Source organism: Corvus moneduloides, chromosome 5, assembly GCF_009650955.1.
Source record: "Corvus moneduloides isolate bCorMon1 chromosome 5, bCorMon1.pri, whole genome shotgun sequence".
NCBI lineage: Eukaryota > Metazoa > Chordata > Aves > Passeriformes > Corvidae > Corvus > Corvus moneduloides.
In genome coordinates this window covers 7,910,578-8,028,847 of record NC_045480.1, presented here as the reverse complement: position 1 = coordinate 8,028,847, position 118,270 = coordinate 7,910,578, and the positions used below count along the sequence as shown (strand labels likewise).

Sequence of the window (118,270 nt, the reverse complement as noted above, 5' to 3'; positions counted from 1 at the left end):
CCTGGCAGCTGCCCCTTCCTGCTAAAATATCCCAGCTTAGTGCTTGTGTCCTCCTTGCTGGAGAAACCTGCAGCCCAGTGTGGGTGTTTCCATTGTGGCCACGAATAAAGCCAGAGCCTGCTCCAGATGCTGCAGGAAATGAGATGCTTCTGCTGAGCGGGGACGGGACGTGGTTACAGACTTTGGCATCAGCCGAAAGGCTGCAGTGCTGACCTCGGGATTTTCGCCATATAGTTCATATCACAGTATGGAGGGAAAGAGATAAAGATAAAGCCTTGTGGAGGTTATTTCTGGGAAGCAGCTACATTTGCTTCACTTTCCTTCCAACCACATAGTCGCACCAAAATGTTACATGGGTGTTCTGAGGCATCTTTGCCACCTACTGCTATGAGATAACCTCGACAGCCAAATCCCTCTCTGCTGCTCATTCTCGCTTCCTCCAAACAAAAAAACCGAAGAAATCAAACCAACCAACCAACCAAAAAAAAAAAAAAAAACCACCAAAAAAAAGCAGATTTTCTCTTTATTCTCCCACATCCAAAGTATAGTTTTAAGGTGGAAGAGCCCTTCTCTATGTTACTTTTCAATAAAGTATTTTCTGTTAGGACGCTTCCTTATTAATATACATAATGCATCTTAATGCAGACTTCCTTTTCTCTTCAAAAAGTACAGCAGAAGCTCAAAAATAAATTGTTCCTGTCGGAGTGATTCTGATATATTTGAATAATAAAGGGTGAAATAAATTCCCCATGCCAGTGTCAGAAGAGGAAGATCTGGGATACTTTTGAGCTGTCTCTAGCCCTGGTACTAACTCTCTGTGGGAACCTTTCTTAGACAAGACCCTGTACAAGGACAGGGTGTCTCTCTCCCTCAAAGGTCTTGAAAAACTCAAGCTTACCTCTCTGCCTCATTTTTCCTGTGCTCAAAGCATGGGTTGTACCTCAAACCCAACCCAACTCCAGATGTTCCACTGATGCCAACCAAAAGTAGCTCCTTCACAGCTGGTGTTGGCCAGAACTCATGTGCTTGTACTGCTTATAGCTCTTGTCCTTCCCCACGTCACCTCTCTCCTAGTGATTTATTTGTCCCTTCATGCTGTCATATCTTGATTTATTCCACTGCTGCTGATGGCAGGGCCTTGCCTGGATTCTCTGCTCCTGGCGTGCTCTACTCTGTGGCAAAGGTAATTACCAGTAGCAGAGAGCAAGAGGTTAATTCCAGGCTCCTTTCTTCTGCCTGGACCAGGCATAAATTCTCAATAGAATCAACAGTGCAAGCAGCTTCCACTCAGTACAGAAATAAATAATTCCATTTTTAAGAAAACAAAATTTTTATGCAGTGCATAACTGGAGAGGTAATATTTAAGCCTACTACTGTGGGTTTGGAATTAAACCTTCTATGTAGAGGTTTAAATACTGATTATCTCAGTCCATTTTCATTCAAAACCCAGCATAGTCTGAATGAAGCAAATATTTCTATAAGCATCTAAACATTAAGTCTGATTTTCAGACTGATGGAGAAACATTAAATGTATGTTTTTCTCTTTCATTACATTTGCTTTAATTACTATTATGTTTCTAGTAAGGGGAATGAATATTTCCCGCTTGGGCACTCTGTTTCATTAAGCAAATTTCTTGCTATTAAATCAAACTTAGTTGTCTCTTTGTCTGATTTAAAGATTTTACCCACAGTCCCTGAAACAGGCTGGTGGTGATATCTTCAGAAGGGGGAAAAATCTGTGTGAGGGAGGGAGGTTTCTCCTTATACCCATTATAGTTTCAGTCCATCAGCAGCTGGCTGTGCACACAGGCTCCCAGATAACACACCAAATAGTTTTTGAATGCTTTCAGAGACAGTGATTCCACCACTCCCTGGACAGCCTTTTCCAATCTTTGACAAGTCTTTCAGTGAAGAGATTTTTCCTAATACCTGATCTAAATCTCCCCTGGCACAACCAGAGGCCATTTTCTCTCATCTGGTCACTAATTTTCTGAGGGAAGACACCAACACTCATCTCACTACAACCTCCTTTCAGGTCTGTCTTACCTGGCAGTCACCACTTGCAGTAGCTCATTAATTAGTGAGATTTTTGCATGACTTGGTGCAGCTGATTATTTCTGAGACACCATGAAGGGAACCAGAACACAGACTGCATAGTCCATGGCTTACATCTGATGGCCCAATGCCAGGCTGAGGGTGCAAGAATAATAACCCCAGGGATCTGATTCCTGATGGGAAGCTGAAGAAAATCTCAGAGCAACAGCCACAGGTCTCAGGAGTGTCCACCAGAGCTGCAGCTCTCAGCAGCAGAGAGGCTGGGGGACTACACAGCTGAAGTATCTCATCCATCCAGTAATTGCAACTGGGTTCACCTGGAGAAAGCTCTGCTCCAAACCCCAGAGCCTCAGGGGTGTGGTTAGGACAGTTTTCTTCTGCAGAGCAGCCCTTAAAGGGAATGCTTTAAAGCAGCTGTAAATGTGCATCAAAAGCATACAGGAGATTGCTTGAGCATGAGGTACTTGGCCAGGCACAGTGTGGGCTGGCACTGCTAGATTCTTGTGAGTACAGGAGTTGTGACAGTGATGTGGGAAGTTTAACGTGAAAGTTTTTGGTGGCAGAGCTGGGGAGCAGGTCAGGAGTGGCTGCTGGGGATGCAGAGGTCAACGAGGAACTGTGACTGGCTGAAGAGGTTCTGCAAAAGGGTCTGCATTGAGGAGCACACCTTTTATGGGTGGTTTCTTTAATGGTCTTGGTATGAAAAGCTGCAGTTTGTTGGTGGGAATTCCTCCTGAGCTTTCCCTCCTGCCATGACTGTCTTTTGTTTGGACTGTAGTTAGCAGTGACCTGCCTCAGGTTGGGGTATCACCAGAGCTGTAGAGGGAACAGAAGGAACCTGAACGAAGTGTGGGAGATATATGCCCTCATAAGAGGACAAGAAGCTGTTTCTTGAGCCACAGGAAGCACTGTTCCAGGCAGGTCATCTCAACGATAACATGAAGATCTCTTTTTCCCAATTTTTGGGTTGATGGGTTGTCTCAGCTGAAGAAGCACACCATTAATAAAACCTTAACTTCAAGTTTGTGCTTATTTGTCTTTTGGGCTGCAAGGAAACAACATTGAGATGTGAAGATAAAAATTTTAGCATCTTTGGTTGAAACTTCCAGTTTGGTACTAATGTAGAAGGTAGCAGGAGGGGCTCAGGTCAAGAAAGCAACAAGGAAAGCCTGGTGGAGGAAAGGAACTTCTTCAGAAAGGAGTTGGGGTCTGGGGGGGCACTAGGTGAAGGGCCAACAAGAGAATCCTAGAAGTGATCTCTCTAAACAGTTTTATTCTGTGCATGTCTGCCCAGGCAGCTCACATTGACTTGATTCTGAACAATTTTTCTGATTTTAAAAACTGCAACAACTCACAAGCAATTGCACATGTGCTTCTCTTGAAACACTCATGTAGCTGCATGTCTGATTATAATTACACTCCTGTGAAAACTTCTGGTGGACCCAAGGACTTAATCCTGCAAGCCTCACTGATCACATCATTGTACGTGAGAATTTATGCTTGCAGGATTAAATGCTGCCTTTAGCGATGAAGCAATTAATTGTTATAAGCAGAAGCCACGCAGGGGTGGGGGAAGAAGGGACGGACTACAACACACCATGAGTGAAAAGAGATCTTCTGCTGCTGTGGGTGCATATCCCTGTCACTAGGGCTCATTGCTGGGCAGGTGGCTGGCTCAGGCTCTGTGCTCATCAGGCAAGTGATGATTTACTCTGCTTGACCCAGAGAGGGAAATAAAACCTGATTTTAATTCCAGCTGTGTAAGAATGTTTGGGTGTGCCAGAAGTGCTTTCCCTGGAGTTCCTACAATTCATTGCTCTGGTTTGCAAATCTCCTGATAGCCAGAGAGCTGCTGGGGCTGTGCATGGCTGCAGGCATGGGAGCAAACCTCTGCCTCAGCCAGGGAGTGACCACCCACCCGAGAATGCCCTGGCCTAGACCAGTTGGGCACATGGTGTGAGTTAGTGCGGAGAAAGAAGGGGAAGGGAGGTTTGAGTGAATTGAGGACTGAACAAAGAAAAGTTTGTCAGACACTGAGCTCTGAGCACTGCTGCACGGGAGGTCTTTTTGCTGAGGCTGCATTGGAAGACCACGGTGCTGTGTGAGTGCTTAGGGAAGGGATTGCATAGCCCAGAGAAGTTGCCCAGTTTCCTCCTGTGACCTCCACCAGCTCAGCTGCAGAGTTCAACAGGCTTTCCTCTTACTTGAGGCTGCGTTCAAAGCCTTGCTCCTGTGGAAAGGATCTTTCTTCTTGTGGGAAGGAGAACTTATTTTCTTAGTTATTCTCCTGAAAACCTTCAGGAGGATTCACCCAATCCCCTGGTACACAACCACATAAAGATGAGGTTTTGCAGAGGAGCACACCTTCTCCTGTTACTCTAGTGTAAAAGTGAGGTTCAGAAGTAAACCACCCTGAAGTCACCTGGTTATTGAGGAGGCCACTTGCTGATGGTGAATCTCATCCCTGGTGCAAATCAGGAAAAACCTGAGTTCACCTGTTGGTGGCATTATCCCCTTTTGTAAGTTATCACTGTCCCATTGAAATCAGCTGAAGATCTAGATTGAGCTCTTTATCCCTTCCCTCCTCAACAAGAGAAAAGTGAGGGGGTGAACTGAACACAGTGAAGGAGTAAACTAGGATTTCCAAGAGGCAGGAAAAGCAGTTTGGAGTAGACACTCAGCTCTTTCTGCTGAGCAGAAGGTATCCTATTCCTTCAATAGGTGTCAGAGTAGTGAAAAGGTTGGTTATTGGTATTGTAAATGGATGGAGCAGCATTAAGCAGCTGCAGCCATGATGGTCTGAGGTCACTAACCATGTAAAGTTAGATTTTTCCCCACTCACTTCATCTGAATATTTGGGGTAGGGAGAAAAAAATGAACTTTTGCACACCTGGATTTTCTTCCCATCTGTATATGCCTGTGTCTTCAGAAATGGTCTGTAGCCTCCCTAGAAATGGCAGGAGGGAGCTGGAGCAACCTCAGGTCCTGGAACATGAGGGTGGGAATCTCTGATACCCTTTTTCTCTAAGCTATTTGCTACAGAATTTGTCTCCTCTGTTTTCAGCTTCTCTGCCATAGAAGTGGGAAGCTCACCTGTAAAGGCAGCAGGAGGAGGCAGCTGCTGCCCCGTGGTCTTGTGTGACTGCTGACCTGCAGGGGCTGTCTCCCCTGAGAAGTTTGGTGCCAACATTTGAATAAGTAGATCACAGACATTCAGGATGTTCTGCCAGAAGCCCCAGTGGTTTGGCAGATTTTCCAAGCTCATGCCCCTTCTTGCTTTCATTGATGTCCGTCTTAATTATTTTACATATGCCGTTCCTTGCTGCATGAAAGAGTGTTCTGAATGTGTGAGAAGGAGACTTTGTTGTTTCTTATTACTCATGTAATTAGGCAGTACTGGTAACTTTATGTAAAGGAATATGAAAATATTTAGGTTGCTTTTGGCCAAATGCCTTGCAAACTTCAGAATCCCCTGAATTTAGATGAATTTCATATTCTTCTGGGGTTGCTGTAATCTCTAGAGGAGTTTAGCCAGTTAGGTACAGCAGGTCTCTTCAGGGCTTTCTGTCCCTTTGTTGTTATATATCAACCTCTTAAATCATGAATTAAGCCACTGCCATTGACAATGGCTGGGAAACATTCTCATAGTTAAAACTAGACCAGCCCACAAGCTTTAAATGTCTGCAGTGAAAATGCTTGTCACCAGCTCTGAGAACAGTGGAGCGTGTAAGTCTTAAACAGGAATGGCTCTATAGGACTAAGGAAACAAATGGAAGGCTTGCTGTTTTATTAGCTCAACAAACTACATTTCAGTCCTGTCTCTGTTTCCCTTCCTGCGCAGCAATATATGCCCTGTTCCCAAAACGCTCCTGTAAACAATGGGGAGGGAAGCCTTTTGTGTGGCTTTCGCTAAGATTGCAAGTTGTGTGGGCAATGCAACTCGACAGAATTTCAATGAGATTTGCAAGCCTGTGTGCTTATGCAAAGGGAAGTATTTCATAATGCCTGTTCTCTCTTAATTGACTTATTTTTTTGCACACCGTAATTTATATGAAGGCAAAAAGGAAAAGTGCTTTAGCAAAACAGTCAAGGCTGTCTTTGAAGAACCCAAAGAAATTTTGTCTGGGTAGATTTATTCATTCTGTAATTAAAACACTTAGATGCAAACATGACATACTCCAGAATTTGTAAACTGCTCTGCTTAGTGCTCCAAAGGCCTCCTCTCTTTACATTAGTCAAAGTCCTGCTCTGAATTGTATATTATGCATTGTTTTGTGGACCACTTGAATTATTTTTAGGTGTTTTTTTAAAAAATTTGAATCTAAGTCTGCACCATTTGGCTCCACATGTTACTGAAGAAGTTCGAGTTCCTGTTGTCTGTCTTGTATCCTCATTCATTCTTGATGTCTCCACAGACATCACTTAATTATGACAGTGAAGAGAGTTTTAAGTACCTCTTGCAGCATCCAAATTGGTGTTCATAATGAGAAAATCAAACTGATACCGACGTCACATTATACAGAAAATATGCTGGGCAAAGTGTGTGTGTGGGAAATTGTCTGAACTTAAAGTAGTGGGGCTACAGGAAGTTTATGCTGGCTGCCCCAGCAGACTGTGAATGCTGGTTTCCATCTCACTGGCTGCAGAGAGATACAGCCACATTCTCCCTGCACTGGGTTCTACTGTGGTGTATTTGTTTACGAGTATCAATTTTGTGCTACCACTGTGGCAGCAGAACCAAGTCAGAGAAACCCCTCTGGAAGACCCATGAGTTTGGGGTGGTCCTTGGCAGTGATGGATTTAGATATGTTGGAGTAGGTGCTCATGGTCAGAGGAAGCACGTGGATTTCAGAGGGCTGAGGGTGAACTGAGATTCCCGGCGTGGTGGTGGTGGTGTGTGGAAAATCCCTTGTTGCCAGTACAATGGCTATCCTGGATCTTGAGGGGCTTTGTTCTAACTTCATCTACTTTCCTGATGTTCTAGCAGTGGAGGGGCAGCTTCATGGGACCTGTTCTGGGAGTGAGGGCCGTGTTTATTTGCATCCTTTTGAAACAGGCAACAAGCATTTCTAGTTCAACAGTGAAGAACAGAGCCATGGAGCTTGAAATGTGGGATCTTTGAGGAGTTTCCTACAGAGGAACCCAGACACCAAGCCTGGTGTGGGAACTCATTTTTCTTGGGAAGATACTTAGGAGTGATGGGAAAATGGGCTCTGGGAATCTGGACATAGAGACTGCTCTCTGTTCCCTGGCCTGTTGCAGAACAGCTCATGGTGCTTCATCCTCACTCTGAAATCCCAGGTATGAACCTTCTCAAGGACCATTAGCCAAAATGTTTGTGGCATAGTGTGGGACCTCTTCTCCTGTTGTACACAGAAGGAGGACCCAGAGAAGCTGCAGTGGGTAGAAAGGTGAGTGGCCCAGGAAACCCCCACCAGCAATAACAGAGGCACCACTGGTGCCCTTGGCATCAGCAGGGCCTTTTGTTTTGGTCTTGGCAAATGCCAGTGGTGCCATTCAACTGGGTGCAAGGGTGGAAAGGGGAGCTCTACAAAGTGGAATATGGGGTTGGGGTCCCTTCATCCCAGGACAATTCCTTCAGGGAAGAGCCTCTATGCCCTTGTTCCCACCTACACTACTGCAGACACTGCTCTGGAGCATCGGGCAAAAATACTGCTGCCAGTCTTGTAATGTGCTGCCCAAGCAAATGTAAAATATTTAATCTGGCATTGCCAAAGGGGTGCTTTATGACTTCTGCCAAATTACATTATATAAACATAATTAAAGGGTTAGCTTTGTTTGAATCTGTCATTCTAAGCAATAAAGATGTCAGATAATTTATTGTTGCATTTTGATACTCACCCTATTAAGCTAATAACTGTTTTTGTGTGTGCATGTATGTATATGAGAGCAGTGTTCATGGAGTTTGTCTTTCTGAAGGGTGACCGAGTCTGAAGACATTGCTGATGGAGTCCAGGCATATTTCTCTGCTTTTCAACTGCCTTTCAGTTGCTTTTGAGCCTGGATGCCTGTCATTCTCAAAACTGCTTGGGAAGGCTGAGAGGGACAGGAATCAGTGCATCTGTGGCAGTGAGGATCTGGGCAGTGGTGCCAGGAGAGGCTGGCACCACTGCTAGGGCAGAGCTGGGATTGTACTGGGTGAGCTGTATTAAAGATAGGACTTGACCCCTGCAGACCAGCAATTGCCAAGCTGTGATGGGCAAGGATTCAACAGCCTGAAACATTAAAAACACATGATACTTCACATGAAGAAAAGGATTTTTAATGACTTGTTTCTCCTGCACTGTGGACCCTTAATGCCCAAGAGGTTTCATTTTGCCTAGCAGCAGGTGCGTCACTGAGTATTCAGCATTTTAGCCAAGTCCTGTCCTTGTTTTAGGGTGGAGGAACAGAGGTGTGGCTACCTGGTTTATTGAAGATGGGGGAGGATTTGGCTGGGCACATGCCTGTGCTGTGGGTACCAGACAGGAGCAGCCCTGGTACAGTACAGGATGGAACAAAGCAGTGGCCAAAGCCCAGGGCATGTCCATCCTTATCTGGCAGGGAGCTGGGATGGTTTTGGCTCATGATGGCAGGAGCTCTGTACAATGGGGCTGACATGCTGGGTGCACACTCAGCTTCTGGTGCAAAACAACACTCTCCCTCCCCCTCTATTTTAAGACCTGTGTTACAACCACTAAATTGGTAGAAAAACAAGCCCAAATCCTGTCGAGTATTAGGACAAATATTTTTAAAGCTATTTTAAGATTTATAAAAATATTAAACTAGAGGGTAAAATACACTTTATTAAACTGTCCTAATTTACAGTCACATACATGGACTCTCTGCTGGGATACAGAAAGTAAAGACGCCTCTAAGACTTGCATTATCAGATTCTGAGAGTACTTATAAATTAGTAGGTGCAATTATCCTCTTGAAATCTGCTGTTAAGATAGGCTTTCCTTAAAGTCAGCTTTTCTTATGGCTGCTGCTGAGTGCACACGTGGAGCTGTAACATGCTGTTTGTTCACCTCTCCAGAACAGCAGCTTCACAGGGAGCTGAGTTTGTCAGTCATTCATCACTCCTATAGCATAAAGTGTCCTATTTAATACTGAGACATTGCTGCTGGTTGCCTGAACAGCCCAGGAATACTAGAGGATTAAAAAAAATAGTTCAATTAAAGACGAGGGCAAAAATAGTTTCATGGGTTTTCTGTTTCAAATTAAACTCTTAAAAGCCTCTATCCCAAATTTCTTCCATTCGAGTTTTGGATCCAGTCCTAAATGCTGGGTCTAAAACCCCAAATTACACCGCAGTTTGTGCCCATGTCAGTGACGGGCTGGATCCAAATAGCAGAAGTAACCACACTGAAATCCAGGGAAGCTTGGGGTCTCCTGCCCAGGTTCAGTGGAGTCCCTTTGCCTTGTGGATCCTCTCTGTCATGCCAGACCCCCATCTGTCCCCCCACAGCCAGTCCACCCCCATCTAATCCACACAGGGCCAGTCTGGGTAAACATAACCTATAACATAAATATAAAAGGATCTGTGTTAGCTGTGAGGACTGGCAGGGGTTAAGACTTTTATAAGTTCAATTAGGAAATTAAACTCAGTGGGAGACCTGCAATGCTTTCCAGTTGTTCTCCAAGTATCACAACAAACCTCCTCATTTTAGGCATGGTATCTAGGGGGGTATCTGGCTTTCTAATCTGGGGTTTGGTTTGGGCTCATCTCTACCCAAAATATTATTTTAACCACTCTTTGTATTTCATTTCCATACTTTTTCTTCGGTATGCTTTGAGAAAAGATTCTGCCAAAGACAGAAATGCTTTGAGCCTGAAAAACATTTTTTTGCAGTGTATATGGAAGGCGGTGTTTTGCTTGGCTTAGCTTGTGAAATACATGGCACAACCTGCATGAAATATTTGAGGCCATGAGGAGACATGAGCAATTCTTGAAGAAAAAAAAAAGAAAAAAGTTAATTTTCATTCAAGGGTCTCATTTGCTTAGAGCCACACCCAGACAGGAGGTGCAAGGCAGAGCAAGGAAGAAGAGTTGATTTATGAACTTGTAAAATTAAAAGTATTGTAAAGTTAAAAAGAAACAAAGCAAACCCCCAAAAAGCTCAGACTCATGGGAAGGTTTCTACATATGTGAGAAGGAATTAAACCATTAGCATTTGATAAAAATTCATGAGACTTTAGAACCACCAGGGGTTGAGATGAAAGCTCTGCCCATATACCCAGGCTGTGGGGAAAGGGCTGCCAAGTGCCCCTGTCCTCACCTAGGTGGGCTTTTCCTGCCAAGGGCAGCAGTATGGGGTGGAAGACTAATGGGGAGTTAATAGAATTGTAGGATAATTTAGGGGACCTACCGGAAGGGACCTCTGGAGTTTTTCATTCTGACTTCCAGCTCCAAGCAGGGTCAACAGCAAATCTTTACCTCCATGGGTTCCTCTCTGCCCTCGGAGTGTCCATGTACCTCCCAACAAAGGTGTGGAGGAGAGATGGCAGGAACAACTGAATCTGGCTCAACCTGCTCTTTAGCAGGGAACTCAAACTAGAGAAGCCCCTGCATTCCCCCATTTCATACTGCTGCTCCTTGGATGTCCCAGCATGAGGATGGGCTTGTGGGCAAAGCAGCACTGTGGCCACTCAGCCTGTCCTCATGCCCGTTCCTCCACGGTGTGGTGCCACAGGTTGTTTAACGACGTGTCTGAAACGTGTAAACTTGATTTCCATCCATTGTCTCTGCCTGTCATCTCTCTCTGAGATTTTGGATACAGGAAGAGTCTGTGAATAGTGAGCACTGCTCCAGGTGATGTGTTGTCATGCTGCCTGCCAGCCACACGGTGGGTCAGGACAAGGGGAACTGGTCATTGTTTGTATCTGAATATTCCCAGGGGCCCATGATACCACACCAGAGCAAACCAAGACAATAATCCTACCTCTCAGATTTCCAAATCCCAGCCATGGCCCCATGGATGTGTAAGAGGCGGGCAGAGGAAAGCAGAGGAGGAGCTGGGGTTGCTGCAACACTCAGCAGATGTAGGATATTAGCTGGCTCCTCTACACTGCTCCTGCTGCAGCTGGTGGGCATTTTGCACTCTAGTTTGCTTATTGTTCATTGCTTAATGCCTTGCCTGGCAGTTTTCCTGACATGCCTCCACCTGCAAGCAAACAGCTTCTCCTGCAGCCCCTGGCAGAGCAGACTGTCCCAACTGGGGAAGTTTCTCAGTGAGATGCTGGAGGGCATGGGAGAGAGAACCAGGACTTGGGGGGACCAGCTGGCCCTTGGGCCAACCTGCTCTCTCCATCCAGGCACCTTTCTACATGTCAGAGGAACTTTTATTTATCCAGAGCAGACAAAATGATTAGGAAGGTAATAAAATAGAAAGGCTGAGGTTCTGTGGGCACCTTGTGGGATGCTGCTTGCTTGCTTTTAACAAGAAGTGGCTTTTTTTCTTAAATTGTAAAGTGTACTTTGAAGGTGCCCTGGTGTGCTGCCCAGGGCAGTTTCTTTAGCTCAGGGGAAAGTGTGTGGATCTAATACCCTTGGGACAGATGGTGTCAGCAAACTGATAAGCTGATGGTTTAGGGAAGTTTGCAAAGCCGGTGGTGGCATGGGACATCCCATTCCAATGGCCTCCATGACCACAGCACAGCATGGGCTCCACATCAGCAGCTCAGTCATGTTCTGTGTCTCTTAAATGCCTCTTCATTTTGCTGGTTTCTTGCAAGGCTTTGATAGGCAAAAGTGATGTTTTGGAGGTGGAAGAGAAGATGTATAGACTTCTAAACTAAAAAAAACTGACACTGGTCAAAATTTCTTGACACCACCCTTCCTACCAGTCCCCCCTGCTGTGGCAGTCCACACACAGCATGCTGGTGTGCGGTCCTTAACATGTCCACTCGATATTTCTGAAGACTTCCAAGACTTAATTTTCCTCTTCCAGTCTCCACAACCCCAGTGCAAATCTAGTCAAAAAAACCAAAAAATGTTTGGAAACTGCACTTCTAGCAGAGAGTGCTGGAGTCCAGATGATGTCCACAGTTTTTCCTGTGTTTTCTCTCCTCAAACTCATTTTTCCTGTCACTGGAGCAAATCTTGGTAGAGCCACACATGTTGCACAGGGATGAGTGAGAGTAAAACCACCAAGAGGAGCTTGCAGGACCGCCTGATCAAGTCTGTTTGCGCTGGTTCCTCCCAGGTGAAGCAACTCCTCTATTCTGACTATCAGCCCTTGAAATTCAGCCCAATCTCTGTAGCTCATCTCCAGGTTGAGCTTTCATCATAACTAGCAGGAGAAAAAATTCCTTTTGACTGGAAGAGATATTCTCCTTGTTAGACTCTGAAAGTGAAGCACATGCACATGGCCCTGGTGCTTTGGCTGCAGGAGTCATTAAGTCTGTTTAATTTGGCTGTATCAATGTGCCTGGTGCCTGATGCATGGCAGGCAAGCATCAACGCACCAAAGCTTGGGCACCATCCTGTAAGAAGGCCTAGGCTTCAGAAAGGGGAAGAAGGGAAATAGGAAACTGAAAACCACTCTCAGGGAGGGATAGTTTTCCACTGCTTCATTTGGAGGATTTAAGTAGCCCATTAGGGAGCAGGTGGAAGAAATTTGTTGGTCTTATGAAGTAAGCAGCTGCTTTCTTTAGAGCTGTGCACAGGAGCTGCCAGGCCCAACAGCGGATGGGCCATGGGGATGTTTTTGCTAAGGAGAGGGAAAGTGCTGTGCAGCTGATCTCAATGAGCTGGGTCCTGAGGGGAGGGCACTACACCATGGCAGTACAGTGGTTAAACATCCCCAAGGATGTCCCTGTTGAAAGTGGTTCCATCTGGTGTTTGGGAGAGAAGGAGCAAGCCCTGAGGGCTGGGACACTGGGATGTGGCTGTCAGGGGCACTGATAAAGCCAGCAGAGGTCAAATTTTAGCACAGGAAGAACCTGAAGAAATGAAAGAAGGGGAATGAAATAACTCCTAGTCTTGGATGCAGTGGTCAGTCCCCCTGATTCCAAGTAAATGTTCCATTGCCAAGCAACCGTTAAGTTGCCAAGTAAACACTTGCAGAGGTTGGAGTAGCCAAAGGGGCTATTACAGAGGTTGAAGCAGCCATAGGGCCTTTCTCCAAGGCTGGAATAGCCACGGGGCTGTAGAGGCCACGGGTCAAGGAAGATCTGAGGAAAGCAGAAGCAAGAGGCTCCCAGGGCTCATCCCCTGCCTGCTGCCTCCCACACTGAGCCCTCAGGGTTGAAGGGCAGCCCCTGGGCTGAGCTGGGAAAGAAGCAGTGTTGGCAGGACCTGGGCTCCCTGTTTCCTGCTGGTGGCTGGAGCAATGGAGACTTGGAGCAATGAGAAGTCAGCCCGTTTCCTCAGGATGTACACGGTGGAACTCCCACCCTTGCTCAGGTGAGGGGGTTCCTCCACCGGCTTGCATCCTCTTCTTCAGCCTTCTCCATACCTCCTTCCCTCACCATGGCAAACTCCCATGCCTTACGTCCATCATCTCAGCATCCCCTTCCCCAGCCCTGTTCCACCCTGTAACACTCCTTTGCTCTGTCAGAGGGATGCCTGCTGGGGAGGGGTGGGGATGCCGTGCTGCCAGATGGGATCTGAGATGATGTTGGGATGCTTTTTCCCATCACCCGACCCAGGACACAGTCCAACATCCAGAGCAATCCAACACCCTGCCAAGGAACTCAACTCAGTGTAACCCCAAGGAAAACTCCTGCGGCAGGGAACTCACAGTGACAGAGGATGACTCCCCATATTCACTTATTCGCCTCCTGAAGAAGAAAGAAGCCCAAGAGATGGAAAAGGCCCTGGCAGAGAAATACAAGGTGGGAAAGATGTGTGGGTGCTGGGGCATGGTTGGGAGAGCTCGTGGTTTTTTGGAGGGTTTTTGGGAGGCAGGTGACAAATTTTGGGTGCAGGCAGCCAGGTCACCCTCCCTCTGGTGCTGCCAGGCCTCCAGGGAGAGGATGAAAGTCATCGCTGACCAGTGGAGGGACCTGCATGCCAAGAGGGCCCAGCTGAAAGCCTACGTGGAGAGATGTGGAAGGACTATACAGGTACACCAGATGACCTTGAGCCACACCACCAACTCCTCCCCTCCCTTGGTGAAGAGAGTCTTGGGCTTGCAGTACTGTTCAAGCCTCCTGTTGAGACTGGAGCTGTGAGGAACAGGACTGGCAGGGCACAAGGTTTTGTACCACAGATATGGAAAGCCCTGATAGGTCTTGGGTGGAAAAGAGCCTGTCCTGTACCAGTGTGATCTCCTGGGGGCCCAAAATGTCCCCCAGGGAAGGTGTTAGCCTTGCCCCCACTACTGGCACACAGCTGTCTTCAGGGGACAGATCCAAGGAGGTCTGAAATTCAGACTGCCATCCTGGGTACCTGTCCCCAGGACCTAAGGGTCAATGTAAGAAGGATGGCCCTGTGAAATATGGAAAGGAAATGTTCCTGGGGTGGTCCAGCACTGGTCTCTCCTCTCTGAAGATATGTCCTAGCAGTGCTGTTAAGTGATTCAGCTCCATCTTCCCTTGCCTCCCTTTCCCTCTCTCTGTATGTGCATGTGTGCTGGTGGGGGAAACCACCAGGAACGCGAAGAGCTACGAATCCAGGCTCTGGAGATAAACAGCAAACAGAGAGAGGAGAAGATGAAAAAGGATGGTAAGCTTTTGAGAGCCAAGATGGAACTGGAAGCCCTCAGAAAAAAGCACTGGAAACTCTGCAAAAGAGTGTAGAAGTGCTCCATCTTGAAGGAATACCTGGAGAATGTGGTGAAGTTCTCACAGGTGAGTTTGGATGTAAGCAAGACAGATCATGGCCTTGGGGAGGGCATTAGATAAATGCTATAACTAGAGAAGATAAGGCAAGTCCAGAACACTGGACACTTGGTCGAACCCAGAGACCTCCGATGGGATGGAAAAAGATTCCCTGCAACCAAGGTGAGCCACAGGGAGTGGAGTTAGGGTAGGAGAACCAGAACAGGAAGTGAAAGATTGAGAAAAGCAAAGAAGAACCATGAGAAGGGGGAAAAGCTCAGGGCTGGGGGGAAAGGGGACCCCTTTGTGTCACTGTTTTGGGTCAGATGGATGGTTTGGGAGAAATGAAAACTGCCCTGAAAGTGCCCTCAGGCACTTGTCAAAAAGCTGTGCCTTCTCTCAGGGCATCACTCCATGTATTGCACATACTCCAACCACCCCAGTCATGGCCTCCCAAGTCTGGGGATGTGGCTCTGGAAGCTGCAGTTGTGCTTTGTGTTTTGTCACAGCACTGCTCACCTGGGGAAGAGGCGACACCTCCCCTTGCTTATGGCAGTGACAGCTCTGGCTGTGGCACAGTGGGAGACCACCACATCGGGAATGTAGCAATGCTCAGGAACCAACCGGGGCAATAGTCTCATCGAGAATGGCAGAACCCCAGAACAGTCAGGGCTGGAGAAGGCGGGAAGATCTTTCAGGTAGGGGAGGCATTGGCCCTGGTAAGGGCATGGTGCCAAATGGCATGAGACCTGCAGCTGGTGTGTGGAGGGCAGAGAGGTACTAACACCAGGAACTCTGTGCTGCAGTTTGAGGACATCTCAGAAGTCACTTCATGGTACAAGTTGCTGGTGAGGACACAGAAGGACCTTATGCAGTCACAACAGGGGCACAAGCAACTGACTGAGCAAGACAAGATGTTACTGGAACAGTACAGAGCAGAGAAAGAAGCTGAGATGCTTCAGTACAAAAATGAGCTGGTGCAGTTCAAACTACATTTTGACCAGGCTCAAAGTGACATCCCCCTCTGGGTAAGGAATTGTGGGGTGGGCAGGGGAAGATCTCCAAGCCTGGCTCTGTCAAGACTGGCTGATGTCTCATCCTTCAGCCATGGGGTCATGGCAGAGTCCAGTAACAGTGCCTGGGATTGGAGGAGATTCCTAATTTTTCCCCCTCCACGGGGTTGCAGAAGGAAGAATGGAAGACCAGTCTGGAGTATGGAAGTTTGGGTCTCCCAGCCAGGGGCTCTGGTGCTGAAGCATCACCTTTGCTGGGGCATGTCCCCATGCTGCCTGTGTCCTCTCCTTCCAGGAGGCTCACTGGGCTGACATCCAGAGCAAGACTTCTGAGAAAACTAGGAAGCTGTGGACCATCAAGCTGGCCATCCACAACGTTTTCCAGTCCACCAACATGTGGCTGCAAGCAGAGTGGAATGTCTTGAAGTATGACAGCTGCAGACAGCTGAAAATGGTAAAGCCAAGACAGAAAGAGGAGCAGTAACGAGTCTCAGCAGCCCAAAGGGAGGGGAGAGCCCACAGACCCAACAGACACCTGCCTTTTCATTTGGGCTCTCTCTCAGGCATGGGGAAGGGGCAGGGGACATCACGCAAACCTGTCTCTTCTGAGGAGGTGGAGCAGGGTCCTTGCCTGGCAGAACAAGTGGGAGCCAGGCAGGCTGAGGCAGGGGATGCAGATCAAGCCATGGCCAACACTGGCTTCATTCACCCTTGCCCGGGACTCAGACTCCCTCACAGAAGTCCATTCTGGTGGTGCAGATCCAGCAAGGCAAATGCTTTATCCTCCTGCTCAGTTTGACTGGTGACATTTGCCATCTTAAAGAGCCAACAAACCTCCATCTGACTCCTGTTCCCATCCTTCTCTGCCATCTCTCTTCTCCACCCTAGATATTGCAGTATATCCAACACTTTAAAGACATCCAGTTCTATGCAGGATGTGCAGAAGCACCAGAGTTGCTACACCTCTGAAGACAAAAGGGACATGGCAGCATGACCTGTCCTGCCAGTGAAGGTTCAGTGGGTTGGGAATGGAAAGAGGAAGACAAGAGAACCCTACAGATATCCTAGGCTAAAAGAAAAAATAAAGGTATCTCTTCATTTCCTGGGAGGATTGGACACATTAGAGCAACTCCATCCCACAGCTTCACCCAGACACCATTGGGGGGTGTTCCGGTTTGGCCAAATTTAGAAATATATCCTCTGAGAGAAGGCACAACCACCCCTCCCCCACCAGGTTCGGGAAAAATAAATTTTCCTCGAAGGAAAGTGAAGGAGATAAAACTATTTATTTACACAAACACACGGGAAAAGGAAAATAATGCTAAATAATAAAATCTCTCGCTGTGGAGAAAAAACCTGGGAAAAGTGTTAGAGTCCTCCCTTTGGTCTCCTCGGAGCTGGCTCACCCTCTGCGCTCGGTGGAAAGTCCTCCTGATGTGCTTGGAGGTTGAAACAGTCCAGTAGAAAAGGGAGAAAATCTGAAATTCCAGGGAAGGAAAAAGCAAAGTTCAACTCTCAGTCTCTCTCTGGAGAAAAAAAGAAGCTGAACCACTGGCCAAAAACTGACTGGAAAGCAGCAAGCCGGGTGCTTCCTTGCTCCCCTGCCGCAGCTGGGGAAAAAACTGCTATCTCTGTGTGACCTTGAACAAGCTGCAAACTGCTTTGAAAACGTTTTGCTCAGTTTTTCCTTCCCCCTCTCAGGCTCAGTTTAGAGGCATAGAAAGGCACAAAGTTAATTTCTGGGCATAGGGCAATGACATGGGATACACATCATAAAGCCACCCCAAGACAGGGGCCTTCCTCAGAATTCTGGTTGCATGACAGTGTTCCTGCAAAGCAGGCAAGATCATGAGAGCAGACTGGGACAGGAATATGGTTTTAAACAGGGATCAGTAATACTGTTCACATTCGGACATCCCACTCAGCCTAAGCTCCTAGATATTTGAGAGACATGTCATGACGGGGGGGAGACTGTGCTTCAGGAGAGCTTCAGAGTGTTTCCACCACCACACCCAGCACTTCCATGGATGTGGATTTCTCTGCACGGCCATGTGTTATGGACTAAAGCCCAGCTTCTGCTCGAGCTCCTATGGAAAATGTGGACAATGGACATAGGCGACAGATGAACCAAAAGCTGAACATTCAGCTGCGCATCATGTGTGCCACTGGGATGAACAAGAGGACTAACAGTGGCTCTGGGGACACACTGTGGTAGCCAGGTCAGGCTCCACAGTCTTTTGGGGGGACCTTTTAATGCAACAAGGACCCAATGACGTAAACTTACAGATTTTGTGGCGAGAGGCCATTGATCACATGCTCTTGAGTCAGGTTTTTGCGTGCTAGCTCAAAGAGCACCCAGAGGCCCAGCTGTAACCTGACTGCACTATGGTGGCACACACACACACACACACAAGAGCACAGGCAGACAGGGGTGCACCCCTCACCCGAGGGAGCCGTCCCTGAGCTGATGTGAAGGCACACAGGCAGAGGCAAAGAAGGGAGAGAGAGGGGACTCTGTGTAAGTTCCATGCAGAAGGTTTACTAAGGTGAAACAATGGGGGGAAGAGACGGAGAGCTCAGGATCTGACAGAGTCCAGGGGTTTTATAGTGGGGATAGGGAAGGCGGGGATAACAGATACAGCAAATGGGATAGTGGACAAAAGGCAGGGTTGAGGGGAAGGGAACCAATGGAAATAACACAAAGGAGGGATTTAGCCAAGGAACCAATGGGGTGTCGAGTACAACAGAATTTTCTAGAATTAATACATATTAACTTAGGGGAAATGAATATTAACAAACACATAAAACAGGGAGGGGGAAACATGAACCTATCACATAAAAATATGTAAACAGAGGAACCAGGGGATTATGGGCTCTCGCCCTAACCATGTGAGGCATTAAACTTCGGTGCCTGACCACCACAGGATGGTGTGTGTTGGATCTTCAGGGGCCAGGGTGGCGGCAGCCACTTGCACTGCTACGCTCATCCTCTCCTGTCCTGAGTTGGGGAAGAAGAGGAAATAGAGCTCTCTGAGACTGGGGAAAGGTTGCACAGTGCAATGCAGAAATGCTGTGTGTGATGCTCAGCTGTCCCCAGGCTTTGGGTGGGATTTGTGACGAGCGGGGCTGGAAATGGAGCATCTGGGAATGAGCTTTGAGGGCATGTCCCAAAACACCCACCACTCATTCAGAGGGATGTTTCACCTTCCTCATGCTCTCCATGGTGCAGACCTTGCAATTTCTGGGTTTTTAGGTCATGGCCTAGACATAGTTTGGAAGAATTAAAAATTGGTGGAAAAAAAGCAGTTCAGGTTCTTCAGCATAGTGAGCATGAGTCCTAAACTGGTGCTCTTTTTAGCCAGGCAGGTTCTGCCATCCACTTGGTTTGATCTTCCAAAAAAACAGGGTGTGAACTTTGATATTTCCACGTTATATGGCAAGAAATAACGTGTCTGTAACAGTTTTAATCCTGGGCATTACCTCTCCTCCAAACTTCAGAGATTTACTGATATACACACCCTGCCTTCCCGCATGCGGGTGGGTAATTAGGAAGAAAAAATCCTCTTTGTGTGTTGGTACATGTCCTTCTGAGCAATCCCAATTTCCACAGGGATCACATGTGGCTGAAATGCAGCCGTTGCTGGTATCCTGTGTGCTTTGCAGTCCATTGTGCTCATAAATAAAAAGTGGGACAAATTTTAGTACCTAATCTTTTACTCAAGAGAACTAAATGAGGGCTTCAGAGCCCTTATTGTGTGCCATCACAGAAGTGAATAACATCTGAATATTCTTACAGGAAACTTCAGAATGGTCTAAGTTGAATATATTAGATTGAATGGTCATGTGGATTGTTACCTTTGATTTTTTTTAAAATATCTTTTCATGATGTGTGTTAAAACCAACAAATTAAATCCTTTAATTAAAATCCTCTTAGTTGGGAATGTGACTATTAAGGAAATGTTTCCATTTTATAGCTATGCTTTTAGAATGAGGATACAGAAATATAGAACTTACATCTCAAAAAATACTATTTCTTTCACTATCCTCACATGAGCCTGGTTCAGTTGCCTTCATCTCCCCACATCAAACTGCCATGAGTTAGGAAATAAAGCTACAATCTAAGGCTGTTACAGACAATAATCTTTAGTGGTTTTTTTGGTTTTTTTTTTTGTTTTTGTTTTTGTTTTTTTTTTGGTTTGTTTTTTTTTTTTTTTTGTTGTTGTTGTTGTTATTTGTTTTGGTTTTTTTTTTAATGAATTCATGAATGCCTCTTTTTGAACTAAAAAAAAAATTGAAGGAAAGAAAAGCCTTACACTTTCTTTCAAGTGAATACCAACTATTAACTGAGACAAGGCAGTGCAATGCCTTTGTTTCTTCTTTAAATTCTAGTATAACTGAGTTTTTTTGACATTAGTTGGATTACTAAGAGTGCTGGACACAGGCTGAAACTGAAATCTGAGTGCATAATAGGAATCCGTGCAGTGGTTAAGGAGTATCAGGGAAAATTTATACTTGGAGTTATATTGAAATAATTCCAATGTATCTTCACTGGAATTAATGAGTTTATTTTGGATTCATTCTCTTGTAAGTAGGAGGTTGGCAGCAGCAGGGATAAGAAAGTGGCTTTCTCTGGAATAGGAGAGAGGAAGAAAAGAATGCAATCTAGGAAATGACACAGCATCAGTCTCTTAAGAAAAATCTCTTTCTATAACTTTTTTGCCTTATTGTATATTTTGCAGAAGAAAAAATTGTAAAAATTAAATAGAATGATAGACATGTGTGTGAGGGGGACAGGATGACTCCTGTTTAGAATTTGGTTTAAAATTTGAGATTATTCATGTGATTATTCCTCAGCAAGGCATATCTTTCTCATGGGGTCAGGCAGCCACTTGGGTCCACTCCCCTTCTTTGTATCACGTGGCACTGGGTTGTGTACAAATTAAAGACTGACAGACTGTGCTCTTCCCAGGCTGGCCTTGGGGTCACTCTTTCATTAAGAGCTCAAACTCTGGTGTGCAGCAAATCCTCCACTGTTTTGGGGAATTGCAGCAAGTGCCAGTGCAGCCCAGTCACTTCATGTGAGTACATCGGGACAAATTCCCAGATTACTGTGATTATGTGATGTTTATCTCATGTTACATCCTGGGCTTCAGGGTGGGATGGTCCCTATGCCCTGTTACACATGTACCTGTGCCCTGCTGGAGCCCTGGAGGTCTGGGGTTCCTGCGGGCCATGATGCATTTGGGGTGAAACATCTCTTTTTGTGCCTCCCAACACCAAGAGCCATTGGATTAAATGTGGAAGACTGTGACTGGGCTTGTCCTCTGCCCGGCTGCCACCTTCCATAGTTCTTATAAACTTCTGATTTTAAGTCCACAAATACAATGTATAGCCCAATTTGATTCTTCCCCTCTACTCTGCTCAGCTGAGTTCCCACCTGGATCTCAGGTGGGATCCAGCTCTGGCATCTCTCAACATGAGAAGGACATGTAGCTGTTGGAGCAAGTCCTAGAAGGGGTCACAAAGATGCTCCAAGGGCTGGAGCACCTCTGCTATGGAGACAGGTCAAGAAAGCTGGAGTTGTTCAGCCTGGAGAAGGCTCTGGGGAGATGTTACAGCACCTCCAGTACCTGGAGGGTCTCCAAGAGAGCTGGAGAGGAGTTTTTGACAAGGCCATGGCATGATAGGACAAGGGGGAATGACTTTAAACTGACAGAGTGCAAGTTTAGATTAGATTTTGGAAAGAAATTCTTTACACAGAGGGTGGTGAGGCACTGGAACAGGTTGCTCAGAGAAGCTGTGGATGCCCCATCCTTGTAAGTGTTCAAGGCCAGGTTGGATGGAGCCTTGAGCAATCTGGTCTTGTGGAAGGAGTCTCTGCCTGTGTCAGGGGGCTGGAATTAGATGATCTTTAAGGTCCCTTCCAACCCAAACTATTCTATGATTGTATGAAATTCAGTCCACTGTGGGCACAGAACATGCTCAATGGTAATGGAAATTGCAATATTCTTGGGCTTGGCTGTGAAGTATTTGCAAGACAGGAGAACAGTAGAAAGAACAGTCCTGTAATTTTTGTTCGAGTGGCTTTAAAGAAAAAAAAAGAAAGCACTCAATCAGATATCAGCTCTGAACTGGTCAGAGTTTATGTAACAGCCAATGGTTATTTTAAGGCCAGAGAGGGATGCCACAGAGCAGAGTTGATGATGAGATAGAGTTAAATCTAAATATATATAAAATCCTGGACAGGAAAGGATAATCTTTCAAGGAGTGTGTACAGCTGCTCACACTTGTTCACTAACCCTTCCAAAACGTGTCCTCTGGGAATTCCCACACAACACCAAGTAAATTGCAGATTCAGGAGGAAGCCATGCTGCTGAATAACAGACGTTCAAGTCACCATTCACCCTCTGCCCCCTTGCATGGTGAGGCTACTGTGGTCTTGCTCCACACCTGCCCTTCTCTCCCCCCTCCCAATCCTCTCACTCGCGCCTTGCTTGATTACAGACACTTTGATTCATTTTTCATCAATACAGTTGTGTGCACATAAAGTGCATGGTGAGGAAAGAAGGAGATAGAAACACCTGGTGGGAGCTTCTGGGGGAGAAATGCCTTCAAGAAGGTGAACCCAGAGCATTTTTGCCTCCACCGGGTGTCAGGTGATGGGCAAAGGGGTGAGGGTGGGGCTGGGGGCTGTGCATCCCTGTTACACCCTCCACCTGGGGCAAATTGCCTTCATCTTAGAGGTGTAAAGTGTTTCTGCTGGTGCCAGGGAAGGGAGGAACAGTGAGTGGGACAGGAGCCCTCTGGGGAGCAAGGAAAGAGGAGTCCAGAAGATGTGCATGGGAAAATTCCCTCTGAGAAGGGTGATGTGGGTAGGCCTTTGGGTGCACCAGCTGGGTTGTGATAAACCAGGATTTGCTTTTCTCTGTGAATGTGGCACCTTGGGTAGATTTAACCTGCTCCCTTTCCCCCTCATTGCAGTTTATGTCACAGGATCCACCTGTTAAAATGTCAATATAAAGTATGTAGTTGGTCCATAACATGCTGTACGCTTCTGACTGGCGCAGTTTACGTGTCCATATGCAGCTCCTCACACCATGGCTCAGTGGTGCCTACACAGCTATTCAAGGCTCATAAATTCAGGGAAAGACAACCTTCATGGAATGTCAGTCTGGTGGCTCTTGCTCTTCTAAACCGTGTTACAGAAAGAGGAGTTGAAGACACGGGGTTTCAAAATTGAACCAAAATTCACGGTATCACTTTTGCATGATATCTAAATATGAGGACCACAGGAACGTCTTGTCCTGGGGAAAGACTGATAAGAGACTAGAGTTTGGCATTTGGCTAGGCCTAAGGGAATAGTAGCTGTAAATTAACATAACAAAGATAAAATTGTATAATGGTTTTCATCCTAACTTGGTTAGCAATTTGTTACAATTTTCAGCTTTTGGGATGAAATTTTCTGGGCTTGTTTTCAAACTGGGAAAAAAAAGCACACAAATGTGTGTAAACTTGTTTAAATTAAATATTATTATTTAAATATGATTAAATAATCTCTGTATCTAACGAGAGATAAGAAACTTTTCTCCCATTATTACTTCCTATAATTCCTTCAATGAATGTTGACAGAGCAGACACAGCTGGTGTTACACACTGAAATGTGGGCCAAAGGTGCCTGATTCCATATGAGCTATTGCTGTTCTTTTTGGCCTTGTGGTTTTTTGAAGGTTTTATCTTATTTTGTTTTCAGGTCTGCAAAGCTAGCAGGTTCCATGAGACAAAACTCTGGTTTGAGAATTGTAACAGTTGCTCAGGATTTTTAAAAATATTGCCATTTATATTAGAAAGATTAACCCCAGGAAATTCTCGCCCAATTTCCCTGTGCCTGTACTCCTTCTCCTTTGGATGCACCTCAGACAGGAGCTGATCTGTGGTGCCCCAAAGAGGTCTGGCAGCCCTGTGGCACTGGCAAAGCTCATTTCTGTCAGTACAACCCAAAAGTTTGCTTTGTAACAACCAGTAGCGTGTCAGCAAGGAAGAAGAGACACAGAACTGAATTTGATCGCTGGGGCTGGAGATGATCTTTAAAGGCCCCTTCCAAACCAGACTATTTCTATGACCTATTCTGTGGCTGGTGAATTTGGTTCACATGGTGCAAAAAGTTGTATAACAGCCTGTGTCCCTGAGTACATCAGAACTGGCATTAACTCATCTCCTGCTCTGAGGCTCAGCAAGGCACTGTGGGGTGTGTGTGCATTAAAATAAAATCAATGTCATTCTGCTGCAATAAAACAGATTTATGTCTCCACCAGGTATATTTTCTAGTATATCAAATCCAGTCAGAATTAATTTCATGGGCTTATTGTATTCTTAGTGCCATAGTTTTAAACCCAATAAAAGATGCTCAAATGGCGATAGTAAAAACAGCGAGAGCAGGCTTGAAAATCAGCCCCTTGTTGCTTACACTGCATTTATATACAGATCTTGACATTTGAGCTGGTGGAATTTTCCAGAGATACGTAAAATTAGACCTTCATATTTGTTTTTATTTTCTATCTGCCATTTATTTTGTTTGCCTTGGTTAAGTTTCCAATTTTCCTTTTATACGGTCCCTGCATACTGGTTAAACATACTTGCTGGGAACATTCTTGCTCAGTTTGTAGGAAGATGCTTTGCTAAGGGGGACCTGCTTGGATCCCAGACTGCAAATAGCTACAACTGGAAATTTGGGATGTATTTTCCCTCTTGAAATCAGGTCCACTAGCAAATATCACAGTCTAATTATCATACCAGGGAGAGCCAGGGTAGTAGCCTGACTGCTCTATTTGATGGCTAAAAATGCAGGGTTGCAAACTGTATTCTGTCCTCTGCCAGTGACAGTTTCAGGCATTTCAACACCTCAGGTAACCCCTCTGTGCCCATTGGAGTGATGGTGATTTGCCTCTCTGTGCTGTCACGTACCTCATTTAGCTCAGCCTTACAAATATTAAAATCCTCAGACAACTCAAAGAGTTGCTTCTGCACAGAGCAAGCTCCTAAACCACTATTTTGATCTTCAGAGATTCTATTGCTGTTGCTGAAAGTAGGTTTTTTTCATAAGCAGAAACTTTTTATCAGGTCAAAACTTTTGCTGTTTTCTCAAGAAATGGATTCTTAACCTAATTGCTGTTAGCAAAGCCACTGACACTGCAGGTGCAACCCTGCCCCTGGGCTTAGAAACTGTTGGCAGAAGGAAATGAGTTTGAGGAATAAAATGCTTGCTTTGGTTCTAATTATCTCACACTGAAAGCCCAGAATTGTTTCAGGAGTCCATTTGATTGATCTTTATAGATTATTGATCTTGGTTCCAATTCATATCTACCCTGTCGTGACTGGATATCCAGGATATTCCCAAGTGCTTGCACTATCCAGTGTCTTTCCATATAATTTGAGAGTGTTTTTCTGGTTTGTGATGTGCTCAGAAACTTGTTCTCTTTCCACTCTGAAAGTTGATGTTTGTGCAGTTTAAGTTTTTATATAGGTTGTGCCATCCATACCTAAAAATAACACATAAATGTGTTAAATGGAAAGCTAATATGTAATTTTGGGAGTTTACAACTACCCTAATGCTTTAGAGGACATGAACTGTTTTCATGAACAGTTAAAAGCAAAAAAGCATTTTCCCCATTAAAGCAGGCAACCCTCTGCTCAAGGCAAATTCAGGGGGAAAGGAGGATTTGTCTCTCCAAACCAGCCCTGGAGACAGGTGAGCTGCAATTTCATTCTTAGACCAAGTAATCCACTTCTCTGCTTCAAGGAGTGTCCACTACTAGGGAAGCTGGGCTGTGTGGGGCAGCAGGGCCCCTGCCTGGATTGGACACAGCACCTAATCCTGGCTTCAAGAACAATGTTTTCTGCAGAACACAGGTTTTAATTAATAAATTGACAGACTCTGGTCAGGGAGTGTGCACAGCCTGTAGAAATGAGCTCCTGGCAGTGCTAATAGGTCTGCACCCAGCTCTCAGTGTGCCACAGAGATTTGCTTTTCACAGCGGTCCCACTTTTCCCCTACCAGACATGGGAGTTATTTGGGGTGAATAAATAGCTGGAAGCAAGAATGGGAGGGAGGGGATGTGGTCAACTGATGGAAAGATGCAAGTTTGCATTGTGAAAGACACAGAAGCCACTTCCTTGCAGGCAGAAGTACTGAGAAGTGCCTGACATGAGTATTCCCAAAGGATCTGTCCCAGAGAGATCGAGTTTCCAAGTTCTGTTTCAACCACTAACCCCACCTGGCACTGCCTGCAGCCTGGGCACAGCATGGAGATGTAGCAGCAAAGCAGAAGGGCAGCAGGAAGCAGATGCTTTTCCAGTCGGCTCCGTGCAGTTGTTTGTAGAAGGATGGTGTTGTATTTAGGTGCATTAGAGTGCTAAGGAGGTCACCTTGCCATGACAAGGGAGTGACTGTGACATTCATGTGGTAACAGTCTATTCTTGCCCAGCACAAAGTAGATTTTAGTATTTGCTTGATGTTAGGGTGTTGCCCTTACAAACCTTAAGCCTGTGTTGAACCTGCTGAAGGGACAGGGCAGTGATGGTTATGTGTCCTCAATCCTTAGGCTTTGAATCATGTTTAGTAGGAGCTGTCCATACAATAAAATTAATATGGGGTCATGAGGTTGGTCCAGCACAGGACATTAGGCCTGTGGAAGAGAGAAACAGTTGGGACATCTCTCCATAGGATGGCCTCTCAAGCCACTGAAATAAAATTTATTGTTCAAAAAGGCCCTGTATGGCTCAAAGTTCCCAGGGGAGCTGAGAGTGAGATCCCAACAGCAGCAAGGCTGTGTGGGTCCTTCGCTATGTCACCCCAGAGAGGCAAAGTGTGGCCCAAACTGCACTACAGCATAAATATCCCCACAAAGATGGTTAGGGAATGAATGAACCAGTCAGCCAGGTCTCCATACCTGTACAGAGGTGAAGCAACTATTGAAAAATTGACTAAAGCCACAGGAATGAAAAAGCTGAATATGATGACGTGAGAAGCTCTGGTTAATGCAGGTCATGAAAAGTGTTTTCAGTGACTGCTTTAACCAGGAAAGAGTTGTAGGCGAGGAAAAGCTTTGCTCCGTGTGTCTCATCAGTTGGGAAAACAAATAGAGGTGAGGGAAGGGAATGAGGTGGAGACTAAAGACAGAAAATGTTGTGAGTGGGATGAGCAGCATGGGCTTGTATAGCCCACAGCTCCAGGTGCTGGCCACATGCCTTGGAGAGGGGGCTGAGGGGACTCACCGTGGTAGGAAGATGGAGAAAAGGGAATATCATGATCATGAGAGAGCTTTTGGTTTTCCTTTCAGTGCAGGCAAAGAGAAGTAAGCAAAAACTCAGTAAAACGAAACAGTAGGGAATTCGAAACCAATAGGAAGGTGGATGCGTGAGCAGCATGAGCCTGGTTGGTCACAAATACATCCCCCTGCCCCTCAGCCTGGCCCAGAAAGTGTAAGATAAAGCAAATCAAGAGCTGTACTGAGCACACTGTGTTTGCTCATATTTTGTAATCATTAATCCACCCATTCATTCACGAGCTGCCTTAAGGTGTTGCTAGAGTTAAATCCGGAAAAGGGTACACAAACAAACCCAGCATGCAGAACCCTTCCTCAAAGGGCTGTGCAGCAAGCAAGCCCCAGGGAAAGACAAGAGGAATGCAGCAATCAGAGCATAACTCACTCTGTTAGTAATTTTTTTTACTCTATCTCATGGAGAGTTTATTTTGGCAACTGTGGGTCATGAAAAAACCCCTGAGTATTCCAGTTGTGAGTATTGTATATCTTCCCTGATCTGGAGAGAACTGCCTGGATGGGATAGGGCCGGGTCGTTCCCCATGGATAGAGTCCATGGATGGAAGGACAAGACTTCCCTGACAAATCCATGGAAAAACTTTCTAGCTTGCCGCAGACAGAAAATAGCCAACAGGTATTTTCTAGTGGAATTAATCCTGGAGGAAGATTTGTGTAGAGCTTAACAGTGAGTGTGGAGCTATATTCAGTTCCAGAAAGGATGGAATTTCTGCAGTGTAATAACTTCAGCGTGTCAGAGATATCGCTGCGAGACCCTGGAGGGAGACAAGGCACAGATGTGGTTTTCTGAGAGGCAGCAAGGAAAGGCAGCTGTGGGTTGAGTGCTGGTTGACAACAAATACCTCCTCACCTACCCATATGGTGGGAGAACCTGCAGAACCATACTTAGGTTGTCATGGGGGACAAACATCAAGCTTAAAAAGAAATACAGCACCAAAATAATCCACCTCTTGCCACTCCTTATTGATGTGCAAAGAATGAGCATCTTACAAAGGTCTTTTGAAGAACTAATTCAAACTAACAGTCATTTACAGCACGCTCTTGCAAAAGCTTGTGGGAGTGCTGTGGAAACAAGATTATCTGCTTTTCTCTTTTCACGTCCCTTTATGTGGCAAAGGAGTGCATCTGGATCAGCCCCTATTGCCTGGGTCACAGGAGCAAAGATGATGTAGCAGGAAGCATCTGACAGCTGTGTAGATATCCTCAGTGCATCTGTGTCCCTTGAGCAGGCAGGACAGGCCAGACCATCCTTTAGTGCAGGGTACAAATTATGAGCAAAGCCCAGATTGTTCCTTCACTTGCATATGCACCTCTCTATGGCAGCTACAAGACCTGAATGTCTGCAAACATGTGTCCTCCTGCTCTACAACAGCAGATTATATTTTCTAGTCATCTGAGTGGCGGGTGCTATTGAGGTCCTCGAGGCTGATTAACCTTGACAGAGGAATAAAAGAGGGTAGATTGGATAGCACACTGTGGGCAGGTGGCCTGTACTGTGAGTGGTTGCACACTGGAATCTTTGCTCCCCAAAACTCATCTTGAACCTGATTGTGAGCTGTGCAATTAAGACAATTAGTGATCTTGGGCTTGTGTGGGCTTCAGTGTGCACTGGGTATCCAGCTGAAACATGGATGCAGGACCTGACTGAAGGTACAGTGAAGCTAATGAAAATACAGGTACCACAGATACCACTTAGTGTCCCCAGGAAAGACCCATGGGGCTGGTTCCTCAAAGGAAAAGTTGGTTTAAGCAAGTGTCTCTCCATTCCCTTGCCCTGAACTCCACCATTCTCTGTCCCAGGCCGAAAGCTGAAATTCATCAAACCTACTGGATGTCCCAGTTAGAGGCATTACTTTACCTTAAGCTTTGGTCAGTGTGTAGGGCAGTTTTCATGGTCATCTTGCTGGTCAAATTGTCTCAAGCCCTCTTGCTCATCTTTCCCCACAGCCTTTTGGACCCTCAGTCTTGTAAGGCACATCAACTACAAACAAGAGTCAATACACTCTGCAGGCCAAATCCTTTCAGCCAAACCTGAATAACTGTTTAGTTACAGTCCTCTCTATAACTGGGGTATTTTCCTCTACAGATGATCAGCAAATTTGTCTGCTTAGAGCAGATTTTGGCTGAGTTCATAAGTAATTTTAATTCTCATGACTGTGGAATAAACTTTTGTTTTGGCAGCTGCAGTATCCAGCCTTGTTAATTTATTTCTTTGTGAGCTGTGAAGAGCTTGGATTAAGCTCCAAGAAGTGGACCATAGCAAACGTGAGAGAAGAGCAAATCCCATTTTCCCTGTCTCTCTGAGCCTGGGGGTTGCACCAGGGATTGGTGGTGCAGAAACACCTCCTGCCCCCACACAGGTGTTCAAGCAATTAACCTTTTGTACCTCTTGTCCCTACAGTGTCTGAAGATGAAGGGACATCTCCAATAGGGTCAGCTGTGCAGGCTTCTTACTGCTTTGGAGGTCTTGGTAGGCTGAATAGTACAGGAGCACAGCAGAGAAATATGCTACAAGAGGAATATAAAACAGCAGAGTTTTGGTGGGCTTGTTTTGTTTACCATTGTATGAAACATCTGTTTCATTTCAACAGTAGTAACAGGCTGGCTGTTGCTTTGATCCACTATTGCAATTCCTATCTGTGTTAGTGTAAGGGCTGAAGGTTGATGGTGACGTCTCTCCCGATCGCTGTGCACATTGTTGCTCTCTGGCACTGACACCAGCAGCAAATCATTCCAGTTTGACTGGCAAATCTACCCAATCTCCTGCTCACGAAACAGCTCTGAAAGCTGCTGTCCCCTGGGAATGCCAGTGTGTTTGGATTTATGGGGCTGCCTTGAATAAAGGACTGCAGATGCTGCTGTTGAGAAGAAAGTCGTACTGCTACTAGGCATGGTTTTTTGGTCCTAGACTTTTTGTTTTCCAGAAGCTTCTCCTTATAATTACTCTATTTGGTGACTGTGTTATTTTGGTAGGAACATTCATTTTGCCTTGTCTTGGCAATATTATCAAGATACCAATGTCATAAGCAAAAACTTTGGTTGAGAGTCACAAGGAGCACTGACATTACTCCAGCAGCAGACAGCGAATGGTTAAATATATTTAATTTGCTTGTATGTTTCATATCAGAATAACTGCCAACTTATACTCCACAGTACTTCAATTGTACACACAAGCTATAAGAATGCCTCTGATAAGCTTTATCTTGGACAGTGTTTTTGCAAAGAACTCACTTCAAATGAATTATTGCAAGTTTCCTCCTTCCCTGAGTAAATTACTTCATTCGTTGTAAATTATGTCCCTGCAAATTTTGAATTATTTGCGTTCCTGTGAAAAGTTCCTCTGTACACTTTGTGCATTTCCTATTATTCCATGGCCAGAGGAGTCCTTCCTGGTGGCTGGGTTCATGCTGAACAAATCTGTGGCCTGTGCTGAAAACTAATCATGGTAAATGCTGAGATTGTTTCAGCTGTGTTTCATGTGTGTGTTTATCCAGAATTTGGTTGAACATTAATACAGACGAAATGGGAATGGTTTGTTTTCCTGTGACTGCAACCATTCCATGGATACTTCCATGTCTTGTAGACTTGACTCTGGTTGAGCATTTCATTGAAGTAAGTACCGATGAATGTGCTGTTTTTAGAAGAATCTGACAAAATAATAGATCATTGCATGCACCCCCATACGAAATAAAACCTGTGTTGTAAATAACACCTGCGATTATCAGAAACAAAAACATTTTACAAATGTAATTAGTTTGTTGCTGATTTATGCTGTTATAATAATACATGTTTCTATTCCTGATTTTTGCTGATTATTGTGAACATCACAATAATTTGGCTTTGTTCAGTACAAGGAAACAGTAAAACGGAAAACTGCAATTCCTAAAAGCTGTCGTGAAAATACTTCCAGTAGTGGGTGGCCAAATGAAAAGATGTTTAGTAAACTTGAAAACAGGCATACAAGGACACGTCTGTATGGATGGATGCAAACAGATGGGAACTCTCTTGCTCTCCAAGCTAACTGGGCACAAGCCAGCTTCGTCAAGAAGCCATGAAGCCATGCTCATGCAGTGCTGGGCTTAAATATTCCACCCTGCCTGTTAGGAGCCTGTTTTAGTTCCCCTGAAGCAGCCAGAGAGCTCATGCAAGCTCGGTGTGATGCCGAAGCCATCTCGAGTCAAGCTGGCTTGGAAGGCAGACAGAGGAGCCCTCATGCGTCTGCTCCCATCTGTGTAGACATGCCCTAAACCAGGCTGGGTGAAATTTGGAGCCTTAATTAAAAACTATGTTAATTAATTCAATAGGCCAAAATTTTGCCTGCTGCTGGCATGGATCTGTATTGGACAAGAAGAATGTTTTTCCACTTCCCAAGCAGACAAAATATTGGAGCTTGTATCTTTGAAGTTGGAAATGACAAAACTGACACAGATTATTTCTGCTTGAAAACACCTTTCTTTGTGTTTCCATCTCAGGTTGGGTGTTCATGTGGTTCCCATCCCCACAATGCCTGGACACCTTGTGTTTTTTGATGTACAGCTCTAACAACCCCTGTGAGAAGGGAACATGCTGGTTTTTCCCATTGGGTAGGTGGGGAGCAGAGTCCCAGAGACAAAAGGGAGATTTCCCCAAGGCTCCAATGCTGCCTCATGCAGTGACATCCTGGACCAACTCCTCCAAGGAGTCATGAAGTGTCTCAAGACTCCTTTAGAACTTTCCTTTGGGCCTTTTTCATACAGAAGATGTGGCCTCTTTGCTTTTCTAAACTCTAACGAGTCACGCACTGACCTGGCAGCATGAGGTCAGCATGGGCAGGTCCCACAGCTCCCGGGCCACTGGCAGACATGAGTGGCCAATACATGGTCTTTGCCCTGGCCTGTGACCATTCCCACCACTTTGGTGTGAGCAAATGCTTTGGCACAGATTTGGTCTGCATTAACTCACTCTCTGCAACATGGTGTCCTGGCACCATCTGGGGAACACTGAGCACAGAGCTGTTCCCAAAACTCATCCTCTTGGGGTGGTGAGAACATTCACTCATCCAGCCTCTCCTGTGTGCCCAGGCCTGGGGGACAGCCCCTTGTCCTGTTTTATTTGGATTTTTAGGCATCAAATCAATTCATTTGTAAAATGCTCCCATGAACTTCCCAGGGAAATGAGGACACTGCTTGACCTCACACTCGGGTGGGACAGGATGTGGGAAGGAGCACCGCATGGTGGGAAAACATCTGAATTACGAGCCCCTTTGGGGGAGAGTGACTTCATACTGACGACCTACAAGCAGCAAAGCAGGCCAAATGACTGCAATAAACTATTAATTGAGTGGAGATTGCCATAATGTTACTAAAATATTTCTGTGCTGTTTTTCCACCACTGCTGTCAGGGAAGCTGAACGATCAAGCCATGCATCCTAGACAGGATTACACCTTTATTGAGGTAAAGCCTTTGGACTGGCACAGCTTTTGTGGCAGTACGCAGTGGGAAGAGCTGGGATGGGATGTGGCATAGCAGGGACTCAGACATCTGAGGACTGTGTAGTTGGCAAACAGGGCACGGGCATTCACCTAATCTCAGGCAGCACGAACTCTCAGGGTCTCCACTGCTTTGCAGGTGCAGGGGGCAGGTGTGTTTTTAGGGCACTTCTTAATTCCCAAGGTAGGCAGATGTGCTTTGAAGCAGCTGAGGTTTCTGAGCTGTTCTCATGGCTCCTCCACTTGCCTAAGGACAGGGAATGGGGCTGGGCTTCAAACGATAAGTTGAATCCTGCCCTCTTTGAAGTCCCTGGCAGAAATTCCCAGTACCAGCTATGAGGTCTGTGTGGCTGAAGGGGCTACAGCAGAGCAAAATTCCTTGTCTGGCCAGTTTAACTGGGGAACCTGGGACTTCTTGGTCTGGTGGGACATGATGGGGCACATCAGCTGGGTTGGTCAGGTTGGGGCGCAACAAGCTTCATGGATCCATGCCCAGAGGATTCATTCAAGCACCCTGTTAGAATTTAATACAACTCATCCCTGTCTCTTTTCTCTCCTGAGAGCCCACCCTGCTGTGACCAGCACTTGAGTCCCGAGATGTAAGGAAATAGTTTAACAGGCTTCAGGCAGGGGTTGCAGTGTTGAAAATTAGGAAAATACAGTATCTCGTAGAGACAGAGCCAATTGGATCTGGAAGCCATAGAGGAGAGAGAAAAAACCTTATCTGCCTCTTGGCATGGGGATGTTTGTATGTGTGTTTGCTTGGCTGTGCTTCTGATAGATGCCTTGAGCTTCTGTATGTGGCACCTGGCACAGCTGGGCTGGGGAGATACAACAGGCAGAGGAACACATGTGACTGCTGCTGGATGGTCTTGACATTTTGGACAGGTAAAGTGGCTCTGCATCCTCCACCCACTTCTGTAAGCTTGTCCTGTGCTTAGTTTGCATGGTCTGGCACAAAGCTCTATATAGGTGGTAATAAACCTGTGGGCTGCAGCCAGGCAAGAGAAGGGACTGTGGAGCACCACAGCCCTGGATATATTGCACTGGCCCAAATGTGTGAAAATGATTGTAAAAACTGACTTTGCTGCGTAGTCACTGGTGACACCGAGCAAGCACCCCAGATGTAGTGCTTGCCCCCTGCCCTTTAATATGAAGGACACCAACAAGAATCTGCCCAAGTTTGCCTTCATTTCTCAGGGTTGCACTGGCACAAGCTGCCCTGGGTCCCTGCTGGCCAGCATTTGCTCCAGCAGCAGCTGTGTGCAGTGCTGCTCCCAAGGAGAGTCTCTGATTTGTCAGCTGGATGGATGGTCCCAGCTGGCTTGAAAGGCAGCACCACAGCTCCATGATGTGTCCAATTCTTTTTAATTTGTTTCTCATTATGCAAAATTTCAGGCATATGTCTAATGCCATCTTACATTTAGACCCATATAGTAGATGTTTGCAGGACTGCAAAATCCATGAGTCTGCGGATTTTGCCCCCTGCCTGTTTGACTGCTGTTGCTGTTCCTCCCTGTAGTCTATTCCTCCCCCTGCCAAGACAGATTTGCTGCTATCAAAGTCCTGCAGCTGATATATTTCTAATCATCCCTTCATTGCAGTCTATCTTCTGTAAACAATTAGTGAACCCCTTTTGGGATTTGGAGTCATTGTTCTAACTTCCTAATTATTTATATTTTTTTGGCTCTTTTATTGCTTGGCAAGAAAGATTTAGTGTCCAGGAGACATTAATACGCTTGCTCTCCAAGTTCCTGCACTTAGGTTAATCACTCCAGCTGAAACCTGTTGATACTGGATGATTTCTGTAACTTTATTGTGTGAGTCTTTACAGCACATTCAACAAAGGAGCAATAAATGAGCTCGGTGGCAGGCATATTTCTTTGATGGAAATTGCTTTTCCCTTTGGGACAGCATCCAAAGACCACTGAAGTGAGTGAGACTCTTTCCAGCAACTCAGTGGGTTTGTTCTGGTTGCTGATGGAGAAGCTGTCACCCAGTCACTGACGGCTGGGACTCCTTTGCTTTCCTTGCACCCTTGGTCACATCTTGGTCCCTGGCAAGAACTTCTGGTGAAAAGCCTGCGTTACTGAACCTGGATCTCTTGGGGGTATAAGGGAAGCTGATCAATGTGAGGTGTGCTCAGTAATTTTGCCTAAAAAAGTTCTCCCCTGAGGAACCTCAGTATTTACATTGTTGTTCTAGACTAAGTTGTACAAAGCAAAATTAGTTTTAATGTATTTTTCCTCCCAATGCAGCTATGATTATTAATTACCACTTGCACAAAACGAGAACATAGCCATTAGCTAGGTTTGCTGCATAAGATTACTCAAGGATTCTCCAAATCACCTTCGGTTGATCTCAGGTACATCCACCATAACAAACTGACTCAGACTGGCCTGTTTCGACTGTTCACGTTGGCCTTCTCCTTTCATCTCCTCGGGTTGTACCACCCTTGTACCTATATGCTGAAAGCTTTCTTTGTTAAACTGGTGGAAACGAACCCCTCATCAGACTTGGAAAGGTTCTGCTGTCCTGTCCTGGCAAGCTGCCCCTCTCAGCTAGTCCTGGGCACCATCTTCTGAACTCTGAGGAGAAGGGATTCCTCCCACCATTTTTCAGGCATTTCAGTGTCAGCCTTACATAATTCATGTATTGTTCAAGCCATGTTAACATTGCTCTTTTTCTTGATTACTCCTTATTAAAGTGCTATGTCAGCGTATTAGTTTGTTTTCTTTCCCATTAGCTTCCAAGAGCTTGGCTCAATCCTTTACATATGTTAGTGCTCTCCTCCAACCAGTTATGGGTCAGTGTGTGAATAATCCTTATGCACGAAAGCCAAACATCCACACACTGCACAGGGAATCATACAGGGTGGTAGTAATGAATTTCATGAGGGGAAGGGCAGAGGAAACACTGAGATTTTGCACCCAGATTTCTCACTTCCGAACAAAACCATTTGATGAATCTTTGTTTCAGCACCAGAGAATGTTCCTTGCACTCTGTTCCTTGTGTTCTGGTGGCCAGGGATACCTCTTCCTTCAGTAAGAACAGACACATTCCTCTGGAGGAAAATTTGCATCTTCAGTGGTTGTACTTGCCTTCTGGAAAAGCCCTTCTCTGGCCACTGACCACAGGGGAAGCTTAATGGAGCCCTTATCACACTCACCACCTCAGAGAAGCCTGACATTGCCTTTGGAAGTTACTTCTGCATGGACTAGAGGTGTCTGTTATGGCTGGAGACCCAAAGTTTGGACTTGGTCTGACGGACAAGAAAAGTTAATAATTTCTGTCCATTGAAAAACCGGAGAAAGCAGTAATGCTGTGCTTTCCTCACTCCTCCCCATGCCCAGGCCTATAAAATATCCATGTGGGATATGGGAGACTCCCATGAGTGATTTTTCTGCTGCTTGATGGGACTTGAACTTGCTTTTCCCAAAGAAATGTCCAAACAAATCTCTTGAAGCCTCTCCCAGACTCTGAAACTTTTAAAGATGTTCCCATTTGTATAAAATAATTAAATTGCCCGTGAAACAGTCCAGGTCTCTCCCCTTCCCAGCTGAAAGCCCTAATAACAGGGTGTAGTGATTCAGGAAACCTGCCCACACAATCTGTGGCTTTTGTTTGAAGGACTGAGATCTCAAAGCCTACCTGCATCAAGAACCCATTCCTGGCTGGGTTACCAACCCCCACCAGTCTCTGTCCATCAAACAGGGTCTGTTAAGCACAGTGGTCCTCCCTTCCAACAAAAGCATCATGGACAGCAGCTTGGGACCTCCAGAGAAGTAGTTTACTCAAGGAGGTCACCTTGCCTGTGGGCACACCAGGCAATTCTTCATGGTGGACGACACCCATTTAAAGGGAAAGCTTGAATAAAGGGGCTGGTCTGGAGGGAAAGCTTTTCCCCAGATCAGGCTCAGAGGAAACTGCCTGCCTCTGCAGTTTCACGAGGACAAAAGGATCCCTCTAGGAGGGTAAACTCTGTGTGCTCCAGTTCAGTTTTGATTTTCAAGGTTGCATTCAGCAAGGCCATGAGTTTTCCACACCCTCTGTGCCATAGGTTTGTTGCTGAGGACAGCTTGGTGGGCCATGAAGACTTAGGCCCATTCTGTAGCAAGTATAATATTTCACTCCAAATTATATTTTCCTATTAGAAGTGATATAAATAAACAGTAAAATTTTTTTGTGCAGTCATTAAGAAGCCTGTATTTCATCGGCATTTGAACAGGGATTCATTAATGTTCTAGTTATATTTTAACACATTTTCCTAAGCATTAAAAAAATCCATTCACTTTGCAGTAAAATATTTTATTTTCTGGTTGGGGGTTTCTATTTTAAACACACACATTGTGTGTGAGTTTATATATTTTTATATACATATGTATATGCATATACATAAAATATATGTGTGTGTGTGTATTTTATATAATATAGGCCTGTGTGTGTCTATATTATATTTGGCTTGTATCCATTCTGGCCTGACTGCCCTGAGCTTAGAAACTAAACAGTTGCAGGCTTGGCTGGTGCTGGGATGGGGGACCACCTGGGAACCTGGGTGCTGCAGGGACTGGCCAAGGAGTCGTGGTTAAACACGTGGTGAATTTTAGACCACAAAAATTGCATGAGTGGAAAGACTTCATTTGGCACCATTTTTGCTGTGGAGCTGATAGATGGGAGATTAAAAAAAAAATATATATATATATTAAAAAAAAAAAAAATCCCTCCTCCTCACGGGTGGGTGTGGTGGCTTAGATGTCTGAACAGCAGAGCCTCCCTACCCTCCAGAGCTTACACTCTGAGGCCTTGAACCTGAAAAAATAAAAACAAATATGCTTAGCAGTATGCATGTGAGAACTTGTATAACTGTTCACAGGTCTGGAGCCCGGGGGGAGCTCTGAGAGCTCTGTGTAGGGAGCCAGAGCAACACCGGGCCTGGGCATCCAGGGAGGCTCTGGTGAGGAGAGCGCTGTCTCGCGAGTTTTGCCTTTCTGGCTTGAGTGTGGTGAGGATGCCACTGGTGCTGGCACTGGGGTGGAAACATGAGGACTTGGAGCTCTTCTTTTAAGGACTGGAGTTGTTTTTACTTTTTAAATATTTGTTTATAAATATACATGTGACTGTGCCTAAAGACCAGTGTGTGCATGTTTCCTGCTGTCTCGTCCCTTTGCAGGCACCAGGGGAGGAGCACTCAGAAGAGGTGGGAACATCATCCCAGGGGGTTTGGCAGAAATTCGAGGGGAACATTTTTCTTTGGTTTATCATTCCTGGAACCTCTTTTTCATTCCCTACAGATAAGAGTGTGCCTGCACTCAAAGGAGCCCAGGGGACAACAGCACACGGCTGTGGGATAGCCTTGTCCTGACCAGCCTTTGGGATGCTGCTCATCACCCTTGGGGTCACCTCTGGGGTCAATGGGGTGTGTTTTGGGGATGCTTTCCAGAGCTGGGATGCATCTGCTGTGTCTCGGTGAAACCTTTCGCACAACCTGCTGCCAATGCTCTGACAAGGATGATTTCATAGCAGATAGCTCACAGCCAGTTATTTATAGCTATATACATAGCAGGGGCTGGCCCTGGCGCTGTGTCTGGCGGGTTTCACCCCCAGTGCTGTGCCTACAAAGGCCCCTGGACAAAAGCAGAGATATGAATGAGGGCCAAGGATCATTACCTTGGTCAACAAAAGCCGTCCTGGAGAACAAAAATAGCACAGAAAGAGCCCACAAAAGGCAGAAAATCCTTCCTTCCTGCCAGCTCCTCTCCGGGCCTTGCCTCCAGCGCAGGGGAGTGCAAGGGCAGGCGATACCCTCGGCTGAGGAGCTCCAACAAAGAGCCCTCGGCACAGCCCCGGCCCAGGGCTACCTTCGCAGCCCCGCCGTGCCCTCCCCTGAATGCCGCCCCATTGTGCGGGGACACAATGGCGGAGAACCCCACGGTGACACTGAATGAGTTACAATGCCAACATCTGTGAGACAGTTTCTTTGCCGGGTGATGGAGAAGAGGCAATAAATTCCTGATAGGCTGACTTGGGAGAGCAGTCACCCATGGCAGGGCCGGGGCACGCGGGGATGGAGCCGCCTATTTAGCGCTGCCGCATGTGTCCCCAGCTCCCTGCCCGCGCCTGGAAACGGGGGGTCAAATGCTGCAGCCCCCCTGTGACACGGCGCTGGCGAAAGTCAACAGAGAATTAGGGACAGGCAGCAGCCACCGAGCCATTTAACTCATCTTCTTGTTGCCGTCTGCTCTTTGTTCGGCTTAATGTGAATTGACCCAGTGATTGTTGGACTGTCTAATTCTTCAAGCTGGAGCCTGGATGCCTGTTTTTTGGTTTCTTGTGGGTTTTATTGTGTTTTCTTATTTTAATGAAATGACTTTCTCCAGCTGCCTCGTCTCCTCTAAAGGGGTGAAGCAGCCTGCAGGGGTGTTAGGAAGTATTGACAGCTGGAAGTTTGAGGAATGTGGGTTGAAATAAAATTGAATCAAGTTAGGTCTGGCCAGTGCAGCTATCTGAGCTCCCCTCTGCTTATTCATTAGGGTAGGTAGCAACAGGGAAAGGATATTTTCTATTTAAAAAACAGCTACATGTGACGTTAAAACTGTTTCTCCTCTTAATACAGCCTATTTCTCTGTCTAATGCAGGTTGAGTGGTGTCACCCAGTGACTCCCACAGCCAGGCCATTCCACCTGGCTGAGATATATCAGGTCTTTAACAAGAATGAAGAATTTCAGCCTTGGGCTGAGATAGTATTTTCTTTTCCTGCCAGATGTCCAGCTATTCATTATCAAAGATGAGTTGCCTACTAAAAATAATTCCTGGCATTTACATTTCCCAGTTTTCTGAAGATCTTGTAAAGAACACAGAAGCAATGATTAACTATCCTGCTGCTAATTAATTATCAGACTTCTAAGAGGCCATGGATATCCATACAGCAGCATGATCCCATGTATTTTTAAACATTCTTTCTGCTACATTATACATCATCCTCTTGGGACTGTTCCCTATCTGACTTGGGAAGAGTTACAACTTTCAACTCTAGTTTATTGCAAAGACCAATCTCTCTTTTAATGGTTGAAACTTGTACAAACTTGTGGGAGAGCTAAAGCAAGTTTCCCTTCTGAATTCGAATGTCAGTATTTAGTGATGTGCAAAATTGTTTTTGGCAAAGTTCCTCTCCAGTCAACACGCTATCTCAAGTTAATTATTATAATTTGACCTAAAACTGTTACATGTTCTGGAAACTCTCTGAGATTGAAGGGAAATCCTTTGAGTTCTTAATCCCTTAGCATGCCACCTAAAACCAACTAAAAGCTGATGCATTGATTTGTCTTTTGATCTTTTCTCCCTGAGACTATGCTAGAACTGCTGATCCATGATACCCTCAAATTGTCAGCAAAAAACACTGCATATTTGTTTATTTGTTGTTATATGGATCTTTAATTCAGCTTGGTCTTCCTAAATCTCTTATCTCATAGGAAAAACGCAAAAAGAATTGCAGAGGATCCAAAAATAGAAATCGCTTCTAAAAAGTTGTTCATTGATGGAGTTTCAGCCAGTAGGACCAGGAGGGCCCATTAGATCATCCAGTCTTGTCCCCTATAAAATACAGAGCTCACAGAACTTCATCAGTTTACTTTTGTATTAAGCTCAGTACTTTGTGTTTCACTGAATTGTATCTTTCAGAGAAGCAGGCAGTCATAATGTTAACATGGAAAGAGAGAGATAATCCCCCTGGGTAAAAGGCTGAGCATGCACAGAAAGTAGGGATGAAGAAAGAAACAACCCCTTCACTCCCTTCTATTAATACGAGAATTTATTTAATATATATTTTGTCATCTTTCATCCAGTGTCCATAAAACATTCTGAAATGTGAGTTCTTTAATTTCCTTTGACAAATTATTCCATTATTAAAGGAACTGTGGGAACAGCAGCTGATATTCAGAGTAAACAAGTTATATTTATTCAGTTTCCTTAAAATGGCCATACCAGTTGTTATTACTCTCATTTTATTGCATAAGTTCTTATATTTGCCAGTCAGGAAGAGTGGTCCCCTGTACTGCAGCAGAATTATGGAACTGTAGTCCCTCACAGGAGTTGCAGCCCCCCTGCACTGCAAAGGATAAAGATGATCCTCGGTTTGAACAACTCATGCTGCATAATTTTTCTCATTCAATCCCAGAACATTTCTTTTTCCTTGTCAGCAACGAGCCCCTCAATCTGCCTGCTGTGGCTCCACCATGTAGGAGCTGGAAAGGAATGAGCCGCACAAAGGCAACAGTATTGGAAGGGCTCGTTTCAGTTTTACTCTGGGAGGTACAACTTCCTCAGTTGTGCCCTAAAAGGCTCATCCTGGGATACCTCAGTGTGGTAACAGGGTTTGCCCCTTCTCATGTCCCAAAGTGGTGGACAAGCTGCTTTGCCTTGACACAAAGCCACAGAGATGACACCGTGGCTTTGTCTTGCCCTCTCCACATATTTTAGCTGTCCCTACATGGCTCAGAAGGGCTGCTTGTCTCAGAGGAAGGAGCTCCTGTTATCTGCTTGAGTCACTGGACTTCTGGAGGACCAATGTGACCTCCTGGGTGGGATTGGTGTTCGGACTGACTAACTTAACCTCCCACCATGGACCTGCTGTGCATTGTGGTGTGAAGCTCACCCTTTGTATGGTGCATTTAGCTAAAAACTTGAAAACAGGGGCTTTCTTCTACTGAGAACATATTCAGTGTGTTTCAGGCTGCCTGGATACGCTGAACTAATGCAGGAGGTCAGAGTGTCTCATCATGTTTGGGAGGGAGGGGGTGTGGGTCTTTTGTTGTCATGAATGTATTGGTGGGTTGGTATCTGCTCAGACTCAGATCTTCCTCTTCTGTAGGGTCCTGCTTGTTGGCCTGGATCCATGTCTGAGCTTGCACTACTGTGTTATTTCATCTGGCCTCAAGTTGATGGCATGGTCCTCCATTTTTCCAAAATCCTGAAAAATTTTCCTGTGTGTAGAACAAGCAATTTTGGTTCAGAGGTAACCACAGAATTTTTTCTCCTCTCCTTCACAGTGTCACTAATGGCCTGTCCAGAGCTCCCAGGGGATCCCAGGGCCAGCTGTGGGCTGCAGGCAGAGGAAAGCCAGCATGTCCAGCCTGGTCCTGCTCTGCTGGTCCCCATGGCCACCCTGCTGTGCCCTGCAGTGACACTGCTGCCATTGCAGCTGTTTGAGTCAGCCCTCCATAGTCCCAGGAAGAAGGGTTTTCTTTAGGAATGGCTTCATTTGCCTCTGAAAAATACTTTTTGCTCCTAAAAGCAGTGGAAATCAGACCTGCTGGAAAGGGTTAAGCACCCAGTACGCTCACTGCCTGCTCTTTGGAAACTGTTCCATGCATTACCTTTACAAAGTATTTCAGGGGATTTTGGTGTCTGAGTCATTCCATTAAAACCACTGTAGTAAAGAATTGAGGGTATCTTGTATTTCCTAAAGGGCTGATTCTTTAAACTATTTTGATTTTCTTTTTTTTCAGGGCTGAGTGCTGCAGTCAGGAGGCTGCAGGCAGTTCTTCCTTTCCTGCTCTCATTTATGATGGTCACTTGGAACTTCTTGGCTGCAGAGAGGTCTTGACTCCTGTGCTGGAGGTTTCTCCTTTAGGTTTTTCCAGGATGGTGGTTGAGGCAGGCTCATGGAAGCAATGTCTTTAAGTTCCCTCACCCTGAGGATGCAGCTGAATCCCAGTCTGTTATTTCTTGGCCGGGTGCCGTGGGTACCATGGTGTTGAGAGCTTCCCTTGGGATGTGTTTTTGGTGAAGGTGCCAGTGGCTGCTGTGCATCATGTTGGCACACCGAGTTCAATTGGCCCTGACATTTCATGCTGTTAGAATTCCCTGCTCAGGGAACTTGTGTATCCCAAGTGGATTTGTGCAGGAAATTGTTTTTTCCTGTTTTATCCAAGGAGGAGGTAGCTCTGGGCATGCACAGTAACAGAACTTTGATCACCCTCTTAAATATGATGAAAGTGTAATTGACTTCAGCAACTATTTTTTCATCAAATAGGAAATTAAAAACAGGTTGTACCTTCAGAGCCACCCTGTTGTTAATCCAATATTGTGGCAACACAATTACAGCTGCCCCAGTGTGGGGTCGGCACAGCAGGATCCGGATACTTGTGGCATTGGGGATGGAGAGGATGGTTAGGAAACCTGGCAGTGCTGTGCAGCAAAGCAGGGAAGGCTGCAATGCTTTTGCTTGGGAAACTGTGAGATAATGTGCAGACCTGGAAGGATAAACTGGATTGAAAGCTGCTGTGACAATAATTAGTGCTGTGCTAATAATCAGAGGACCATCAGGACTAATATTCTCATAGTTATGCTCAGTCTGTACTTGAGTTAAATATTTCTTCCTGCATCTGTGGGTTGGGATATAGCTCTAGGAATCCGTCCTGGATACTGGGGCATTGACTTATGCCATTTATTACTTGTAACTCCATTCAGACCTCAAGAATGTGTTTGATAATCTCCTGCTTGATGTGTTGCACTGGATTGTTGTGATGGGATTGGAGCCATGGGAAACAGAACAGAAATCAGAGAAATCCCAATTCACATTGTCTTTGCTACTGTTAGATGCCTCTGTGCCTTGGGTTTATACCCATCTTTTTGTGCCAAAGAGAGAGATAGCTCAAAATATACAAAATCTGGTTGCAAGCAGCAGATTGGGAGCTGGCTTGGGTATTTGGGCATGTCTGCACAGAGGGAGTGTGGATCCAAGGTAGGAGAGCTGTTGTCTTGGAACACTGTCATGAAAAGAAATATATTTGAGTTCCTCAGGGATCAGATTAACTGGTCCCTCGTTCCATATTAAATAGAATTTGTACATTTCCCCTGCCTTTTTATTGTGTCTCTTCGGGGCTGTATCAGCAGCTGCTTGGGTAAGTTCCAAGTGAGTGGGGCTGTGCAGCCACTATGCACGGAGAAAATCCAGCCAAGCAAACCCTGTGCTTGAAGTTCTGCTGTGGATATTGATGGAGGGACATGTAGATCCCTAGGCTGGGTTTTGCTGTGATTGTGTAGGACCCAAAATGCCAGCTTGGATGCCAAAGCAGCTATAGCACCAGGTTCTGGCAGAGACTAGTTTGAGCCCTTGGGGGGTGACCCCTTTCCTCTCTGTCTCTGGGTCTGGCTCCTGTAGTAGTCCTGCTGCTGCTGAACCCAGTGGGATCCACAATAGCATCAGCCTCAGGAATCCTAATGTAGAAGGAACTCCATGTGGCCTGCCTCAAACAGGATCCTCAGACTTTGCTTGAGGAAGGTGTAAAAATGTTGGCAGTTGTGAACTCCTTTCCTAAATCCCTCGGTTTTAAAAATGCTCCCATTAGAGGATAGCCATTTTCCCTCTCCTACCCAAAGTACTGCAGCACTTGGCTGCCTCCAGAGCATGTTCCACCTCCCTCTCCTTGTTAGTTCAGCCATTCTCCTCCTCCAGGGCTCGTCCAGACTTGGCACAAAGGTGCTAACACACTTGTACTGACACATTTCCAAATGAAAGATGACATATTTTCAACTGAGCAACTTTATCTTTTCCTGCTAACACCTGCTAAAAAGCAGCTCCTTCTGTCCACACTGGGATTTGCAAACCTGCTTGTTCAAATATTTTAGCTGACACGTTTCAGAAATGCTCTTTTTGCTGTCATCAGACTAGGCATTGCACAGTGGGCTGTGTTCCCTCCCCACCTGGGAATGGGGCTGACAACAAAGCCTGGCTGATTTGAACAGTGCAGCATCAGGTCAAAAAGGAGTAAAAAGCCCTGTTTGCTTTCACTTAGAATCCAGGCTGGAGCAGGAGAGGAAATCTTCACAAGCCAGGCCGTTAGCTGCAAACACCGACCTTCTGCAATTTAACACCTCTTTCAGCTGAGCTTCCAAATTAAAACAATTTCTCCTGACATACATCTTCCTCTTCTACTCCTTTCTGATGGTGTCTTCAGCTTTGACTCATTTCTCCTTGCCCATCTAAGAGTATCTAAACTTAATCAGAAAGATGATTATTTCTTTATTTTCAAAGAAACTGGCATCAGGTATGTCTGGCAAGGTGCACTGCCTCACAAGCCAGTTGGATTGAGCTCCTGCCTCCTGTTTTGTGAGTCAGGTCAGGTCAGGATTATCTGAGGTCTCTTCCCAAAAATCCTCCAACCTCATCCACATGTGGAACTTCTTGTCTAAGTACAGGAAGAGCTGTGGGAGTGATGACTGCAGGGCTGGGCTCAGGAGTTTCAGGCTTTTTGGGTAAGGAATTGTGGTTCACTGTTTTCTTCACTACTCACACAGGAGCCAACCAGCAGAAAGGCTCTGCTAACAAAAGGGATGAGTTAAGGTGCAGTAATGATGTCCTGTCTGGGCTAAATCCCCCTGAAGTGAGCTCATTGACAGCACCTCAGCCCTTGGGCAATTGTGTTGAGTGTAGCCAGTCCCCTCTTGGCAATAAGGGACAGCACAATGTGGAGGAGATTGGCAGAGTCCTGCCATTGGTTTAGGGAGTGAATAACAAGACCTTCCACTGCTCCTCACTATACATAAGGAATGTAAGATGTAATGCTGGATCCTGGGTCCAAGAGTTTAGGCAGGGCTATGGCAAGATTTATTTCAGGGCAAAATCTGGAAGAACCTTGTGCAGTCTGCCAGATTGAGCAACACCTCCTCTTACCTTCTCCCCATCCATGCCATGTCCCAACCCACACCTGCCCAGGCCTTGCTTTGCCAGCCTGGAGCTCCACAGCTCCCACCTTGATTTGGTGGGAGCTCTGCTGAAGATGGAAGCCTGTGCTGGGAGGGGAACACAGCCAACAGGAAGTCATAGAACCACAGAATCTTAGAATGGCTTGTGCTGGAAGGGACCTTAAAGCTTGTCTTGTTCTATCTGCCTGACACAGGCAGGGACATTTTCAGTAGACCAGGTTGCTCAGAGCCCCATCCAATCTGACCTTGAGCACTTCCAGGGATCGGGGTTTCACAGGTTTCAGGGAAGGTGATAGATAGATAGATGGGTGGTGCGGCCAGGTGGGGTTAGCTGTCACTGCCAAAAGACAAGAAACCTGGTGAACATTCCTTCCTTAAGGACATGCTTTTTATCCATGTGTTCGATGGTAGAAAAAAAACCATTCACTGTGTATAATCTAGAAAGAGGACTTTGCTTCCTAATATATTTCCTTGAAGCTACTGGTGTTCAATAGTATTAATAGGGAAAGGAATGAGGGGAAAAATCCTCTCTAATTACAACTGCAGTGAGAAATGACTGACATTAGGCTGGGTTCATGGGTTTTCTAACATTGTCCCCTACAGCTACTGATGTAAGCAGATAACTCTGTTTTTGCTTTCATAGCTTCAAAGATAGTTTTCATTTTGCATAGGAGCAGGACAGAACAGTTTTAAAGTGGTGTCCTAAAATGGAATTTTTAAACATTACTGGGTTTGGGTCAAGAAGTTCATTAAAAGAAATGTACACCATACCATTACATTCCTCTTAGATGTAGATTACTCCAGCTTCTAGAAAATCTCCCCCAAATACATTGTCAAACCCAAATGTCTTCACAGGATGGCTGTGCTTTGATGTGGTGATACATTTTGAGAAACTGGAGATTTTCAGTGTTTACCTTGCTGCCTTGAAGTCCCTCTGTACACAACATCTGAAATCTCACTTCACAAGCCTCTATTTCTAACAAATTTATCCATGGCTCAGCAATCCCAGTAAAGATCCTTGGGTACATCCCCTCACTAATTCCCTCAGTAAGAAACTGAACTTCTTCTCCTAAGTATATATGTAAGGCTGCAAGTCCACTTTAGCCATGCAAAGCAGATCTATCCACAGAACAGATGCATTTTCCAACCAGATTCATCTTAGGGGAATGATTGTGCTCAAGTCAATGGAGCTAAGCCAGTTTGCCCCCACAGGCCCCTGTTTTAAAATGAAGTGATGAAAATGGGTGACACAAATGAAAATTGCCTGATGATTTTCATTGCCCGGAGCTCGCTGGTTGTTCCGTGTGTTTTATGATCAAAGTGAGGCATGGATGGGAATGGTCTGCTGCTCCTCACGTACATTCCTCTCGCGGGTCCTGTGCTTGGTTGGTTTGTTGCAGATGCATCTTTGACTATTCACATGTCATTTCAGATCTGGATGTAACTACGAGTTTCTATTTGATGTGAGAAAGAGCAGCAATCACAGTGCTTGGAAGCAAAAGGCACTGTTTGTTTTCTGATGCTCACAGGGATTCCTGTTTTGCAGCTACGACGTGCATATTTCATAGCTGTGTAGACAGCTCCTGTCAATTAATGTGAGTTATGGCTCCAGAAGCGTTCGTTCACCATAAACCTGCAGCACATTAACTCCTGAGTTTCAACCCCTGCCAGTGGAAAATTCATTGCAATGCAGATAGAAATAATTTTGAAACTTATGACTGGGAAGACTTTTCCCTTATGGGAGTGCTGTTTCTGATGCTGGGGGCACTTTCTGATGTCTCCTGGGGACACTTTGCATGTCAGATTCAGGCTGCAAGCTCCTCCTGAAGCATGTGGCTTCTTGCCTCTGATTCTGTTCCCAGCTAGAGAGGGAAAATTCCTGCCCCTGGCATGGCAATAGTGGCACAGGCTGGTAAACCTGGCCTATCCATGTGTATAGAGAACAGCTGAAGGGAGAGCACAGCCCAGGATCCACTCACAGGAGAACCCAAGAGCTCATCCAAGGACAACCCAAGAGCTCACTTAGGGCAAACTCCCAGCTTACCCTCTCTCCTTCCTCCCACCTCTGCCTCAGCCTATGTGGTCTCCTGGCCCCTCCTGAGCTCTGGAGCTTGCCAGCCCTCCCTCTGAGCTGTTCACTCCTAGCCAAGTGGGCTCTTTCGGAGGCAGATTAGTCTTCTGCTGGGCAAGTGCATTGAATAGGTTCATGGAATAGTCTGTGTGGCTAGGAGGTGGGAGATGGGATAAGAGGTTGTGTGAAGTCCCACAAAGATCATGAGTTAAATTGGCTTTGTCTTCTGGCATTGCAGCCTGTGAACTCGGCTCTCTTGAGAACTCTGAAGACCTCTTGGTAATGTTCTATACCTGTCAGGGCTGAAAAGAGTTGCAGGTGTAAACGAGAATTAATCTTAGAGAGCAAAGGGTGATGATTGCCTGCAGGGGCTGTATCCATGCAGATAACTCACCAGCTCATGTCTTTTAATAGCGAGGAATGCAGGGTTTGCTTATTTTTGCAAGCAGAAAGAGTGGAGAGAACTTTCTTTTTTTGGGTCCGCAGACTGGATGCTGTGTGTGTGGGTATTTAGGCAGTGTGCTCAGGCACTCCACTGTGGAAAACAGATGGGTTTCAGGTGGGGGTCCTGCAGTGGTGCTCAGCAGAGCTGCCATCTCCACTCTGCTGCAGGCCCCTTTAGAGTCTTTGGTCCTTTGCTGAGTCTCGCCTGTGTTTCAATCACCACCTTTGAAACTAAGGCAAGGGAAAGTACTGATCCAGGCATACCTTTGCAGTGCACAGATCTTCAGCTTAGGGGATCCATGAAAGCACCTGGGCTGGAAGATAAAGCAAAAGTTGAAATGCTGCTTAGAGATTTCTCCTGACTGAGGAAAGGGTAGCTTCTGCTGCATGGACTTTTCAGGCTGTTGGCCCAAATTCTTTGCAACACAATCTCTCCAGCTTTTCTCAAGCCAGGGCAAATCTTTCTGAGCCTGATGTTTTGGCTTCCATGTCTGCTCCCATTGTAGAGTTTTCCTAGGCAGCTGAGTAAGAGTCAGTCAGCCAGAGGAGCCATATCAGCTGCTCTGTTCCACTATGTCAGTGCAAAACAAACCAGAAAAACTGGCTATGCTGCTAAGGGAAAGAGCTTCCATGGGCTGAGGAATCCTCTGGTGGGGCAGAGTCAGTGCAGGACAATCCTCTCTGCTGGCACATGGACTGGATTACAGATGGTTAAAGTGCCAGTACTGCCTTTATCCTGATGTGTGAGAAGTGAGCTTGTGTAGGTGTAGTTCAGATGATGACAAGAACCTTCAGAGACCTTTGATGGTGGCCTGTGGATTGACTGACTTGGCCTTGCCATCGTCCGTACCTTACCAAGTGAAGCCCAAATGGATCTGGTGCTCACAGGTTGATTCTCCAGTGCTGCTCTGATGCTGCTATGCTGACTGACGTCTGCTGACCCCTGCCATGGCTGAAGAATAATTTATTTGCTGCAATAAAGCACTGCTGTAGCTTTTGCATCTCCCAGATGGGTTACAGAGTGGGAGTGTGTAATTTGGACCTAACAGGTGCTTTTCACTGTGTATGTGTAGGGCATAAGGATCAGCTTGAGGACATATCTTACAGGCAAGGTTTGTTATCTCCTTCTGTCTAAGAACTACTCCTCTGTGTGTAGTATATTCAACTGGAGCCTTTGCACCTCCTCTATTACCTGCTTGCACAGGCAGAGTTGCCTGTAACCATTGGAGAGGGAGCGTGTGTTTTTCAAGTGAATAATATGAGCATTTGCAACAGAAACCTTTACAGCATCAGCTTTGGGAAAGCAGTTTGATGGGGACTGGGGTGCACACAGTTGCCTCCAGGTCTGAGGAAGTGCACAGGGAGGAGAGTTGTGCTTGTGAACATGGCTGTGGCACATGCATAGGCACAGCCTGCTCTGGTATCCAATAAGCTCTTTGTAGGGAGTGTGCATTGCTAATTCATCCAGAAAACAGCCTCCAGAAATTCCCAAGAAAAGTCTGGAGCACCAAGCATTGCCCAGTTCTGTGGAATCTTCAGTGTGCAGAGCTCCTGTAGATGCCATTGCACAGAACTGCCCCTGCTGTGAGAGGCTCCTACTGAGGTGGGTGTTGACCCAGCCCACACATTTATAACCTCAGAAAGATTTTCATTTATTCAGTGGCCACCAAAACTGGTTCTTTTGCTATGGCTTGTGTGTTGTGGGAGACCGCCTTGTGTTGGAAAGGATATTATCTGACATGCCTTTACTAGCACCGTGTTAAACGCTGCTTTGCCCAGCTGTCCTTGCTGCTGCCAAAGGCAAAGTAATATTGAATACTGTGGTGGTGTTGATCTAATCATGCTAACGAATATATTTGCTAAGATGAACTTTTCCAAGATGAACTTTTCCACTGTAGACATAACCTGTAGTTTCAGACAAGTTAAAGAGTACATAAATGATTCATCTCTAGCTGGTGTCTGTGCTCACTGTGGTTGTAACCACCAGCTGCTTTTACAGAGATGTTTGTTAGAGAAGAGAACACTGACCCATTTACCTCAACAGCACTGTTAATGGGAAAGGTGGGGGAACTGGGAGAAAAACTTACTGCTCCCTCAATTTCTTGTCCAACATCAGGGCAGGTGGGATGGAGACATTAACAAGATGGTGAAAGTCATTGTAGGCACAAAGTAAGGAGCTGAGGAGCGTGCTCTTGGCCTCTCAATGCTTGTTGTTGCTGGCCTGACCCTGTGCAATGCATACTTTTCTAAGCAACTTGATAAATCTTCTAACTTGAGTCAGGAAAGTGGATTTTGGAAATTGTTTCACCAAACTCTGAGGCCAAGACGTGCACAAGGGCCGCTACTTTATCTGCAGTATGGGGGCAGTTATGACTTGGTCAACCCAGCTCATGGCTGAAATTTCAGCATTTCCCTGTTGTGGGTGCCCCATCTCTGGAAGTGTTTAAGGTCAGGTTGGATGAGGCCATGGGCAACCTGACCTAGTGAATGGCATCCCTCCCCATGGCAGAGGGGTTTGGAACTAGGTGATCTTTAAGGTCTCTTCCAACCCAAACTATTCTGGGATTCTATGATTACCGCTCTGGTACCAGGGAAGCCAGAGAGGTCCATATGTAACTGCTCATTTAATCTCACAGAGATATTAAGCATTTTATTATGCATGACAGAGATGGAACTCAAACTGGATTTAAACAACTCAGTAACAGTTGCTCACTCTTAACCTTCTCCTGCAAGCCAAAATCAGTGCATCACTTCCTTTGGGAGCCACTTCTGAGAGTCACAGAGGAAGTGTGGCTGATAAGATGCGTGGCTCTGAGGGTGATCGCAGGGCTTCCCTGCACACAGAGCTGTTCCAGGGCAGTCCTTGTGACTGCAAAGGGCTTTTCATGGGATGGTCTGGAATTTGAGGGAGGAATACACCCACTCAGCTTCAGGCAGCAACCCGGAGCATTTTAGGAGCTGAAGATGATGAAACAATAAATAAGACAATCTGGCAAGATCTGAGGTACCGCCATCACTTACACCTGGATGCACTAATTGGGAGGACACTGGAGGCAAATTTAAATAAAAACCCACTACATAATTCTGAGAGATTAAATCAAGCTGGATTTACTGAAGATGCAGGAGTGAAGAAGCACATGGCTGGAGTTTGAGTAGGTATTACAGAAACTCTGTCCTCCAAACCTCCCTGACACTGAGCATCCCACCAGAGTCAACTCTCAGGTAACCAGCTGGAGGTGGCTCAGCAAACGACCCCTTTAGCTTAACTCTTGGGCCAGGTGGGTAACTCTGCAAAGGTAAAAGGGTTTGTAGAGATATAAGGTCTGGAGGTCAGAGCTGACTCTTGGAGGGCTTGTGTTTGTTGCCTGACTTTCTTTGGTGCTGTCTACAGCCTCATTTTTCATCTCAGCCTGTGCCACAGCAGCCATTTAGAGGGCAGGGGTTGGGCACCATGTGCTTAAATGAAATAGTGCTTAAATGAAATAGTGAGACTAAAACCAAGAAGCCCAGGAAAGGCTTTTTGCCCATGTCTACTCAGTGACTGTTGCTTGCAGCCTGATGAGAAGAACACACAGAATCTGCAATCTCAAAATGAAGCTCTGAAGAACCACCACCAAATCATGGAATCATTTAGGTTGGAAAAGACATTTGAGGTCATCAAGTCCAACCATTAACGCAGCCCTGCCTAGGCCACCACTAAACCATGTCCCTAAGGGCCACATATACACATCTTTTAAATATCTGCCAGTATTTAAATACCTCCAGGAATGGTGACTCCACCACTTCACTGGTCAGCCTGTTCCCATGCAAGGGCACTGGGCCATTCAAGAGAAGTTCTAGCTACAAATCCAGCAAAAGTAGACATAGGGTATTAAAGTATTACTCACTTGCTTTCATATGGCTGAAGATTAGGTGTGAAGCACAGAAGTGACTGAAATAGCACCTCTCACAGAGGTTTTAGTGGCCAGTCACCACCACAAATCTAAAAAGCTGTTCTACTTCAAGCAACATCAGCATCAGAGAGATGGAAAGAGGCTGTAGTGCATTCAGAACTGAACCATCATCTAGTTTTGCAAAACTTACAGGTATTTTCATGTCTGAAGATTGTCTTAAGAAATATTTTTACACTTTCTTAAATGTGAGTGAAGAGCAGAGTTGGTAACTGTCATCTTTGCTTCCTTTCTTTGAGACCTTAGGTACTGGGGTTGTGACACTACACAATGTTTAGGTGTTGTGAAGAAAAGCTGTCAACATCTCTTGGAAAGCACCCTCCAAATTAAAAAGTGAAAATTCAAATAAAAAGGTGTCCAACTGGTGACTTAGACTGAAAAGTGATCCTGCTGCTTTGGTCTGGAATTGTGAAAGTGTGGGTCTATTAGTACAGAAAACTGCTATAAAACCCATACCCTGCATTTGTCTGGCACAGCACAGTGTCTTCTGCCACGCCCACTGAAGCAGGACTTCCATGGGAATTCAGCCTTTGGTGTCAGGGATGGATCAACACAAGGGGGCTAAGGGGAGTTTTCCTAGTTGGCCAGACAGCCCATTTCACATAAGCCAAGGTGGAAGCCCAGCTAGAGATCCATCCCCGAGGCTATCCCCAAGCATGGATGCACATGGGGAAATGCAGTTCCCAGGGTGCTCTACAGCCACCTGGTCACTCAGTCTAGTACTGACCTGGGTTAATTACAGTAAACACTCTTTGAAACATATTATGGAGAGGGAATAGCAGGTATTTCACCCTAACTGACTGAGTTAAGCTTCTTTCCTTTTGCAAACTGTTGCCCAAAGTACAGCAGTGTTAGTTTGCTCCTCTTCATCCTGAAGTGAGAATAATTTATGTGGAACGCATTTTCCCTCCTGTTAAATACTTTTTCTTAGCATGTCAAGCATGTACATTGCTGCTGGCAAAAAGCAACCAGACTTGTAGAAAGAAAAATTTCTGAAGAATGTGTGGGGTGTTTGGGTGGAGCACAAAAGAGCAGATGTTCCCGCAGAACAACAGGGTTTTATGGTGAATGAGCAGAGGTAAAGCCCTGGCTCCAGGGCAGCTGGATGCGTTAGATGTGCTCCGCTGTAAGAGCCACAGATGCAGCAGGACTGCAGGAAAAATGACTGCTGGGATGTGACTGAACCCTTGAAATGCTGCGTTTATTACTGGGATAATCTGTGCCCAGCTCACAGCCACCCTCAACTGACATTGTTTGGCTTTCTGAAGCAAACTGACTAATGTGAGGTTTAATGTCAGGCAGAAGAATGCCTGTAAAAAGTTTCAAACCTGAGCATTTGAAGATGGGCCCTCTAAATTCACATGCTATTTGGAAATAGTAAAACGCCATTTTTTTGGCTTGTAATTACTTTATTTTGTGAGTGAGTGGTCAAAAATTATGAAATATCTCTTTCAACCCACCCAAGCAAGGGCGAAAAGCCCAGAATCGAATCCTCCATTCCATGCCAGTGTGGTCCCCATGCCACATTTCCTAGGGTGACTGCTGCAATGTGATCAGATAGTTAACAAAGCTATTGCTTAATTTGCAACATATTGAATCTCTCAGCCCTTCTGAAAAATATGTGCCTTAGCTTCAGTGTCTGTAAACTATGGTAATTAGCTGTAGAAAGTCATCTTTCAAGTTTGACATCTTTGGCACCATCCTAAAAGATTACTCAGAGAAAGGAAAAGCCCCTCCAGGGCCCCCCCTTGCCACTGGACCCTGCCTACTTCTGTGTTCCTGGGAGATGTGCCACCAACGCACATCGTTCCTTGAGCTTGCATTGCCCCACTAAATACCCTATGAAATTTGCAGAAGTCTTTCTTTTTAAGCACCTGTAAGAAGTGAAAATAGAGAACTTAACGATTAACCTAAATGATTCCCTGATTCTGTAATAATAATTTATTTTCTGCTGAAATTCCCACTCTCTGCACATTAGATGCCCCACCCAAAATCTGCTCAATTGGTGCCTGAACTTCAAAGTACCTAAGATGAATGGTGTGAGCTGTGCTTCTGGAGTGTTACTGAGAGCTTGGTGATATCTGATTTCCTCTGTCTTGTTTGTATCTTGCTCATGCATGCATTCTGCATAGAAATCTGGCAAACGTTTGGCTGAACTAAATTGAGATGTTTCACCTCATCTGATATTTAATGTGAACCATTCACACCTTTCAGGCTGAAATTAAGTATTAGGTTTCAGTGACTGTAATTAGCAGTTGCTTGAAATGATAGTTTAATCCATTTTCCGAGCCAAACATATCGCTCAGATGCTGAAGAAAGAAAAATAAACACAGATCCGATCAGCATTAGATTTGATCATTTGGAACCATATGCAAAATCAACTGGAAACTTTGAAAGGCAAAGAGATGTGGAAGCTCTGTCCCTTTGTAACCAAATCCCTCATTTCTCAGAGGGATAAGAAAGCTGCGTTATAAGGGGACTGTGCTTGCCCTGTCTGTCTTGTGTAGCTGAATCCTGAGGCGTGATGTGGACTTTGCAAGGGAGTATCTGCAGGAATATTTTCAGGTGGTCCTGGGCTTTTAGAAAGGGGCTGTTTCTTTGATACGAGTCAGCTGCGAGGAGCATCCCAGATCAAGAACCACAAAACAGCCCACTCCTGAGTGAACAATGACAAAGCAGGTCCTGAGTGCTGACACAGCTTCCCAGGAGGACCTGAGTGGGAGAGGTTGCTCCGGCGATGTGCTGTGAGGGCCTGCACAGGCAGTGAGGGACTCTCATCTCCCTGGTGCCCATCTGCAGAAGAGGCAGGAGCTAAAGTCACTGGTGACCCTTTTAGACTCTTATTTGCATGCCAACATCCAGACTGAAACACTTTGTGCTCAGCTAAGTGACAGCCTTATTTTAGGCATAGTTCTCTCCTGCTGAGAGTGTGAAGTGGCAGCAAGGCACAGCTCACAAAGACCTGGAGATCAAGGACAAAGCATGAGGCTGTAAGAATGGTAAGGTCTCAAATTGAAGTGTTGCTTTTTATTTTTTCCTCCTTTGCAGGATAATCACAGGCTGACTTATCACTGAACAACCCCAGCTACAGCATATTTCATGGGTCTTGGTTATTGCATGGAGCCACATTGATATGCAAAACCTCCCTGGAGGTATTTAAAAGGCATGTGGCACTTGGGAACATGGTTTAGTGGTGAATACGGTGGTACTGGGCTAACAGGTGGACCCAATGATCTTAGAGGTCTTTTCCATCCTCAGTGATTCTGTGAGTCTGTCATCACCAACACTTAAATACCAGGAGGCATTGCACCTGAGCATTCACCCCTAACACTGCATTGCTTGACTGCTTCATTTCTCAACTTTAATGTTGCATAAACAACTGTTTTTCTGCCCTGTTCTACATGCTCACACATGCACAGAGGCCTTGCTTCTCCAGTCCCTCCCACACAAGCAAACGTCTCCTGGCTTTGCTGGAGATTTCTCCTAACATCTGAAATGATGGTATTTTACAGGGTTCCTTCAGGTTGCCTGTAATAATGAGGAAGTGTCTCCCTTTTGGAGAGCTGCCCACTCTTCTTGGGCTCATACAGTTCTTACATTCTTCTCTGTTCATAAAATCCATGCGGTTCACTGATCTGGGCAAGGCAAATATGAGTTTGTATCCCTGACATGAGGATTGTGATGCATTCAGAAAAATTAACTAGCCAACCAAAATTATTTTGGATTCCGTAACCTCAGAGCAACCCCTTTTGCCAGTAATTTCTTGCCCTTTTTTTACCTTGTAAAAATTTTTTAAATTCTACTTTTGAGTGCAAGACTTGGAAAAGCCACAGCAACAGCATGCTGTAATGTTGTAATGAATGAAGCACTTACCTTTCTGTTTTCTGAATATCCAGTAACAGCCTCGCTTTTGCAAACCCAATTCCTTAAAATGTCACTAAAATTCTCAAAGAGTGAAAAACGATAGTGGGGTTTTGCATGAAATGGACTTGGTATCTGAAGGCTCTCACAGGCTCAGGTGTCTTAACTCCTGTTTATTTTTTTAAAAGAGAGAAAAAAGTGATCATCACAAATAAATGCTAATTTGGGATAAAACCAGAGTGTGCATGTATCTCCTATGTGCTGAGACCCTTTTGATGAAAAATCTCATCACAAGTAATTAACAATTAGGGGGCACAGGTGGAGGTGGAAGGAAGTGCATCCGGAATGTTTCAGCCTACCTGAGACTTCCTCCAGTTTAAGGCAGAATTACACTCTTAGTGGCAAACATCAATAAAACTGGTAAGAAATACTAAAATCCTCCATTTCTCCTGGATTTTCAATAACTGCAGAACTTTTCCTATGCTGAAACTGTAAGTAGCAAGCATATAGATGTAACTATATATTAATAACAGTGTATTTGTTAACTAGCAGCAAAAAAACTCTTGCAGAGAAAAGAGGAGTGATGCCCACATGGCAGAGCTTCAGGTATACCCTCCCACCCTCTCAAAGACATTGATCTGAGCAGAAACACCGATTTTCTGCTGTTACTAGGCTGCAGGAGGTCCAGCTCCACTCATCCATCACAAACCTCTTTGCTCAGCATGCACAAGGAGGGATGGGAGCTCCTTTGCCTTCCTCCCTTGCGGCCTGGAGCCAGCAGCCCTGTCTGGATTCAGCCTCACAGGGTATGTTGCATTAAAATCTAATAGTCACTGTGCTGTCCAGGAGCCAGATATGGTGGTTTCAGACCTTGGTGGGTGCCTTGCCAGATGGAAGTCCCTGGTCACCAGGACTGTATTGCACAGGCTCTCCTCTCTCTCGAGCTATTTGAAAGATGGTAAAACTTGCAAAAGCATTACCTAATTTTCAGGTATTTTTGCCATATGAATATTTCCTTGAGTAGTTTGTGAAAGGCTTTTTGGCAGATGTTTTTTTATTATTTGGGTGTTTATACACCCCAGGCTGAGGCAATAAGGGTTGTTCTGAGTGGAATGTCTTTTTTGAAGAGGGAGACTCTGCAGGGTCTCATCGAGATGGTCCAGGTGTTCTCCGAGAGTTTGACCATAAATGCCTTTGGGAGGTGTTTGCAGAGGTTTTGCATGAGTAAACCATAAACCTGCAACAGAAGCATTCCATAGGAATGTATGTACTGACAAGTGCATTTCCACAAAAGCATTTTACAATGCCAGATCAAACAGGCCTAGAATTTACCTCCTGCATCTCTTGTGTAGGTTAGAGTTGGCTGCATGGTTTCCATCCAAGAAAGAGTATCACCAGAAATTTGAGTTACCCGTATAATAAGAGCTCTGAGATGACATTCAAACTACCATGACTTTGAAATTCTCACATGCACGCTGTAAATGAGTGGCCCTTTCTGACAGCAACACATTCCCAGTGTGTGAACTCATGAGTAACTGGAAAGGTGTTGCACTTTCTAAGGAAACCATCTGACAGCTTGGAACTTTCCCTCCTTTTGTGAAGATTACTCAGCTTTCACCACCCCTGCTCCCAGCTCTGCTCTTCTTTGGTGTCCATGCTGCCATGACCAGCTGAACATCTCAGTGCCTTTGTGCTGACACGCTCAGCACTGCCTGCTCAGCAGTTTCCTAAGGGTTTAAGGTCCACGCTCCTGTAGTTATCACCCTGCTGGGATTCCTTTGGCCGGGCCAGGAGCTGTGTGGTGGAGGCCAGACTGCTGCTAAGGCAAGACACTGCCATCAAATGGGACAAGACATCCCTAAAAGACCACATAAGGCAAAACCCTAGGACTGGTACTAGGTGTCCTGTGAAGCCACTGGCCAATCTGAATCAATTAGATACATTCAAGAGCTGATCCTGTCCCACTGCTCAGCCCTCATGGAGGTGCACAATGGAAATATGGTGGGCATCATCCGTGTAATGTCAGCATCTAAGTGCACGTTCTTCCCGTGTCCCATGTGGAAGATGTGTGTGTGTCACTCCAGGACAGGAAGGCTGTTGTTTTGGAATCCTGTAATGGGCAATTAGCATCTGTAAATGCTCTTTGGGTTTGTTCCTCCAGAATGGCCTCAGGCACCATCACCTCCGGGACTGCCAGTGCCTGTGGGACAGCCATGACTGGGACAGACAAACGCTGCTGGGAGGCACAGGAGGCTGAAAACAAATCTCTGTCTCCTGCAAAGAGATTACCTGTCAGCGCTACTAAAGCAGGTTTAATACCAGGGTCTGCTTGAAAACTTCTGCAAACTGAAGCTCATTTGTTGTTTGTGAGAAAGCTGGCTTTTTCTGCCTCTGTATTACTGGTGTGAAAGTGGAAAAATTGGCTGGAACTGATAAAAGTGTTTTCTGCCTTGCTGAGCAGTCTGGACAAGTGTCTGATGGAAGGTCAGCAGAAAGACTCATTTCTTGACTAAGTTATTTGCTCGGTTGGGTAAAAAGATAACTGTGCCACCCAGGAAAGACAAGGAATGATTTGTCTTGTGTTCGGTTTGGGCATTTTTGGCAGGATCTGAGCTACCACATAGAGCAACATGCTGGCTCCTGGGAAAGTGGCAAGCTGCTGGCTGGATCCTGGTTGTTCAGGCAGCTGTTTTGGCTGTGCAGGAACATGCCAGGAGTGCATGACAGCACTCCTTCAAGGAGCTTCATGTTGTGTCTGTGCAAGCTGTGACCACTAAAAGCATATAGCTCTTTGAGGCAGCTTCACTAAGAACTTGTAAGAATTCATTTGGGTCTTTTCCCCAGTTCTGCCAGTGTGGCAGAGACCTCAGGGTATGTGCCATGTTTTATATTGCCTTTCTCAGCCTTGATTTTCCGCTGTCCGTACTTCAGGTTCTGCTCCTCTCCTATTAAGAGGTTTTGATGGTATGAGTCAAAAGTTTCACCACTCCTGCTTGCAACCTGCTCTTTAATACAGTCTGTAACATCTAGAAGTCTCTCATTACACCAACATCCATGTTGCCTTTGGCTCACGGTCAGCTGAACCCAGACTCAGTGCCTACCTGGCATGTAAGGCAGTGGTAACACCTCCCACCCCATCTCAGTGAGCACGCAGAGGGTGGCCAGGCAGCCCCAGAGGTGGGTGTGCACAGCATTTAGCTAAATGCCATCGACAAGGGCAAGAACAGGTGTGTTATCACTGGTGTGTGTGGATTATCCACCTTGTTCTGCCCAGCACCAGTTTTAGTTTGTGCTGCCTGATTCTCTGGCCAAATGTGTAGGGAGGGAGTGCACCCCAGCGTCCTGGAGGTGGGGAGGTACCTGATGGTCTCCTGGTGCCAAATATCCACTTGCTTTTACTGTTTAGATTTGATGCCCAATGCCTATTTGAATGTAGCATTGGGTTGGTAGATACACTTGGCTCTGTTCCATTTTTCTGCTCTCCTCTCCCAGCTGGGGTCCTTCCTCCTTGATGGAAACGCCAGTTTTGCCTGTACTGGAGCAAACCATGGCTGGTGAGTATTGCATGCAGACTTTGGCCTTTAGCAAAATCATCCTGGGACAAGCCCATTTGCACATTTGGTGAGAAATTTTTCTTCTACTTACATACCTTCCCATCCCCAGCTCCTGCCAGACACCACCACCCAAGAAAAAAAAAAAGGGTCTGGGACAGGGCTGGTCTTCGATGGGCACCATCAGGTGAAGTGGTCACCCAGTGGTGTGTGTGGGCACAAATGTCCCCACAGGGCTCTGATTGCAACACTGCACACTACAACAATGATTTCTTTCCTGGTTTTAGATAATAATCTCGTTGGGGCAGGGCACAATGCTTTTTCTGCTTGACATGTTGCTGACACCTGAGATGCTGTTTGTGAAAAACAACATGATGGTTATGAAACAGAAACTAAATGAAAGATAACATGGCTGAGAAAGAGAAGGAAAAACAGGGTATAAGGAAGAGTGACAAATCCTTTCCCTGTCTCATGGTAAGCCCATGGTCCTGGGTCACAGAGCCCATGAAAGCACCTCAGCTCCTGGCATCTCCTCTGGCCATTCCCTCGTGTCCTCCTGTTGTTAGCAGCTCTGCTGTGTTGAGCAGAGCCATCATTCACCTTTTATTCTTTTTCATATCAGCACAACACATACCTCCATATTCCCTTTTCTGGAGATTATATAGCCCCTGGGAGGGATGAACTTGCTCAGAAGAGTCACCAGCAGGAAATGCCTCCTTTGAGAGTTTGAAATGGCACCAACCACCAGGAAGCTTTGCTGTTATGGTTCTAGCTGCCTTCTCCTACTGACACTTGCAGGGCTTCAGACTTTTCTTTTGCCAAATCCTTCCTGTCTCACCATGGAGCCATGACCAATGGAAATAAATCACAATTTTAGGAATTTATTTGAATGTTGCTATGAAACAGGTCACAGCGGCCAGTGAGAGGCTCTATTTGTGTAGTCACCCACAGAGGAAAGAAGGCATTTGTTTTGCTTTGAAAAATAACTCTTTCATGTGTAAAGGGCATTTTGGGTTTGGGTGGAAGGCTGCAGCCACTGAAGGGGAGATGAGCTGCAGCGGGCTGTTCGTTCAGTGACACAGCTCAACCAAGTAACTTTGCAAACTTTCCTTGAGGTTGTTCTGTGCGTTGCTCAATGCACATCACACACTGCAGCCAAATATTCATTCTGGGATTAGAACTGGATGCATTGTAGGGCAATTAAAGTAAAATATTACCCTCTCCTCCCTAGGCCACAAGCAAACACGGCTGCGGGTGAAGGCCAGCAGAGAAAGAATGACATCATGAAACCCGAGAGAGAACGCAAACACCAAGCCAGCACCATGTGCAGGTCAGCCTCTGCACAAGGACACACTTTCCTCCTTGTGACTTTGACTTCTGTGCTCTCTGTTTGCCCAGACGACTTTTTTTTGGGAAAGCTTTCAAGCACAGGTGTGCTACATGCCACAGCGCACTGCAGGCAGATCTGGCCCTCTCCTGTTTTTCCAGTCCTGGTGGTAACAAATGGAGCACTACATCCTCACCACCCTGCCATGATGAAGCAAGTTCCTCATGAGCCAGCAAAAGGACATTTAGCCATGCTCCGCCTGCAGCCCTGGATGGCCAGGGCTTGTCCCCTGGCCCATGCTGCTCCTGCTGCTGCAGGGCTCAGGGCTGGTCACCAAAGTGTGTCCTTAAAGCATGGAAGCAACTCATTTCAGGTAGCCAGACTCCTCTCACAACGCAGTGGTGCTAAAAGAACAGCATTTTTTCTTACAATGGCAAGGAAATGACCTAAACCCAATGTAATTCTTTATTTTTTTTTTTTTTTTAAACGCAGGATGGAACAGTGCTGGTGCCAGTCCCAGTGCCACAGATATAACCTCCTTGGATGCATGCCATTCCATGCCCAGCTACTTAAAACGTTTTTGCTTAAAAGAGTTTGCTACTGTAAGCAGCCTATACACAGGTAGGTAAACTTGCACGCCAAGATCCAGGTGTCTGGGATGCAGTTTAACAGATCACGTGTAGGAATCAATATTAAAGTGCTGGTAGGATTGGCCCCAAGTTTCCCAAGCTGCAACACCCCCCTCCGTTGTCTGCTACCAGCAAAACCAGGATTTACTGAGTTCCCTTGCTTAACCCCCACCAAAGTCAAAGTCAAAGCCAAACCTGGTTGCCCTTTTCTCCTTGGAAGCCAGGCAGGATGAGGTCCCTCATGCCTGTCCCACTGGGCTGGGAGAAACCTCCCATAGGAGGGTTTAATGAGCAATTCCTGCCTTTTTGCTACTGGCAAAGGCTTAATTCCACATGAGAGTGGGGCTGACATCTCTGTGCACACAATGGCTTGTGTGGCTATAAACATACCCAGTAACAAATACAGAATACTCCCCTTCAACCAAAATTGCTATAAATTTATTATGAATACAAAACCTGAACTGGCCAGGACTCGCAAAGCAGCACTATAAAATTAAACCTTCCTGGCACTAGAAGTGCCAGTGCCTGGAACACTTGGTTTTGCAAAGGACCCTCACAACTGGGAATAAACCCCAAAATTTATCAACTTGTTTATTTTTTTTTTTTTTGGTAGAAGTAAGTTTCCCATGTTAACAAAAAAGCAGAATAGTTTTATTTAGTGTTCATCTCACACCTTCGACAGCTGCAGCTGTCAGGCACAGAAATACAGTATTAAAATAAACTGAACAGAGTTGCTCATTGCAAAAATCACACTATGCAAACCTGTGGATTGTAACATCAACAGTATAAAATGTAACAAAATTGGAATTTTTAATTTTTTTTTACACTTTTAAAGATAATAGTCCAGGCTATAAAACTATATAAGCATTGAATAAGAAATGTTAAAGTCAATAAGTCTACAACAGATACATCTTGTAAAAACTCAATAAATTATATATATATAATTATAGTATCTAGTAACATTTAAAACCATGCACAGTTTTGTACATTTTCTTTTTTCAGTACAGGAAAACTCTTTGCTTCGAGTACTTGGAATGTACACAATTAGCAGACATTTGTAAGAAAATACAAAAAAATTCTTTTTTTTTTTATTCCAACAAAACAAAAATCTATAGAAATCTACCTTCTCAAACTTCCACTGAAGTAACCTCAAACTATAAATTATTTATTTTAGGATAAGGATTCTGTGGCTCTAAGAAGAAAAAAAAAATCTTTAAATGAGATGCTGTCATCCTGTTATTCTGCAACATTGATATGTAATACGCACCAGAGAAAAATGAAAAGAAAGAATTCAGGATGCAATTTGCTTTGCCTCTTTCTGGTAGTACATAAAGAAGTCTTCTGGACAAAAAAAAAAAACCCACCCACAAAAAATCCTTAGCCCAAACCTCCCCCACTGTCAGCTTGATCCATGCTAACATTCTTTAGTTCACTCCTGTGCTTTTAAACAGCTATGTGGCATCGAGGAACAAAATAGCACAGCATTCTAAACACCAAAAATCAGGCAACACTGGCACTTTCCAATGTGTTAGATGCAAAAGAAATACGCAGCTGTAGCAGCTCTCCTGCAAACAGTGTCACTATTTTGCTCACATGGCATTTCTGAAGCCCGAAATACAACAGTACTGGCAAAGGGGAGAGAAAAAAACCTACCCCACATCATCCAAAGTCAACATTTCACTTTGCTGCATACTTGTTATTAAATCGACCACAAAGAATACCTTCATTTGAAAATAGAAAAATAAACACCCACACCCCCTTAATGCACAGTGGTTAAACTGATGGAAGAATTCTTGGCCCCGTTTTTCTGAAATATGTAAAAATCATCTCTCTGCTGCCATTTGTTTGGTTTTAACCACTGATGATGTATTGAAAAATAAACTTACCTTTGCTCACTGCAATCCAGGATAAACTAATATTTTTTTAATGAATACATATATATATTTATAACATTAAATGTAATTTGTTAAAGGACTGTACATCTATACATTCTTTCAATATTTCCCATAAACACAAAGGAAAAACTTGATTAATATATTTTTTCTCCATTTTTAATAAGTTAAAAAAAACACCCTTAAGTTTGGTGAAATTTAAAGTTTACAGTAATGCTATGCTATTTAAACCAATGAACAGATATGTTAATGTCTATAAATAACTTTACAAATATACATGTTAAGGTACAATTTTTAAAACAAAACTGTGAAGATATAAAACAAACAATCAAAAACATCTTTTCTTTTGCCCAGATCAGTATATCCTAGATTGCAATGCTCATATTTTGAGACTCTCTCTCAGTACTGCTTTATGTTGCATTAGTATTATACATTCTTTTCTTTTAATATATTTATTTATATATATACATGATATATTTATAGATATATACACAGATTCTCTGGAATAAACCTTTTTGATATAAGTTAAAGGCTCTTGCCTACAGGTACCCGTAACTTCTTTCTCCGAGTCACTGCACATAGATGGAGCCAAACCTCTGGCGTCGAGGGGTGGATGGAGGAGCTGCTCCCCCCACTCACCCTTGGCAAGCAAGAACAGGCAAACCCCAAAAGTGGGATTTATTCTCCCTCCCTCCCCCCACAATTGGCTGTTCTCAAAGGTCAGGATGTGACCTGAGATGCCATGTGGGCACCCAGGAGCCAGGTCTCAGGGCACCCTCTGCTCTCAGGTGGGTGATGCTCTGCTCCCCAGGGACCCTGTGGTCACCACAGGGTCTCTGCCCATCCCTGAGGTCTGCTCCTGCCTTGGCACGGCCCCATCGCTCCCAGCCCTGTGCGAGGGCCAAGGCACTGACACTTCAGATGACTTGACCGTCTCTTTTTACTAGTTTTACTTTCATTTCTCCATGACAATTTTCATTTTACTTAGCTTTGTTTTCTCTTCTTCCAGAAAGGATTCCTTCTATGTAGCTGGGTAGTACGATCATGAAGCTATAAAAACGACGACAACAAAAATATAGATATTTTTATAAATATATGAATCCCTGCAGGCAACGTGGCTTTTCAGCTCCACCAAAAAGGTTCATGTACAGATTGCATAAGCGAGGAATTTCCACATTCTTTACACCTTTTTTTTTTGCGTGTGTTTCTTTTTTTTTTTTTTAAAGGAAGATTTCTTTTTTTTCTCTTCTTCGTATTGCAGGCACAGAACGGTTACTCTGGCACTCGGAAGGCAAGCGCGGAGGCTGGGAGGTCAGCACCCCCCAGGTTCAACATTCTGCGTAGTAAAGAAAAAACCCTAAAAACATGAAAAGTAAACAAAAAACAAACAAACAAAAAATTAATTCATCTAGGATAGATCATCTTGGCAAGAGATTAGTTCCTTCAGGCCAAACAGTGCTTCTTGACTTTTCATACAGCAATAGGGGAAAAAAAAAATTTAAAAAAAAAAAAAAAAAAATCATAAAAAAAAGTTTGTTGTTTTCTTTTTTACCCTGAACAGCTTGTCAACAACACAAATCTCCAGGCACCATCACACAGTTCCACTGGAAGATCCTTCACTACAAGGTTTCATGCTTGGTGTCCCACACTTGTGCCTCCATGGGCACACTGCCCATCCCTCCATCTGTCTATGTGCCCTGGGGGTCCTCACGTCCGAATGAGGCCGTTGCAGGGCGGGTGCTTGGGCAGGCAGGGCTCATCGGGCAGCAGGTCATGTGCAAAGACCGAGTCGTCCCCTGAGGAGCAGGTGCTGTGGGTGTCCTGGCCGGCCGGCGAGTACTGCTCGAAGGGCACCGAGAGGTCCAGGTACTCCTGCCAGGGTGACAGAGCCATCAGTGCTGGGTGTCCCCCACACCAGGGACCAAGTGGGTCCTCCCACGCCCATCCCACCACACTCACATCAGTGGATGTCACGGTGAGGACCCTGTCCAGGTCTTCCACCAGCTGCTTGAAGGTGGGTCGCTGTGAGGGGACGGCATGCCAGCACTCCCGCATGATCATGTACCTGGATGAGGGGACATGGGACAGTCAGCCGTGGTGGGGCCAAGTGACACCCACCCACCTGCCCACCCACCCCCAAATCGCCTGAAAGAACAGCTGTGGCCAACACAACTTCAGCTATGGCCAGCTGGGGCGGAAGAGGAGGGTTTTGTGGAGCCACGATCCTCATTACTGATCATCTGACGCATGACCGTGCTCCCAGAGCAGGAGGAGGACCTGTCCTGAAGGTGACACACCAGAGCTACACCCCCAACCAGCACCCGCCGTGTGTCACTCAGCAGCCATGGGCTGAGGAAAGTCTACCTGGAGATGGCCAGACAATTTGCCAGTGGGAATGTCCCAACAGCCCAGACCCAACAGCCCAGTGGGGTTGTATTTGTCCTCAGAGGGAATGGGGAGTGGAGCAAGGTCAGCGCCCACCACACACTCACAAATCATGGGTGCAGTTTGCAGGTTTGTCCATCCGATGGCCTTCCTTCAAGAGCTTGAAGAGTTCCTCAACGGGAATTCCTGGGTATGGAGACCCTCCCAAAGTGAAGATCTCCCATAGTAGCACTCCAAAAGACCAGCTGGAAACCAAAGAAAGATCTTTAAAATTCAATGAGGTTTTTTTTCCAAGCCCCCCAATATCCCTTCCCCCTTGCTTGGCTTTATTTCTGTGCAGCCATGCATAGCTAACAAAGTCATCAATAGCATGACTAATTGCCTAGGCCATTTTTACTAGTTACTTGGAGATCTCTGCTGATCCAACTCAATAGCAAAGAAATCCCAGGCACCAAGTCTGAAATTGAAATGAGCATTTAATCAGATAGGTGACAGCCCATCTATCACCGCCAGCTCTTTGTTAGGTCTTCCACCAGCTCCACTGAATGGAACAAATCAAATTATTCATGCACGGCTTCACTGAATTGCAGGCTTGGAACCACAGGCCACTAACTGTGCAAGCTGATACCAAAACTTGCTTGTTACAACACTCATTTCACTGGCCAAGCCGGGAGAAAAATACCCCAACAAAAATCAGCAGAGCACTAATGTTACACACTTCAGTCCTGCAGCTGTGCTCTGGTTAAAAGTCCTTTTTTTCAAAAATATCTTTTGCCTTCTTCATTTTTTTTCTAAAAACAGGGATTATCTGTCTCTGTTTCACCTTCATGCACACTCATTCTCCTGTTCTCTAGCTTTGATTTATCTGTCATGCCCACTGCAGCATTACCTAAGCATGGAAACTATGATTTAAGATCAATAAAAGCCAAAGAATCTGAGAAATACAGAAATAGAAAAGAATCATTTGTCCAATTGCAAGCGGTGAGCTTTGGGGAAAAGGCAGGCTGGCTATAAAAATGCCATTATTGATCAAATATTACAATAAAAAGCTAGTGCACACGTGGAGCTGCTTCAGCCCTTGCAAAATTCAGATGTGTTACTGATTTACGTGTAAGGAGTGCTCTGCTGTTTGCTTACTATACAGAGGCATTAAAACAGATGAGATAGGATTAGGAAAAATAAAGAAAATAAAAGAAATGGCAAAATTAATCAGAGACTACATTTGCTGAATATTTTCCAATCAATTCTAACAGCAGACAGAGTATGTCAAGCTCATTCCACATCCCTGACTGAAGTGTAACTGTCTGGGGCAAAGTGCAGAGGATGCCGAGGGGATTTTTCATGGGGATTTTTAGCACTATATTTTTCAACTGCTGGATGAATCACCTCATCTATAAAGTGGACAAGAAATACCTGCCTGCTTTCCAGTAATTTTTCAGCAGCTCCCTAGAGATCTTCAGATGAAAGCAACCAGATAACAGCAAAACAAAACCATGTGTGTGAAGATGCAGGTTGGAATTGACTCCTGTACTTTTGCATCCCCAGGCACCCCAGCAGTGAACAAGCCCTGGTCACGCTTAGCAGCACTTTTGTCTGTAAGATATTATAGGTGTAGATTTCCCTGTTGTATTAATTTTTTTTAAAGTGTGGGTTTGCTTACACATCGCTCTGGTGAGTATAGACCCGGTCAAACAAGGCTTCTGGAGCCATCCATTTCACAGGCAGCCGACCCTGTAATTAGGAAGACAATGGGAACATCCCATCAGCATATTCCCCCAGCCACAATGGCACCATCTGAATCTTCTTTTCTAATCCAGTTTGAACCATTTTCATTAACAACCACATCTGCCTTCCCAGTCACTGGGCAAAGCAGCAGTGGCCACATATAAACAGATTAGAGCATTTGATCCCTGGATCTTCAGTGACAATCTTTGCAGTAAATGCTCTCTGTAGAGGACTGTATTTCACTGCCAAAGCAGGTTTAACATATCAGTGCATCTAAATCTTTGCATGGGAACAGCATCCATTACTCATACATGCAGTAAACTCTGTGGCAGAGCATAGGACAACACTTTCCATCTCTTTGGTTGGAAGGTATGGTTGACTCCAAGTCCAAACCCAGCTTAGGCTCAACTTGAAGGGAAACTTCCAAAGTGAAGGCAAGGGCCGGGTTCTCTAAGAAACAAATCCTGATCCTGCTGGAGGGTAAAGGAGGGGATCTGATCCTATCTTACATCAGGGTCATAAACACAGACTGTTATGTGAGAAATACAAGATGAGAAAGACTAGATTAATCATAATTCTCTGGGGCTTTGTTTGGCCCCTGGAGGAAGACAGAAAGTACTGTTTTGTGTTTGAGCCATAATTTGGATATGGGGGAACTTTGTCCTCTTCTGACCCACTGTCTCACTGAGGGAGACAAGTAGAGATGGGACACAGGCAGGATACACAAATGGGACTATGCTCTCAGCTGTCCCACACAGCTCATTTGATCTGTGATTAAAATTCCCAATAATTGTTATTAATTTATGATTAAGAAATCCTGGCAATTAAGAAAGATTTCTGATATGCTATTGATCAGTATGGACATGGTGGGCTTTGAAGGACTGCTTGGACATTTAAACCCCCTGCAATCCCAAGACCCGCAGGTTCTGCACTGCCCTTAATCTTCCACTGCCGTCTCCTCACTCTGTCCTAGTTAGGATCTTTCCTCAGGGCTCAACATCTGTGGCAGGCTCTGTACCAAGACACGGGGCTTCTCTCAGCCCTTCACTTGCAAATTCATCTCTACAGAAAATATAAACAACTCCAGGCCTCAGCCCTTATCTGGGACCATTTTCTCACTCTTGGCAGTGGAGTCAAGGAGCTCAGATGTAAAAAAAGAGAGAAACGCGTGAAAGGTAGATCCAGGTATACAAGAAGTGACACTCCTCTGTCAAGGGCTCTGGTGAGACAGAGGTTGGCTCCTTGGGACCTTTATGAACAGACATGGAGCAGACTGGAAAGGGCTCCATTCCTGTTTGGGAGAAACCTCAGTTTCTCTTAGCATCCTGGCCAGAGCTGAGACCTCACAACCAGCTGCTGGCAGGACCAGGATGTGTCAGGAAAAACCCAGATGGTGGATACACTCCTGGGACCAGCCTATCTACAGTCCCTCCCTACTAGGTGAAGTCCCTGTCAGATTTCTTCCTCCTAAGCCCCTCTAGAAAGGGAGATGTGGGACAAGGGCCACTTGCTGCAGGGATGATCAAGTTCCCTGCCAGAAGGAGAACTGTGTGTGCTTGGCAGTTCTGTACTTACATTGGTGGTTTTCTTGTAATAGTCAATGTTGTGAACGTCTCTAGCGAGGCCAAAATCAGCTATTTTCATCACATTATCTTCAGTGACTAACACGTTCCTGGCTGCCAAGTCGCGATGAATGCACTGTGAAAGGTGAGCAAGTCAATAAATAAGGGCTCGTTAGCTGCTCACGCCTGGAACCAACAGCACCATGTGGTTTATGAGCTGCTGTTTCATTGACTCCCAGGCTCATAAAGCTGTGGGCACTGCTCAGCTCCTGGCTCTCTGTGTCACCATCCCACCGTGCCTGCTCGGTGGGAAGCACCTCTTAGCAACACCTAATCGGCGCCCTCGGAGCCAACACGGCCACGCACGCGCCTTTTCTCTCCAAACAGGATGTACGGATGAGAAAGCCAACTCCCCTCTTCTGTGGGAGCTCACTGGGACGTGCAGCTGCTTTTCTGCGCTGCTTCCCCCAGGAAGAGGAGTGCAAGAGAATGTTTGAGGGGAAAAAAATCCTTAAATTAAGGTATCCCCAAAACATCCAAAATACTGAAGACCCACAGAATGGCCTGGGTTGCTTGTGCTTTTATAGGCATTTTGGGGGTGCTAATGGTCCTGCAGGTAACAGCTGTACAGCTGCATGGTTCAGGAATGCAGCCAGCATATGGGGACTTTGCATATGGATGAAACCTCCAGTAAAAAACCTCTAAAGGGAGAAGGCTGCAATGTTTTGCCTGGGGTTGTCCCACACACAGAGCATTCCCTGCCTTTGAACATGTGGCTTTGACCGAGGCTTCTACCAAATGAGGTTTCTCAACTCACTTTCTGAGATGCCAAGTACTCCATGCCCCGTGCCACCTGGTAGGCACAGGAAACCAGATCCTTAAACGTCAGCTGCTCCTCAGGCAGCTTGCAGGTGTCAAAGGAATAGTCCATGCCAGGTGGGCGACGTGCCCTGAGGTATTCCCGCAAGTTCCCCTTTGACGCATATTCCACCAACACATAGAGTGGTCCTGCAAGGAAGAACACATCAGCAGCCAGCGGAGGTAGAGCTGACCACCAAAATCTCATCTGGGCCATTCTGGGCAGCCAGTCAGTAACTACAAAGAAGGGACAGCCAAATCTGAGCCTCCCATGACCCTGTGAGCACCGGGGCTGCTCTGCTACGTACCGTCCTGCGTGCAGGCACCAAGGAGGTTAATAATGTTTTTATGCTTCCCAATCATTTTCATCATTTCCATCTCAGAGACCAGGTCGGAAAGGTCCTTGTCTGTGGCATCATCTGGAGAAAGTAAAAGAGGAAAGTAAAAAAAAGTCAGGAAGAAAGTAAGTGTTTAGGGATATAGTTCCAACTGCTGTGCAGCCATGTGGGGCTTTTGATGGGGAAACAATACTCAGAATATGGCTGTATTTGGCTTTATTCTACTTCAGGAAGAAGAATAAAAATAAAAACAAAACCTACTACTATGGCAACAAAAAAAGATGAACAAGTAAGTGGAGGTAAATGTTCATATGGAAATCAATAATGCCTTTCATCTTCTGTTTCGTCTTCACAAGTACTAAAGAAAAAAATTCACATTTTGGTACCTGGTACCTGCTTTTCTGATAGTTTCTGTCCCTCATCTCTAGGGCCCAAGAGTTAATGATGGTGGAAGGTCAGGGCTGGGAGGGAACGTATTTTTTGGATGGAAAGTTGCAATTTCTCTGCAAAAATAGAAAAACCTATCTACAAAAGTAGAAAAATTGGGGAAAACCTGCCCAAAGGCACATTTTGGTTTGGAAAGATGGAAATGTTAGTACTTCTAAAACCAGCTTCAGAAAGGACTAAAGGAAATGAAAATTAAACAAACCTGTTTCTGATAAGAAATATTACTTTTTTTTTACAATGTCCCCCCATGTAACCTCAAGCCCAGGCTGCTCACTGCCCTGCTTGCTCCAGCCGAACTCTTCAGCTGTCTGAGGTTACTGTGTCTGGCAGGATGGGAAATGGAGACTTATCTAGAGGTGCCCAGTGACTCCCCCATTTCTGGTCTCCCTTTAACCTCTCAGATGTCCGGGATCAAGTTTCTTCAAAGAAAAAGTTCCTCAAGAAGGAGTTTGTCAGCTGAAATTCTGCAAACTCCATCTGAGGTTGCTGCATAAGCTTTTGGTAGAACAGGCAGCGCTGGTTAGGAGAGGAGTAAAGAGTGGGCTGATTCACGGAGCTGGCTTGAAGTGAAGGGGGTTCCCCTTCTTGTCAGGGATGCTATTACCCCTTGGCAGAGAACTGGGTTAATTCCCAGTCCCTCTTCCCGATGGGATTTGCACTTTTGCCTGCTCTCCAAGGACAGCCCTTACCCCCAGGCAGTGTGGGTAAAGGGGAGGAGAGGCAGTTCCTGTTTTCTTCTATTGTATCTAGTTTGTATAAAAGACTTAAAAGAGAAGCAAAGAGAGGAAATCTCAGCACAATATGCTATTCTGTCCTCTGTGGACTCCCCATACCTTTTAACATCTTGACAGCAACTGTGATGGCCTTGTTTGGCTTGTCCTTATCAATCCCAATGGCTTCTGCCATCACCACTTGGCCAAAACACCCCTCGCCAAGCGGCTTCCCCAAGGTCAGGCTGGAGGGAGGAACAAACAGGTATGTTAGGGGCTCCTGGTGTGGGACACTCCCAGCAGGCACAGAGATCCCAACCCTTTGACTGACCGAGAACGTGTCAATTCCCACTTGGGATCTGGAGGCAGCTCCAGCTCGGAAACGTTGGCCAGCATTGGCCCATCGCTGGAGGAGAGGCGTGTGATCCGGACCAGGGGCGTGTTGGAATTCATGGAAGAGTTGGACTCCAGCGACACCTGCTTGGGTAGAGCAAATGAAGTGTTATTGCCAACTGTATCTCCAGGGCAGGCAGCGCCAGAGATGGATCACTGAGGAGGTTTGAGCTCTCTTTGCCCATGGACAGATTTCTGGGAATTTCTAACTGGGAAATGCCCCCACCCTTGCAGGAATCCACTTGTTAAGGCACTTGTGGTCAGGTGTTTAGCAGATGGAAAGGAAGGACAGGTCAGCCAGTGCCCTCCTGCATCAGGAGGTATAATCCACTGAGTTGTTCTGCTGCATCTCCACAGCCCATACAGGCTAAGAAGTGACTTCTCCCACCCTGGCACTGTCAATGCCCACTGTGAGCTTGCAGTCAAAGCTTGAAATCTGTACCCCTCACTATGGGGTTTCACATGGCCTTTTGCTCCTGCCCCTCTGCAATTTCAGGCAGAAGAACATCTCTAACTGCACAGAGGACCTTCTGTCACCTCCACGAGAACTTTGGGCTCACCAGTGACATCTGTGAAAGCAGGAATGAGCACAAATAGTGCTCTTTCTCCCCAAATCCCCACTCCTCCAGGGAGCCTGGACTGGACTTCCCCTGCCAGATGTGCCTTCTGTGGCACCCACAGCTGCACTGCCAGAACCTCTTGGGCAAGGGCCAACAGCAAGGGGGGCTGCTCACGAACCAGAGTCAGCTGCCACCTCTGCCAAAGCCCCACTCACATAGAAATAAATAAACTTCTAGGCTGCAGCCAAATTATGTCCCTCTTGGGCAATGTTTTTCTGGTGGAGCTTCTCACCTAGAGAGAGAATTTCAAAGAGAAGGAGGAGGAAAAAAATAAAACAAAAGAGGGATACCATAGGGGGGAATAGGAATCTTGTATCTACTTTCTGTTACCTGTCTCTTGAGTGGGAATTTGGAGACTTTCTGTACAGTGGGGGTGTTCATGGCTTTTTTGTTTGGCATTTTCATCCTCCAGACAATCACCAAGACCAGCACCAGGAGAAGGAGGAAAAAGCCAGTGCCATAACTGAGAATGCCAGTGTACACTGAGCCCGAATCATCCATCTCCATGAGCTCCTCGGCTGCAGGGTGACAAGAGATGGCAGTCAGGACACGGCGGGAAGCTGCCCAAACACAGCTACACACATACAGCACAGAGAATTTGGGGAGGACCTGTTCAGCTACGCCAATTTTCTCAGTGACTTCAGTGAGGGGACTCTCCCAGGCCAGTGGTTTTCCACCTGCAGCTGTAGCTAAAACAGTAGCTCAGTTTGCACTTTTTGGGGTAATTTTACTGCCCCCTTTTCATGCAACCCTTGGATTTTTAAGAGCCTTCAGCCCACAGATTGAAAACCACTGCTCCAGGCTGAAGGCATCTTCACACGTCTGTGCTGTCCCTCTGACCCAGATCTTGCTTTCTGCACGGCTAGATGCCTTGGATGTGCAGGACTGGGGTCTACTGCACTTTGCTGATTCAGATTCTCCAGCAAAGATTTCCACCAGACCAGTGCCTGCCCTGAGGGACCAAGGGGCTTGAATAGAACCCAGCAGTAAGGCATCACACAGGGAAAGAGCCTCAAGAGAAAAATCTACTTTATTATTTAATGAAAACTTAGTTCTGCTGGGAAGAGGCTGGAAGGCATGGCCCAGAGAGGTAAGAGAGCCAGGAGGGTGACAGCATGAGCCCATCAGCAGTGGCTGCCTGCTGGCAAGACTTTTTAGAGACCAGCGAAGGTCAGCTGTGTTTTCCCCCTTGTTCCTTTAAGGACAGGCATGTAGACCAGAGGAAGGAGCCATGATGGGACTGATTTTCTGTCCCCCAAAGGTGTGCTGGCACAAGAGGAACAGTCAGCAGTGGGAAGCTTTATAATGAAGTTATGCTGGTGTGGTCAGCTCACTAATGGATCATGTCCATCACTGAGCAGTCCCTTCAGCAAGCAGCAGGAGCCTCTCCCTGGCAGCAGCAGGCTCTGTGTCAGGTCTTTGGTGGCTGTGCCCAGAAGGACATGGAGAATGGGCTGTCAGTGGCATTGGGGGCTGCTCCAGCCTTGTGCCAGCTGTGGAAGGCCTGATCCTACCAAACGGCCATCTCCTCCCATGAGACAGGGGTACCAGATCTCCTGGGATCAGGCACTGTGGTCGGTGCTGCAGCTCTGCTGCCTTGCCCTCTGCTCCCCGTCTCTCCCCCCGTAGCGTGGACGAGGTTCAAGCTGAGATTCCCCAAGTGTCCTGTATCCTGCACCCTCTCTGTGGAGGCCTGCTGCTGCACAGATGGCTGTCCTTCACTGCATCTGACTTCAAAATAAAGTCCTACTTTCTGATTTTTGGTTGGTTTTCTCCTGCTTATTTTTTGCTTTAGGAAGACATGTGAATTCATAAATTATAAAAAGCAGAGTATGAGTCAGACGAGACAATACCGTGATATTCTGAAAATAACAGAGACATTAGTCTTCTAACCAAAGGAAATGTTTTCTCATCTAGTGAATGTCAGAAGCAGAAACAGGATCAGATCAGCTATTACAGAGCTGGCAAATAAACAGGAAAGATCAGCAGATCCCACTGGCAGCAGGGTTGGGCATGGAGGAGACCTTCTTAAGCCCCAATAAGTGATTACATCCAAATCACCTGCACAGATAAAAGTCGAGATTAGAAATGCCAAAGTTTCCGGTTCCTAAACACATCCTGAGATGGATGTGTTGTGAGATGGACCCAAATGTGGTCTATGACTGGGTGAATCAAAGTGGGCTCTTTAGGATTTTGGGTGCCTTTTCAGTAAGGGTGTATTGAATATACTCAAGGTTTGCTTCTGCACTGTCTGCAAGGCACAGCACAGACGAGATTCAATATGAATATTGCTGGTACTTCCCTGGACCATGGTCAAGCCTGCCCTGGAGCCAGAGGCTGATTCAGCAGGTGAAGGTGCAGCACAGCCTCATTCCCCCTTTTTGCAGAGCAGATCTCTCTGTTGCACATTCTGTGCTGGCTTCATTGTCAAAAAGAGCTTTGCACATGAAAGGACCACAAAATTGAGGTCACTCTGGCCTCGGGTTTCAAGCCCACTGCAGCTTTCATCGATCCCAGCTGGAGCAGGCAGCATGCAATGCCCCTGGGAGCCAGGACTCCTGTGCTCTGCCTACAGACGACTCTCCTTGACCTTCTGTTTGAGATCGCTATCTTGGCCTGCTCATCCGTGAAGTGGAAATAATGCTACAGGCAGGGAAGGGTGTACTCACACCAGACACTTATGCATCTAATTTTAGGTTAAGATATGAGGCCAGAGAGAAAGGATCCTTCATAAGACGATCTACAGTTCATGTCCAATTTAGGTGCCCTGGATCATCTGATGGGGAGGTTTTCTTCTTCCACTGCCAGTGTAAGAAGACAAAGCTCCTTATTTTGGTGCTTAACAGTCCTAACAAAGAGGCTGTGAGTACCTCTCTGTTATTAGATTTTTTAAAAGATTCTGTGTATTTTACATCATTACTGCAATCATTTAGATTTTGAGATGCAATGCAAAAAGAGTCAGCTGCAAGTATGCAACAGGGGTCTGCAGCAAATCCCAGAGAAGAAGCCTGCCTGGAAAACACCCCTGCTCCAAGCAAGGGGCGGTGTGCGGGAACTTGGCATTTCTAAAGCAAAACATCGAGGCATCCTGGAGAGGGAAGGAGAGGCCAGCACAGAAGGAAATACCTGGTAGCACCGTCAGCCAAGCAGAGTGATGTGAGAACCCAATAGAATTCCCTGCGAGACAAGTATATTCCCCAGCATCCTCAAAAGTAACATTTCGCAAGTACAGAATCTCTAGCTCCTTATCCGTTGTGTTAACACCTGCCGTCTACGGGGAAAAAAAACACACACATATAGAAAGAGGGAAAACAGAGAATAAGCCACATTCCCAGCAAGTGTGAGGACACCACAGGCAAATTTCAAAAGCAGATTATGGTGGTTCTTTTTTTTATTTTCCAATGGCCCATCTTCCATATTTATTTATTCATTCCCCTCTGCAACCTGTAGTCAAAAGCAAAAAAAAAGTTCCCTTCACCAGGTTCTTACTCTGTCCCACTAAAGAAGCATGCAAGCAAAAGCATCCAAATGAAAAATTGCCCTCACAATATGACTGACTTTGGGTTAGTGAGGTGAGTACAGGGGTGGGGAAAGACAGGTGGGAAATGAGGAAAGACAGAAAGAAAGGGGAAAGGAGGGGAGATGTAGTGGGGAAGGACTCAAGTGCTGATCAGAGGAATATACAAACATTATGGTTCATGAGTTCATTGAAAAACACAGAACTCTAGAATTTTCTAGAATTTCTTCAGTGGATATCTCAAAGCCATATATTGATTACACAGACCTTGACACTGCAGTAGAAATCTGGCTGATAACCAGTGCCTGTAAGGAACTTTCCTGAAGTGGCACTGAACAACACAGCAGTCAAACGCTGTAGGCTGGAGTCAAACCCCAGAGCCCAGGAGCTTCTCCTCTCCAGTTAACATGTTTGCTTGGATGAGCCAATGTTGATATTTATTTCGCCATTACTTCTCCAAGGGACAGAACTGATTAAATCAGTTTTATAGGTGAAAAACTCAAAACAGTTTGGTTTTCCAGTGCTTTGAACGTCACAGGTCATTAACACACAATTCTGTTATCAGCACTCAATTGTAAGGAAGGGAAAGGAATAAAAGTATGAAAAGTTGATAGCAAAATTTGACAGTCATTTTATTGTGGGAATTTTTCCATGGCAATTGCTGTATAGGCATTACAGTCTTGTTAAAAAAAAAATATTAGCAAGAAAATAAGATAAAGCCATTCAGCATCAGTTGACAGGGTATAATACAAAATGAATAGTAATTTTAATCACTAGATTCTTAAAAATGTTATAGCTCATTCTTGCAGTTGCCAGGGCCTTGGGACAGAGTCTGTGGTTTACCTGGTTTTGGTTTGCGAATGTGGAGCCAAAATGGCTTTTCGGCTATGCCTACGAAATTGTTGGCTCTACACAGATATTCTCCTTCATCTTGCTCTGTCACATTGAACAGATTTAGGTTAGCATCGGCTTCAGCGTTTTTACTGATCCAAGACTGCAGGAATAGACAGAAACCTGAACTTCAGTAAACCAAACAATAGCTCCATCGCACCTACATCAGCTAGGATTGACTGTGCATGGCTGTGGTGACATCCCCAGCTCACCCTGTGGTGAGACACCTAACCCAGGGCCTGAGGGCTGAAGAGAAGTTGCCTTTGGCCCCCAAACCATGTGCAGGTGAGCTCCCTTCCCTTCACACATGCGATTTCTTTTTTAAAACAGACCAGTTTGTCCCTTCTCCATCTGACAGCAGTCAAAGGCTCTATAGTTTCTCAGTAACTCTGCAGACAGGAGCACCAGAGAAAGGGCTTAAGCAGAGATTTGTGTTTGCAACCCGGCTCAGCAAATAATGTTTCAATTATCAGATTCCAAAATAGAATTTGGAAACAAAATATAAGCAGCGGCAGTCTGAAACTCGTTGCTGACTTTGCCTTTCAGAAATTAGCTGTAATTTTTTCCACTGCTTATAGGAGCCTCTTCTTTACTAAATAAAGTGGTGTATATAAATCAAACAAACTTCAGACTTTTAAGCACGGCGTTTATTTCTCTTCTTCTGTGCTGCCACAACAGCACATCAGTTTTTTCCCTAAACACTAAACAGTTGCTTTTATTTTGGCTGAAAATGCATAATTGTTTTAAGTGGCCTCAGAAGAAGCTTCAGTTCTGGAAATGAAAATAAAGCAATTCTCTTTTCTGTTTCAGCCTTACACTCTCCAGCCCAGTCTTGATGCCTTCCATTTCCAAGCCTGATCCTGCCAATGTGACTTGAAGCTCATTAAAATCCTCGCGGCAGCCAGCTCTGATAGTTTATTAGGAACTGAACCCAGAGCAGGCACCAGAGAGGAGCCCCAGTGCCCATGTCTGATGACAAATACCACCAGTTTTGACCTGATCTCATCCCTAAGGCTTACGTGCAAGTCTGTCTGCCCTGACTAGTGGGGAAACGTGCCTGCCTGCTGTTGCTGCCTTGTTTATAATTAAACCGGGCATGTTTCAATGCAGAATGTACAATTTAGCCTTTGACAAAGCTTGGGCACAGTGTTGCCAGCCCCCCTCTGTAACTGGAATGCATTTAGCGCTCTTCTGCAAAGAAAAAGGGGTTTTCTTTGATCACAAATTAGCCCAGGCTTTCAGGAACTGATGCAGGTGATGGCTTGGTTTTGTCAGGCTGTTTAAAAAATGGTTTGAAAGTACAGCATTCAACTTATCCATCTGGACTTAGGTGGGGTTTGACACCTCCTTCGCCCCTTTAGATGTAGGGGGGGAGAATTTCATGTGCTGGGCACCTCTCTGTCTCCCTTGCTGCGATGGAGACTGGGATATCTCCCATACTTAAACTGCCCCATAGCAGCTCCTACACGCCACAAAAACTCCTGAAAGCAGGAGGGAAGGGCAGGCTGATAAAAAAAAGCCTTATCTCCCTGCAGGCAGCACAGCATGGGGCAGGAGAGAGCCTGTTCCAAAGGGAGGGCTGTTAACAGCACCCTGCTCCAGCCAGGATGCTGGGGCAAGGCAGCAGCACTGCATGGCTTGAGGGAAACAAGTCCATAAAGCCAATGGACTGGCGCTGAGATGACAGCAAGATCATTTTATCAGATCTTTATTTATAAAAAACAAGCACATCACATTAAAAAAAAAAAAAAAAATCCCTGTAAAGCTGGGCCTGACACAGCTCTGTGGAGGCCCAGTACTGGCGCACAAAAGATGCATCCCAAAATGGAAATGCTCCGTGCCCCAGCGCTGATGCCGGCATTAATACAATTCAAAGCATTCCTGATTAACCAGAAGTAGTAAATAGACGTGTGCTGGTCCTATTCAGCAAAAAACATAAAACCAAACAAAACTCGTGCTTTCAAATGCCTGCCTGTGCTCCCCTTCGAGGAATGCGGAGCCTTTGCCGTCCACAGAAGAGAAGGTATTTGGCAATTCTAATTACCTACCCACCCCGGTGCCGCTCCAACTTAATTTTAAATCACTATTTATATGGACTATTTATATGTTCTTTGCCGTGGCAAAATGGGGACTTGTGCTTGTGACACAAGGCACTGTTCGCAGCGGCTCTGCAAACTTCCAAGAGGTAGCACTTTATCCCACGGGGACCACACATGGAGCTCGGAGACTATACGAGATGGCATGTGACACAACCAGCTATTCAGAGCTTGGTACTGGGCTGTGAAACCAGGGGGAAATTCAAATATGCATAATTCAAACACATTTGGAGAGGTGGCGAGAAATAAAGTTTTCTCAACTTGCAAGAAGCACATGTTGCCAGTCTTGAAGAACTGTCTCCAACCATTTCTTCCAACCAATCTGTTATTTCAATCTGTGTAATTATTTTCAGGGTCTCTGGCTTTTATTATAATGTATCTGGCTGCGTTACAGTTTTGTAACTGTACTGTCTGATAAGTGGTTGGTTTTTTTTTTTAAACTTCATACAAGGAGAAGAAGGGTGTGTACAGCAGGATGTGCACAGGGAATGTCCACACACAGGACAGCCTCAGCTTGAAGCTGCAGATACAAATTCTGCTTTCAGCACTAACTGCAGAGCCAGAAAAACTCCATTTGGCCCTATATATTTTAATAAACATCATCACATGATGTCTTTAACTTTTTTTTTTTTTTTTTTTTAAGGATTTTAGAAATCCAATGTGCTCTTCACTCCCTATTCCCTACTCTTATATTTATACTGGTTGAGGGGAACCAAACCCTTTAGCTTTGTTCTGGCTGTAATCCAGAAGTTCCCTTTCAAGAAAGCATTTTAGTGAAGTTAAATCTTACTATGTACCTTTTGCTCAATTAAAAAAAAGTCTTTCCTGAGCATTGATAATAGCAATGTTCACAAATTTAGTGTCTGGAACAAGATTATGTTGGCTCTCAGGTGCTGGTAGTTGAGCATTATTTGGTATGTGCATGCTACACTGCGCTTACTTGGAAAAGGAAGAATGTGTTTTAGTTGGGAGACTTTTATTTTAATAAACCCTGAAAATACCTCTATTGAAGCTGTAAAAAAAAAAAAGGGCATTTTTACAATTTTAGGTCAAATGCAATCTGACAGCTCTTTCATTATGCTGCATTTCTCAAAATTGCCCCAGCTCTTACAACTTCGCTTATCTGTGCCACCACAGTAGTAGTGTTATCTCTGGCAAACAGAAGAGTTTGGAACATCAGTTTTAGGACATTTTTGCCATATCCCCTCCAAAAAGCAGAGTATTCCACTGGGCAGGCTTACAGAAGGACTGCCCTGAGGGTGAGAAGGAGGAGCATGTACCAACCTTCAGCACTGTGACATACGGGGTCCCATCGGGTCCATATTTGCTGCCATTGACTTCCACGTGTTTCAGCCACTGGATGTGAGGCTGGGCATCGCTGTAGACCTTGCAGTGAAACTCCACATTGCTCCCTACCACCACGGTCTGGTTGGCAGGGAGCCCTGCTTGCAGGATTGGCCGGTGGGGTGACCTTTCTGAAAAACAGAAAAGAGGAAAAATCCTAGTTTACTTGCCTTTTTTTTTCCCCAGGACATATTCTCCTCTGAAACCTTCATACTCTGGCTTTTTAGGGCAAAATGTACAAAGCAGGTTTGTCCCCCACGGGTCTCCTGATCACTGCTCTACACAGTGCTTCTCAAGCCAGACAGGGAAGAACCACCTGGGAAGGCAGGAGGCATATCAGCCCTGCCATTCCTTCTCTGGCCCCTCTGCAGACCCACTAAGTAATTTACTGATCACAGATGTGAGCCTGAATCGTTAGCCAAAAAGAAGCTTGTTGTTGGTTTTAGAAGACACATGATCCAACACTTTGGGAAAGAAACCAAGCTCCTGCTTCCCATATCCTATCATGCAGCTATTCAACATCGCCACAGACCAGCTGTTGAGGGAAAACAGCGAAATCTCACCTAATACATCAAGCTGGTACGTGTGCCTAATGTTGCCATATTTGTTCTCCACGACACAGGTGTAATTCCCTCGATCTGATGGCACAACACTCTCCATCACCAGGCTCCACTGCTGGTGTCGCAACTAGAAGAAGAAATCAAACCTGTGGTCAAGAAATCAAGCTCGTGGTCGAGCACCATCATCACCAGACCCTTCAAACCAAATGAACAATCAGTGAGCTTCCACACACTTGGACCCCAGAGCAGGCCTGAACATCACAAGGAACTGTTACAAGGGTCATCAAAGTCTTAATGAGAAAAGGCATTAAGACCAATGCAAAAATGATGCAACACAATGTAAGACACTGAGATTTTAGCAGGGACTTCTCGATGTTTCCACAATAATCACAATAACGAAGACAGCTGACAACTGAATGTGGCACCTCTCACTAGAGTAACGACTTCAAAAGGCATCACACAAGATAATTCTGATCTGTATTTTAAAATGTGTGCGCCATGGGGGCAGCAGGTTATGGCATCTGTCTGAACAGAAACAGCTTTCTCCAGCTGAGTTAGTCCCCTAAATTCCCTCTAAAAAACACGTCCAGCCTCAAATGTGGTCCCTAGGATACTTGGTCAGCCCTTCTATTTTGGCACCAAGTTTTATACTAGTTGGTTTTCTGGATGTGGCTGATGTCCAGAGCTGATGGTGGTTCAGTAGCAGAAGGGGAAGCACAGCCCATGTCTCCACCCTGACCTGTTGCCCTGTGATCTCAGCTAGAACGTTTGTTTCTAGTGATCATAAAGGAAATAACGGATATGGAAAGCAAATCTTGAATTAATACAGAAAGCAACCAATAGTAACAAAGATGACTTCAGGGTGCATAGCATATAAAAGCTCTCCAAATCTCTGGATATTAATTTGATGCCTTCTGCTGCCCAAAGCAGAACATTGAACTTTATTAAACATTTTGAAGGTGACCCCAAGGACACAGAAGCAGGAGATTAACAACAATGCTGCACTATACAATGTCAAGGCCTGATAGAAAAAACAAGGGTGTAATTGCTCCTGGAGATTTCTTGCTGCAGCAGGTGAACTCAAATATGAAGTCATTTAACCTCTTTTGCTACACATAAATTGCATCCACATGCTTTCCGTAAAAGGGCCAAGTTGCAATCAAAGCCAGAACTTTGCAAAAAGAAGGTTTAAAACCATAGGACTAGACAGCTTAGTTGCAAGATAAGCAAGCAAAAGTAATTTTAACAATTTGTAGACCTCTGCAGCCCTGAAAACAGCAGTGCTGAGCACCCCATTTTTCAGAGACAGTTGAATATGGCATTTCCTTTCATTTTAGAGTGTGGGTAACAGGAGGCTGTGACCAAACATTTTGTACAGACATCTTGGCTGTGGCGGGTGTCTGGTCAGCTCTGACTGCACCTCTGCCCACACCTCTGTCCACCAAGGACAGCACAAATGGAGGAGCTCAATGAAGGAGCAGAATCAACATTTCACCTTTTGTAAAGCAACATCCCCCTTGCTGCATCTCTGTAACTGTGTGGCAATTACAGAGAGCCTGGACCCCGGGCCCAGAGCTGAACATACCAGACTGTCACGGAAGTTTCAATGCAAATTTGTGGCTGCTCAGTGGCTCATTTCCATACTGGCTTGTCTCATAGTTGTGCCTAAAGGCTTCTTCAAATCCACTTTTCAGCACTGCAAAACGTTTGCATCTGGAACCCCTAGGAGCTCCTCCAAGGAAATAGGGCTCCAGACACATGGATGACTCCCTAGTCTGACGTACATTCTAAAACCAGGTCCAAAATAGGTGTTTTACTAAGGATGCACTTTCAAAGACACTCTTATGACACTTTCAAAGAACTTCTCTTCATCAGGTTTGTGATGGGAACTTTGAACAGGGAAGAACCTGGGGGCACAGACTCATGGGGCAGAACTTGTTTGGAAACTTTAGAAGAAGTTTTTAGTTTTGAAAACCTTTGGAAAAAAATAATAAAAAAGGATGCTCCCAAGTTACGATAATCACTGCACTCGATGAAACACTAGAAACATGAAGTGGCTTAGTGCAGGCATAAATCAAGTGGGTGAGATACTGGAAATTCCTCTGGTTTATTTGGTGTTGTCATTCTTGGCTCTTTGTGAAACAAACATTTGCAGACACACTTGGAACCTCGTGTTTGCCAGACTGGTATGCAAGTCGGTGCAATGGTCTTGGGAAGGGATAATCCTCCATCTCCCCTCCCCCTCAATCCTTCCTTCTAGGGTCATTTAACACACACAGGCTTACGATATTAGAGATTCCAACACGGATTTAACCATTAATGCTCTTTGGGAAATTTCATATGATAAGTCATATGAATTTCTTTTCTTTACCAGTTAAGGATGAACTGTAACAAAACCAGGTTAGCCTGCCCATCATGTTTTCAACACTCACCCTTCTCTCTTGCAGGCTTTACACCGTGCAGTCACATGGGTCTAAATGCCATGTGCAAGGGGCAGATGTGGAAGAGTGGTCAGCTTTCATTTGCTGACAACAGACTTCTCACAATCAACATTTAAACTCTTTCACACACTGAAAACAAATGAGAACATTCCCAGCTCAAGGATTTCTGGGTTAAGACCAGATCTCAAGATGAAATAAGCCAACCAAACTCTGCCAGATCTGGATCTTGCCCATTCTTTTCAAGCTGCCTAATCCTGTTATGAAGTTAAGTTGTAACAGGGAATTTAAATCTTAAATACATGAGATATCGAGCAGGTTTTCAATCTCCTTTTCTGGTTCAAATCTCAGCTGATATCTATCAGTATATTTATACTGGATGAAATTTACACTAGATTACTTACATCTAACTGTGGCTCATGACCAAAACCAAGCAAATAAAGGAAGCAAAATTACAGAGAAAGATGTCTTTATATCAAGAAGGGGACAAAGAACTATATCTAGACAGATAGAGAGCTGAAACCAATATTCCTGTAATTGTCCTGACATTGCCTTCAATAGCTCTTTTAAGCATTGACTTGTTGCTGGAAGGTGCCCCTAGAGAAACAAAGCACAGTGATGCCAAAGACTCACTACCATGTTTCAGAGGATGAAACGTGTCAATTTAAACTCAAAGATAGATTAAAACTACTGGAAAGTGGGTAGGGGAATTGCTTTCAGCTTCAGATTTTTTTTCTGCAGGCATAATTTATTGCAGCTGATGTGACACAGTTTAGTAAAAAGCTGTTGGAATGGCGCACGCAAGCCTGAAAAACACTTCATGATGATCCTTACAGCCTGCAATTAGTAAAAGATGCTTGTGCTTTGTGAATGTCATCTGCTGAAGAGCAGTTCACCCACAGGAGCTGCCTCCCCACTTCTTTTCCCTCCACAGCTTTACAGAAGATCCAAACCTGAGCGTGTTCTTAGCCTCATCCAGGCAGGAGCAGGGTCAGGACTGAGGAAGGAGCTTTAAAGGCTTCACTGAAGCAATCACAAAAGGCTCTTTCAGGAACAGGTCTGAGCTAACAGGAAAGAAACAGCCCAAAACTGTGGGGAGGGAAGACTTTTTTTGAATCCTTCTCTGGTTTCTGGAGCATGGCATGCTTTGCATGCCCAGTCCCCTTTCAAAACACTACGGATGTGGCAGGCATCAGCACACAGCTATTCTGAGTACTGATGAAGGTGCCTTCCTACAAGTCACCTTCTCTCCTTAGCAGCAGAGTCCAGGGATATGTCAGGGCTGGCAGAGTGCAGGCAAAAGTTGCTGCTCAGGAGTCCTTCCTGCTATAATGATTTTGTTATGATCAGCTGCACCAGTTTAACTGTCCCCAAATAAAAGCAGAAAAAAGAGTCTGACTATGACCTCAAGGGGACAAAGTAAAAACAACAGCAGCAAAATCTGAGAAAAGCTGATTTTCCTTTTAAAATCCTGCCATAATTCATCAGATGAAGTAGCACAGAGACTTCTGGCTAATTAAATAATTTGACTGCAGTGGAGTTTTGTGTCCCTGAGCTCTATCTGTAAACACGAGCCAGAGCATTTTCCAGAACACCTCATGGTAGAAAGGAAGCAGGGAGAAGAAAGCAGCCAAGGAGCAGATGCTATTACTCTGGCTACAAGGGAATCCAACACTTGACCAAAGGTCAGTGATTTATACCACAAGAATGTTAATGACTACCAGCATGATGATCCAGCTCTTTGGTGAGTTCCTTCCTATACCTTCAAAGGACACTGAATAGGTTTTCTTTGACAGCTGGGAGTAGCTATGGCTTGGTCCAACACATCTCAATGCACTGGGCTCATCTCCAGAAATTAGGACAGAAGTTTCTGCTCCTGCTTTTTCATCCCTGCTCACAATACAACCATAAACCCAGCCGTGTTTTTACCTACTCCCTGAAAGACCACGATAGACAAACTCAGAGGGAATTAGCCTTTGATCCCAAAGGACAGCAGTCCTTTTTAACACTTTGGTGCCAAGCCATTCCTCAGAGTGCAAGAACCATCTTCATTTCTACACAGTCAGGACAGGCCTCTTAGAACTACTGATGTTAACCACTGTGCAATACAATTTTCTAGTTGATAGAAATAACAAAAACTGAGATCCAGACCAAGACCTTACCTTAATGCCCCCAATCCTGTGCTCCCCTTTGAACTCCTTGCCGTTTTTCAGCCAGTAGATGGAAGGAGTTGGGTTTCCACCCGCCGGACATCGGAAGCGAACGGTGTTGGCGGCAGGAACTGCCAGCAGCTTCTTCTCCATCTTATCTGGCCGGGTCCAGAAGGGGACACCTGAGAAAGGAAAATCCAAGCTGAACAGGCCGCTTTCTGCCACAGAGGATATCAGCTGGTGAGCAGATGCATTTGAGGAGTCTTTGGCATGTGTAGATTGACAGTTAAATTGCTACCTGCTGCAGTTAAGATAAATGACACAGAAATGCTTTCCAGCTAAATGACTCTCATAGACATAGACAGGGTGTTTGCCTTTCGGTTTTGCGATGAAAGGTTCATGACCAGGTTCTTGTCTTGGTAATGCCAGTATAAATCTAAAGTGGCTGCTTTTAAATCAACAAGTAGAGTTATCCCAGATCAGGATGAGAATCTGGCCTCAGCGTGTAAAAAGATACAGACGCACCTTTGAGACATTAGTAGCCAAGAAGCATAAACAGCAGAAAGATGTTAGGACTGTAAAAGAATGTTGATGGGCCAGCAAGGGAGCAGAGAAGAAGTATGAGCTGAGTGCACTGGAAAATGTTCCTCCTCAGTGAGTATAAATGTAGTGTAGCCTCCTTAAGGGAAGGAAAGAAAAAAAACACGCCAGTGCCAAACTGGTTTATCATGTTTATGTTCTTTAAGTACGAGTGATTTTAGTTTTAAAGATTCATGTTACCTTTGAACAGGGATAAGTTTTAAAACACCAGTGTTAGCAAGAGATACTTTTTATAATCTGCCTCGAGTACAGCTACGTTCCTTGGCTGGGTTACAAACATTACATATTAACTCCAAATTAAGGCAGCAGCAGTGGCAAACTCATTATACTGGGAAGAAAGAAAAAGTTTTTAAAAAAAGCCTCCCTAGCTTTCATTTCTGCTTAAGGAAACACTGCAGAACTGCACATGCTGTGTTTCCCTTGCCACACCAGGGCCACATCCAGCCCCCCAGATCTGTGCTCCACAACAAGGACAAAGGGAGATGGGGGCAGTGTTTGGGCTGCAAAATAGCAAGAACGGAAAGGAGTCTAAATGGCATCTTCTCCAGCTGGGTAGGAAAAACTCACAGACATGGAGCACCAGTTGCAGAGATGTGTGCTTCTGGCCAAGACAAACTGAAGGCACTGGTCCTCCAATAACTGCCTTGGAGAACACGATGGCCACCGAAGCTGTCGGGAAAGCATTGCTGCTGGCCTCTCCTGCAGTGGCAACAATGCTCAGAAACACCACCCAGCATTACAGCCCCATCTCAGGGCTACTCTGAAGCCCCTGTAATGCCCTTCCCCTTAATGACAAGGGTGTACAAAGTTTTCCCTCTTGCTGTGTCCCTGTGAGATGCATGGGAGCTGCTCCATTTCTCCTGCACTCCTCGGTGTACTTAGCCCTGATGCATTTGGCTCCACGACACCCATCCCACTGCAATTCCAGCTAAATCAGTGATTGCCCCCATCTTAGTGTAAGTCCCCAGTGTCCCCCATGCAGGGTCCCTGCTGCATTCCAGCTCCAACGATATTGCAGGAAAGGTCATACAGCTCAGCCAAGGCAATTCATGTACCCACTGGTTTTTAGCATCTGCCAACACTCTCCTCATGGTCCCCTCTCCTTGCAAAGTCCACGAGGAACTGGATGTCAGGAGCTCCATCTAGGAGGCCCCTCCATGTGCTCGAGATGGCTCTGCTGGGCACATCGCTCTCATGTCTCATCTGCTTTCCCACCTCTGCAGTGGGATGGCTGGATGTAGGGTGCCTCAGTAACGCCATCCCAGCGAGGGAAATCCAGTACTGAGAGTTTGCATCTGCCCTCAGCCTGCCTTGTACAACAAGCTGTGATGCTTATCAGAGTCAGCCCCATGCATCAGTGGGATCTGTGCTCACCCATCCCGCGTACGCCTCATTTTTCAAACAACGAAACTGCTTAAGGCCCTTTTCTTGCCAGGATGGCACCAGATCCAGCAGGAGGTACAGCTGGCACAAACAACAGCAAAAAGAGGAATCCCCGCAATTCCCATGGTCCTGGAAAATCCCGGCTACAAACTTTGCTGTGAACACATAGGACACCCAGGAGGCCTGAAATATTACACGATAAAGTGAGCTAAAATGGGACATCATGCAGCCATCTACATCTACAGACATCATTCCAAATGGCAGAACTGCACAAAAGTGGGGAATATTAACGTGTTAATATTGGGAAAAAAAGTGGGGAATAATTAAAGTGTTAAAAAATGCCAGAAGAGTGGGTGCAACTGCTAAAGGAAGAACAAATCTTGATGGTAAAAGGATGTTATAGCAGGAAGGAAGGGCAGAAACCAAGCCAAGGCTGGGCAAATCCCCAGGCAGCAGGGGGAGTGAATGCAGAGGACACTTGGGGTGGTGTTGAGAAGGCTGAAGATGAGAGAGCTCCAAAAACCATGCTGGGAGATGTCTGGTCCTTGGTTTCTGAAGCTTGGGCCATTTTCTGGCCAAATGCTTCCTTTTGGCAATGCACCCTGTTTTCTGGGACTTTACATGAGGTCAACAGGGCTACAGGGGAGAGGTATGAGAAAGGCCAGGCATGGATGGAAAAGTCCCCTTTTGCCACCACCACAGAGGGCGGCCAAATAACCTGCTGTTCGCTGTTTGATTAACATATCTGCCCACAATAAATACTATTTTATGGTGCTGATGACACTCATCTAGGCACTGAAGTGTAATTACATCACACGATCACCCAGTCAGGACCAGGTTCCTCCTTTTGCTTTTTGGGGCTCTTCCCTTTTCCACAACATCTGCATGTGCTGCAGGGTGACGTTCCATCACATTTTTTCACTCAAAAGATGAGTTTGAATCTCACAGGAGATCCATCAAGCCACTGGCTGCAAATGTTGTTACTGAAGCCAAGGGGGATTTTGCTATCGGACATCAGAGCAAGCAAGATGGAGCCCAGGAAAGTTTCCAGCTGGGGATATTCTCCATATGGAGCAAAGGCAGGATTCACTCCTGCCTCCTGTAATTAGACATGGCTTCTTCCCTGAGTGCTTTCCCTCATTTGGGTGCTCTTCTGTGAGATTCAGGGCTTGCCAGGGCTGGGCACCCCTGGATTACTGTGCCAAGACTCAAACAGGGTATTGCTCTCAAGTCAAACTGGAACTGGAAGAAAGCATCTACACATTGAAAACAGTGCCTTTGTTCTCACTTGCAGGAGCAGTGAACAAAACATCCCTGCTTTTGCTTTGCTCTGCCCTCCAAGTCCTTTCATTACCACTTTTTAAGGGGCCTAAAATGTTGCTAACTCTTCTTTTCAAGCAAAGCTTGCAAAGCTCCAGAGAGTTTTGGGAGCAGGAAAAGAGGAAGCATGAAAGAGAAGAAAAATTTCTAGACTCGCTCTCTCTAAATTAATTACCAGCCACGATTCTGCATGTGCAGGTGTGAAGAAAAAAAAGGGACCCGCAAACATTATCACTGGCCCTTTCCCATCATCAAACACTAAGCCTGACGGTCCGCTTCATTCGTCAAAGACACCGGCCACCCATCCAACTGGAATGACCAATTAAAAAAAATCTGAGAGCAATACTTGGAATAATTAATACAGCCAAGCGCTCATTTAGCAATTAGGAGCTGCCACCAAATTCTGTGGCAGGCAGAATCAACCCTAATTGTGTAATTTCCCCAGCTGACGCCTCCGAGGACACAGCCAGATTTAATTGGAGATTATGGGGGCTCTTTGAAGGTGCTGGGGCTGCGCAGCGGGGGCTCCAAACAAACAGATACAAGAGGGGTAGGGAGCACTGGGGCAGAAGCGCAGTGTGTGAAAAGGAAGTTTTGTTTTTGTTTCAGGGCCAGGAAAAACAGCTGTAGAGAACAGAGGTATTAGAAAGCCTCTTTCTGCAAAGGGGGATCACAGTTTGTGACAAGGCTGCAACAAACGGGCTGATTTGAAGCTGCTGAAGTTCCTCCTTATTCTTTTCTGCTGCCCATCCCTAAGGGATGCCCCATTTCTGTACTGCCCTTCAGGGGGGAAGCTTAAGGAAGAGTGAGCAGAGCCGGGCACTCCACATGGTATTTCCAACCCTTAAAATTAACAAGATTGGCTTCAAACTCATGATGCTATTGGAATCAGCTTTCCAAACTCTCCACTATATGAGGATGAGAAACTCTGTTGAGTAACACAATTAAGCCGGAAAAGTAACTTATCATCACAAGGGGCCAGGACACAAGGATCTTGTTCAGTGATGTGAAGTATGGCAACACTCAGTGAGCCAGACCAGGATGGATTGCCTCCCCCTAAATATGAAGCATTATCAGTTATACTGACTAGATACCTTTAAGGTCCCTTCCAATGGTCCCTAACCATCCTATGATTCCATGGTATTTTTCTTTTGCATGAAAGTGTTTATTGCCGTTCCTCCTCTAAGTAGTGACCACAGCAATGTCTGATGCCCAAGCAGGAGCTCACACCCCCCATTAGTAGGGCACATTTTTGACACAGGAGATAGAGGACCTGGGTCTTTGGGCTGTCCACAGAACATAGCACTGTGTCTGCCTGCCTGGGATGGTCCTTCAGCTCCTGTTCCCAGTGGGATGTCCTGACAGTGGTGCTACCAGGGTTAACAACACAGCTCCCCAGGCTCAGAAGACCTCTGAGGGTTAAGTGGAGGACCTGACATCAAAGAAAGCAACATAATGCAGATCCATGTCACGAAATGCCATGAGGTTTCACTGCACTGACACATTAAGCTAATCAACCATTTTTAAAGCAGAAGAGAATCCAACTTTTTGTAACGAGACCTTTAAGCAAAGCCAGCCATTACCTTCAGGTCTAAAAACAGAGACAGTCTCAAAGACAAGAAGACCCAGAAAACAGGCTATAAATACATGTGGCGAAACATGTGTTTTCCTTTTCAGTGAAGAAAAACGTCTTTCTGTACCATAAGCCAGCTGATGTTTTGTGATACCTGTTGCTAAGAGATTGAGTTGTCTATAAACCACATAAAAAAATGTACAGAATGATTAGTTGTGCTCATCAGAAGCTGCTCTGCAGCAGGAAAAAATCCTGACCAAAGCAGACCTTTCTTCAGACTATTCTTCAGCAGGCACCAGGAGCCCTGAGCACCTCTGCAAAGGTGCCTGTCACCTGACAGAATTTGGCCCCTAATTAGAAGCTATCAGAAAACCACTAATTGCTGCTGATGGGTCTCCTGGCACCGTAATTCACCATTACTGTCCACACACTGCACACACAGTGGTATGAACTTAATATAGCAGGAGACCTGTTTGAAAGAGTCCTGCATGTTCAATGCTATGGCCAGGAGAGATTTTCCAGTCCTGCTGAACTCCTGCCAAAGTACATAGCTGATTAAGAGTTCAAATGCAAGACATTTATTTATTAAAAACACATACACACGGGCACCTCACTTTGCAGAAGTATAAAGAGCAGAATAAAACACAACACTTACACCTCTGAAGCCTGTAATGATCCTGATTAATGCTATTGCACTTAATGAAAGCAGCACTGGGATTGAAAGAGATTCACTGTAAAAGCACCAAGGGGCTCTGTCCCAGGACTCTCTTCCTCACAGGAGTGAAAGAAAAAGCCAGTAAAGCCAAAGAGGTTGCTCCCACTCATGGCATCAGTAAATTTGGCCCTTGGCTAGTGTAAATTTTATACTCTGACTCCTGTCAAGATGCAGTTAAGGACCAGAATCAGAATAGTTAAAGGTAATGCAGTCAAGGTTTGAAATAAAACTGGTGTAACATCAGTGTAGCAAAAAAAAAAAATATATATAGTAAGTGGGTTTGTCTGGATTTGCACACAAGGAGAACTTATGACTACCCATCAATTCAGATTCTCAGCATCAAGTCTTCAAAATACAGTACTGCTGCTGTAGGATTCCAGAGCAGCAATATCACTCTGGCAGCTGTTTCTAAATTTTTAGGTAAATTTCATCATGGTTACATCCTGAGGTCACTGATTTCAACCCAATGAAAGAGTTGCTGTGCGACTACGTGAACACCCAGATGAGCTGCACTGCTTGGGAGCCACAGCTTCTTCAAAGAAAAGGCCTCTGTATCCCAGAAAAACAAATTACCTGTATCTTCTGACTCATCATCGTCATCTTCATCATCACCCGATGAAGGGGAATCTGGAAAGAGACAGAGAAAGAAGTGAGGCAGAAAGACGATGGTATGTGGGGACACCATGCTGGATGAGGCTGTTGGTGTCATGGGCTCCAGCAAGGGAGAACATCCAAGTGATGGTTCACCCTTCCTTGCAGCTCCACCAGCCCACCCCTCTGATGCTGCTGGGCCAGGCAAAACTAGACAGGTGCATTCTGAACTGGAAGAGTGGTGTCATGAGTTTGCCAGTGCTCTGAAAACGGGGTCCCATGTCAAATGCTTCTCGCTGTGTGAAATGCTCTCTTCCTCATAAATACAAAAGAAATTCCAAACAGGAAAGTTTCTTTTGCAGAACAAGCTCTCTGACTGCTTTTTTTCCCCCCTCTAGCATTCACTCTGAAGACTTTTTATTTTACCATGTCTCAAAACTACTGGTCAGCATCTCTAACTCACTTTCCCTGCATTTTTCTTTTAACTCAATATGCCCCTGCCATATCTCCTTTCATTAACTCCTTGTTCAACCATGAAGACCAAAACTTTTGAACTTTTTGCAATCAAACCTCTCTCTCCATCAACATTTTGATGACTACTCCATGAACCAGTTCCCTTTGGTTATACTCCTCCCACAGAGGCACTTCAAGGCTGTAACTCAATACAGGTAAACAGGTGGGAATTTTCCATCTGTATCTTTCCAAAACATCCTAAACTGTTTCTTTTAATGTAGTCTAACATTTCACCTTCTCCAAGCTGTCCACAATGAAGGCTCAGTCCCTCTTCCCCCCACCTACTACTGTAGTGGTGTACTGTACTGATGACTACTGTAAATGTAAATGCCATTATCAGACAGTAGCTTAGTGTTTGATTTAGTTTACACAGTTTAGTTTAGTACAGTTCAGCGTCTGAAAGAGTTAGCATCACTGATGTTATATAATCTCCACGAATTTCTCTTTTAAAGAAAGGCAAAATGCTATCAACCCAGCAGCCTTTATGCTCTGAGACAGTGGTAAAAGAACTTGGCCTTAAACACTAGAAAATGGGAAACATTATGAGTGTTCAACATGTGGCCAGAAATGTCAAGCACTGCTTTAGATCAAGCCAGGCAGAACATTCTTCATTTCAAGATGCACTTGAGTTTTCTGCTGTTCTCTGACCAGCACAGTGGAGGTAAAAAATGGAAAAAGAAAAAAGGTGGGGAGGGGATAAAAGGAGGGGAAAAGAAGGAAAGGTGACAAGGTATTTTCTCCATCCACAGAAGCAAATAACACAGGAAACATCTCCCTGCCTTAGACTGCAGGGGCTCATCATGCTTTACACCTTCTCTTTGGCAAAGCCTCAAGAACGACTTTAAGCACGTATCTAACTGCAAATCCACAGTTGAGGTCCTGCTGGCAGCAGAACTAGGGAAATGCCATGGGGCTTGCTGAAAGTAAAGTGGATGTTTAGGTGTTTTGGCTGATCCAGCAGGTTTACTCAAGTCCCAGCGAAGGCAGAAACTGAGCCAAATCCCCACCAGCATCGACAGAGAAATCAGCACCTCCTCAGTTCTGCTCTCTCAGATTTGGTTACCCATATATTAACACACGATTATAGTTTACTTCTGCTTTCCAATGAATCCATCATGACCAGAGGAGTAGAATCAATTTTTAAACTAATTCAAAAACATTTTCACAAGGTCGAGGGAAGTCTTTGACCTTGCTTGTTTTTAAGATGAGAAGTGCAGCTTAGATTTTAAAACCAAATATCCCATGTTTATAGCTACTGTCCTATTCAGGTTACTAAAACATCACCTTTTCCAAATGGTGACTAAAAATTATAAGCTGTTTATCATTTACTAAAGCAGTAATCCTTTGCAGAAGTTGTTGAGTATTAGCATCAGCAAGAACTGCTCAAAAGGGCTTTAATTATGAATGAAAAGGGGTTTAATTTGTTCAGTTACCTGGTTAATGCTCAGCCTTGGGTATTTTGAAAGCTGTGCTTGCTGGTAGCAGCCTGCAGTCCATGCTCATACAGGGGTGCTGCTCAGCCACTAAATCCAAAGGCTGTTCTGTGCATGAAACGGTTGCAGAAATGGAGCTTCTGCCAACAGGGCTGGATATCAGTTTGGGCATGCAGCCTCTACTTGCAATCCTTTCCAAGTGCTCAGGTTTTAAGGGGACAGTATGTTTCTTTTTGTAAACTAGCAAACACTCAAGCCCTTGTCTGTCAAGTGAGGCATTTTAAAGAGATCAAACCCTGCTATTAATCAGCCTGGTTCTCAGCCCTTGAATGCCAGCTCCAGCATCTACTTGCTCTGCTTCCAACATCAAACATCCCCCTGTGCACAGTGAGAGTCGCTGCAGAACTGTCAGTTTGTTGCAGACTCAAATCTCATGGCTCTGTGTAGGAAAATCATGAAATCCTAATATCCTATCCTTCCTAGAACCTGGAAGCATCTCTCAAAATGGAACTTGCGTGTGGATCAGCTATTCCAAATACATCTAGCCTAGTTTTGCTCACTTAAGAACACAGATCAGAGCAATTCCAGTTTGTTAGTACAGCTTTAAACCAGTTTAACACAGAGAGTTAAGAGAATAACGCCAGCCCCAAACATCAGACATCCACATAAACACCTGACCAGATACCTGAGCTAATTGCTGGCGTTACCTTTAAGAATTGGGGACACAAACCACAAATCTCCAAATACAATCTCATCTCTGCAGTGCCACGCCAAGCAATCAATACTAATTATGAAGCAATATCTGAGTATATGAGAGGCACCACTATTGCCATGTAAAGCAGGGCTTCAAAGTTTAAAAACAAGTGCTGCTGACAGCTAAAAAGGAGTCTCCCACATTACCAGCATTTTGGTGGTAATGACAGTGGGCTAATAGAATCAAAGACTCATAATGTTGTCAGAAAGCAGGTTCAGGTTACTCGCTAGCTCTTAAGCTGTTATTAGCTATTATTAGCAAAGAGGAAAAATACAGGGGCTTAAACTTTTTAAAAGCAGAGGATTATCAGTACTTCCACTATTAAAAACAATTTCTCACTTTACAAACTTTTGAGGCTGGCAGCTGTTTCATTTGAGCATGTAACCAGCTGCCCTCTCCTGCGTCCCTGCTGCCCCTTGAACTCAAAAGCATTTTCATGTCACTTAGAAAAAAAAGAGAGAGTAACATTTCTAACAACCTGTGGTTTGCTGGATAGGTCCAATAATCGTACCTAGTTAAAGAAAGTCTTTCAAGGGCCAAACACTTCTTTAACCATTTAATTGATATGACCTTGAAGCATTCACAGCAATCTCCAGTAACATTCAATAAAAAGCAGATGTTGCTGAAGGCTTACTGAAACGAGCTTTTATTCTCATGATGGTTCTCTCTCACACAAAATCCTACTGCTGGCACAAGAAAGCTCTTTATGGAGTGGATGTGATTCACAATCACAAACATCTCTGTGTTTGGTTTTCAGACAGACTCTCTTACTTTTTGAGGGAACTCAACTTCTGGAGGAAGGACCTACTATTCAAGGACTGCTGAAAATCTCCAACAGTACAAGGGCAAATGAAAGTTTTCAAAACCTGAGATCCACAAGTGTCCAATTCTCCAGAAAATGCAGGCTTTTAATCTGTGATGAGGAGGTTTTCTATCTGCTCACAGCGACGAGTATCCATCTACCAATGCATCAGCCTGAAATCATGAAGATGACCTTTGTGTTGGTGGTTAGCTATCTGGAAACAACAGATTTCTCTAGCACTCTATGTCTAGTGATCCAGGGTTGGACAGCTTTTAGCTGTTCTGCTCTATTGTCCTCATCACAAAAAATATGGCCAAGCAAATGACAGCAAGTACTTTGCTAACACAGCACTTGTTTGCAATGTATGAATCCCAATAAGTAACTTCAATGAAGCACATATTTTGGATATACACAGTTTATGGATAAGCTACCTCTAAAACAAGCTAGCAATTTGGGATAACTGTGATGGAGGGCAGAGATTTATCAGCTACAACAGAGAAACAGTCTTCAGGAACCTCCAGCTTTTACATGCAATTTTGCCACTGATTTGTCACATAAAACGGAAAGCGTCATTTAACCCCCCTGAGCCACAGTTCACTCACTCACAAAAGACTTCTAAGGTAGCATTGCATCTATTTGAGTGTTAAGGGTGATTTGAGGTTTAATCTGACTAGCATCCTTTCTAAGTCTCTCTCAGTATTAACATCAAGCTTCAACATTTGGTACGGACATGCAAGCATTCTTCAGTTGGTTTGTTTTGCCAGTCTAATCACTGTCAGGAGTTACCAGGGAGGTACAGACCTTCCATGGACAGACAAACACCACAAACCACCAGTTGTGCTGAACATGTGAAAGGGCAAAAAGAAAAAAAAAAAAAGAAAATCACTGAAACAGCTGTATTTCTGCACATACCTGTAACTCTGACTGTAAAGTTTCCCAGGACCTCATTGGAATGCCTTGGCTTGCAACTGTACAGCCCCGAGTCATCATATGACACATTGATTATCTTCAACAGTTTTTGTCCAATATGAGTTCTGTTGGTAGGTGCAATTCCAATACCATCTTTAAACCAGAAAACAGACACAGAAGAGCCTTGGGTGTTACAGGAAAGTTCAATGGTATCTCCATTTCCAAACACCAACTCTTCCAGAAAGGCGGTCTCGCTCCTCAAGTATTCTGCAAAGCGGAGAAGAAATGGAGATGAATAAATAAGAGCAGGTATCACAGACAGAAAGGGTGCTTAAAAAAGAAACATATCTCATATTTGCTCTACTGATGCTTCCAGGTGCCCAGACCTTTCCCTTGCCTGCCACAGGCAGGTAGCTGTGCAAAGGCAGTCAGGTCTCTGGCTGATCTACGAGGATGGCTTCGACCCTGTAGCAACCAAAACATGGGCACCCCACCAGGTGCATCACAAAAAACAGCACAGGCCTCTAGAAAGGTCATTGCAACACTCACTGCTGTGGGTGAGGGGTGATGTGGCAGAAATAACTGTGAGCTGACAAGTTCACAGTTCAGTTTCTGGACCTCCCTTTGTTTATTCCTGTGAGTCTGTCCACAAACCCTACAGGACTCAGCAAGGACAGGATATAAGGAGCAGAACTGGGGATAAACCAAATTTTGTAAGTGACTCTGGGTGACCCAAAGGCAACGTCTGTGGGCCGAAGGAAACAGGTGGAAGGCTGGACAGAAGATGCAGGTTGGAATAGCTAAAATAAATGAAACCACCACTAGCTTCCTGCTGAAGTTATTCTCTGTGCAACAAAAGTGCAGAATCAAAGACATATTCATAGATTATGACTACACTGTGAAACCAATGCAAGTACAGCAGCTCCAAATACCTGAGGATGTAGCATTGGCTCCAGGCTGCTCTTTTGCCTTGAGGTGAAAGAGTTGGAGCAGGCTGTAAGAGAAAAATGTATTTCTTTTCTCTTCTTGTCATGCATGTTTTTATTCTTGTATAAATGCAAAGATTTAAAATCTAAAAATGTTGCTGTCAATAGCCTTGGCAGGGTAGAAAGAAAGGATTCTGGGAGCCTGAAAAGGTGGTATTTCATGGGAGGTACTGTCTCACAGGAGGCAAAGCCCACACTCATTGGGATTACAAAGAGCCTTTCCTCATACCCTGGTAGCAATTCCAACTCAAATATTTTATGGTTTGGCCAGAATGTTGTGGTGTTCGTGCAGTCAAAGGTTTAGGGTGTTGGGTTTTTCTCCCTTTTAATAAAAATTTTCCCTGAAAGCATATACTTTTAGTAAATAAAAAAAAAAAGACTGAGCTCCATCCAGCATTTCCTTGCTATCAGACCAGCACTCATTGCAACATTTGAGTGTTCACCCATGGTCTCTTCCCAACTGGGATATATCCTTGGGGAAGATCTGGTTCAGAAATATTCTAGTTTAACTATTCAAGTGTTTTTTCTTCCTTGTTCTAAACTATGAGGATTTTTTCACTGGTACCAACTTTGGCTTCAAATTTAAAAGCCCTGTGGACAGCTTTGCACTTGCAAGACTGACTACTGGTCTAACTCTGATGGAACCTCTTGCTAATTTAATCTACTGGAAAACAAGCCCTATACAACTGTATAACCCCTCCACACCAAACACAGTTCTACCAAAGCTGTTTGCCAAATGATCAACACTTGTATATTTTGGGTTTTGTATTATAAACCTACTGAACAGGAACAAGCTCAGACTAAGCACAGGCCAAACTGTACCAGTTAGCCATTTGAAAGGAAATACCTCTTTTCTGAAAACCATAATGAACCGCAGTTAATGACAAAGCAACAAAGAATTTTTATAAAATGTATACAGGGAATGCTGGAAGGAAGAGGAAAGTAAGACTCAGCAGATGGACTGGGGTCTCAAGCTTCTTCTGTGGAACGAAGCAGCATCTCTTGTTTCTGACAACTTTATTTTGGCACCTCTACCCTCAGCCTCCCCAGTCGGTCTCCAGCAGATATTGTGATGCAAAGTTTGGTTCTAGTGACTTTTTTCCTACTGACTGGGAATAATACTGGAAAGACATAGTGGTGAATTAAAAGGGGAATGCTACTAATGGTCTTAATCTCACTTCTGTAAACTGTTTTTCAAACTTTTGTTTAAACGCTTATGGCTTAAAAAATAAATAGGACCCAAGCTGGAGACCTCCACAAGTATTTAAATGGGCACTCAAATGCTTTTAAGCACTTTGCCCATCTGTGACCTTGGAGAACCAATTTTTGCTCTCATTCCTTATATAGACTTCAAGTACACAGATAAATCTGAAAGCAGAGACAGTCTCATTTCCATGCTTAAAACAGCAGGAGTTTAAAGCAGAGAACCAAAGCCCCCATCTCTCACAGGGTGGCCAGCATCCAGCAGCTCCTTCCTGCCTTCCAGCTGCAAGTTTCCAACACCTTTTCAACTAGAGACACCAAGACAGGAAGGAGACATGAAGTTGCCCCCTCTGATGCCAACTATCCAGCCATAAAAAAATGGGAGGGGACACAGCCAGGACAGCTGAGCCCAGCTGACCCAAGGAATATTCCAGACCATATGACATCTGCAATAAAACTGGGAGAAGAAGGAGGAGTTGTCTGGAGTGATGGCATTTGTCTTCCCCAGTCACTGTGTGATGGAGCCCAGCTGTCCTGGGGATGCCCTTGGGAAGTGGTGAAATAAAATCCCTTGTTCTGCTTTGCTTGTGTGTACAGCCTTTGCTTCTCTTATTAAAATGTCTTTATCTCAACCCATAAGTTTTCTCACTTTTACTCCTCTGATTCTCTCCTCCACCCTCCGAGATGGGGTGAGCAAGCTGCAGTGTGGAGCTCAGTTCCCAGCTGGGGTTAAACCATGACTGACACTCAGGTATAAATTACCAGGGAGTTAACTCATGTAGGGATTACAGGAGCCCACTCTGCTGCTTGCCAGCAGAGGAGGGATTAACACATTCGCAGCTTTAACGGGTTGCTCCAGAGAAGGAGGCAATCTGGGTTGTGGGCTCCCAAGGTATGACTAAAATTCAACCAATTATTAGTTTAACCAAAGCACTAATGGCTTGAGAATCACCAAGAGACACATGTGATAGAGATCAGCACTTGCAGCATCATCACTGTTAATAGCAAATATACTACAGAGAAAGAGACCATTTTTAAGCTGTTCAGAGCAGCAAAAAGGCAGCAACTGGCTGGGAAACACCTTCCCCAATGAGGAGCAGTTGGCCCAGCAACGCTGAAATGCTTTTGTATGTATTCACTTATAAGGATAAGATACTTCATCTCTGTAGCTGCTTGGCTCATCCCAGCAATAAATTCACTTTCTATGTGGTTCACAGCTCCAAGTGCTTAAGTGTGTCAGTATTTCCATCAGCTGTCTGCTCCTCTTAGACATCAATACTTGTTTCTGGCTGAGCCTGGAAATATTTTATTTTGGTTTTAATGCATGCAGCTCTCAAGTTATTTATTTTTCAGGCACGAAAGGACAAGGACGAGGTGGAGGGTGGTGGGCTATCCCTGGAGGCTGGTGGGCTATTCCTGGGCTGTTTATGGCCCCCCAAAAAATCCAAGCCAACCTAGAGCCTGCCTGGTGCCCTCCTGGGTGCCAGGGACTATTTACAGATTCTGCTGCGGACTGCTCCTGGGCAGCAAAGGCCCACAGTCAGGGGTGAGGGAGCCCCAGGGTACTATGTCACCTCACAGGGTGCTGGGTTCTGGCTCCAGGCAGTTTCTCTTCACCTGCGATCTTCCCCCTGGAATAACTTCCCACAACCCTACTTTTTCAAACATCAAAGTGTTTAGGAGTCCCCTGAGGAACTGCTCTGGTGGGGTGCACACATCCCCCATCATCATCATCATCATCCTTTTCCTTCAGTGGGCATCCTGCAGCAGGGGAACACCCACCACACAACTCAAACCACACAAATCACATTGGCACTCCCCCCACAGAGTATTTGAGGCACACCACTTTCAGTACCACCAGCAAGAGATTCCTCACCCCACCCTGAACCCTGGCAATCCCCAAGAGGCTTTCCAGGAGTGCTTCACAGCCTGGTGCTGGAATGGACTAAGGCTCAATTCTAAGCAGATCGTATTTTTCCTTTTTCAAGCTAAACAAGCTGTATTTGGCATGTTAACAAGCACAGAGACAGCAGCGCTCCACACATTTCTCTCTCCAGGTTAATCTGAAATCGTTTCTTGTTCTATGTATTTTATTGCACCAAATCCACCGTGACAGGATACATTATAGGATCACAGAGCAACAGCCATGCCAGAGCTTTCTCCTGTTGAGTTTGTTATCCCATTCCCAGGGGGATCATGGTCTCAGCCAGTGAGCTGGTGAGTAACTGCTGGAGGTGTATGGAAACCTCCAGCGTTAGTGGGACGAACATAGCCATGCTGGTAAAGAGCATGTACACTATCTCCAGGCTCAGACCAGCACTGTGTCCCGTGCATTTAGCCCTGGTTTATTCGAAATAAGTGTCCTGCCTGTGTTAACAGAGGCTGACAGTATTATTCACCCAGCAAATAATATTCAGGTGTTTTTCACAATACCTGTGAGGCTGTTCCTGGGATGGAGTCACTTCCTCACCTCACCTTGGGACTTCTGCACTTCGCAGAGCTAACTTCCCAGCAGGGAAATAAAACACTTTTCTTGCCAAAAATTGTTCATTCATCTAAATCCAAAAAGTAGCCAGGAAATGTGACAAGTGGCCCCAGTGTCACCTCCCCAAAAGAACCCACATCCCCATTCCCTCTGCCTCCTCCCAGAGAGGCAGATGGGCCCCGGGGAAATATTGAAAACCACCAGACCAGCCCCAGGCCCTGCAGCACTGCAGCCCCTGTGAGAGGTGGGCATGATAAGATCGTGGGATCACCTGTTTCCCCAGGAACCTGCCTTCTCAGGGCAGATAAGATCGAGGGAGCGGTGCAGTCCTTGCATACCCGCAACTGCTCTGCAGGGAGCTGATGGGGTATTTTTTATATATCTGTATTTTTTTGGAAGTACTTTATGCAGGGCATGGCTTCCCCTCCTTTCTGCACAGATGTGACAGTGCCAGAGGTGGAACATCCCTGTCTGGCTATGGCCCTGCCACCCCAAAAGGCACCTCACCAGCCTGGCACAGCAAAATGCAATATATCAAATACATACATGATATTATATAAAGTGTTTTGTGTATATTATGTATTTTCTATTATATTTTCTTTATAAAATAAAAATTATTATACAAAATATTCTGTTTTCACTTTCCCCCCCACTCCTCTCCCCTTCTAAGGTCAAGACCCCTCCTGCACCACACTTCCCAGTGTCAGGCTGCAGTCATCCTGGGAAGAAGGGGCTCACTCTGGCAATCACAGCAGCACAGGATGCTTTGCTGAAGCAGTATTGCCTCCCAAAGCGGTGTTTTTGCTGGGTTATCTCCCCTGCTCAGTGGGGCTTGCACCCAGAAATAAAATATTCCAAAAATAAAATATCTATACCTGTAGAAGTCTAAACTGTGATATAAAAATATATATATAAAAAACCCTGGAAAGGGTTTGCCTCCATTATTTCACAGAATCAAAGAACCACAGAATGGTTTGCGTTGGAAGGGACCTTAAATATTATCTCATTCCAACACCCCTGCCATGGGCAAGGACATCTTCCCCTAGACCAGGTCATCCAAAGGTACCACTTTATCTTTCCTATATTGCAAGTGTTTGCTTGGGAGGAGGCAGTTCTGGAGCAGCTTAAAACAGCTTTTCTAATAATAATAATGCTAAGTAGACTGTTTATACTGTATTACCACTGCAGTGGCCTATGCAATTGTTACCAGGCAACATTTCTTCCAAAGACATTAACAAGTAACTGCACTGTATTACCACCCCGTGGGGGTTTTCTTAGATCTGTTTCAGGAGAAAAGCAAACTTTTTTCCTACGGAATTAGCAGAACAATAACCAGGTTTAATTCTGTCATATGCAGCTTTCTTTATAAACAAGAGATTATGGAAAAGAGTAAAAAAACCTCTACTGTTTAGTTTGGCTATCCCCAACAGTGACTTTGGAAGAGCTTCCAGAATGGAAAAAGCAGATGTTGCAAATCTGCCTTATCTACTAAGCAACTGTTGACTCTGTTGTGCAAATCCTAATTTACATCTGCATGAAAGGTTTCAGAGATTAAACGGCATTCAAGGAGGAATATTAGCTTTTCTCCCTCCCTCCAGTCCTCCTTTGAATGGATTTACTACTGGCAATTAGCTTTCTGTTCCATCGGCCAAGTAGAAAACAGGATTCATCAGGACTCTACAGTATCCTCCTTTTAATGGACTGTTTTCTTAGATCACCCAATTCAGGCACAGATAGTTTAAAGAAATAAATTATCACAAAGCTAAAATAGTTACAAAAACACTTTGGCCAGGAGGATTTCCCTCTGACACTTGGAAGTCCTGAGGAGGACAGAAACACCCACCAGGGAACAAATCAAAGGGGTCTCCTGGCTACACCTAAAATGATGGGAATGTAAACCCCTCCAAGAGGCACAAAGCTTTGGTTGCTGCTGAGAGCCCAGAACTGGTCCCAAGGACAGCCTTCAGCTGGGGCTCGCTGGCTTAAAGCAACAGGCAGTGATGGGGAGTTTTCCTTAAAATCTGGCCAGATTGTACAATCAAACAGTTGGTTCCCCACTGAAAACAGGGAAGCAACCACCACTCATATGTATCTAGTTAGCTCAGAGTTCTGCATTAGATTGTTTTTTTAACAGAAATAAAAGAACTGATATTGAAATGTCTCCACTTCATCAATGGTCCCCAAAGACAGGGAGCAGCGGATGGGAGGCAGCATGGGCATGCTGAGGTCCCCAGGCTGTGAGAGCTCCTGGCTCCTGCTCAAGGATGCCCATGCAGATGGCTCCTGCTCTCCCAGGTGCCAGAGTCTTTGTGCTTTCCTCACGGAGGGCAGCAATGAGCCGTGTCAGTTCTCAGCAGCCCATGCTCACGGTGGGGATGACATCAGTCTCAGCCTGGCACATCCTTGCAGCTGTTTTGCCCACAGGTCACACAGACAACCTCACTCAACCGCAGTGGCCAAACGTGGTCAACCCAGACCACTCCCTGCTCAAGGCAGAGTGATGGGACACTCATGGGGCTGATCTCTGGGGGAGCACAAGAGACTGTGTTGTCATCCTCTTGGTGTCTGCTTCTTGCTGCCTCTGAAGAACGTGGCCAACTTGGCCTCAGCTTTTGCTCAGCACAGCAGGGGCATCTCAGCTTGATGCTGACAGACAGATCCCACCACAAAGCGGCTGATGTTTTACATTCCTGCCCTACATGCCTGAGGAAGTCCAAAACACTCTCATCATTTCAGCAAGCAAGCAACTACCATAAGCCCTTTCAAAGCCCGTGGCAGCAGCTATGTAAACTGAGGCACAGAATGAGGCTTCCCAGCATCCCAGCAGATTGGGCAAAACTTGCCCCAGACTCCATTGGAGCAGAACTTGCTTCTGCTGAACTGTGGAGGCCCTGAGCAAACCCGTGCTCTTCAGCATCAGTGCACCACAGCATCCCTCCTACTTCGCTGGACCGGGTTACCTGGAGGGGTTTTGTAGGTGACACACCCCAAGCAATTAGCAAAGTTTGCTACAAGGACACAGCTTACACAAATGACTGCTCCACAAAGCATAGGAAAAGGAGAGCAGCTGTATCTTTGGAAATATTTTTAAACTTTCTTATAATTACTTAAAAGACTAAGCACATGCTGCTGAATGATTCTTCTGAGTTATTTTTTCCTGGGCTCTTTCTCTATACCTCCATTTCCTTCTGAAAAAGCCTCCAAAAATTCATTACTGCTGGAGTTTTGACCTCCAGAGTGGGATTTCAGCTACTTGGTCAGTTCTATCAAAACTTCAACACCTTTCAAGTGCTCTTGCAGATGAATTTTTAAGAAATACAGAAGTTCACCAGGCCCAAAAGTTTAGGTTTACCTCAGAGGAACTTTTTAAGGAATGCAAATGCTCCTGTTCCCTTTACAATTCCCAAGCCATCTTTGCCCTGGAAGCTACTTGTGATGCTTTTCTGGTACTTGTGATGCTTTCTGAAGTGGGCTTTAAGATCACATGGCATCAGAAAAAAATTGCCATAAAGCCCCAACCTTTCCCCTTCGATTCACAGCTATGCAGCTCCCAAATCCCAGGTCCTCTGCATTTCCCTTGCACTTTTAATGTGCACTCCTCTAATCTTCATTTAATGCAGGCAGCTGGCTGCAAATATCCCCAAACAATGACTTTAATCCTAAGTATCCTGAAGCCCCCCTTTCCTTCCCGCACCAAAACTGAAGGAAAAAAAATAAAGAGAAGAGCCTCAAGACAGCAAGATGGAGAAATCCAAGCTATCCACTAGGCCAAAGCAGCAGAAAGACACAATGAGCTAAATTTTGCTGGGTTTGCTAATTAAAAACGGAAGCTACCCCACTTCGGAGCCAAGGCGGGGAGGTGGGGGGAGTTCTCATGTTATTCAAAAAAATCGGCTTCCAACTGGGACCATATTCACTCCACATTAATTGTCATTCCAACTACGAGTGTCCTAGTTTCAAAATGAAAACTACTCTCCAGTGTAGCTAGTGAAAACTTACACCAGTTTTGAGGCATTAAACAAAATTTATTGATTGCATTTTCCCACCCACTAAAACTTTAATAAGCATTAAACCTCAAACTCCTGGCCCGTTTCCTCCCTCTACTCTCTCTCTCCATAAAAAGGGTCAGGCTCCTCTATATGGAGATTAGGACTTAATGTTTGGTATTTGTTTATGAGCCTATCAATTGCCTTTATTTCAGGGGGGAGAAAAGCACATCTTAAAAAAAAACCCCTCTTGTACAGGGATTAAGAGAGGGCAAAGGTTTAGGGTAGTTTGGGTGGGTTTTTTTCCAACTGATTGTGGGTTTTAGATATATGATGGATCATGTTTATGTGAATGAAAACAAGAAAATATTCCCCTTTTTGCAAGTTTCCCCTGAGTAACATAAAATGCTATTTTTCAAAGACCCCTATTTCTCAGTAATAAGATGCAGAACTTCAAGTCTTCTCTGATGGCCATTTTCAACTGTGTAAAAGGGAAAAATAATAATAATTTGGGGGGCCGTTCTGTCTGCATACTTAGTAAAGAAAACAAAGGTCAAACATTTGAAATGCAAAGGTTGGTGATTAAGCCCAGAAGTCCATATCTATGCATCAAAATGAATAGCCAGATTTTGAGAGCACTTAAGCGATTTAAATGCAGAGCCTGACCTGGCTCAGCATCTTTCAAAACCAAGCTTGTTATTTCAGAGTCTCAAGCGAGATTTAGGTGCCAGGTACCCCAGTTGGAGAAATTTAACAGTAATCTCCTTTCAGGAAGCCTGATCCACTTTAATGTCGCAAATGACAAACGAAGATTTTGTTATTTAAAAAACATCTCTAACTAATGGTGCAACATTTTGTCCTTGTGCTAAACTCAAGTCTTATCCTTCAGCATTATTAGAAAGAGTTGTGAGAGATGGCAAAGAAAAGTAATATCAAAAATTCCTTTATTTCTCCTCTTTAAAGAAGGCTGCTAAAGGGATTAGACAGCTTTGAGTTCACTGCTCTGTTAAATCAACCTTACAATATTTTTTCAGCTTGTTTGACTTGCTGTTTCTGTATACATTTGTGTTTTCACCTTTCTGCATTCAAATCCCACGCTTAGCATTTGTTCTGCGCTTCTCACAGGAAACTTAGTCAGTTCTTTATTTGTATTAAGTCTACGGGGTTATAGGAAACAGACTTGGAAAACAATCCCTAAATTAGCAGGACTTACCGGCTTCCATGCATACGCGCACACACACAGGGCAGCACATACCATCCAACCTGAATGCAGGGGTTTATCATTTCCAGCAGCAGCACCAGGGCATCAGGTTCACCAGGAGGGACCTTTTAATGGTCTCCTGTAACCGTATCTATTACAGTGGGGTTTGGACTCCACTTTACAAATTAAGAGAGAGTTCAAGGAAGTCATGCGTGTCTCAGCTCCCACTGCCTTCTAGCAGTGCCTCCAAATAATCATCTTCTACAACCTGCACTACGTTAGGATCTAGAAATGCCAGAAGCAGGGTAGATAACTCTATACAAAGATATTTTAGCACTGCTGTAAGGAAATGCAGACCCTCTGCAGAGGGCTATTTCCACCTTCCTACAAGAGGATGTGGCTGGTCCTACCTGCATGAACCAGGGATCTTTTACAGGCACTTTGGGATACCTTCCCCTTCCTTCAGACTCTGATTTTCCCAGCTCTTCCTTTCCCTTCCCCACCAGAAACACTTATAAATTCTCTGTGCAAATCATCTAAGAATTAGATGGATGCTGTTGTGATGGCAAGGATGATCAGTGCAGCAGGCAAACCAAGGGAGGAGAAAAACAGCCACTTCTCTCTGGCAGGTGGAACACATAGATCATAAAAACTGAGCCCAGCAGCCACCAAAGGGCTGTATTTGTCTGAAAGTCATGCACCAAAGCTAAGCTCCTGCCATGCTCTCTTGGGTCGGATGAACCACCACCCTGCACTACTGGTGAAGACATGAAGTTGGACAACCTCCCTTGATGTATAACCCATAAATGGAGCAAGAGCTGCATACAGCATTCTGCCCCCTCCACTCCCTGTCCAGGGGTGGGTGGCTAATCCAGGGTCATCTTTTCTTCTTGCCTGCCCTGAGTCACCCCTCCAACTCCTCCTTCTCATGACCAAAACAGCTGGGCTCAAGCATAGGGTGAAGTTATTCCTGCAAAGACTGCACCTCTTGTCTGCACTTCATTTGCTATGCACTGGGGGGAGGGGACAGAGGGGGAGAAAACCTCAGTTCAAACATTTACATGTATTTTGAAAGCACCTGAGGAGGTTTCAGGACCTTTTTTTGCCAGAACTAACACATTCCATCCACAAGACGATCTTGTTTGGAGCGCGCAGATGACTCCTCACAAGAAGGGTTTGCATTGCACGGAGTCACCAGACCCAGGCAGTGACCCACCACCAAGACCACAGTGGTGGGTACAAACCTGCCCCTTTTTGTGCCTGCACTGAGGGGGACAGGGCAAAGGAGAACCCCTCTGCCACCTCTGTGCTTTCCTCCCCTTCATGAAGACTTTTGTGATGCAGAAGCCCACTACCTCCTCAAATCCCAAGATGCCAGCATGCCTACACTTAAAATAGAGGCAGAAATCTCATCCCTTCACTAAATAATTCACAGGTTGGAGCCCCAGTACAACTACATTAACACTTTCTAGGAGTTACTTTCCTTTTTGACTGGGCAGATCGCAAAGCATTTCTGCGGTAGAAGGCTTTGTATTTGGGTTTCCTTTGCCTCCTAGTTCAAATGATGGCAATACTAATTGAACCACTAGGCAAAAGAAAACTGAGTGTGACCCTTTTGTCAAAACTCTAGGGGCTCCCATTTGCTCCTCCAGCTCTCTGCCCTAACTGGAACAAGGGCAAGAGAAGGTGCTGCTGTCAAGATGCCCCTCTCTGAGATACTCCAGGCTGAAGGAAAGTATCTGTAACACAGTACTCTGTATTTAAACTCCACAGTATTTACTGTATTTATATGATATCCCAGGTTGGCAGCTAGGGGTGCAGGAGAGTGGTTTTACCCAGTATCTTCAAGGCTAATGCCAGTAGCCGCTTACACTCTTCTTCCCCAGCTGGGTGAACCAGGAGCCTGGAAAGACTGAAACATATTTTTTATGCCTGATTACAGATTTTAAGTGCCTGACACCAGGCCCCCACTCATTACGTTTTGACACTGATGACTTTGGGCTGAGCTGGAACAAACGCTTTGCGCTCGCTCATCACTCACTACATCCCCAGTGTTTAACTCAAAGAAGGTGGGTGATGGATTTGTAGCAACTTTGGGCAGGGATGCAGAGAGGACACCATCTGCTGTTTCTTACTTTGCCTCCACTCCCCACCCCACCTCTTCCTTTCTGTAATTAATCAATTCACAAATCAGGAGGCAAAGTTTCCTTGCAGCCTCCTCTTGCGATCACCCCTGCGAGGCAAAGGCTGAGGACACAGCAGGGCAGCTGCAAGGTCCAAATGCTGCCTGTGGAGCATGGAGCAGCATTCAGGCCACTCAGTGGGAGCACTGGGTTCCCAGCCCTGCAGCTTGTCCCACCCAGGGGCCTCCCAGGGCCCAACCCACCACAAGCTGGAAGAAAGAGGCTTTCTGAATTTTCTTTGGAAAAAAAAATAATGCTTTCACAGAAAGTTGTGAATTCATGCATAACACACTGACTGTAAAAATGAAAAGTATTTTTAATTTTTCCCCCCAACTGCATTCAGCTCTTTTCTTACACAGTGAATACTGGAGGTTGGAACAAGGTGATATTTAAGGTCCCGTCCAACCCAAACCATTCCATGATTCCATGGTTCTAAATACCAGCTAATTTATGTACCTCCATTTACCAGATCCCCTCACTTCTGCATGAATCCCCAGCCTATTAACATAGCTATTTAAACTGGACATGTTTTCTTAAACATTCTTCTTTCATAAACTGCCAAGTGACAGTTGTTTACTGTCAACAAGCCTGGGTACTCCAAGACAGGGAGAAATACGCCCTTGCAAAAGGCAGACATATCGGCTACCAAAGGAAGATTAGAATCTGGTGGTTTTCTCCCTCCTCAGAAATGCTTTATTCGCACAGATACTCATGATACTGACCAGGAGAGACGGTACTATGCCTAATACCAATCATTCTTTTAATTAAAGACAAGCTCATGGAGGATTTATCTTCACTTGAACATGCTAATTGTCAGGGCACACTCAGAACTCCTTAACCTTCTCACCACAATTGGTTTCTCCACTTTTAGCTGTGACACCTCCATCTCCCAAGGCACATCTTGGCTCATCTTACACAGATCCTGCTACCAGCTAGAAACAAAATGCTTTCCCGGGTGAATGTACAGAGAGAAGTTAAAAAAATTTTAAACAAAAATGAAATCACCAGTTCGTTCAGGCCCTACAGTCTCCGCACAAGCTGCTGAAATATTTTGCTGTGAGGCAACTGCTTGTACTTGAGTCTCGCCCATGAAAGCAGGGTTATAAAAAAACCCCCAAAAAACCCCAAATCCTACAGGAAAACTTTTTCTTGTGCTCTGTCTGCCCAGGAAGTGCCAGGAAAGCTCCTCCATGGGCTCGTGTCTGGTGCAGCGTCGCAGGGTTCAGGCTCAGCAGCAAACCCCCGCGGGGGATTATGAACACTTTGCTGGCGCATTGTGCTGCTCGCAGCTCGTGGGGCTGGGGCTGATGCCGGCGACACTGATACAATGGCAGCGAGGATGGGGCACGAGGGGACAGTGGCCAGCACGGCAGCTCAGCTCCATGCAGGACTCTCTACAGAGGCACGGGGGAGGCGGGCGGTGGCTGTCGCCGCGGCCTCTGGTGCTCGCATTTGGGTTGTGATGCTGCCGTGGGCCCCCATCAATGCTGGAGCTCCAAAAAGCAAGATGGGAAGGGAAGGTCTGTGTTACAGCCAGTTAGAGAGGAATGGGAGGTCACTGAACGCCAGTTCCAGGGATCCCCACCCTCAAACTGGGAGCCATTTTACTCACCAGTTTCCTCTGCTTGTTAAAATGTTTGGGTCATTAGAAAACTTCCCAAACAATCTTTGCTTATGCTAAATAGCTGCTCCCACCACGATCTGTGAAGGGCTTCAGCCTGCTCTCTTGGAAATCAATGGGGGCTTTTTTTTGCCTAGGATTCAATAGGCGCAAGATCAGGACCTCATTATTATTTTTAAAGGAGTACAAGCAGCAGAGAATGGCAAAACCCCTAAAGAAAGCAATGACCCTCCGAACTGGGAGCCAAATTTGCTATGAAGGATCTTTACAAGCTCTGTCAAGCATCAAAATAAAATTAAAAATCCAATTCTTGGGATCTTTTCAGTTTTCTGACAGGGAAAGCAGAAGGTTGAGAAAGGCTGGCCTCATCATTTGGATCCAGAGACATCTCCCGTAGCTCCTTTTTACTCCCAAAGAAAAGCCTTCACAGATGTGTATTTTACCTCCCCCAGGGGGAGTGAGCAAGAGGGGATGAGCTGTCAGTTCAGGGTGATGCCAGCTACCCTTCAGTACCCCGTGGAACAGAAACACCTCCAGGGCTTCACATGACCTCTGCCACACACCACAGCGAAACCCCCAGTAAATCCCCTCTGCAGAGCCACCACCAACAACACAGGGGACCAGATGGCTCCTGGGACACGGTCCTGCTACAAGGACCATGCCTGCACCCCATTTTCACAGAGCCAGGTGCCGCCTGCCTCTTGGGAGAGGAGCCTCAGAGATGCTCTTGTCCTCATCACCCTCCTTGGAGCTCTCTGACAGTCAAGTCCTCCCCTTCCTGCCTTTTACCTTACATCACTCCTCCCTCTTGGCATCAGTGAGAACCCACCCACGCACCACATCACCACCACAAGGTTTGGCCCCTAAGCAATACCCAGCTATTTTGCTGTCTTCCCTACACCCAGCTAATCCCAGGTCAACTCCAAAATGCTTAAAATCCATTACTTCTGGATACTAGTTCAATCCTTATAACCCAGCACTGGTCTCTAAAACTTTACTGATTTAACCACATCAGCTGCAATAATTTAGTGAGATTCCTTGTGAACAGTGCAAGGTAGGTCGCTGCAATCAAGGCACAACTATAAAACACTTCGCTTTCCAGGGTAAAAGTTTTAAATGAACATAAACTCGCAAACACTTTCATCAATTATGAAACAGCAGCAGTTGGGAAGCCACCTCTGGAGGTTTCTGGCTTGCCATGATGCACTATCATTGCCTGTTACTGTCTTTCCCTAAAAGCCTCATACTCAGTTAAGGCACTTCCTGATAGCTTGGCTCCTTGGGTGAAAAGGAAATGAGGGGGAAAAAAACCAAACCAACACACTGCCATGTGTCAGCGTGACACTGGCAGGTAGTTCAGTAGCTCAGAGTACAACCCCTGGGTGTACTGGTACGAACACCAGTGCTGGGGTCCTGGGGCTGTGATGTTCCCAGGCAAGAGCCTTCGGCACACACGGCAGCCTGTGGAGCTGTGCCTGCTCCCAGAGAGCGATCCTGGGCTGCGTCCTTTCCTCACCCGAAAACTTGGAACCCTTCTCACTTGAGTCATTAATTCTTTTAACCCCTCACAACCTGCAGAAATGGCACAGCCCCAAAATCTCACAGATGCTAAACGTGTAAGCACATGGCAATTGTTTTGCATACAGTTCTGCGTGATAAAGACATCTACTTCCAAGTTTTAATATAACCTTTTTATTTAACCAACTCGTTATCTTGCCTTGCTCTCTGGATTTCAGACAGCAAAGCCAGCACATCAGAACTACCTCCACCTCTGCAATCAATACTGCCCCTTTTTTAGATGAATACATCAAACTGAAGCAGTTACTGGATAAATGTTTTCTTACTTAACTGTGCTGCTATTCTTCAAAAATAGCTTTGCTACATTGAGTAACCTGTCACTGCACAAAAAAAAAAAAAAAAAATTGATTTAACTACCTCCTGGTTAGTTCCTATGCACCTGAATGCAACACCCCTGATAGCCTATCAGAATAATAGGGCAGGTTTACATCTGATTACCTTTCACATTTTAACTACTAAGTTTACTAAAGGTTTTACTCAGCCCATATCTCACAGTTCTTGTTTGCTTTTGATACTACAGAAACTTCCTGGTCATTCAAGCCAAGGAGCAGATACTTTAGGGGTAAGCACACCAGGAATACAGCATTCACTGCAGGAATAAAAGCCCTTCTTCACACATATAGAGCTTTACATCATATCTATAGCACTTGGCAACCCGAGCTGTGGTGTATGAGAAAGGGGACACTGGGGAAGTCAGCTTTACTTCAGAGAAAAAGTATTTTTTTAACAAGATCACCAGATAAACAGCCAAAAGAGGGGAAACCACTAAACTGATAAGCTATGTAGGAGGTCAAGGAAAAAAATTCAGGGTGTAACAAGGTATTTTAAGGTGCTTTCGGCATTGTATGCACCTTCAGACATGGTTTTAGCCCAGCGTTTGCATAGAGGTGCTTTCAGATTTACTCTTCCTGCAGTCTGGGCTGCCTGCTGCCACATACCATGAGTGGCTGTGCTGAACCAGAGTCCCATTTGCTGAAAAAAACCCCAATGTAAGGCAAACTTCTACCAGTCACCATCCTCTCTGGCATACAGTCTGGTACATGTAGAATCAAGTTTATCACTGATCACTGCTAAAAGAGATGAAATGACAAACACTGAAACAGCTACGTCAAACCACTCTATTGAATGGCTTGGAGTCAGCAGGCAATTTCAAGGTTGGAGTGTTTTTTTAAGGGTCAGAAAAAAAGGAAGAAACAGGTATTCAGAGTCAGACAAACTCCCAGGACATATGAAAAGTTATGAGCATGCAGTACATGAGAGAGAAGACAGAAATCTATTCTAACAGGGAAACAGAATAAAAATAGCCAGATTCGTTGTTTATCTGTACATCAGGTTCAGCCAAGTTGGGAAAAACTGGGGAGGGAATTTTAACTCTATTTTCAGTAGAAACATCTGAATTTGTTATATTCCTGATGAGTCTACCTTATATATAGTAAAAATTGCCAAAATCTAAACTATGACAACACAGCCACTTGTCCATGAAGCCTGATGGCTCATACTCAAGCTCCTGCACTGTATCCCACACACTTCAATGACCAGCCAGAAAAAGCCACCAGCAGGCCATGCCCTAACCTTAGCTAAAATTAAGGTTCAGCAAATGCCTTCAGCCACAGCACTGCATGCCAGTGATAGATCGCTGTCAGAAACACCTTGATCCAACGCTTTCATAAACTGAAAATTTTATTAATTGCTCAGAAACCAGGCTGATTCCCTGTCTTTTAGGATCTCTAAGTGAATAGCAGATGTACAGAATAAGTATTCAGAAAGGACAGCTTTTTAAGCATGTAGGTGGATGTCAAAGTTCGCTGTTATTGACCATATTTTAAAAGGAAAACATTTTGGTTTTCAGCCTTATAGAAGGGGGAGGTTGGAACCCTCCTTCAGCTTTATGAAAAATTTCAGCTTTGTCCAGGCAGCAGACTGTGTCCCACTGGATGGAAATGGTCTAGATACAGTGGGAATGCCATAATCAAGAGTTCTTTAGTGTTCACCTAATTTCAAAACCCATGTTCAGTCAGGCTTCAGGACAGGTACACTTTCCCAAACAGCACGTGAGGCTTTTTTTGGAGGGAGTTGTAAAAGTTAACGTGCCAGTCAGAGTGGCTTACTTTAATTGCATGATTTAATTAGCAGATCAACACGTTGCTACACAATTTTCAGATTTACTTTCATCACATTCCCTACTCAGCAGTTGCTAATAAAGTCTTAATTAAAAGAAAAAATCCTCAGATTTAATTGGAGTGACCCTTGTCAGTATGCGTAGAAGACGTCCTTCATGTTATACAGCTACTATTGAATACATTGAGTCCATCTCTTCCCTGGAACAGACTTTCTAGTTCACTATTTGGTAGGTAAGAAACAGAGTTTTTTTTTTAAAGAAGCCATATTTCATCATCACTTACTTGTGTCCTCTTATTCTACTGCATATAGTAAAATATGCTAGTCTCAGCATTAAAGACTTAATTAGCTCTTTAGCTGCTGCTGTTCATGAGAACAAATGGATCAATTTTTGATGTCAGAACTATCAATCACGGCTGCCCACTGTATCTAAAACATTTCTGGTGTAGCAGCACCATCAATATATGAGACTCTTTGCAGAGGGTTTGAACGCATAAACCCCAAGGCCAGCTCCAGGAACAGCCAGCGCCATTTGGCACTCACTTCAATACCCCTATAATTTCAGGATGAACTTTGAAACGCTCAGATACACAAAGCAAAGTGACACAGATCTGCGTAGCCTACACCTTGGACCCCTCGCTGAGCTCACGCTGGAAAGCTACAAGAGCCCAGTTTCCATCAGCTGCACAAAAAACACCTCAGCCGGCACATCACCACTTCTTTCCAAGCAAAAAAGTCACAGGAATTAGTACATGCCTCCCATTAAACTTAGGCAAAATCCCAAAACGGTGCTTGTTCTGTTCTTCTGGCTAAAAAACTGCCTGTGTAGTATTAACTCTGGGTGACAATTTCATTCCTTGCACAAGGAAACTTTGGTTCTTGCTCCTGACAGACTGGGAGAGCTCTCCCCTCCCCTTCCCGCACAAACCTGATCAAACATTAGCAGCCCTCTATACAACTCTTTCAATGCACTCAGACAGCCTCAGTAGCTAACTAGTGCAACACAAATCCTAAAGAGCCCAGAAGTTGCCTTTTTCACATATACCATATGCAAACACACACACAAGCCAGCTACAGGAGACAGGACGGTTATCAGAAGTTTTTAGAAGTGAAATGCTGATGTTTCAGTTGGGCTGCTCTCTAAGAAAACAGCCAGCGTTACTTGACATTCACAAATCGTACGAAGTAATATCTTTATCTGAATACTAATGCAAATTGGACGGGCTTTTTTATATTGATGTCTATTCTGTGGCTGCTGAATAGAGTGACCGCATGCTCAAGGCTGCAAAGGAGTTCACTGACCTCCCTAATCATCTCTGTCATAGCCCCTGAATGACATACACATTCAATCCTGCCTCGCCTCTCTACTTTCATTCATAAAAAAAAAAAAAAAAAAAAAAAAGAGGGAGGGGGGAAATTTGACATTGTTCTTCCTGCAGCAGCCCCGAGAACTGGAGAGAAGAGAAACTCAGCCCAGATGAGGCCCCTGGTGTTTTTAGTTTAGCTTCTATTCAGCAACAGCCCCGCCATCTGCCTCCTTCCTGCCAACAGCCGAACACCTCCCTGCGGAGATGTTAAAACCTGCACCCCCTCCACCTCCGCTAATAGCCAGTATTCATATTAGCAAACATACACATACCTCGAGAATGCCTCCCTTCAATGTGTGTTTTATGTAGCTGAGTATAGGCACAAAGCAGTAGCTGTTATAGCCTTCACAGCCCCGTGTGGAGAATTAGATCACTGGGGAAAAATCCTTCCAAGCCCCTTTATGGAAAATAAGGCCTTAGACTGTAAATGCAAAGCCCAGCGAACAACAACCCTCAGTAATGAGCCAATACCCCATGGCCCATTTGACTAGGAGAAAGAATTTGCTTTTTACCATTCAATTCAAAAAGACTGAAAAAGTAAAATGTGTTTTTACTTGGCTCTGAAGGTTTATATTCTTTACAGTTTCTTTTGCACAACCTTTTCCCCCCCAGGTCGGACAGGCAGCGGGTGCCCTCACGGCCACAGAGCCGCTGGCTTTGGCACAGAGCTGGGGAAGCAGCACTGGCTTCATGCTTCCCCATGCACGTGGATGATGGTGGGACGGCCACTGGCACTGAAAAGCTCTCTCCCCCCTCACAGTCCCCGTCCCCAAGAGCTTTCAACAGCTCACACTGATGGGGCAACTCCTGGAGACATCACTAGGTGTTGGGGTTGACGGGAATCCTCCTGGTTGAGGGAGGAATCCCACTTCCAGGGAGGGCAGTGGGGGTTGACAGTGACACCTTTGCTTTGGAGAAAGCTGACCGAGAGGTAAGAGAGCCTGTCCTGAAGATTTCCACGGAACTCCCTGGAAATCCCAACCCATCTCTCACTTCACAGTCACTGGAGGGACGTTTCCCTCTGTGCGACCTCCAAGTAAGCCACTTGCTACGATTCCAACAGCGTCCCAAAGCTTTAACTTGCAAAAGTACCTTAGAGCATGGGAAGGGTTTAGCACCACTTCAACACATCATCAACCCCAGCTATGGGCTGAAGGTGAGGGTGGAAGCCCAGGGACCATTGAGGCAGCCACCGGGGTTGTTCCTCACCCTCATGAGATCAATTGCCTGAAGTGACAGCACCAATATGCACTTCAGGCTAAGCCAGAGAGAACTGGGGACACTTCGCTTCTGTCACTCTCACCCCTGTGGCCAGCACAAGCTGCCTGCTGCCTTCCGCACACCGACCTCATCTGCTCTGACCAAGTCCCTGCGATGTTGCCCCATAAATCAATTCTTTTGGCTGCGAAAAATGAGCCAAACGAGTTACACTAAGAATCTGGTGTTTTATTAGGACTTTCTTGAAAACAAACCCAACCCCTGGTGTGATTTATAGCTTTAACCAAAAGGGGTATGAAAGTAATGCCCCCACCCCCCAACCTCCACGAAGTCCATTTATTCCCCTGTCACTTTTTTGGCAAACAGGCTTCAAACCCTTTCCTGAACAATGGAAACTTTCTGCCGGGTACATGCAAACCAGAGGACAGGGGGCTGCGAGGGGGCTCCCTTCCATTAAAAAGCTTTGAAAAATAAACAGGGACTCAGGTAGCAGCTGAGGCGGATCAGAAAGACACGATGTTTCAAACCCGCCGTATATTACTTGGAAAGAAGAAGAAAAAAAACAAAGCCCAGCTTTTGTCCGACGTGTTAACTTTTTTTCACTTGCAACTGCAGTGCTGCCACTCCAGGGGAGATCGTCACCGGCTCTCCCGAAACGCAGTTCCCTTCTAGGCACAGCCGCTTATTCAGCTGCAACCCAGCGTGTACCTACCCGGAGCTGTCGCAACTCCACTTTTGCTCCCAAGATGCGGATATGAGCGACCTTTGCTTACTTTTCCCCACCCGAACGCACGCAGTCAGAGCATTTCCGATGTGCGCCGAAGATGCGCCGCTACACGCGCACGGAAGCATCTTTCCTTCCCAACTGCTGTTACCCACAGGGCGCTCCTTGCACTGCCGTGCTGGGAGAGAGCTCCTAGCAGACAGGGATCCTCTTAAAAGCACTTTGTCCCTCCTGGGCGCCTCTGAGACTACCCCAAGCCACGGCGAGGTGGAACCGCCGCGGCCCCGCGTTCGTAACTCCCGCTCCACAGCCGCCTCTGGCGGTCTCCATCCATCCACTCGCTCAGGGACGGGGACTCGCACCGCAGGACCCGGCCGGGCCGGAGCCGTCCCCGCAGAGCACGTGTGTGCGCGGTCGCGCAGCCCTTACCTGCCGGCTGCCCGCCGCTCCTCGCCGCCGCCGCTGCCTTGCCGCCGCCTCGCCGCGCCGCCGGCATCCCGCCGACGGCCGCCGCCAGGCACAGGCACCAGACGGAGCCCCAGGCCGCCCGCATGCCTCCGGAGCGGCGCCGGGGCAGCGCGGCCGCCGCCGCACCGCCCGCCTCAGACATCCCCTGGCCGCCGCATGCTGCCGCCGCTCACCGCTCCGCTCCGCCGCCGCGCTGCCGAGAGAGGAGAGAGGCGCTCAGCGCGGGGAGGAGGACGAGAAAACCCCCCGCCCCTGGTGCCCACACGGAGGGGGAACAGGAAAAATAATAGTAAAAAGGCGGAAAAAAGTGGTGGGAGCAGTAAAAAAGTGCAGGGGGCCGCGCGAAGCCGTGCGCCGAGCGGCGGCGGGGCGCCTACCTGCGCAAGCCCCGCGGCCGGCCGCGCACCGCGCATCGAGGGAGGGAGCGAGCGCCCGCAGGAGCCGCCGCTGCCGCCCGCCCGCCGCCGCGGCGCTCCTGCGTCTGCTCGGCGCTCAGCGGGCGCGGAGTGGGGCGGCCGCGATGTCCCCGCCCGCCGGGCCGGACCGCCCGCCCCGCCCCGCCCCGCCGCCGCCACCGCCGCGGGGGGCCGCGCCCGCCCCGCGCCGCTCCGCGCCCGGCCCCGGGGCTGCGCGGGGGGGCGGCTGGTGCCGCGCGGGGCTGCGCCCGCCGAGCCCTCGGGGTGGAGCGGCACCCGCTTCCCACAGACGTGAGATTAAAGTTGGCGCGGTGCTCCCGTGGTGGATCCTGAGCGGCACAGTGCGCCGCGGCGCTCACCCGCGTGTCCCCTTCTCCCGGCCCTGGAACAGCGTGTTTTCTGGAGAGAGGCGGCGGGAAGGGGCGGAAGGGGGATCCGTGGGTTGGGGACAGCTCTGTACGTGCAGCACTTCGGCTCAGCCTGGGACTTGAGCAGCAAATGGCCCACGCACCCGTTCCCCCTTGCGTGGCTGCCGTTCTGTACGCCAAAGTGCAGCCACCCGCTTCGAGCACCCTGACTTCACTCCCCGCACCCATAATCGCTGTGGTACATTGATGGGAATAATCACAGACTCCACGAGACTCTCTGTGTTTGCTGCTGCCAACTGGACTAGCTGTTTTAATAAAGTCTGGCTAAATGGATCTAGTCGCATTTACAGTTATGATTACAGTGATCTAGTCACTATCATAGCTATGGTTTGGGCTATTGTGGTCATCTCAGAGACCCCTGACACGGCCGAGTTGCTGAAGTGACATGCATCAGTTACTGCTGACAGCGAGCTGAGCTGCCTCATACAGAGAAGTCACAGCTCTGCTTTAATCCCACTTGACACAGCAGCTCATTCGCTGAAAATAGACACAAATACTATCAGAGCTGAAAATGCTCTGCAGAAGGGGCCCAAAAATCCCAACCTGCATAAGAGTCAAGGGGAGGTTTTTTGCGTCAGAGGAAAAGCCGGG

At 45.6% G+C, this 118,270-nt stretch overlaps 2 protein-coding genes and 1 long non-coding RNA gene across 8 annotated transcripts; 2 read left to right on the top strand and 1 right to left on the bottom strand.

Annotated features, from left to right (window-relative positions):
- Window positions 1–13,683: 13,683 nt before the first annotated feature.
- Window positions 13,684–17,061, top strand: LOC116444071 (the record flags this gene model as incomplete). Its single annotated transcript, XM_032109134.1, is given in 4 exon segments — window positions 13,684–14,231; window positions 14,359–14,422; window positions 14,587–14,853; window positions 15,630–17,061. Coding segments are annotated over 4 exon segments (1,398 nt in total), but the record flags the coding sequence as incomplete, so codon positions are not given.
- Window positions 17,062–59,160: 42,099 nt separating this feature from the next.
- LOC116443894 lies at window positions 59,161–61,632 on the top strand. Its single transcript, XR_004240088.1, has 3 exons — window positions 59,161–59,225; window positions 60,454–60,552; window positions 61,042–61,632. It is a non-coding gene; the product is annotated as an uncharacterized LOC116443894 (long non-coding RNA).
- A 140-nt stretch (window positions 61,633–61,772) lies between these two features.
- Window positions 61,773–116,992, bottom strand: FGFR3 (fibroblast growth factor receptor 3). 6 transcript variants are annotated; one of them, XM_032108726.1, is made up of 17 exons: window positions 116,797–116,992; window positions 95,701–95,964; window positions 91,269–91,322; window positions 85,117–85,286; window positions 80,520–80,643; window positions 79,897–80,087; window positions 76,469–76,619; window positions 72,433–72,626; window positions 71,427–71,572; window positions 71,219–71,340; window positions 69,909–70,019; window positions 69,560–69,750; window positions 68,756–68,878; window positions 67,116–67,186; window positions 65,563–65,700; window positions 65,030–65,135; window positions 61,773–64,942 (listed from the first exon to the last, which is right to left on the bottom strand). In XM_032108726.1, exons 1-17 carry the CDS (start codon window positions 116,975–116,977, stop codon window positions 64,778–64,780), a joined length of 2,502 nt encoding a protein of 833 aa, XP_031964617.1. In that variant the 5' UTR covers window positions 116,978–116,992; the 3' UTR covers window positions 61,773–64,777. The 6 variants fall into 6 exon arrangements, with proteins under 6 accessions (XP_031964617.1, XP_031964618.1, XP_031964619.1 ...); XM_032108727.1 differs by having other exon boundaries at window positions 71,427–71,575; window positions 72,439–72,626; XM_032108728.1 differs by having other exon boundaries at window positions 72,439–72,626.
- Window positions 116,993–118,270: the final 1,278 nt, after the last annotated feature.

What these genes read in the sequence shown, in the direction of transcription:
- FGFR3 (XM_032108726.1), bottom strand. Translation starts at nt 116,977, where the DNA reads ATGTCTGAGGCGGGCGGTGCGGCGGCGGCCGCGCTGCCCCGGCGCCGC. An exon ending in TGCTGTCAAGATGTTAAAAG is followed by an intron (nt 70,020 to 71,218) that starts GTATGGGGAGTC and finishes TACTTTCTCCAG; the next exon opens with ATGATGCCACAGACAAGGAC. An exon ending in AGTACTTGGCATCTCAGAAA is followed by an intron (nt 68,879 to 69,559) that starts GTGAGTTGAGAA and finishes CACCTTTCACAG; the next exon opens with TGCATTCATCGCGACTTGGC.